Below are 109,015 nucleotides of genomic sequence, written 5' to 3'. Positions count from 1 at the left end.
CCGGACAACTTTCTCATGGCTTCTGGATGGAAATGCTGTAGGAATGTTCACCCGGAGTCGCTCATTCAGCCGATAGAAACTTTCAACCGGTTCTCCCCATTAAGCAGCGAGTCGGAGTTAGAGGCCGAGCCTTCTCTGGTCTCTACTCCTCCCGTTACGGGGTCTGAGACGCCGAAGCCTCCCACCATTAGTTCTGACAAATTGAAAACCCTAGTCATTGGTGACTCCATTACCCGTAGTATTAGACTTAAAACGAATCATCCAGCGATCAAACACTGTTTACCAGGGGGCAGGGCTACCGACGTTAAGGCTAATCTGAAGATGGTGCTGGCTAAAGCTAAAACTGGCGAGTGTAGAGAGTATAGAGTTATTGTTATCTACGTCGGCACCAACGATGTTAGGATGAAACAGTCAGAGGTCACCAAGCGCAACATAGCTTCAGCGTGTAAATCAGCTAGAAAGATGTCGGTATCGAGTAATTGTCTCTGGCCCCCTCCCAGTTAGGGGGAGTGATGAGCTCTACAGCAGAGTCTCACAACTCAATCGCTGGTTGAAAACGGTTTTCTGCACCTCCCAAAAGATAGAATTTGTAGATAATTGGCCCTCTTTCTGGGACTCACCCACAAACAGGACCAAGCCTGGCCTGTTGAGGAGTGACGGACTCCATCCTAGCTGGAGGGGTGCTCTCATCTTATCTACCAACATAGACAGGGCTCTAACTCCTCTAGCTCCACAATGAAATAGGGTGCAGGCCAGGCAGCATGCTGTTAGCCAGCCTGCCAGCTTAGTGGAGTCTGCCAATAGCACAGTCAGTGTAGTCAGCTCAGCTATCCCCATTGAGACCGTGTCTGTGCCTCGACTTAGGTTGGGCAAAACTAAACATGGCGGTGGTTGCCTTAGCAATCTCACTGGAATAAAGACCTCCTCCATTCCTGACATTATTGAAAGAGATAGTGATACTATCTCTTTCAATAATTGAGGAACTCAATTTAACCTTGCGCAATACCCTAGATGCAGTCGCACGCCTAAAAACAAAAAACATTTGTCATAAGAAACTAGCTCCCTGGTATACAGAAAATACTCGGACTCTGAAGCAAGCTTCCAGAAAATTGGAACGGAAATGGCGCCACACCAAACTGGAAGTCTTCCGACTAGCTTGGAAAGACAGTACCGTGCAGTATCGAAGAGCCCTCACTGCTGCTCGATCATCCTATTTTTCCAACTTAATTGAGGAAAATAAGAACAATCCAACATTTCTTTTTGATACTGTCGCAAAGCTAACTAAAAAGCAGCATTCCCCAAGAGAGGATGGCTTTCACTTCAGCAGTGATAAATTCATGAACTTCTTTGAGGAAAAGATCATGATCATTAGAAAGAAAATTACAGACTACTCTGTAAATCTGCATATTCCTCCAAAGCTCAGTTGTACTGAGTCTGCACAACTCTGCCAGGACCTAGGATCAAGGGAGACACTCAAGTGTTTTAGTACTATATCTCTTGACACAAGGATGAAAATAATCATGGCCTCTAAACCTTCAAGCTGCATACTGGACCCTATTCCAACTAAACTACTGAAAGAGCTGCTTCCTGTGCTTGGCCCTCCTTTGTTGAACATAATAAACGGCTCTCTATCCACCGGATGTGTACCAAACTCACTAATAAAGCCTCTCTTGAAAAAGCCAAACCTTGACCTAGAAAATATAAAGAACTATTGGCCTATATCGAATCTCCCATTCCTCTAAAAAAAAAAATGAAAAAGCTGTCACGCAGCAACTCACTGCCTTCCTGAAAACAAACAATGTATATGAAACGCTTCAGTCTGGTTTTAGACCCCATCATAGCACTGAGACTGCACTTGTGAAGGTGGTAAATGACCTTTTAATGGCGTCAGACCGAGGCTCTGCATCTGTCCTCGTGCTCCTAGACCTTAGTGCTGCTTTTGATATCATCGATCACCACATTCTTTTGGAGAGATTGGAAATCCAAATTGGTCTACACGGACAAGTTCTGGCCTGGTTTAGATCTTATCTGTCAGAAAGATATCAGTTTGTCTCTGTGGATGGTTTGTTCTCTGACAAATTAACTGTAAATTTCGGTGTTCCTCAAGGTTCCGTTTTAGGACCACTATTGTTTTCACTATATATTTTACCTCTTGGTGATGTCATTCGGAAACATAATGTTAACTTTCACTGCTATGCGGATGACACACAGCTGTACATTTCGATAAAACATGGTGAAGCCCCAAAATTGCCCTTGCTGGAAGCCTGTGTTTCAGACAAGGGGAAGTGGATGGCTGCAAATGGTCTACTTTTAAACTCAGACAAAACAGAGATGCCTGTTCTAGGTCCCAAGAAAAAGAGATCTTCTGTTGAATCTGACAATTAATCTTCATGGTTGTACAGTCGTTTCAAATAAAACTGTGAAGGACCTCGGCGTTACTCTGGACCCTGATCTCTCTTTTGATGAACATATTAAGACTGTTTCAAGGACAGCTTTTTTCCATCTACGTAACTGAAAAAGTCTGTCCAAAAAGGATGCAGAAAAATGTATCCATGCTTTTGTCACTTCTAGGTTAGACTACTGCAATGCTCTACTTTCCGGCTACCCAGAGAAAGCACTAAATAAACTTAATTTAGTGCTAAACACGGCTGCTAGAATCTTGACTAGAACAAAAAATGTGATCATATTATTCCAGTGCTAGCCTCTCTACACTGGCTTCCTGTTAAGGCAAGGGCTGATTTCAAGGTTTTACTGCTAACCAACAAAGCATTACATGGGCTTGCTCCTACCTATCTTTCGATTTGGTCCTGCCGTACACGTACGCTACGGTCACAAGACGCAGGCCTCCTTACTGTCCCTAGAATTTCTAAACAAACAGCTGGATGAAGGGCTTTCTCCTATAGAGCTCCATTTTTAAGGAATGGTCTGCCTACCCATGTGAGAGATGCAGACTCGGTCTCAACCTTTAAGTCTTTATTGAAGACTCATCTCTTCAGTGGGTGCTATGATTGAGTGTGAATGTGAACCGAAAGGCACTGGAGCAATGAACCGGCCTTGTTGTCTCTGCCTGGGCGGTTGTCCTCTCTCCACTGGGATTCTCTGCCTCTAACCCTATTACAGGGTCTGAGTCACTGGCTTACTGGTGCTCTTCCATGCCGTCCCTGGGAGGTGTGCGTCACTTGAGTGGGTTGAGTCATTGACATGATCTTCCTGTCTGGGTTGGCGCCCCCCCTTGGCTTGTGCCGTGGCGGAGATCTTTGTGGGCTATACTCGGCCTTGTCTCAGGATGGTAAGTTGGTGGTTGAAGTTATCCCTCTCGTGGTGTGGGGGCTGTGCTTTGGCAAAGTGGGTGGGGTTATATACTGCCTGGTTGGCCCTGTCCGAGGGTATCGTCGGACGGGGCCACAGTGTCTCCCGAATCCTCCTGTCTCAGCCTCCAGTATTTATGCTGCAGTAGTTTATGTGTCAGGAGGCTAGTGCCAGTCTGTTATATCTGGAGTATTTCTCCTGTCTTATCCGGTGTCCTGTGTGAATTTAAGTATGCTCTCTCTAATTCTCTATTTCTCTCCTTTTCTCTCTTTCTTTCTGTCTTTCTCTCTTTCTTTCTTTCTCGCTCTCGGAGGACTTGAGCCCTAGGACCATGCCTCAGGACTACCTGGCCTGATGACTCCTTGCTGTCCCCAATCCACCTGGCCGTGCTGCTGCTCCAGTTTCAACTGTTCTGCCTGCGGCTATGGAATCCTGACCTGTTCACCGGACGTGCTACCTGTCCCAGACCTGCTGTTTTCAACTCTCTAGAGACAGCAGGAGCGGTAGAGATACTATGAATGACCGGCTATGAAAAGCCAACTGACATTTACTCCTGAGGTGCTGACCTGTTGCATCCACTGTGATTATTATTATTTGACCCTGCTGGTCACCTATGAACATTTGAACATCTTGGCCATGTTCTGTTATAATCTCCACCCGGCACAGCCAGAGGAGGACTGGCCACCCCTCATAGCCTGGTTCCTCTCTAGGTTTCTTCCTAGGTTCTGGCCTTTCTAGGGAGTTTTTCCTAGCCACCGTGCTTCTACACCTGCATTGCTTGCTGTTTGGGGTTTTAGGCTGGGTTTCTGTACAGCACTTTGAGATATCAGCTGATGTAAGAAGGGCTTTATAAATAGATTTGATTTGATATTACGAGCTTCCGCCGAAGAAAGTGGCACCTGCATGAATTTTTATCCCTCAATAATCAAAACGACAACAGACAAGTTCTAGAGTCATATTTCTATTTTCCTAATTCAACACCATGTTAAAATGGCCTTCAAGCACAGGTTTAGGATCAGGAAATCTTCCCCCAGTCATAAACCTGAACTGTTAACAGGGGTAAACGCAGAACTGGATTGAGATCAGATTAGATTAATTCTTTCTTATTCTTAATTTGACCCGAATGGGAATATAGGTCTTCAGGGAGAGGAGTAACTTGTCATGATGTGCCAATGGGACGAACTAGGCCATCTCCTAGGCTACAGTGAACATGCAAACGTGTGCCCTGTGCAAAGCAAAGATCAGCCTTGATGCAGAAATAAAACATGAACTAAATATAAATTATCCATGTACTTCCCATGTTAACCCATTTATCTTGAGTTGTGCAATATTATGTGAGTTTTCTCCCCTCTTGCAACTGTGGGTCACTAAATATAGGCTATGATTGAATGATTACGTTATTTGTAATTGTATTTATTATGATCCCTATTAGCAGCTGCCAAGGCAGTTATATACCATTTTAAATATTACATGACATTACATTTCATAACACTTTTCACAATACATTAAGTGTGTACCCTCAGGCAACTACTCTACCATATATCTACAATACAAAATCTATGTTTGTGTACAGTCGTGGCCAAAGCTTTTGAGAATGACATATTAATTTTAACAAAGTCTGCTGCCTCAGTTTCTATGATGGCAATTTGCATATACTCCAGAATGTTATGAAGAGTGATCAGATGAATTGCAATTATTTGCAAAGTCCCTCTTTGCCATGCAAATGAACTGAATCCCCCAAAAAACATGTTCACTGCATTTCAGCCCTGCCACAAAAGAACCAGCTGACATCATGTCAGTGATTCTCTCGTTAACACAGGTGTGAGTGTTGACGAGGACAAGGCTGGAGATCACTCTGTCATGCTGATTGAGTTCGAATAACAGACTGGAAGCTTCAAAAGGAGGGTGGTGCTTGGAATCATTGTTCTTCCTCTGTCGACCATGGTTACCTGCAAGGAAACACGTGCCGTCATCATTATTTGCACAAAAACGGCTTCACGGGCAAGGATATTGCTGCCAGTAAGATTGCACCTAAATCAACCATTTATCGGATCATCAACAACTTCAAGGAGAGCGGTTCAATTGTTGTGAAGAAGGCTTCAGGGCGCCCAAGAAAGTCCATCAAGCGCCAGGACCATCTTCTAAAGTTGATTCAACTGCGGAATCGGGGTACCACCAGTACAGAGCTTGCTCAGGAATGGCAGCAGGCAGGTGTGAGTGCATCTGCACGCACAGTGAGGCGAAGACTTTTGGAGGATGGCCCGGTGTCAAGAAGGGCAGCAAAGAAGCCACTTCTCTCCAGGAAAAACATCAGGGACAGACTGATATTCTGCAAAAGGTACAGGGATTGGACTGCTGAGGACTGGGGTAAAGTCATTTTCTCTGATGATTCCCCTTTCCGATTGTTTGGGGCATCCGGAAAAAAGCTTGTCCAGAGAAGACAAGGTGAGCGCTACCATCAGTCCTGTGTCATGCCAACAGTAAAGCATCCTGAGACCATTCATGTGTGGGGTTGCTTCTCAGCCAAGGGAGTGGGCTCAATCACAATTTTGCCTAAGAACACAGCCATGAATAAACAATGGTATCAACACGTCCTCCGAGAGCAACTTCTCCCAACCATCCAGGAACAGTTTGGTGACGAACAATGCCTTTTCCAGCATGATGGAGCACCTTGCCATAAGGCAAAAGTGATAACTAAGTGGCTCGGGGAACAAAACATCTATATTTTGGGTCCATGGCCAGGAAACTCCCCAGACCTTAATCCCATTGAGAACTTGTGGTCAATCCTCAAGAGGTGGGTGGACAAACAAAACCCCACAAATTCTGACAAACTCCAAGCATTGATTATGCAAGAATGGGTAGCCATCAGTCAGGATGTGGCCCAGAAGTTAATTGACAGCATGCCAGGGCGGATTGCAGAGGTCTTGAAAAAGAAGGGTCAACACTGCAAATATTGACTCTTTGCATCAACTTCATGTAATTGTCAATAAAAGCCTTTGACACTTATGAAATGCCCCAGTATCTCTACTTGCACATTCATCTTCTGCACATCTATCACTCCAGTGTTTATTTGCTAAATTGTAATTATTTTGCCACTATGGCCTATTTATTGCCTTACCTGCCTAATATTACTTCATTTGCACACACTGCATATAGATTGTTCTATTGTGTTATTGACTGTATGTTTGTTCATTCCATGTGTAACTCTGTGTTGTTGTTTGTGTTGCACTGCTTTGCTTTATCTTGGCCAGGTCGCAGTTGTAAATGAGAACTTGTGTTTCAACTGACTTACCTGGTTAAATAAGGGTGAAATAAAAAAAAATTAAATAAAAAGGTTCAAGTCCGGGCTCTGGCTGGGCTACTCAAGGACATCCAGAGACTTGTCCCGAAGCCACTCCTGCATTGTCTTGGCTATGTGCTTAGGGTCGTTGTCCTGTTGGAAGGTGAACCTTCGCCCCAGTCTGAGGTCCTGAGCGCTCTGGATCAGATTTTCACCAAGGATCTCTCTGTACTTTGCTCTGTTCATCGTTCCCTCGATCCTGACAAGTCTCTCAGTCCCTGCCGCTGGAAAACATCCCCACAGCATGATGTTGCCACCACCATGCTTCACCGTATGGATGGTGCAAGGTTTCTTCCAGATGTGACGCTCTTCTTTTTATTCAGTTTAGTCACATGATTTCTCAATTTGCAGTACATTTGCTAAACGGTCGAGCAGCCAGACTTATTTGCCATTCCTTTTGCCTCATCGGTCTCCACCATATCATTTTTCAATTTCTCATTAATCCACAGGGATTTTGCAGTTATTTGTCATTTTCTGAATGGGTGCATGCTTATTAGTAACTGGAATAAGCAATTTTATATACAGTGCCTTGTGAAAATATTCAGAACCCATAGCCTTATTCTAAAATGGATTAAATAAATACAAATTGTCAGCAAAAAACACACAATATCCCATAATAACAAAGCAAAAACTGTTTTTTAGAAATGTTTGCAAATGTATATATTTTTTACAGAAATACCTTATTTACATAAGTATTCAGAACCTTTGCTATGAGTCTCAAAAAGGAGCTCAGGTGCATCCTGTTTCCATTGATCATCCTTGAGATGTGCCTACAACTTGTTTGGAGTCAACCTGGGGTAAATTGAATTGATTGGACATGATTTGGAATGGCACACACCTGTCTATATAAGGTCCCACAGTTGACAGTGCATGGCAGAGCAAAAACCAGGCCATGAGGCCAAAGGAATTCTCAGTATAGCTCAGATCTGGGGAAGGGTACCAAAACATTTCTGCAGTATTGAAGGTCCCCAAGAACACAGTGGCTTCCATCATTCTTAAATGGAAGAAGTTTGGAACCACCAAGACTCTTCCTAGAGCTGGCCACCCGGCCAAACTGAGCAATTGGGGGAGAAGGGCCTTGGTCAGGGAGGTGACCGATGGTCACTCTGACCGAGCTCCAGAGTTCCTCTGTGGAGATGAAAGAAACCTCCAGAAGGAAAACCATCTCTGCAGCACTCCACCAATCAGGCCTTATTGGTAGAGTGGCCAGATGGAATCTACTCCTCAGTATAAGGCACATGACAGGAGTTTGCCAAAAGGCACCTAAAGACTCTCAGAAACAAGATTCTCAAAGTACAGAGAGATCCTTGATGAAAACCTGCTCCAGAGTGCTCAGGACCTCAGACTGGGGCGAAGGCACACAGCCAAGACAATCCAGGACTGGCTTCAGGACAAGTCTCTGAATGTCCTTGAGTGGCCCAGCTAGAGCCCGGATTTGAACCCGATCATACATCTCTGGAGAGACCTGAAAATAGCTGTGCAGCAATGCTCCCCATCCAACCTGACAGAGCTTGAGAGGATCTGCAGAGAAGAATGGGAGAAACTCCCCAAATACAGCTGTGCCAAGCTTGTAGCGTCGTACCCAAAAAGACTCGAGGCTGTAATCGCTGCCAAAGGTGCTTCAACAAAGTACAGAGTAAAGCATCTGAAACTTATGTAAATGTGATATTTTATTTTTATTTTATTTTATTTTTACAAATGAGCAAAAATGTATAAACCTGTTTTTCATTATGGGGTATTGTGTGTAGATTGATGAGGGGGGGAAACGATTTAATACATTTTAGAAAAAGGCTGTAACCTAACAAAATGTGGAAAAAAGTCAAGGGGTCTGAATACTTTCCAAATGCACTGTATGTGTCCAGTGCAGCGTCTGCTTGATCATCATTACACACGACAGACCATCAAATATTCTTTACATCATCAACATAGCAATCACTACAAAACATATTGTAGGACCTCTTATAAACTATATTAGGCCCAGCCTTTGGAACTTTGGTTATCCAACATATGGCTACTATATTGTGATCACTACATACAATGGATTTGGATACAGTTTGAAAGCAGATTTCTGCAGCATCAATAAATATATGATCAATACATGTTGATGATTTAATTCCTGTGCTGTTTGGAAATACCCTGGTGGGTTGACTGATAACCTGAACCAGATTGCAGGCACTGGTTACAGTTTGAAGCTTTTTCTCGAGTGGGAAGCTTGATGGAAGCCAGTCAATATTAAGGTCACCCAGAAAATATACCTTTCTGTTGATATCACATACATTATTATGCATTTCGCACATACACTACATGACCAAAAGTATGTGGACACCTGCTTGTCGAACATCTCATTCCAAAATCATGGGCATTAATATGAAGTTGCTCCCCACCCCCTTTGCTGCTATAACAGCCTCCACTCTTCCGAATTTAACACACCTGATTCTACTAATTAGCTGCTCAACAAGACCTTAACTAGCTGAATCAGATATGCTAAATTAGGGTTGGACTGAAAACCTACAGGACAGTAGATCTCCAGGAAGAGAGTTGGGCAGCCCTGCACTAGATGTTGCAACATTGCTGCAGGACTTGCTTCCATTCAGCCATAGGAGCATTAGCGAGGTCGGCACTGATGTTGGGCGATTAGGCCTGACTCGCAGTCGGCGTTCCAATTCATCCCAAAGATTTGATGGGGTTAAGGTCAGGGATTTTTGCAGCCCAGTCAAGTTTTTCCACACCGATCTCGACAAACCATTTCTGTTTGGACTGGCTTTTTGCACTGGGGGCATTGCCATGCTGAAATAGGAAAGGGCCTTCCCCAAACTGTTGCCACAAAGTTGGAAGCAGAGAATTGTCTAATGTCATTGCATGCCGTAGCATTAAGATTTTCCTTCACTGGAACTAAGGGGCCTAGCCCGAACCATGAAAAACAGCCCCAGACCATTATTCTTCCTCAACCTAGCTTTACAGTTGACACCTATGCATTCGGGCAGGTAGCATTCTCCTGGCATCCGCCAGTTCTGTGAGCTTGTGTGGCCTACCACTTCGCGGCTGAGCCGTTTTTGCTCCTAGACGTTTCCATTTAACAATAACAGCACTTACAATTGACTGGGGCAGTTCTAAAAGCAGTGGCAATTTTAGCATGTAAATCAAAAAAGTTGGATGCATGCCAACAAAGCCGCTACACAGCACAACACTAAACAATACATGAATTGCACTATAACGGTGACAAACGGTGCCCACAAAGAAAGTAATACTACGTGTATGTTGTGTAGTAAGCTGTTATTAGCCCATGTGCCTCACCCTAATAATTTGGTATATTTTCACCTCTTAATTTCACCTACTGTTCTGACTTGGTGGTGCACATGTAGCCTATAACCTGTTTTTGAGAAATGTAATCATTGAATATTGTAAGAGCTTTCATTGTCTGCTTATGTGCCCCCTTTATTTATTCTAAGGTTCTGACTTGGTATACAGGGAGCACATTGTAAGATCGTCCATGTTCTGAATTATGTTGCAGTACATTTCATAAGTGCTGAACAAATAGTTATATCAACTGCGTCCGTCCTAGCCTGCTCATTAAGGTCTTAATCGAAATGACGGATTTCCTCTTATCTGCTTGTCGTCCCCTTATGCCATAGTTTGTACATCGCAATTGTCATTAGAAACCGCATTTGTTTAAGCAAGTCAGCCATATCAGCTGTTTTAAAGGCAGTAAATAAGGCTGAATGAACTGTTTCGCTACCAGACAAGGAAGGCTCCGCTGATAGCCAGGTGTAGCAGTGGACGTGTTGGGATTGCTGCTGGGACTCTACTGTTTGAACAGCTATATGTAGGACCTAACAGTTTGTGGGCACCGTTTGTCACCGTTATAGTGAAATTAATGTATTGTTTAGTGTTGTGTAGTGGCTTTGCTAGCATGCATCCCACTTTTTTTTTGCCACACCAAGATTTACATGCTAAAATCGCCACTGGATGAGATTATAGGATTTTGCACAAATAAATGCTTTTCGTACACGGGGTATTGCAGCTGCGTGTTTTTTTTAAAACGGCTCTGCAACAATAGCGTCAGAAAAGGTACGATTCATCACAATAAAAAGCCAAGGTCTTCAGGCGAATTGATGATGATGAACAAATGGAGCGCGCACGCGTCAGAGTCCGGCATGGGCGCTGATTGGTTGAAAATGACATCACATACAATTGTACTATTCTTGGCTTGTAGAAAACGCATTACCTCATCCTTTTCCCCTCGCGCAGGTATAGACATACAACAACAAATAATGTTACAGTCGCAGACAGGACGAGGACGAGAGTAGAAGTCGAGAGAGAGAGAGAGCTATACTATTAATTAAGCCTAACATATCCTTTTGGATTCTTCATCCATTTGCTTTGAGACCATTCGTTTGATTATATTGTTTGGTGTGCAGGTTGATTTGTGCGATATTTCCAGCATCTTCGTTTGGATTGAAAATCGTCACTGTAAGTACAATGTAATATTTTTTTGCAATTTGCTTGCAACCAATGTCTGATTTTATATTCTCCTGTGATCATCTAATGTATGTGAACTTGCAAAATCCATGACGTAATGCAAAGACAACATCATTCTGCAGCAGCAATTGACCAAAGTAATGTTTTCTTAATTAACATTCATGGCAATAATAATGCTAATATATTTCTTGCAACTGTTAAAATGATTGTCAAAGTTACATGCATTCTTTTTTCGATTCCTATGTATTGTAGCCTAATACATAATTGTAATCCCTTGATATTGAAATGAACAAAGTTAACTCTCTTGTTTCGGTTCCAGACACAAAGAACAGAGATGGTGTTCTACAGGGAGAGAGAGAACGGGACACGCGAACGTCCACCGCTGTCTCTCATCCTACCGCAACTTTACCTAGGTGCAGAGACGGACGTTACGCAGGTAATAATGTTTTAATTCAGTAGGTCAGTCAATAGAATTGATAGCCTAGCTCTCGTCATTGGCCAACGCGTTGTATTTTCACAATGCACCGAAAATGCAGCTCTTCCAGAAGACTAGAATGTATTAATATTGCCTGTTCTCTGTCTCTCTTTTCCTCGTGCTCTCCCTACTCGGCTGCAGGATTGCCTCGGCGCTCGCGGGATCTCCTACGTGCTAAGCGTGAGCCGCTGCAGCCCGCAGCCTACTTTCCTTCCCCGTTCCCAGTACCTTCGCATCTCCATCGACGACTCTCTCCGAGATGACCTGCTGCCCCATATCCCGGAGGCACTGCGTTTTATCGGTGAGAATAATGATGAGATTGGGTTAGTTATGTGTCAAATGGATGTCACCCTATTCCCCATATAGTGCAACTGCACTATTTTCGACGAGACAGAGAGCTAGTACACTATAGAGCTCGTGCACTATAAGGGGAAAGTGCACTATAAGGGGAACATATAGGTGTCATTGGAGATTTGACCAGGGCAAATCCTACAGGATAGGTGATAGGACATTTCTGCATGTAATCATTATGCCACAGTCTGCATCATCATGGATGCATTACACACTGGCGACTGTCTGTCTGGAAGAAACGCAGATGACTCAGTTCAAGTGATGAGCAGTTATTGATCAGGGTTTCATGCAGGCCAGTTATGCTCCTATGGTTTCAGAAATATTGAATGCTGTTACAGCCCATTCAGTATCACGGACAATTGATACAAGCCTACTGTTGCAGGAAGCCCATTCATGACAGTTGATATAAGCTGTGTGTCCTTTGCACAGTTTGCAGTCTGGCTTAATGATGTCATGCAGTACAGTATGGATGATTTCAACAGAAACAAAAAAATACTTATCTATCTCTTCTCGCTCTCTCAGATGGGGCTATGTCATCAGGTGGATCTGTGTTAGTTCATTGTGCTGCAGGAATCTCTCGCTCCCCTGCCCTGGCTGTGGCCTACATCATGTACAATCTGGGGATGGACCTTGACCATGCCTACAGGTGTGTTTGTCTGTGCTATATGTATTCATGCATTTTAATGATTGTGTGTGTGTGTGTGTGTGTGTGTGTGTGTGTGTGTGTGTGTGTGTGTGTGTGTGTGTGTGTGTGTATAAAGCATCCACATCTAATCTTGTCTGATCCTCACTTTCAGGTTTGTGAAAGAGCGCAGGCCTTCAATCTCCCCTAACTTCAATTTTCTGGGTCAGCTACAACACTTCCAGGGAACCCTCGCTCAGAAGGCCTCTAATGGCAACCCCACTATCCAGCCAATCAGATCACTGGACACATGCCTGCAGTCAAGCAATGAAAACATTAGCTGCGGTTCCTCTGTCCCCCTGTCAGCAAATCAGATCATGAATATGCAGGACAATGGCTATGTTGCTAAGGACTTTTTAGAGGTTGCTAATGTGCATAATATGTACAATGAGAATTCCACTTGTAACACAGAGAACATAGAGCAAAGATGCTCATATTCATGTGAAACTCAGAGTCTATCAGAGAAGCTACAGCAAGAGCAGAGGAGTGTGCCGTCACAACTGACACTGTCTCTCTCCAGCAAACTCAGAACGCTCACTCTCAACCTGAACCAGAACCAGAGGGAGGCCCAGAGCCCGTGTGGAGCAATGACTCCAAGCCCCAACGAACCAGCGACACCAACACCAAAGCCCAACACACTACAAATCCCACCAGGCATTGCGTCTCTCTCTGAGAAGCGCAAGAGCCTCACCCTCTCCCTGTCTCCCGTTGGTGCAATTCCCCCAACTCCCCACCAGAATGAGCCAGAAAGCAACAACAGGCACAGCATTAGCCACAAGCCAACACGCTCCATCGCTTCCAACACCATCCACAAGAGGGAGTCAGAAGGCACCAGTGGTTCAAAAAGGCACGGTAGAAAGCCTTCGGCCGTGGCCCTTTCCTCCTCACAGACAGACGTACAACAGAGAGAGAGGAGCACATCCTGCGTCAAAGCAGCAGGTCGGCCCAATCGCTGCTCCTCCCGAACCCAGGTGAAGGTAGAGAGAGAGGGAAGAGGCCAGGGTAAAAGAGAGCCCAGCCACTGTCAGAGCGTGGAGAAGGGGAGGCCTAACTCAACTCCAAAGACAGGGAAGGACCACAGCAAGGGAAGAGCAGAGAGGAAGACACTAACTGGGAGCCTGAGCAGCAGTTCTGTTTTGAACCAGCACAGTATCATAGTTGACCAGCAGGTGTTGCCAGCAGCTAAACTGTCTGCATCTGCAGTGGAGGCTGAGGAAGGAGTGGATGCTGAACAGGGCCTCCTGTCTCCTCTCAACCTGACTGTCAACAAGCTGCTGGACTGGGGGGAGAAGATGCTGTTGGGGGTTCTGCTCGGCCCTCGGATCAAAGTGGGACAGGCTGTTCTGCCCAATAGGTGCTGATGCGGTAAGAGACCACTGGCGAGGACAGAGAGAGGGCTGATAAATGCCAGGAGATTGATTTGTGTGTGTGTGTGTGTGTGTGTGTGTGTGTGTGTGTGTGTGTGTGTGTGTGTGTGTGTGTGTGTGTGTGTGTGTGTGTGTGTGTGTGCGCGCATGTGAGGAACTGAAGAACATAACTGCATGTAAAATATTTGTCTGCCCATACCATGTTCACAGAGCTCTGAGTGAATGCTTTGTCCTATAAATGCCAATTTATTGTTGACTTCCTTCAAAAAGCACTATATATATTACATATAGGAGCAGTTTATGCCTCCAACACAATGCTCATGGATTAAGGCTTGATTATGTTGATTTTTATTTATTGATTGACGTGAATAAAGTGATCAGTTTATTGTTGTTATTTATAAAATGAATATTTTGAGGATGGTATTTTGGCACTGTTGTTTGTAATGGGATCATAGTGTTCATTAAAGATTACATATTTTACTCCTGTTCTCTCTTGGCTTTTCTATTCTGACTAATCTCCCATGTATTTCACCATACATTTACAATAATTTAGGCCTATGAGGAAAACATCTGATTCACAATTCAGACTGATATGGTTATTCACTTATTTTATAAAATATTACAAGAATGCAGTCTTGAAAATAAAGTTAGGATTATTTTCACGTGTAGATGACAGTCTGCCCTTGAACATCAACACATTGTTTGGGTTAATAAGGAGGGGTTGTGGGTGAATGTGGGTGTGGTAAAAATGAGCAACATGTCCATGTAAATGGGTCATAGTTGAGGAGAATGGCAAATCAGGGAGGGAAAGGAAGACAAGAATGCTTTACCTGTCATAAACTATTAGTATAAAATACTGTATGCTAGGAGTTTTCCATTCAATATCTCCTCATATTCTCAACAGGTAGGCTAAAGTCGTTTGAGGGTAATCATACAATACGCTCAAATGCATAAGCTAAAGTACTAAACGTGAAACAAAAAAATAAATAAAGGGGTTATAAAACATTCCATGTCCCAAGGATCAATACACCCCCCAATACATTGCAAACGCATCTTTATAGGTCTACTCCCCTGCTCTAGCTATATGTATACTCTGCTGTAAAATTCCCCACTAAACAAATGACTAGACCTACATACAACTGGGCTCAATGGCCAAATAAGGTAGTACACGTAATGTATCAAATCAAATCAAATCAAATTTATTAGTCACATACACATGGTTAGCAGATGTTAATGCGAGTGTAGCGAAATGCTTGTGCTTCTAGTTCCGACAATGCAGTAATAACAACAAGTAATCTAACCTAACAATTCCGCAACTACTACCTTATACACGCAAGTGTAAAGGGATAAAGAATATGTACATAAAGATATATGAATGAGTGATGGTACAGACGGCATAGGCAAGGTGCAGTAGATGGTATAGAGTACGGTATATACCTATGAGATGAGTACTGTAGGGTATGTAAACATAAAGTGGCATAGTTTAAAGTGGCTAGTGGTCCATGTATTACATAAGATGGCAAGATGCAGTAGATGATATAGAGTACAGTATATACATATACATAAGAGATGTGTAATGTAGGGTATGTAAACATTATATTAGGTGGCATTGTTTAAAGTGGCTGGTGGTAAATTTTTACATAATTTCCATCAATTCCCATTTTTAAGGTGGCTGGAGCTGAGTCAGTTTGTTGGCAGCGGCCGCTAAATGTTAGTGGTGGCTGTTTAACAGTCTGATGGCCTTGAGATAGAAGCTGTTTTTCAGTCTCTCGGTCCCTGCTTGGATGCACCTGTACTGACCTCGCCTTCTGGATGATAGCGGGGTGAACAGGTAGTGGCTTGGGTGGTTGTTGTCCTTGATGATCTTTATGGCCTTCCTGTGACATCGGGTGGTGTAGGTGTCCTGGAGGGCAGGTAGTTTGCCCCGGGTGATGCGTTCTGCCGACCTCACTACCCTCTGGAGAGCCTTACGGTTGTGTGCGGAGCAGTTGCCGTACCAGGCGGTGATACAGCCCGACAGGATGCTCTCGATTGTGCATCTGTAGAAGTTTGTGAGTGCTTTTGGTGACAAGCCGAATTTCTTCAGCCTCCTGAGGTTGAAGAGGCGCTGCTGCGCCTTCTTCACAACGCTGTCTGTGTGGGTGGACCAATTCAGTTGTAGTACACATAATGTGTGAATACTATGTTTCACTCATTTAAAATCTGGTTAAACCATATTGTTTCAGTTTAATGAATAGACGTGCAGCGTTGATTAAATAAACATTTTAGAATGTATCTCATTCGAATAGAGCCTTTGTTAATTAATGAAAAGAGGGAGAAGCGTGAGAATTTATACAATGAGGAAACAGAGTCGTTAAGACACGCCTATTTTTACATACGCATGAGATTTCGAGAAACCCTTCTTGGTTGAGAAAAAAAAGTTGCCTTGGAGCGATGAAAAAATAAGTCGGTGAAGACGAGGAAAAAATGAAGACATCGCCAAGAAGAACCCAGTAACTTAGATATCACAAAATCTGTTATTTAATGCTCCTGCAGAGATGTGTAGATGAATCAATCTAGAGATAATGAAAGTTAGACAAGCGTGTTGAAGTTTGACGGGATAGTTGATAATCGAGCTCATATTTTTTTTCTTCTTCTGGAGTCAAAGTTGGCATCGATAACCTAATTTACTTGAGGCGGGTGCGGAAGGCTTTTCACCAGACAAAAATTATGAGAGATAGGCCGATAAACCGTTAGATTTTTAACAATAATACTTTATTTCTATTTTACCGGGTTATGTAGCGATTTATACATTTTAGGAGCAGTGATACGAAACTCAATTGGGGTTAGACTACTTTTGTGGATAGTTTACAACACTGGGCCAGACTAAAACCGTAAGCTTTTCAATGTTATGAAATAGTATCAGAAAACGAACTATACATTTTTATATTTTAGATATTTATAACCTATCGTAGGTAATTCAAGTTAAATATATTGGCGTAACACCGAGGTAAAAACCCAACTCTGCTTCCTTCTCGGATTTTTCTTTGAGCTACTTTGATAAAAGTCGTTTGCTCAATCGTTGAAGTGGACTTTCATTTTTTCCCTGCGGATTACAAAATTGCACGTCATCAATAGATCATATCAGCTAGTCAGTTTTATCATTTTGTTTTTCAAAAAATAGACAACCGTTGAAAGTATTTTACGAAACTAATAATGTCTGCTGAGGAGGAGAGATTCAAACTGGTCGTCGTGGGCGGGGGCGGTGTGGGGAAAAGCGCCTTGACCATACAATTCATTCAGGTGAGAGAATCCCCCAACTGTTTGAACATTGTCAACTGTGTGTTGTTTGTCTCGAATTTGTCATATCTTCTGACATGACGAGTATGTTGTAGTGGTAATTGAATATGTGCATATTAACCCATATAGGCCAAATAGTGTAAACTATTCTCTGTCTGTAGGCTATTTGGTTAAAAACATTTCTTTCCTCATAACCACCAAAACGGTAATCGCAAATTTTACCAGACAACACATACACACAGTATTCACCCATGCTCTCCTATCTCTTTCGCAGTCATACTTTGTATCGGATTATGACCCCACCATCGAGGACTCCTACACCAAAATATGCATAGTGGATGGGAAAGAGACACGATTAGACAGTAAGTCATACTGTAGGTTTACTGACGTTCTTTGCTCCAAGAATAGAGGGAAAGCATAAACTACTTGAGCCAGTGAGTGAGTGAGTGAGTGAGCGAGCGAGCAAGGCCAAATCTGTCTGTATGATTCACCCACATCTGCTCTGTTATAACTTGTAGTTGGCAGATGTTGATGCTCTAAGCCAAGGTGTAGTCTTTTCACTATGCCATAGAAAAAGTGTTTCTGTGTTCATATTCAAGAGATATAGCAATATGTAAGTGTACTATGGCCTGTTGGCCTCTGTCGAGACGGTTAACACTGGGCATTTACATCTAAAAGGTCCCATGAAGACCAATGTGAAGTTAATAGGAGCATGTCAAATTGAGTTTCAAATGAAAGCTAAGTCTATTTTTTTATAATGAAGACATACATTTAACTATTTTGCATCCTAAAAATGAGGAATAATCAAGGCTTTGATTTCTGGTCGAACAGATGGAAAAGGGGTCTTAAACAACATCTACCAGATTTTTTGTTTAAGGTATTATTGATAAATCAAAACCCAATAATGTTGAAGTAAAGACCCCTGCCAACTAATATCAACACTTATATTTAGTTCACGATAAATTATTTGCCTTGTCTTGTAATTCTGTTACCAGAAACCCACATATCTTTAAAATATTTTCTAAGGAGGATAATGAAAGTTCACATACAGTGGGGAGAACAAGTATTTGATACACAGCCGATTTGGCAGGTTTTACTACTTATGAAGCATGTAGAGGTCTGTCATTTTTTATCATAGGTACACATCAACTGTGAGAGACGGAATCTAAAACAAAAATCCAGAAAATCACATTGTATGATTTTTAAGTAATTAATTTGCATTTTATTGCATGACATAAGTATTTGATCACCTACCAACCAGTAAGAATTCCGGCTCTCACAGACCTGTTAGTTTTTCTTTAAGAAGCCCTCCTGTTCTCCACTCATTACCTGTATTAACTGCACCTGTTTGAACTTGTTACCTGTATTAACTGCACTTGTTTGAACTCATTACCTGTATAAAAGACACCTGTCCACACACTCAATCAAACAGACTCCAACCTTTCCACAATGGCCAAGACCAGAGAGCTGTGTAAGGACATCAGGGATAAAATTGTAGACCTGCACAAGGCTGGGATGGGCTGCAGGACAATAGGCAAGCAGCTTGGTGAGAAGGCAACAACTGTTGGCGCAAGAAGAAGAAGTTCAAGATGACGGTCAATCACCCTCGGTCTGGGGCTACATGCAAGATCTCACCTCGTGGGGCATCAATGATCATAAGGAAGGTGAGGGATCAGCCCAGAACTACACGGCAGGACCTGGTCAATGACCTGAAGAGAGCTGGGACCACAGTCTCAAAGAAAACCATTAGTAACACACTACGCCGTCATGGATTAAAATCCTGCAGCGCACGCAAGGTTCCCCCTGCTCAAGCCAGAGCATGTCCAGGCCCGTCTGAAGTTTGCCAATGACCATCTGGATGATCGAGAGGAAGAATGGGAGAAGATAATGTGGTCTGATGAGACAAAAATAGAGCTTTTTGGTCTAAACTCCACTCGCCGTGTTTGGAGGAAGAAGAAGGATGAGTACAACCCCAATAACACCATCCCAACCGTGAAGCATGGAGGTGGAAACATCATTCTTTGGGGATGCTTTTCTGCAAAGGGGACAGGACGACTGCACCGTATTGAGGGGAGGATGGTTGGGGCCATGTATCGCAAGAGTTTGGCCAACAACCTCCTTCCCTCAGTAAGAGCATTGAAGATGGGTCGTGGCTGGGTCTTCCAGCATGACAACGACCCGATACACACAGCCAGGGCAACTAAGGAGTGGCTCCGTAAGAAGCATCTCAAGGTCCTGGAGTGGCCTAGCCAGTCTCCAGACCTGAACCCAATAGAAAATCTTTGGAGGGAGCTGAAAGTCCGTATTGCCCAGCGACAGCCCCGAAACCTGAAGGATCTGGAGAAGGTCTGTATGGAGGAGTGGGCCAAAATCCCTGCTGCAGTGTGTGCAAACCTGGTCAAGAACTACAGGAAATGCATGATCTCTGTAATTGCAAACAAAGGTTTCTGTACCAAATATTAAGTTCTGCTTTTCTGATGTATCAAATACTTATGTCATGCAATAAAATGCAAATTAATTACTTAAAAATCATACAATGTGATTTTCCGTCTCTCACAGTTGAAGTGTACCTATGATAACAATTACAGACCTCTACATGCTTTGTAAGTAGGAAAACCTGCAAACTCGGCAGTGTATCAAATACTTGTTCTCCCCACTGTAAGTAACAAGCAAAGGTAGACCTAATAATTAGTTATAGGGGTTTTACTGCTATCAAGTTTGTTTAAACTTGTAATTCTGTTACCAAATCCGAACAATCAGTAACGGAATTACTGAGATTGAATTGGCTAAAATGGGAAGTCATGGAAGTCACAAACCTTTTACATTTTAATCATTTAGCAGATGTTTTTTATCCTTTCCCATACTGGTCCCCCGTGGGAATCAAACCCACAATCCTGGCGTTGCAAGCGCCATGCTCTACCAACTGAGCCACACGGGACATTTGGGTCCACAGTTGGGTCACCTGCTACTGTCCTCCCTTCCACTGGCATACTGTTATCTTCAGCTCATGTTTTATTTCTCTTTCTGTTGTCTGGTGGTAAAAGCAAGACTGTGTAAACAGTCTGGACAACCCCTCGCTCTCCCTCTCTATCTTTCTGCCACACTCTCTTCTTTCTCTCTACAGTTAATGTCACCTCTCACAACTCTTACATGCTGACCAAACTGGGCTTGCGTGTACGTCCGCCATCGCACGCATGTTGATTTTGTTCACCCACACCAGAAGCGATCAGGGCACGCAGGTTGATATATCAAAACAAACTCTGAACCAATTATATTAATTTGGGGACAGGTCGAAAAGCATTAACCATTCATGGCAATTTAGCTAGCTAGCTAGCTTGCTGTTGCTAGCTAATTAGTCCTGGGATATAAACATTAGGTTGTTATTTTACCTGAAATGCACAAGGTCCTCTACTCTGACAATTAGTCCACAGATAAAACAGTAAACCAAATTCCTTTCTCGTCATCTCTCCTCCTTCCTCGGGCTTCTTATTTTGGACTTAATATCGCGTTTGACAACCAACTTTACAGCATTACTACAACCTACCAGAGTGTGGACATAAGTTCATCTTTCAATCACCCACATGGGTATATGCTTCTAAAAATCAACGAGGAGATGGGAGAGGCCGGACTTGCAGCACGTTGAGCGTCACAAATGGAACCAATTTCTATTTTGGAGCCTGGCCACCCAGACGCCCGCGAGCAGTAATGATTGAATAACATGTATGTGTACATTTATTTTGCAATGGTCGCGCACGCGACATGTCCGGTCTGGTCAGCGTGTTACTGACACCTAACCACCTACCCTCTTTCCATATTCTGTAACGAGCATCTTCAACCACTGAACACCAACTGACATCGGACCTTTATGGATGTTGAAAAGTAATTTGAAATTTGGTCAGTCCACCCTGGCCAGACCAAATCTGAACGAATCATAGAAGTCTATGTTTCACAAGTTCTGACAGTACAGTAAAGAAAAGTTAGTACAGCAGAGCACACTAGAGTACTGTATACTGTACTGAACATATCTACTGTACTCTACTGTGCTGTACCGTAATGTCCAAACTTGAGAAACATAGACGTCTATGGTTGGTTCAGATTTGGTCTGGTCCGGCTCATTAGAATAATACCCAGTGTGTAGGATAATCCAGATAATACCCAACTATGCAAAATAAGGATATTGAATATTTCTACTTTTTGTGTACTGTGATCGGTTCAGTGGAGTTCCGATCTATGCGGTAGCGAGGGCTGGTGTAAACAGAGAAAGAGTTGGCTTTGTGAGTTGCAAAAATCTAAATTATATATTTAATGTTCCCCGAATGGCACTCGGCCGGTTCAAGAAAGGGGAAACAAAATCCACTGCGTCGCGGCGGGATAGCGCGCATGCATTTCCGTGATGGATCCCGGACCTGTGGATGATGGAGAAGTTACAGGGTTGCAAGCTCAAGAACCATCTAGATACCCTGCTGTTATTCTCTTTGTTTCTTGCCATCCAGGTGAGTGCGCATGATCAGTCACGAGAGTGAATTTTCTTCCCAACAGATAATATCTGAGGTAGGTGAGTGCCCATTTTATAGCCAGCCCTTCCCGGTCAACTGTGGCATATTTATTTTCCCTCTCTGAGAGCTTACAGCTGATGTAGTCTATTGGGTGTTTGACCTTTCCCACTCCCTGGGAGAGCACCGCTCCGATGCTGACGACATAGGCATCCGTCTTCACAATGAAGTCCAAAGTCTGGTGCTCTTAGTCCTGGTTTTGAGAACAGGGCTTCTTTTAGCTTTTGGACAGCTATCTCTGCTGCTTGAGTCCATCTCACCTGTGTGGGTAGGTCTTTCTTGGTCAGGTTGGACAATGGAGCGGCTATAAAGACATAGTTGGGTATAAAGCGCCGATAGTAACTTGTGAGCCCTAAGAAGGATCACCTACTTTTTACGCACCGGCGTTCGCCACTCCCGGATAGCCTCCACTTTCTTTGTCTGGGGGTGTATGACACCACTCCCAATAGTGTACCCCAGATATTCTGCCTCACTTAACCCGAACCTGCATTTCTTAGGGTTAGCTGTCAAGCCTGCTCTCCTTAGGCTCCCCAGCACGGCCCGTACCCGTTGTAGGTGCGTCTCCCATTCTTCACTATGGATCACCATGTCGTCGATGTAAGTGGCCACGTAGGCTTGGTGGGGTCTGAGTAGCTGGTCCATTAACCTCTGTGACGTGGCGGCCTCACCATGAAACCCGATGAGTAATTTCACTTAATGGAAAAGTCCATCTGGCGTAGAGCGCCTTTTTCTCCCTGTCTTCTGTGGCCAGAGGCACCTGCCAATAGCCTTTTGTGAGATCTAGCGTAGTTATGTAGCTTGCCTTTCCCAATCGTTCTATCAGCTCATCTACCCTGGGCATTGGATTCGATTTTGGAGATGTTGTTCAGGCTTCGGAAGTCGTTACAGATTACAGAATTTCACCGCTACGTCTGGCTTCAGAACGAGAACAGACTTGACCAGGCACTGTGAGACGCCTCTAACTCCCCAACCCAGCATCTCTCTCACCACCTCTGACTATTGTTTGTCCCGCAGCATGGATTCTGTAAGGCCTTAAGTTCACTCTTTCCTGGCTCTGTGTATATATGATGCTGGATGAGATTTGTATTCCCTGTGAGGGAAGAGAATACTTCCCGGTGTCAGACCACTAGGGCCCGTAAGTCGTGCTCTAGCTGGTGTGTCAGCGACTTCACTACCTGCATCTCTAGCGGGGGTTGATCTTGTTGGGCTGCGGGTAGGGAGCAGAACATCACATCTTAATTTCTCTCGTGGTATTCAAGGTTGATGTGGTATGGCTGTTCAGGTTTTCTCCTACCTGGCTGCCTAACTGTAGTTTACAGGGGATACTCTTGCCATTACTTCGTATGGACCCCTCAAGTGCGCTAAGCGCCGATGTTCCGCTGTCGGAATTAAAAGGAGTACCTTATCTCCTACATTAAAACTTTGGGTCTGGGCAGTGCTGTTGCAGGCTCTTTATTGCGCTTGCTGCGCGCTCTTTATGTGTTCCTTCACTATTGGCTACACCGCGGCCATCCGTTCTCGTATTAGGATGACATGCTCAATCAGTTCTGTGGGGACACGGCTGGGCTTCCCACGCCTCCTTGGCGAGGTCCAGAATCCCTCGGCACGGCCTCCCATATAACAGTTAAAACAGGGAGAAGCCCGTTGGCGACTGGGGCACCGAGGTCTGTGCTTTCCTTTTGTGCAATGGTGCACATAGCCAACCATTTTAACAATTTGTCACCACTTCTGGTGCCTGAATTCTCCACCACTGTGATCGGTCCAGTGGGGTTCTGATCTATGCGGTAGCGAGGGGTGGTGTAAACAGAGGAAGAGTTGGCTTTTTAAGTTGCAAAAATCTAAATTATATTTAATGTTCATCGAATGTCGCTCTGCCGAAACAAAATCCAAGCCTGGTTCAGAGGACTACACTTACAAACCAAAGATCCTTTCGAAAATCACCAAATTAGCTTTGGCTTGCAGCTACGGGAATCACTCATGCAAGCAGTGGTGTAAAGTACTTAAGTAAATATACTTGAAAGTACTACATAAGTAGTTTTTGGGGGTATCTGTACTTTACTATTTATATTTCGGACTACTTTTAAATAATGTACTTTTTACTCCATACATTTTTCCTGACACCCAAGAGTACTCGTTATATTTTGAATGCTTAGCAGGACAGGAAAAAAATTCAATTTCACGCACTTATCATGAACACCCCTGGTCATCCCTACTGCCTCTGATCTGGCGGATTCACTAAACATGAACGCCTCGTTTGTAAATTATGTCAGTGTTGGAGAGAGCCAGGGGCGCACTATACGTTTTATTTTTTTTACGTAAATTGAGCTGTGTTTGCTTAATATAAGGAATTTGAAATGATTTTTACTTGCGTATATTAGCAATTACATTTACTTTAGATACTTAAGTATATTTAAAACTCAAATACTTTTAGACTTTACTCAAGTAGTATTTTATTAGATGACTTTTACTTGAGTCATTTTCTATTAAGGTATCTTTTACTCAAGTATGTCAATTGGGTACTTTTTCCACCACTGTACGCAAGCTCTTCCTCTTTTGAGCTGTTCTTTGTCGCTCTATGTCCTCTTCTGTTGTTTTATCCTCACTTTGTTCTATATTTGTTCCCCACACCTCTGAATGGTTCAGGATACATCATTATGAAGAGAATTATATTTATATCCATAATTATGTATTTCTGTATAGTACAGATCAGCGGTCTAAGGCACTGCATCTCAGTGCTAAAGTCGTCACTACAGACGCCCTGGTTCGATTCCAGGCTGTATCACAACCAGCCATGATTGGGAGTTCTATAGGGTGCCGCACAATTGGCCCCGCGTCGTCCAAGTTTGGCCGGTGTAGGCCGTCATTGTAAATAAGAATTTGTTCTTAACTGACTTGCCTAGTTAAGTAAAGGTTAAATTTAAAAAATGCAAATCCACTTCTACTGTAGTTCAATAACCAAAATACTTTTATTTTAAACTCAAGGTGTCATGTCATAACTTGACACCCCACTCTTTCAGCAGACATCTTTGAATCTTAATTGGGAGCAGATATTTAACAGTTTTTGGAAAACGTGGTCTTATAATAAAACCGATTTACCATAATTGTTTTAGAAACTTTGCATCCGCACAGTTCTTTCAGTGAGTGTGTTTTTGTGAAATGTTCTGTGTAAATTGTGCATAGAGTTGTATTGTTTGATCTTTGAAATCAATGGCTTTTGTATGCATACATTTTAAAGTGAAAATCTAAGTCGAAGTGTAATTTCTACTGGGGGGGGCTTGTCAGTAAGCCTTCCCTGCAGCCCTTCTGCATTTTTTACTATGTTGCATCTACAGTGCATTCGGAAAGTATTCAAACTCCCTGACTTTTTACAAATTTTGTTATATTACAGCCTTATTCTAAAATATATTAAATTATTTTGTTTCTTCATCAATCTACACACAATACCCCATTATGACAAAGCAAAAACAGGTTTTAGTAATTTATGTAAATGTTTTTTAAAACCGAAATACCTTATAAATATTCAGACCCTTTGCTATTAGACTTGAAATTGAGCTCAGGTGCATCCTGTTTCCATTGATCATCCTTGATGTTTCTTCAACTTGATTGGAGACCACCTGTGGTAAATTGATTGGACATGATTTGGTAAGAGGCACACCTGTCTATATAAGGTCCCGAAGTTGACAGTACATGTCAGAGTAAAAACCAAGCCATGAGGTCGAAGGAATTGTACGTAGATTTCCGAGACGACAGGTTTGTGTCGAGGCACATATCTGGGGAAGAGTACCAAAAATCTGCAGAATTGAAGGTCCCCAAGAACACAGTGGTCTCCATCATTCCTAAATGGAAGAAGTTTGGAACCACCAAAACTCTTCCTAGAGCTGGCCGTCCGACCAAACTGAGCAATCGGGGGAGAAGGGCCTTGGTCAGGGAGGTGACCAAGAACCCGATGGTCACTCTGACCAAGCTCTAGAGTTCCTCTGTGGAGATGGGAGAACCTTCCAGAAGTACAACCATACAGCACTCCACCATTCAGGTCTTTATGGTAGAGTGGCCAGATGGAAGCCACTCCTCAGTAAAAGGCACATGACAGCCTGCTTGGAGTTTGCCAAAAGGCACCTAAAGGACTCTGACCATGAGAAACAAGATTCTCTGGTCTGATGAAACCAAGATTGAACTCTTTGGCCTGAATGCCAAGCGTTAAACCTGGCACTACGGTGAAGCGTGGTGGTGGCAGCATCATGCTCTGTGGGGATGTTTTTCAGCAGCAGGGACTGGGAGACTAGTCAGGATCAAGGGAAAGATGAATGGAGCAAAGTGCAGAGATCCTAGATGAAAACCTGCTTTGGACCTCAGAATGGGGCGAAGGTTCACCTTCCAACAGGACAAAAAAAATCTGTTTTTGCTTTGTCATTATGGTGTATTGTGTGTAGATTGAGGAACACAAAATGTTGAAAAGGTCTGAATACTTTCCGAATGCAATGTATGTCACTATCTATATTCATCCCTGTGCATGTACATCTGAATCTCTTTGTGTGTGTGTGTGTGTCAGTCTTGGACACAGCAGGTCAGGAGGAGTTTGGGGCAATGAGGGAGCAGTACATGCGCTCAGGAGAAGGCTTCTTGCTGGTGTTCGCTCTGAATGACACTGGCAGGTAAGAATTGTGTGTGTGTGTGTGTGTGTGTCTGGATGGATGGATGCATGTACACAGTTTATCTCAAGTCACAGGCAAACTGTAGATTCAAACCATTGTTCCCAACTACACAACATACTCTGAAGTCCTCAGAGCTAAAGCATTTGTCAGGGCTACAGTACTCAAGGTTTCAGGAAGGCAACGTCACGGTTTGATTAGGGATGCACATTTTGGTAAATTTAGCTGGCGACTAACTGACCCTCATTAACCGGTCAACGAACGGTTACATTTTTCCAAACAGTAAAATGACATGACCAATAGAAACTATCAGAGCTATGTATATAATGACGAGATGCGTATGTTTCTGTTTTAACAAGGGGAGTTGTCCCAAGCCAGGAAGGCAGGCGACAAGCTTAGGCCCAAAATAATACCATAGAAATGCATTGGACAGTATTTTGGACAGATTTTGGCGCTTCGCCTCTTCCTCTCTGATACCATGCGTGCATACAAGAACCGGGCATTTTTCACTAAGAACTTATGGCGAATGGGAGGCTTTACAAGTTGAGATTGAGAAATAGCTGATTTTTAATCGTGGCCACACGTTTTTAACACGCGGTTGCATTTAGAAATGTTATTTTTTTTTGCACATTGAGTGGTCTCACAAAAGCAGGTTTCACTCCAGTAGCCTACAGGCTTTTTGAGGAGTTACTCGCGCTGTCTGGTAGGCTATTCCTCTCCTCAAAGTAGGCTCTCTGTATGCTGTGCACTTGTAATAAATAGAATGCGTGACGACTAATGAAAATACGCATGCGGCAATTTCAATATAGAAAAATGATGCAAAGTAACCTTAACTGGCGGGTTCCTTAACTGGTGGCCTGAATTTGGCCTGTGGGTGGTTTTATTTGCGCACCACCAAGTTTTCTGAGCAAAAAATACATAAAAAAATTGAATTTTCATTGTTTGACATAAGACTGTAAAAACACCAGGAAATCAGCTCCAAGTGATTTTAAAATTTGGAAATCTATTCCCTTGCATTATAGAGAGACATATGTGATCGTATTCAAATAATAATAATTGATTGGATTTATATAGCACTTTTCTACCAACTGAGGTACTCAAAGTGCTTTATATTTTTTTACATTTACATTTGAGTCATTTAGCAGATGCTCTTATCCAGAGCGACTTACAGTAGAGTGCATACATTTTATTACATTTTTACATACTGAGACAAGGATATCCCTACCGGCCAAGAGCAGACGCTCTTATCCAGAGCGACTTACAGTAGAGTGCATACATTTTATTACATTTTTATTTAATTTTTTTACATACTGAGACAAGGATATCCCTACCGGCCAAACCCTCCCTACCGGCCAAACACTATACTGTGTTTTCTGATTGCGGCTGTGCAACACTAATCACAGAGTGATGCTACAGTAACTAGGGGAAGTGAGACTTGTTATAGGCTTTCACCTCTCATAAGAGTTGCATTCATGACATGGTGTCAAATACAGGCAGCATAATGAGCTGCTGAAGTAGTTCTCTATGAGATGAATTGGTGCAATTGCACCTAAACAGAGTTCACATTCTAAGAACATATGTAAACCATAGAGCATAGCCTAATATAACAATTGTCCGTATTTATTTATGAACTGTACCCCCCCCTCCCAAGACTTGACTCCTGCCAGATTATACAGGATGCCTGGCTTGCTTTAGTAGGGATCGATGGGTGTCCTTTGTGTCCTGGTAGGACCCAGTCTACCCCTCTCACTTCTATTGTTTGTTGTCATGTTTGTCACTGTGCTTTTGTCTTTGTACATTTAAAATAAGAGTATACAATAAAACAACTAAGTAGTTGGATTTATGCCAATGAATATGCCTCTTTGCTGTAAGGGGCATATACAAGGCTGCTTTTTTTCCTTATTTTTTTAACAGTAAATTGAACTAATGGATTGCACCTTTTTTAAGGACATAAAGCACTTATGATCAGTTCCTAATGTGTTCTCGTTTCGGCCACTTTCCTTCCCTTTTTTCAGTTACAATGAGATCCACAAGTTCCACACCCAGATACTGAGAGTGAAGGACCGGGATGACTTCCCCATGGTGCTGGTGGGGAACAAGGCTGACCTGGACCAGTCGAGAGTGGTACTGGCTTTCACACTCACTCTCAATGTCATGTTAAAGGAGATCTTCTGCTAGCTATAATAATGTCAATTTAGATCCTACTGGTTCAAATTCTCAGGCCTCAAATACTTTTGAGTTGCCAACAGGTGGCGAGTGGCTACAAGTGTTTCTTTGGCTAGATCTAATACCACTACCTTACTCTTACTCAGTTTACTGGAATAAGGAAATGAAACTGCTGCTGGCCTGACAGGTGCTTTTTAACCTGAGTGCATGTACCTCTCTCTCTGTCCTGTCTGTAGATCTCCAGAGAGGAGGCCCAGGGCTTTGCCAGAGAGAACAGGATCCATTACATGGAGGCCTCGGCTAAGAACCGCCACAATGTAGACGAAGCCTTCCTGGAGGTCGTGCGAGCTATAAGGTAACGTTAACAGCTAGAAAGCTATAAGGTAACGTTAACAGCTAGCTAACAGCTAGAAAGCTGTATGGTAACGTTAACAGCTAGCTAACAGCTAGAAAGCTGTATGGTAACGTTAACAGCTAGCTAACAGCTAGAAAGCTGTATGGTAACGTTAACAGCTAGCTAACAGCTAGAAAGCTGTATGGTAACGTTAACAGCTAGCTAACAGCTAGAAAGCTGTATGGTAACGTTAACAGCTAGCTAACAGCTAGAAAGCTGTATGGTAACGTTAACAGCTAGCTAACAGCTAGAAAGCTGTATGGTAACGTCAACAGCTAGCTAACAGCTAGAAAGCTGTAAGGTAACGTTAACAGCTAGAAAGCTGTAAGCTACTTTATAATAGGTCATGTTTATAGCTAGATGATTAGAAGAGTTGGTGACCAGAGGCAGAGTTGAGGGACAGACATTTTAGTGTCCATTATAGCCTACTCCTGAGTCGAAGTATCCAATGCTCTCTCTTTCTTTTAAAAACACAGAAAATTTCAGGAGACTGAGAGTCCCCCTCTACCTGCAAACCACACAGGAAAACGGAAGAGCGGTGGCTGCCCCTGCACCCTCCTTTAACTGCTCCCTCCCATGGCATAGCACTTGTCACAGAGACCAAAACCCTCTCACCTCACCACTGATGCAAGTCTTGTCTGACTTACCTGGAGGGAAATGGGACGATTTGGCAAGGGAGGGGAGAGATATACACTTGGAAATGCAAAAACCTGTATGGTGAGGTTTGGGGAATTGGGCAGGGATGTGTGTGGGAGAGGTTGCTTACGGCAATGGTGGGTAAAGTGGTGGAGTGATACATTTTTTAAAATGGTTTCATTCACACTTAGAAATTAGCATCTTCAAACTTTTTTTATATATATTTTTTTTGTATTTGCGGTATTGTTATTTCATTATTGAGGATGTAAAGGGAGAGGCCTTGGGCTAGATGAGAAGAGAGCGAGAGTCTACAGACTGAAGAAAGAAAGAGTAGGGATGGTAAAGAGTGCGATCTCACAGATACTGTGTTTTGGGTAGCTTCCTACATTGGGTCAACCTGATGGAAGTCACTGATTTGACATTGCTGGAAGGAACGGATAATTTAGGTACTAGAGGGCGCTATCATTCATTCCTACAACAGAAAATGAAAGGAGCCCAGTTAAACTGAATCGACAAATTAGATTTTTAAAAGACTGCATGGAAAGAGTGAGAGCTGAGGCAGAATGAAACGATGTGTTTGAAAGACTGGTACTTTTTCACAGTGTAGTATCCATGACCACAGAATATATAAAAAAAAATTGCACAACTTCAACATATGAACTGGTAGGCAAAAGTAGTTTGACACTAAAGTGCTATTGTTTATTTTAAAATGACTGGGTGGATGTTTAGGCATGTCCAGGTACTTTTGTCTATGCATACAGGTGTAGGTCATTTTTATTGTTATGCTCTTTGCAAATGTTTAAATGTCACACCGCTACCAACCATGTACATCAAGGAGTTTGTTTTTGAATTGTATTAAATGAATGAGTCTCGGCTAATGAAGATCTGTTGAAAAGCTTCAGACAAGGCATCAACTGTCGACAACTGTTGATGAAAAACAGAAAGTTAGATAACATGGGTAAGTTGACATATGAATACATCCCAAGATTTACGCCCATTGGTTGAGAGAGATGAGTGATAATTGCAAGAGTTAGCCCATAGGCTAAACAGCAAGCATGCGGAATGCGTATTGTGCGGTGCTTTTATAAGTATTACGGTAAATGGGTGAATTACATTCCGGACGTGGCTAATAGGAAAGAAGACGATATGCTGATGATAATACGTTCGTGTTCATTCCCACTATGCCCACGCAATAGGAAGCTAAGTAAATTGTGTTATGCTTACTTGAAGTTAACCGAGCAGTCAGACCAGCCTTCCTGATTTAACTTCCGTAACCTACATTTGTCTGTCATGAAATAACTTGTTTGTTTAGAGAGGATATGTAGCACTGGTCTTGCAAACCTTCATATAGATGTAATTAACATATGACTAACAGTTCGCCTTCTTATTCCATGGGCGATATTTCACACAAAGCAGGATAGCCAACTAACGTTATGAAAGATTCTGAATCTGCTCCAAATTTGTGAATTGAATCCGACTCAAAACTCTGACCCTAAAAATATTTGCGATGTTTTGATTAATAATTTGAGTTATTGATGATTGGTTCTCAAAGCTGGCTATCTTATTTTCTTTGTGAAATAGAACCGTGTTGCATCCACATTTGTCCCACATTGTTCTTTGCCTAATTATAAAATAATGCATTGACTCAGTGCTATTAATGCAGTGTAATAAGCCACAAAAAAGTATTGTACTTAAATCTGGTATGTAGTTATTTTTAACTGCAGAAAGCCGTTTGTTTTCTTATACCAATGAATCTCTAACTATATCAAACTTGCACCCTGTAATCTACCAGTATCCGCCATGTGTATTTTGTACTGAAATAAACCAAATACCTTTTGTACACGTTACACTTTTTATACATTATTACTCAAATCTTGAGTTTTTGCTCAGAATGTGTCAGAATGAAATAGGGCAGCGGGCTGTCTGGACACACTCAACTTTTTGTACTTGACTATTTCTCATCAACAGTATTGGTGAACGCTTGGTGACAGGAAAGTAGCCAGAGGAAAGCAGTTTGGCCGAGGTCAAATATGATTTTTTTTTAAACTGATGAACGAGAAAAGAAAGGAGCATGTAAATGTACAGATCAATAAAAGACTGTTTGAATTGGGATTGTGACAATTCAATCTACTCAAACATGCGCTTATCTGATGTTCATGCTCAAAAATATTATGTATGGTAGCCTGTGTGATTCAGTGGTTACAGCCGGCATGGGTTCGAATCCGGCCCACTGCCCTTTGATTCTCCCTCTCCATCTTCCCTATTTTTCCAACATTGTTCTATGCTTAAATAAAAGCTAAACAAATATATAAAATACATTTAACCCTTTTGTAGTGTTTGGGTCTGTGGACCAATTTTCAATGTTTACTAAAATAATTAATTGTATCATTTTCATTTTTTCAATCTGAGACTCATTGGCCTTGGATCATTTTCTGTGAAGAACATGCAAAATAACACATTTTCATTGAGTGCACCCCCTGCACATTTATATTACATATGTGGTGTTCGGGTCCACTAGACCCGAGGGTAATACAAGTGTAGGTGTGTGTAGGTGAAAATGTGGTGTTTGGGTCCACTGTTGTTTCAACATAACACCAAGAACCTCCCGATCCCGCTTTTCTCACACTCTGTACCCTTTGTAGTGTGTGAAACTACACAATGTTATTACATTACATTATTTCGATACATTGTTAAAAAAATCTGTATTTCCCACACTCTACCCCAGCCAGGTGCAAATTGGGGGAGGGACACAACAAATAAATAGCTTTGCATGTGTGGCTTCTTACCACAATCAATCAGCATGGCACAAATAATCTCTGTTCAGAGGGGCTAGTGTGGAAAGAGTGTCTTCCGCTTTGGAAGATGAAGAATTTTCAGAAATATGAGGATCTTGTCTCTCAATTCGGAGTCTGACAGTGAGTTGGAAGGAGAGGATGAGATTGACCCTCAGCCAGCCCCAGGACCAGCCCTTTAGCAGCCAGCCCCAGGACCAGCCCATCAGCAGCCTGCAGGAGGAGTAATATGGATGTCAAAAAATAGTGAAATTGAATGGTCTTTTTGCCCAAGGAATGAGCCACCCGCGTGGCTGCCAATGTGATAAGGATGCAACCAGGGCCGATGCGGATGGCGGTTACTCGTGTGCAGGACATAAAGTCTTCTTTTGAACTGTTCATCTCAGACACCATCCAGAAAATCATTCTGGACTGCACTCATTTGGAGGGAAAGCATGTTTTTGGAGAGAGATAGGAGATGGACCATTTACATGCATACTTTGGGGTTCTTATCCTTGCTGGTGTTTTCAGATCCAATGGGGAATCCACAGAATCTCTGTGGGATGCAGAAACTGGCAGAGAACTTTTCTGTGCAACAATGTCTCTGGAAAACATCCACATTATTTCCAGGATTATCTGCTTCGATAACCGAGACACCAGACCAGCTCGGCGGCAGAGGTACAAGCTTGCTGCAATCAGGTCAGTGGGGGACAAGTGGGTGGACCGCCTTCCCCTGTTTTATAACGCTGGGCCCAACGTTACTGTTGATGAGCAGCTTATGCCATTTAGGGGCCGCTTTTATTGATAAATGTGATCAAGCAGAGGTAAATGTCAAATATTAACCATGTATGCTGTCTATATTGCTGTTATCTCTTTTACCATCATACCCATGAATGGATGATAAGGCTCCTGTTTCAATGACAGGGCCCAGGGGTCATACATTCCTCACCTTAGCCCCCTGCCTGTGGCTATAGCATAGTATTGAATGTCGTTACAACAGTGGTGGGCCGTCAGGGCCAGCAAGGCCTTCTCTGCTGGCCTAAACATCATCAGAATATTTAAAAAAAATATATATATTTTCCCACAAATATGTATTAAATTATTCCCCAGAGTAAGAGTTATACTCTTCATTTCATAGCTTTCCTCTTGGTTGCACTGCTTCCAGCCCCAGGTTGAGATTTGGAGAGCTGGTCTTTATGTTAGATCTTTTATCCAATCATATTCAGCCATCATGTGTTGCCAGGGGTCTAAAATCTGCCCCCAGGCCTTCATAATCAACAGTGCGGGCGCTTGTAGCTTAAAGGGAATGGAAATTAAAATTTAGTGTCAACCAATCAGCTTTAGAGTTGGCTATTGTACGCCTGCTGGCTGGCTCCAGTGTTACACAGGAGCCAGCTAGCAGGCGTAGTGCGTGCACGTCTTTTGATTGGATTACCAATATTGAGAGGCAGGTCCTATGGGCAGGTCTATGCAGAACCTCAGAACTAGGAAACTGAATTTGATAAACAAATTAATTCACGTACTACTAAGCTGTTTTTTCAACCCACAGTGGCGGAAGGAGGAGAAGATATCGATTTGGTCGAGGATATAATTATAACGCCATTCTCAAGACGAACTTTTCAAGAAAAGTCAGACATTGTAAGGAGAGGTCGCCCGACGCCGACGCTACAAAGCCTGTCACAGGCGGGAAAGGGGTTCGTTCGCCACTTTCAAAGTTACAACTACGAGCGCTATCAATGGCTCACATGCTCCGAGAAGCACTGCAAACTGTACTGCTGGGAATGCCTATTATTTGCAAGTGATCGATTTGGTGTTTGGAGCCACACTGGCTTTGCAGACTTGAGTTGTCTAACCAAGGCAGCAACGGGACACCAAAGTACGGCTGGGCACTTACAAGCAATGGTGCTTTTGAAAACTTTTGGGGACACCCGAGTGGATCTACAGCTCAACGAACAAGCGCGCAGGGCAACGGAGCTGCACAATGAAAAGGTGAAGAAAAATAGGGAAATATTGAAAAGACTCATTGATTGTGTCATGTTTTTGGGTAAACAGGAACTTTCATTTAGGGGACACGATGAAAGTGCTGACTCCACAAACAAAGGGAACTACGTGGAGCTTCTTTCTTTTCTTTCTGAAAGCAACACAGATTTACAATACCACCTGTCCACTAACAAAGTGTTCATTGGGACGTCGGGCAAAATACAAAATGACCTAATTTATGCTATTGCTGAAGTGATGGGAGAAGAGATCAAAATGGAGATTAAAAAAGCTCCCTTTGTTGCTGTTATGGTGGACGAGACAATAGATGTGGGAAATGCAGTACAGCTCTCACTCGTCCTGCGTTATGTGACGGACACAGGAGTCAAGGAGCGATTTATCCGATTTGAAGATGTGACAAGCGGCAAGCGAGCTGATGACATTGCCGCTCTTATTTTCCGTTTCTTGGAGGAAAATGAATGTAGTCTGGATAAAGTTGTGGCACAGTGTTTTGATGGCGCAGCAGTCATGGCATCTGGACTCAATGGGGTGCAGGCTAAAGTTAAGGAGAGGGCACCGATGGCCTTATTCATTCACTGCTATGTACATCGACTAAATTTAGTACTGACTCAAGAAGCCTCAAAGCTTAAAGAATGCAAGGTCTTCTTTGCCAACCTCAATGGCCTTGCAGCATTTTTCTCACGATCCCCTAAGCGCACGCAACTGCTGGATGACATCTGCAAGCGTCGTCTTCCTAAGGTTGCACCAAGGAGGTGGCAATATACATCTAGATTGGTCAATGCAGTCTTTGAAAAGAGAGTTGCCCTAAAGGAGCTGTTTAGCCACTTACTGGAACATCATGATTACCATGACGGGGATACTGTGCTTATGGCTGATGGATTTAATGCACGTTTGGATGATTTTGAGTTTTGTTTTTGGCTTGAAACATTCAATGGGATTTTTAATTATTCGGATGTGCTTTTTGGAATTCTACAGAAACAAACTTTGGATGTACAATTCTGCCTGACAAGGGTGAACGAGTTTTGTGACACAATTGAGCGAGAGAGGCGCAGGTTCAGTCAAATCTACGATGACACAGCGCGCATCTCAAGTTCACCCAGCGCACGCAGAGGCCCAGCACAAGGAGACCCTCGCACATACTACCAACAACTCCACAGCAATATTCTGGACAACATTCTTTGCCAGATACGAAATAGGTTTCAAGACCACGAAAAATGTATGTTTCTCTCCCTCCTGGACCCCCAGCACTTTCAGACCTACCGGAAAAAATTCCCGCAAACAGCCTTCTCCAGCTTAACAGAGAGTCATGGAACACTGTTCGACCTATCCAAGCTAAAAACAGAACTGACTGTAATGTATGCTATGACTGATTTTGAAGGGAAAAGTCCCTCTGATCTCCTTGATTTCCTTAAGCAGAAAAATCTGAATGAGGACATGGGGCAACTTTACACATTGGCATGTGTGACAGTGACTATCCCTGTGTCCACGGCTTCTGTCGAGCGGTTATTCTCGGGCCTTAAAGCGAATCAAAACGTATTCCAGAAATGCTACTGGACAGACTCGGCTTTCAGCATTAGCCTCCATGTCGATAGAAAAGGACTTATTGGTGGAACTAAAACGCACAGATAGACTGTACAACAGAGTCATTGAAGTCTTCTTGAGGAAAGAAAGGAGGAAGGATTTGATGTTCAAATAATCAGTCTTTGGTGAGTAGGCATACAATGCATATTATTTTTTATTAAATGTGTATGTATGTTTCGCATTTTATTTCGTTAATATTAAATAGCCTATATATTAACAAAATAAAATGGCAAATAGCCTATGTTGCAAATGATTTGTTTTCTTTCTTTTATTTTCAGTGAATAGTTATGTGTCTTTATCATCACGGTGAAACTGCTTTGGGTGCGACAATGCGCTGTTTAGTGAACACACTGTATTTTTTATTTTTTTTGGACTTAAAGCTCAAAGTTTGTGGACCAGAAATGGATAGAAGAAGAATATTAATATAACTCTGTTGCACTCGACTATGTTCTTGCCTATTAGTTGAACTGTACTGTATTGTACCCTTCCCCTGCAATTCTCTGAATAAAAATGTCAATTTCAAGGTGACGCAACGCCTGGTTATACTGCGTTTCTGTCTAAATGTATAGTGTCTAGAGCCATGGCATCATAATGATGGTAATAAGAGGTGGATTAATTCGGGTGGGACTGTGTAGGACCTCACTGAAGGCCCAGGCCCACGGCACGCCACTGCGTTACAATAGTAAACATAACAAATCTGTAACGTTTTAATTTACAGAAAATTATAGTTTTATCATGGCACTTACTAGGCTAAGGTGACTTGATAGCAACTGTTTGCATGTGGGATATGATCCTGGTTGATCTCTCTTCCTCTCTTTCACACACAAACACGCACACAATTTCAGGAAACTCCCCCTTTCTGCCCTCACACCCCCATGAGCATAAGGCATGTTGTAAAACAGGTATGTCGTGTGACGTTTTGGCAGGGTGTTTGCCTAACAGGTACATTTGGGTAGATGTTTTACCTGTCGTAAATTAGCACAAAAAAACTTTATAATATCAATAATTGTATTAGAATATAATAGCTCATAGTAATTGTTTAAGTTAAGGAAAGCCTGGGTGAGTGAGTTGTAAATAGAGGATTAAATATTCTGTTTTTCATAAATTTCGAGGCGGAAACACCGAGGACATAAGGTAAGGATAATATATTAGGCTAAACGACCAAAATTATTGGGCTGGCATCACTGGCCATTTGTTTATTATTGATATGACTACAGCTATGCTAATTAATTATCGTTAATTGGGCTTTCTCTTTTCCCAATGCAACCGAACAAATATTTTGTTAAAATAGAAAAATAAAATGTGATTCATTTATATTCCTTATTATTTATAAGACAGTAGGCCTACCTACTATAAGTAGGGCTACGATGTAGGTTTTAGTTCCTATGTGATTCAATTTTGTTACATAGAAACGTTCTAAAAGTAGCTTTTGTTTCGTTTTAACCTGCGCCTCTAGAGGGCGACATAGTCAAACAAAATGGCTGATTTTCAGTATCACCTTTTTCTGTTGTGTGTGTGTGCCCTTTTTACATTAACAAAATCACAGAATAATGTGTTGAGAATTGGATATTAATTTAGAGCAATAATTAATAAATACATTTTGTTGCAGTTGTCGCTCCTGCTTGAGAAATGCCAGGCTTGGCAGAGATATGTATTGGCATGCTGTTGCTGCTCCCTCTGGCTTGGGCCAGAGTTGTCTACAGCCACAACGAAGGTAAACACACATCTGTTAAGTAGCGGTGTGTGGGTAAAATCACTGGGGAAGCCAAGCCAGGAAAAAAAGAATCCATATTACAACCTATGTGTTGTGATAATTGTGTTGTTTGCTGTATAACCTGTTAGTTCATATGCCTTGCCACCGTGATATATAGGCCTAAGGCCGAGACAATAAGGAGACAGTGGCAGAATAAATTCAACCACACCTTTGTTTCATCACAAACCCGGAGAGTAACCTCTGTCTGATGAAGTCCACAAAGCATATTGCATGTAACAAATAGTTACAAGACCTACAGCATCGTCAAGCAAGTTAATGTTTCCGACATTTTCTGACTACTAAACAACTATTGATTTAGAACCACGGACAGTTACCGCAAGTTGCAAAGAAACAGGAGCTGCATCCACTATTCCAGGACCATTTCAACTTCAACATCATCAAATCACCTATGCTTAGTCTAATACAGTGACAACTAAAAGATAACAAAAAACTATTTAGTTCAATCAACGTAAGCTAAATATGATGTGGCTGTCCATGGTTCTGATTTCTCTCTCTGTGTGTGTGTTCGTGCAAGTAGAAAAAACATGTTGACTCACCCTACTTGTAGAGAAATGCCATCCTCCTGTCTTTGATGTTGATGATATTGTCTATGACTCTGTCATACACTACACAGTTTTAGTTTTTGTTGTTCTAGGCTACCTGGCTAAAATGCTTGCTCGCTAACTTCAAGGGCAACAATGAGCCAGCTAGTTAATATTAGCCTACTACATCTAGCTACATATTGAACTTTCATCCTCTCGGACCAGGGGCACAATGAATTAATTTATAGTTGGATCAGAATCTCTGTTATAATCATTGGCCAGTACGGAGAATGAAGTTAAACCACAAGTCCAAATCCCTTTCTGCATCCATGGGTAAGTTAGGAAAGGGCCAATTTTAGCTAGCTAGCCACTGGAGGACAACGACAACAATTCACATTTTTCTGTCAGTGATTGGTGTGAAGCCAAATCCAAACTGGCTTCCCTTGACACTTTTTTTGTTTGGTGCCAGGACCATTCACAGTTGAGCTTACTCAGTTTAGCTTAGCGCTGATTTGCTATTGTTTTATACATAATTTTTTTTCAAGGGAGGACGAATGTTTGCTGGCTTCCCTTGCGTTCAATACTACGGGCGGCAACAATGTCATACTCTTTTTGACCAGACAGCATCAGATAGATGGGTCATATTAGGCCAGTGGTTCCCAAGCTGTGAGGCATTAAGGAACTATGTTGGGCTTTCAACTTACTCTTGAAAGTTGTAATGGTAGAATGCATAGTGAATAGTGAATCAGCAATTTTCCTATTGTCATGTCAGTCATTGCAGACCTTTAGAGAGATATTTATAACTTGTCAGAAACGTTTTTTTAGCCCATTGATTTTGTTGTAATGTTTGTCACTGAGTTATCACATGAACACATACAAGACATGGCAAAATTTGTAGAATTGCAGGAAATTTGCTTTAAAACTGATAAATGTTTTCTCCACCACATGGCAAAATGTGTAGAATTGCAAGAATGTGCTTTAAAATGTCCAAAAAATCACCAACCCATGGAAAAATGTATAGAATTACAGGAAATAAGTTTGAAACATGCAAAATTCTCTCCAACAAGAGGGGTGTTACCAGTTTGTCATGGACAGTGTAGGGGAAGGGGTGTTCCCCAATGATAGAAGAGTGAAAAAGTTTGGGAACCACTGTGTTAGGCAATTGTTCTTTTGCTTCACTCTTTCTATTTCTATCTGATTGTGAGGTTATCCATTCAATACTGACTTTTCTCTTGTCTGTCGAAGTCAGACTTGTGATAAATGATTGCTAGTGTGTGTGTGTGAGAAAGAGGCTCTGTCTCTATCTCTGACACCAATGCGATTATATCAACCTCAATCTCATGCCCATGAATATCCTCTCTCTCTCGGTCTGTCTTATTCCCTCTCTGTCTCTCGCACGATGTCTGCCCCTCTTTTGCTCTCTCTTTCTGGGTCCAGTGTTCCTGGGACAACAGTCTGCGTCCTCGTACCTGTCTCGCTCGCTGCTCTGGAACAAATGGGATCTGGAGATGGTGACGCCAGACAGCCTTGAGAGGGAGTGCATAGAGGAGGTGTGCACCTACGAGGAGGCCAGGGAGGTGTTTGAGGACACATCCAAAACGGTGAGGGAAGGGGGCAGTGAATGTGTTGGTACATTTCATGAAAGTCTGTTGGAAATTATGTTTTATTTACGCACATTAAGAATACTGTAAGCTTGTTCAATTAATTGACAAATTTAATTTTCTATTTTCCCCAGAATGTATTTTGGGACACATATTCCAGCAGTCACAGTAAGATATTTTTTGGGGGGCCCTTTATAAACCTATACTAAGGCAATGTTGACATTTACATTCTCACTACTGTCCTCATGTTTTTCTATGGTTGATGCTAGCATTGATGATTTATCATCGCACAGGCTATAATATTAACATAATGTACATTGCAAATGTATTTATTGTGTTGGCTCTTTAGATACAGCTCCCAGAGTGGATGTGTCGGGTCTAGTGGCAGGAATCTTGGCTATTCTAGTGTCTGCTGTCATAGCCACGGTGCTGGGCTGCTACTGTTACAAGAACAAAGCTGGTAGGACGGCAGGCAGGTAAGATTGAGTGTGTGTGTTGTGTCTATGTATGTTAGTGGGTCGATCTTAGAGTGTAAGTCTGTATAGTATAGCCTACCTAACCTAAGGCATCTATTGCCTGATTGCCCTACCTGTCAGCAAATTTCATATGATAAAATAGGCCTATGTAATCCCTGGTAGCCCTACATTGTAGCAACATATATGATAAAGTACATTGTATTTTATTATTTTTTAATTACAGTTGCCTATATAAGGTAGTAGCAACATGATAAAATAGGCCTAAGTAATCCCGGATAGCCCTACATAGCAGCAACAATATTTCAGAAATTAACAATGGACCCTGAGTCTTCCCATTATTTGGTGTGTGTGTGTGTGGGCAACATTACTTGTGTGTAGCCTAACCTAGTATGACTTTTATGTCATCTGTTTCAGTGCTCCAGTGAGAATGGTTGTGGATGGCCAGCCTGCCCCAGAGACAGTGCCTCTGGCTGGGATCATCGCTCCAGGACTGCCCTCCTACGGCGATGCCCTGACCCGCAGTGGGCAGCATGATGCGCCCCCGCCACCTTACTCTGGGTAGGCCTGTGTGTGTGTATCACAGGAGGTTGGTGGCACCATAATTAGGGAGGCCGGGCTCATGGTAATGGCTGGAGTGGAATGGTATCAAACACATGGTTTCTATGTGTTTGATGCCATTCCATTTACTCTGTTCCAGCCATTATTGAGCCATCCTCCCCTCAGCAGCCTCCACTGGTGTGTATGTATGTGCCACCACATTTTAAGAATGTGTACTGTGCGTGAATGTATTGCAGCTTTGTGTACGATGTGTAATATGCATGTCTGTCAACTGTGTGTCTGTCTCAGTGGTGGAAAAAGTACCCAATTGACATACTTGAGTAAAAGTAAAGATACCTTAATAGAAAATGACTCAAGTAAAAGTCACCCAGTAAAATACTAATTGAGTCTGAAAGTATTTAGTTTTAAATACACTTAAGTATCAAAAGTAAATGGAATTACTCAAATGTACTTAAGTATCAAAAGTAAAAAATAATTTCAAATTCCTTATATTAAGCAAACCAGACTGCACAATTTTTTTATTTTTTATTGATGGATAACCAGGTGCACACTACAACACTCAGACATAATTTACAAACTAAGCATTTGTGTTTAGTGAGTCTGCCAGGTCAGAGGCAGTAGGGATGACCAGGGATGTTCTCTCGTGTGAATTGGACCATTTTCCTATCAAAATGTAACAAGTACTTTTGGGTGTCAGGGAAAATGTATGGAGTAAAAAGTACATTTATTTTCTTTAGGAATGTAGTGAAGTAAAAGTTGCCAGAAATAGTAAAGTACAGATACCCCCCCCCCAAAAAAAACTAATTAAGGGGTACTTTAAAGTACTTTAGATCACAGGTCTGTCTGTCTGCATCTTTCATTTATGTCACAACCTATTTCTCTTTTTTTCTATCTCTTTTTTCCACAGGGGGGCGCCATCAGCACCTCCTGACCCAACTGACGATACTGAGATTACTGTGAATACTGAGGACACTGAGTGAAAAGGAGGGAAGGACATTTTAAAAAGGGGGATTCATGTAGAGTGGGGGTGTGTGTGTTACAAGCTTCAATTGGAGTTCTGGACAGTTATAAGTGAGCACAGCTGTGAACATTTCAATTCCTGTGAGTTGTTGAAATAGACATGGTATATGTCCATATAATATGAGAGCATTTCATTTTAATTTTTTTCCCCCGGGGGAAGAGGGGAGTTCATAGGGGGGCAAGGCTGAAGGATGTTATAGATAGAGAAATTAAGGGAATGGGATGAAGACTTCTTCTTCTCACATTTCTTCTCACATTTCTTCTCACATTTCTTATACCTGTGAGAAAGAGAAGCAATCCCTTGATTGCAAAATGCATCATACGGGACGATTTCTGTATTTTGAAAGTTACATATCTTGACAACTTGAATGATGACAAGCAAAACATTTTGGGACTATTTCAACAATGGGCTAATGGAATTTCCTTTAATATGTATAAACTAGCAGATGGTATAGTATTTAGGTCAACATGTTGGCTAATGTTTGTTTTATCTCGGTTGTTTCTATCTGTATTGGTACATGACAGACCACTCTGAATTTAAGTATATTTATACACATTTCTTATTCAAAACATTTGAATAAAGCTTTTGCACCTAGCCCACTGGTCAATCAGACAGTCATCTAGATTCCATAGAGTTGCACGTTTTCAAAAACGTTTTAAAATATGCCTGGGTATTTGAAGTGAAAGTAATCGGATTGCGTTACTCATTTTGAGTAATCCAAAATTTTACGGTAGTGATTATTTTTTGTTTAACCGTAATCAGTAACGGTTACATTTTTCAAGTAATCCGCCCAACCCTGCATATATCTGCAGTCTTTAATCGAAATGTATCTTGCATTGCTCCCAAATGTACCCTTTTGGCCTGTGCTACACTTGTATTCTGTTTGAGAATGGTCTCTGTGTATATGACTAAAGGCTGTACATGGTCAGTCTGCATCTGAGTTGGCCGTATAGAATTTACTACGATGCAGCCTCCGCAGACATCAGGGCTTTCATACTTCTTGTGCTTAGCTGAGCAGAGCTATTGTGAAGGAATTTGTCAAGGAAGTGAGTTCGTGTTTATACTGGACCACCCGCTCCCACCTACTCTCAACCAACCATATCAATGCGGAGCTATACAGAGCCCTCCGCTTTGTTACAAAATTTGAGAGGCGCACGGCGATGTGAAACAGCGCATGATTTGGCCTCTGCATTCCTCTGGTGGCTCCGCAATTGCGTCACACCCGTCATACGAAGCCTCTGACCACATTTCGGATCAAACATAAATTGGCTTTTAGAAAGGGTTGGATTAGCAGACACTGCGTATGTGTGTGTGTGTGTGCGCACTGGAGAGGGAGAGAAAGCGAGTGAGTGGGGAGAGGGAGGGAGTGTGCTAACATGCGATCCAACCAGCCGCTCTAAAAAATGGCGTCTTCAGAAGAAAATGACGTGTAACCCTCACATCAAGATTCTAGTATGGCCGCGAAACCTCTCTTCAATTCTCTCAGGTCTATTTATAATTGGTTTTACAAAAGAACGCAAGGACTACTACAATATATGTTGATGCGCGGTACGAATATTGTAGTCGTTGCCAAAGTCAGAAGGCCCGCCTACTTGACCAATCAGATGAGGGAGTGGATCACGCGTATGCTGACCAGTTTGCAGGGGCAGACGAGAGATATGCATTTATGCTGCGTTCAAATGGTAGTCGGATCTAGGAAACTGACATTTCTGGCTTGCTAAATGGTTGTAGTTATGCACGTGCCGCTTTCAACGAATCATCAAGTCGGAAATTCTAGAGTTTCCTAGTTCCGACTAGTAAATGAACGCGGCACCATTTTTATCTCATCAATGATTTCTTTATTTATTAGCTATAATAAAACCAACCGTTCTAAATGTAAAGTGGTAATCGGATGTCTTTTTCAAACTCAGCTTGAAAGCTTATCATTATGTTTTCCCTTACTCAGTTACTTGTTTTAACCCAAAATAGGTTTACTCCAATATCGGCATTGTTTTTAAAATGGCATGCAGATAGACAAATTGACATCTTGAAAACGTACACAGTTTCACAGAAATGTTCACAGAATTGTTTATTTTAATTTTAAATGTGTTTAATTTTGCCTGATTTAAGATAAACTTCAACCCTTTTACTTTATTTGGCACCTAGGAACTTACTATAGTAATTTATTTAACTTGACAGTACACCTTCTTGGTATTTTGTACCAGTTTCTGTCTCAGTACAAAGGCATGGTCTTCAAGTTATGGAAGATGGCAAAACATTTAATAATTATTATGATTAATTGGACTTACATGGCACTTTAGACACCCAAAGCTCTTTACAGTGTAAGGGGAAACTCACCACCCTAACCCCACTTGGTGCCTTCAGAAAGTATTAATACCCCTTGACTTATTCCACATTTTGTTGTGCTTTTTTTTATACCCATCTACTAACAGGTGCCCTGCTTTGCGAGGCTTTGGAAAACCTCCCTGGTCTTTGCGGTTGAATCTGTGTTTGAAATTCACTGCTCGACTGAGTGACCTTACAGATAATTGTATATGTGGTGTACAGAGAAGAGGTAGTCATTCAAAAATCATGTTAAACACTATTATTGCATTCAGAGTGAGTCCATGCAACTTATTATGTGACTTGTTAGGCACATTTTTACTCCTGAGCTTATTTAGGCTTGCCATAATCAAGGGGTTGAATAGTTATTGACTCGACATTTCAGCTTTTCATTTTTTATTAATTTGTAAAAAAAATAAAATAAAAAAAATCCACTTTGACATTATGAGGTATGGCCAGTGACACAATCTAAATTTAAACCATTTTAAATTCAGTCTGTAACACAACAAAGTGTGGAAAAAGTCAAGGGGTGTGAATATTTTCTAAAGGCACTGTACATACTCTTTATTTGTATTTATTTTCTTGGCCCATCTGCTCCCCTCTTTGGATGACAAAGGTAACCTTGTTTTCCTTTTTAATTGTACTTTAATTTTACAGATATTCTTTCATATACTGTACATTATTCATAAACTTTACATACATGGTAATTTTATACACAGTATTACTGTCACGTTCTGACCATAGTTCTTGTGTGTTTTGCTTGTTTTAGTGTTGGTCAGGACGTGAGCTGGGTGGGCATTCTATGTTGTGTGTCTTGTTTGTCTGTTTCTATGTTTGGCCTAATATGGTTCTCAATCAGAGGCAGATGTTTTGTGTTGTCTCTGATTGGGAATCATATATATAGGTGGCTTGTTTCGTGTTGGGGATTGTGGGTGGTTGTTTCCTGTCTTTGTGTTTTCTCTGCACCAGCTAGGACTGTATCGGTTTGCCACATTTGTTATTTTGTATTGTGTTAAGTGTTCACGTTTATTCTTTCGTAATTAAACATGTTGAGCACAAGCTACGCTGAGTCTTGGTCCGATCCCTGCTACACCTCCTCTTCAGACGAAGAGGAGGAAGGCTGCCGTTACAATTACATGAAAGGAATACAGTTTTATATACACATTACACATAAAATGGTACTCATCATTACATAAAGCCCCATCTTACATTTTATTGAGGTACACTCCATTCTTGGTTGGTACTTTAACATTATTAAAATGAAATTAATGATGTAAAAGTGTATGGTATAAATTACAGTGATCGGTCTTTGAATTTACTGCCTTCATGTTCGTTTCAGCAGCATATTTATATTTGGCTTTTGTTTGTCTGTCTTTTCCATGGTGGCATTCATATGTCTTTGTGCTCACAACTTCAAGTTGGGAGACTTTTACTCTCCCAGCTGAGTTTTTTTTTCCCCCTGCCAAAGGCTGTGCATCTGTTGAAGCTCAAGAATATTAGAATGAAAGGCTTGTAGGGAAACTAACAATGTTGCTCCATCAAATAGAATAACTTCTCTGTGCTTGAAATGGAATCGCTTATGCTTGCTAGCTAGCTCATTTTACATGAGAGTAACAAAAGTTAGCTACTAGTTATCTAAAAAAGAAAAGCCAATTTACCCTTTTGCCCAAAACTTTTGTCCTTTCTCAATGTTATGCATTTGAGTGACGTTGTGTACCCTCATCTGATTGGTCGGGTAGGCGGGCTTTCTGAGCCGGTTAGAGATGATCCAATCGCTGATTACTTTTTGTCCATCACGCCTGACAGTCTCCGATTGAAGTATGCTGCGAACAGAGACCAGTCAAATAATTCAGTTTGATTCGTCAGGCAAGCACGGTGGATACGAGTGTATTACGGTCTGGGAACATAAATTCTACACAATAGTGCAGATCTAGCGCCCACTATCGGCTACCTAGGCAAGCAATATTAGGGAGGGGGTGTGTGTGTAAATGTATTTTGGAGAGGGAACTGGCAAGCCAAAATATAAACAATAGACACTGTCGCTATAATAGAATCGCCACATTTTATATATATATTCCAAATAAATGTAGCAATGCAATACTTCAACAACGTAGGGAACAAGGGATGGTAAGAGAGCGTACTTCATTCTAGAGTGATAAATGGGCACCAAATATTTTGCTGTGCACAGACTGGTTTAGGCTACGCGCTAGCATCAGCTGAATCGCTTGTGGTGCCTAGAAGGACAATAGACATTGAAATATATAGCGAGCTGAAGAGGGGAGGGAAGGAAGAAACCGGATTTTTGTGGTGGTGGTTGGTGTGACCCCCCCATCCACCCCCTCCTTCCCTCTGTATCCTCCATATCCCCCTCCTCCTTCTCCTCCCCTCCATTCCTCTCCCCCTCCGTGCTGGTCTCAGTCTTGAGGACTTGCTAGTGAATCGGGAGAAATAAACAGACACTGAGCAGAGGGGGAAAAAAAGAACACAGGGAGTGATAGCGTGCGAGAATTTAAGACATCTCCTCCCTCCCCTACCCCCTCACTATCTCTCCATCTTCATCTCTCGTCTTTTCTTTAATGGAAAGAAATTATCCTGGTACAGGGTTCGGTGATTTGGGCGCTGGTACGGGATGGAGTTACGAGAGATCCGCCAAGGCAAGGTAAGCATTTGTACCCGTACATGTGCGCCCTCATACATTGGATGCATAAATATGCTTAGCTTGCTGTAACAATGCCCATGCCGATAGAGGCAATGCAATCTGTGCTCCCTCTATCGCTCCGATTATATATATAGATTACATTGTTTGCAAGCGCCAGGTAGGCTATAGCAAGGCTATCCGTATTGTCATTAGCAAGATTGGGGGGGTCTTGAAAATGCAAGGAACGCGATTGAGAGTTAATACGTGATACGGAAGGTAGACCGAGACAGAAAAAAAGAGGGGGGAGAGGGGCGAAAAGAGGGGGGATGGGTTGGACTTGGGAGGATACAGCTAGTTTTAGCTGGCTAGTGTATAATCAGAAACGAAGAAAAAAAATAATGTAATGATATTTGCAAAGAACATTTGCATTTTTCACAATATTCCATAATTATATGAATGCATACTGGGTTGTCTTTACTAATGCATTGATTGCGTAATACGTTTACAAAGCAATGGTTGGTGCTAATTAGCTATACAAACCAAATGTATTTGACGATGCAAAATGCAATGTTTGTAGCTAGGCTACTGTCGGCAGATTACTGTAGCTAGCACAGTGTCTACAAATGAAATTGCCTTTATGCTAGAAATGGTGGTGCTGCTGGGTTGCTTTTTCATCGTCTCGCATTCTCGCTAATACACTGTAGGATGAGTGTAGGCTAAATCAAATCAAGATATGCAGCTATCATCAAACAATTAGAGTAAACACTTTCCATAACTTAGCTTGTAACAGTGACAATTTAGTGACAGCTAGCTAGTGAATTGTAAGGTATTTTAATTAACTCACTCTGCAAGCACGAGTACATTAAATCCCATTATTAAAGAAGCAGCAGTTGCAGCATGGATGTTAGTGCAAATGTTTTTCTATATTGGGATAATAACTCCTAGATAGCTTTAAGCCTAGATATTGTATTGATGGAAACTTGGATAAATTGGTAACGGTACACCGTGTGTAATACAGTAACTGTCTAACTTAACTCTCAAGTTTAGGTGATAGGCGTGTTATTAACAGGTGCAATGATAGGTGTATTACTTGTGCATTCATGCGAGAAAAACCTCTACTAGCTATAGCCATTTTGGGGTAAAGTTAGCTAGCTTAAAGGTTACAGGTAACTGTTGTCCTTGCTAGCTAACGTTAGTTGTTCTGTTCAAGTTAAATTATTCTGCATTGACTCAATGCTGCAGGTCTTTGGCTACAAAGTAAAATGTATAAGAATCGATCATAAACACCAACAAATGTCATTAGCTAAAACGATGGCTTGTGTGATGTTTGCTAGAACTCACTACCCAGCTAGCTAACTCATGTTATGCGGTATTGAGAGACAGTTGCTTAACTCTAACCACCGAACGTTAGCCAGCTAACATTAACGCGTTAGCTAAGCTTACGGGCGTGCTGGTAAAATATTTAAAATCATCTCTAATTTCCGTTAACGCATGAATTAAAACGGGAATGATATAATGTAAGAACGTTATTAATGTAACGAAATGTTACAATGTTTCACATTGTGTGTCTTAAAATGCCTCGTCTCTGTGTTTTAATGAATTGGGGCCTACTTACATTTCAAAGGCTACGCACATTACCAGTCGTCGCCGGGACAACCAAATCAATCCTGCTACAGAGCGTACGTTACATGTAGCAAAAGTGTATCTCGCAGTAAACACCAGTTTATTTGGATAATTTGTTTTTAAAACGCAGATACTGTGAAATTCCAGATTGGCGATAAGATTTAATATGAGCAAAATACAATTGCATAATGGTTGTAAGGGACAAAACTCTCAAGTATTAGTCCCACAGGCAAATACATATTGCATTCTGACTGAACGTGTGCATGGAGTAATTGCATAAAGCCCTAATCGTGCCCTCTATTACAGTGTCATTCACTGGTAGTGCCACTTATTATATTGTCCTTATAAAGTGTTACCATATTTTCTATTTTGGGCCTGAATACTCATTGGTTCATCAAAGATGCAAATTATCAAATCACTGCAAAAACAATTTCAAAGCTATAGTAATTGCTTATGCGGAATAGGCTATTGTACGTAACCTTGGTAACTGACAATGTTGAGATACATACAATGTTTTATGTAGCCTACTACTATATTTTATCTTTGAACCCAGGAGTATTTAGGCCCCTAAATATATATATATATATATATATATATATTCTTTTGCGGGTCAGCTGATCTAGCCTAGCCAGCAGTTTTTTTTATTTTTATGGCTGAATCCCAGAGTCAAGGGCATCTCCAAGCCCACAGGCAGATTGATGTAGTCCTGGTGTTCTTATGATGACCTCATGCTCCCTAATGTGGGATTGTCTGGCTGCCTTTATTGAAAAAGGTAAAGGAACAGAAACTACTACTACTTTACTGTTCTACTACTGTTCTAGGGTAATGAACCTAACCAACATTGGATGACAGTTACAAAATATTTTATCTTCGGCCATATTAATTGAAGTGAATACGTTTATAGAAATATTTTATTTTAATGTGCAATTAATGAACATGTTCCAATATGTATGAGTCATTTAATCAGTTCATTGATTGTATGAGACTGTATAGTGGTTACATCTATTTTGGTATCATACCTGTATGTGCTTGCAGGTAGCCATGACAACATTTTGGTAATCTGTCCCATTTGTAGTCTGAATCATATTGTATTGTAAATACAACGGAGTTCCAAAAAATGCCCTCTGCTGCACTCAACTAACCATAGCAATAATACCAGTAGAATACATTTGTTTAGCTCAGAATCTCCATACCAAGCTCTTACTAGTACCAGGCATGTCTGTAGATGACAAATGTCTAGTGTATTAAACTAGTGAGCCTATTATCATCATACACCTGCCTGGATGGAACGGCAGGGTGAAATGAACAGTGGTTGATTGCGAAAGCAGTCTTAATGAAGGATTAATAGCTCCCCCTCCTTTATTCATCCCCTCTTTCACAATCTTGAGGACTGCAGCTCACTCCATCATGGTTATATGGCCCGACAGAGAGTTGGAGAGGAGGGGGTGGGAGAAGAGATGTAGAGGAGAGAAGAAAATAAAGAAGGAATGGTTGAATTTGGAGGAGAGGAGATGTAGGGAGGAGAGGAGAGAAGATGACAGGTTGAAGGAGGAGAGGAGATGTAGGAGAGAGAACAGGATGGGAAGAGGTGGAGAGGTTGTGCGCTCATTTGAAAATTGCATCTGAGCAGTACAAGAGATTAGCACTCAACTAAATACATACTATTGATTTATTTGCTTAGCCCATTGAATTCTCAATGTACATATATTCTGGGAAAGTGGAAGTACTGAACCTGACTGCGTCTGGTTCTAGTATATAGTGTCTAGTTCCAGAGCCATTCATTTCAATGGAACCAATTTCTTAAACATAGAAATCGACGTTTAGGGATTAGGGTTCAGTTTGATATTTTAGCATTTAGCCAAAAATATTTCTATTGTTAACATATTATGAAGATTTCAGTAGAATATATGGATGTGTCAAACTCAAGAATACTGAACACACTGACGTGTCATATTCAGAGAAAATTACCCCTGATTCCTGAGTCAGATAGTGGCGTATGCTAACCGAGCCGTGGCTAAACTTAGCACGGCTGCAGAGGAGGAGGAGGAGTCAGCGACCGACACACTCAGACAGTCACCACGCTTTTATCAATGAAACCACTATGGGTCTCGCCTCATCACTTTGTTGTCCAGTCATAACCGCTCGCCTCTGCTGCTAGCTTTCTATGCATGACTGGGGAACAGCAATTCCAATCAGCTAAGGTGGCTAGTCACAGTCACATGATTGGTTGAATGGTGACAGAGTGGTGGCCAATCAACATCACATTACACTGAAGAGAACCAAAGGGTGATATGCCGGTTTTCTCGTTGGAGCAAAAGACTGTCCTATCTCCTCCGTCCTCTCTCCTCTGTGACCCGGAAACCGATGAGTGGTCGAAGAGTGTGTAAATTCTGTAGCAGGCAAACAGAATACAGTCCTTCCCTCCTTGATGTCCTTCTTTTGGCGAAGAAGCACAAGTGTATCCTACCAGAGTCCTTCATGGAAGAGTTTTGAAATCTGCCAAACCCCCTTTACGAAAAAGCATGCAAACGTTTAAAAATAATATGATACTTATCCTTTTATTGATAAAAGGTTGTGCACTAGCTTAATCGTTTTGGTCAGTTTATACATTTAATTTGGGATTCCGGATTCCACCCTGTAAACTTAATTTGCCTGATGACGTGCGATTGGAGAAGGAGAGTCTCATTTCATACAAGCCATTTTCGTCCACTTTCCATCTCCTTGCCGCCTCTACTCAATTACCTTTGGCCTTTTTCAAAAGGAGGCGAGAGAGGACAGAGCAGAGAGGACGCAGGAGGTGAGCACATCTAATTGATAAAAGGCCATGGTTATCGGGCAGTTCAAAAATAGAACCACAGGACTTCATAAGTAAACAGTTAATAATAAATGTCTTTTTGCATAATAGTTTTGAGTGTATTCCACATTAATGAATGAAGCAAATAATATAATTTAAATGTAGAGACTACACTGCACTGTAGTGTGGTGACTTCATGAAAATGCCCAAACTTTGATTTCTTGACTCTATGGAGATTTTCTGTTCTCTGAGACTGACTGCATCCCAAATGGCACCCTATTCCTACATAGTGCCTTACTTTTGACCAGGCCATTTGGGACACTGTCTCTGTTTGGGTGTTGTTTTTCCCCTCTGTGCAAGTAAGTGATTGGAAGTGGGAGTGATTGTTGAAAATTGTCTTTTCATTCAGACTTTCATGTGAACTTTGCTCCCAGTTCTATTTAGAGGCTGGTATTGATGAACAATACCTTATTTTGAGTGTTAGGTTACCCTGTGTAAAGTGTAAGACTCATATTTTATGGTGTGGGCTGGAAAGGGCGATATTGACCTTATACAGTATGGAGTATACCTAAGTAAACAATTCTACAAGAGAGTATAGGTAGATTGGAAAGGTAATCCATCACCAAAGCCTGGGAGACACTGTCAGCCGGACTAGAATGCATTGTTGTTGTTTAGGCTTTGTGGTTAGAACAGGATTTTATCGATGCAGAAAACCTTGCATTTGCTGATTCCCTCATACTACTACCATTTTGTTGGATGTTTACAGTTGGTTTGGTTGGGAAATTAACTATTTCTTTGTGATTTGATAACAGGAGGTGTTATGAAAATAGCCATATCTAGGCCTAATTGACAATGATGGGTTATCAGTAATATCCTGTATGCACAATGCTTCTCATGCCTCACTATTCGTATACAACCTGCAAATTCAAATCTTGACCTCAGTCAGTTTTACTGCTTTTTTGTTGTTGTTCTTCTCCTAGTAATCAGGGACTGATTTAGACCTGGGACATCAGGTCGGTGCAATCAGGTTGACAATAAAACCAGCAGTACTCTGGACTTCGGTAGAGTAAGATTTGAATACCCCTGGTATACAACATGAGTATCCCAATTCGGATGTATCAAGTCCGCAGCACTTCTGGTTTTCATAATTGATTGATTGAACGACTATTTGACGATTGAAAATAAATATAAAGTCAATGCTGCCCGAGACAAAATGACATACACTCACCCTATAATCAGAGACTGATTCCGACCTGAGACACTAAGTGAGTGGACTCTCTGGCCAATCAATTAGGCTACATGAATCAATCAATTATCTAGCAAAGAGAAAAGAAAAACAGCTGTACTGCAGATCTCGATTTAGATAACCCCGAAATAGAAGAATAATCGAACTTTTCATGAATTAATGATTTCTCACCCCTTCCTCCCTTCTTTCCTCAGCCTGGTGTATGGGAGTTCTAGGTCCTCCCATCCGGACTCAGAGCTGCTCCATCGCCAGGCTTATGGCACCCCCCACCCTCTGCAGGGCTACGCAACCAATCACCATCCTGGCAGCTCTGGACAAGGCGGGGCATGGGGGGCTGGGCGGAGTCTAGGTAAGGGACCGGGCTAATATGAACCTTGATTCAAATGTGAAATTGAGGTCTCTGCATGATGCCAAAAGGTTGTCATATAGACTGTTAGAATACCTGTTATTACAGTACAATATTGTCCTATCCTATACACACAGCCAGGGAGCATGTACATTTTTGTCTCTATCAAAGTGTTTTTGTTTCGACTAGACTGTTGTTTAGATGAGTCACTATAAACAGAAAAATGTGTGTGGTTGAGTAAATGCTTTTGTGTCTATGTCCTCTAGGCTTGTCTGGGCTGTTTGATACTGGGCTACACCATGCCAGTCCCTCTGGTCCAGACCCATCTGTCATGAACCTGATTTCAGCACTGGAGTCCCAGGGTCGGCAGCCACCCCCCTCAGCCTCCTCCCTCCTCTCCCAGTTCCGAACACCCTCCTGGCAGACTGGTGAGTGCAGGAGCCAGTCTTGAGTCATGTTCAAGTTCAACTGAGTCGCGTTCATCATTTTCTAAGTGTTATGAAGGACAGCAGCACATTTATAATAATATCTGTTACTTGTCTTTCTATCTCCATTTCCCATAGCGATGCACACTCAGCCAGAGCTCTTCATTGGGTCTGGCTCCTTCCCCTCCTCCTCCCTCTCGGCCTACCAGCACCCAGCCTCTTTCTCTGGGCGGTCCTTCCCTGGCGCCTCGCTCTCCCTCCAGGACTCCCCCACCTTCAGCCCCACGTCCAACGGCCTCCTGTCCCCCCATGACCCCCTGCTGCACATCAAGACGCCCTCGCAGTCCAGCCTGGGCTTCGACCGCTTACTCTCCTCACAGGGCGCCGCCTACCGAGGGTCGCAGGACCCCACAGGCCCGCCGCAAACCTCCTCCTCCTCCTCAGGCCGCCACCTACCCCCTCCCCAGTTTAACCTGCTGTCGTCCCAGCTCCAGGACCAGTCCTCCCAGTTGTACAACGCCTCTGTGTTCTCATCGGCACCCGCCCCCCCTCCGCCCCAGCCACCACAGGAAAGGGCCATCCCCCGGCAGGACAGCGTGATCAAGCACTACCAGCGCTCTTCTCCGGCTCAGTCCCAGCTCTCCTCCTCAGCCCCCCACCCCCTGCAGCACTACCTCAGCTGTGGGGCATCGGGTTACCAGCAGATCTCCCACCACCGGCATGGAGGGGTGTCCTGCAGTCCGCTGGGAGAGCAGAGTCCTTCAGCAGACCCCAAACCCTCCCCCCGGTCAGACCAAGTGTACCGCCCCATCATCCAGACCCCGTACACCTCCTCAGCCGCCTCCTCGTCAGGATCAGGTGGAGGTCTAGGGAAGGGGGCTAAGAACTCCAGCTCCAGTAGCGGCTACTCCTCCTCGGGCTCCTCGTCGTCTCGAACCCCCCACACCCCACCCTCAGCCTCCTCGTCCTCCTCAAACTCCAACCCTAACCCTTCCTCCAGCTCCTCGTCAGCCCCATCCAGACAGCAGCCCCCGACTCAGTCTGCGCCCCCTCCCCCACCTCCCCCTCCAGTCTCCTCTGCCCCGGCCCAGCAGCCTCCTCTTAAACCCTGCCTGTCAGCATACGGGTCCCCTGTGGCCCCCGTCAAGCCCACCGCAGGCCTCCCTGGACAGACACCTCCCCAGCAGCAGTCGTACTCCCCCAGCCAGCCCCCTCCCTCACACCTCCCCTCTCACCAGCCCTATGGGGGCTTCAGCTCCCCCCAGGCCCAGGACCTGACCTCTGGCCCTGGGAGTTCTGGGAAAGGGTATGGAGGACTAGGGCCAGGAGGCCGCTCCTTCTCTGCCGAGGTGGTCTACGGGACGGACTCAGGATACGGCTCGCTGCCTACCTCCCTCGGGGGAGCAGGCAGTCCCTCGTTGGGGTACGGTGGCCCAAGGCACTCCCCTGCCCTCCTGGGGTCTGGGGGGGGTGGAGGGTCAGCCGGCAGTGGGGCAGGGTCCGGGGCTGGTGGATCAGGAGGTGGGGGTGCAGGATCAGTTGGTAGCAGTGTAGCTGGGGGAGGCAGCTCGTACCACCTCCCTGACTCCAGCCACTCTCCCTCCAGCAACTCTGGCATCATTCGACCTGGGCTGCACTCTCCTGCTCCCGCCCGCCCTGCCCAGTCCCCCGGGGGAGCCGGGGGGAACAAATACCTTTCCTCCGTCCTCTCCCCTGCCTTCCTGTCCTCTCCGCAGGGCTACCCCGACACCCGAGGCCCCCAGCCTCAGTCTTACCACCCCACGCCCCCCAAGCCCAAGCCAGACAGCGACATGCTGGGAGTGGAGCGCTCTCAAGACGAGGAGGATGACGATGACGATGACTTCCTGATCCAGCACTTGCTGCATGCCCAGAGCCCTGCGCCCCTCCCGTCCCAGCACCACCCCGAGCAGCAGCCGCCCCAGTCCATCTCTCAGGCCAGGGATGGGGGCAAAGGTCTGGCCTACGACCTTAGTAAGGCCTCTGAGGAGCGCTACCACCTGCAGAGTGTCATCCGCACCAACAGCGCCACCAACAGCACGGTCCCCGGTACTGCAGGTAACGTCAGCGGAGGTGACCTGGAGAGCCAGTTGGAGATGTCTCTGAAGAAACAGCAGCAGCAGGCCAAGAACGAACGAGGGCTGTCTGGAGCAGGAGCCAGCGGAGGAAGAGGGGGGGCAGACTCCCTCTCCCACCCCAACCCTCACGTCCCCTATCCGCAGCAACACGACTCCCTCGGCTCAGTGGTGCACTACGGCAGGAGCGACCCTTACTCCCAACACCCTCACTCCCAGCACCCCCACCATCCCTCGCAGGCCCCCTCACACCCCCAACACACCCAGCACTCCCGACACGCCCACCCCCACTCCCATGGCCACCCTCACATGGAGCTCAAAAAGCCTCCCGACTCGTCCGAGCTGCCATACCTGCGGAAGACACCCGAACTGCAGCAGCAGCCTCGACAGTCCCAGCCCTCCCTTTCCCTCATGGACTCCCCTCCAAACCAGCCCCAGCAGCCTCCCTCTGCCCACATGCTCCAGTCTGTTCTGTCCCACACTACCCACAACAAGATGGACACCCAGCAAGCTGCTTCTCAGCAGCAGCAGCACTCCATGAGTCAGCAGGCCATGATGGGGGCAGGTGGAGAGGCAGAGCCTGGGGGACAAGCGGGGGTGGATCCCCAGCCCCAGTCTCAATCCCAGCTGCAGCTCCAACTCCAGTCCCAGGCTATGGAGGCCCACTACGGCCAGGCCAGCCAGAACTCGGTTTCTCCGCTGGACATGCTGGAGCGCACCCTGTCCCGTGCCAATAGCAGAGACAGTGGAGGGGCCGTGGAGAGAAGTGGGGTGGGGGGAGGAGATGGGGGCAGTGGTGACGGACACAGGCAACAACAGCAGCAGCACAGGCTGCCGTCTCATCACCACTCCCAACAAACTGCCTCCAAGCTTCACGACTTCCTCTCCGAGCCAGACCTGGGAATAACCACGCCCTCCCACCTGCACCACCTCAACCCACACCACCCCCACGTCCATCACCAACAGCAGCCCCACCCGCACCACCCCCTCCCGCACACCCATGCCCACCCCCACTCCCACCACCTGGCAACCAACGCAGGGCCCCAGCAGCAACAGCCTCCGCCCCATCAGAGGGACCAGGAGCCTCAGCTCTGTCAATCCCAGTTGGACCAGCTCAAAGAGCACCAGTTTGACACTGTGAGCCCCGTGGGGAAAGCGGGCCAGAACCAAGGCCAGCAGCAGCAGCAAAGGTTTGTGCCTCTGACCTCCATCTGTTTCCCAGACTCCCTCTTACAGGATGAGGATCGCTCCTTCTTCCCCGGCATGGAGGATATGTTCTGCTCTGACGACTACTCCAAGTCGAGCTGCGCCGGGGGTCCCGGGGCAGGCCAAGGGGTGCAGGAAGGTATGTCTGAGGCACGTGGACAGGGACCAGACAGCATGGAGGACGTCAAAACCAGTGATGGAGGAGGTGGCTATGACATGATGGGTCACCATGGCGACCAGGGGTATGGGTACTGCCACAGCCTCACGGAAACAGAAAACAGCACCATGCATCTGGACCTGGACTCCCTGAAAACCCATGAGCTCCCCTCCACTGTGAACACAGAGCAGCTCGGCCTCATCCAGTCCCAGACCCCAGGCCTTGGCTTGGGGGTTCCAGGGGGAGTTCCTGGGGACGGCTCCGCCAACAAGATGATTGGGGGTACGGGCGTGGGTGGAGGGTCTGGTCTGGCTGGGCTGACGTCGCCCATCTTCTGCTCCTCCCGACCCAAGAAGCTGCTGAAGACCAGCTCCTTCCACCTGCTGAAGCAGCGCCGCGACCCGCAGCCGCAGGCCAAGAAGAACTACGCCCAGGAGTATGAGTTCGAGGATGACGAGGACAAGGCTGATGTTCCCGCTGACATCCGCCTGAACAGCCGGCGGCTCCCTGACCTCCTCCCCGACCTGGTGTCCAGCTGCAGGAAGGCTGGAGGAGGAGGGGCCTCGGGGGTGGGCTCCCTCAGCCCTCTGATGGGCGACCTGGACTTCTGCCACCCGTCCGGCTACCCCTCCCTTGGACCCCCTCCCCAGCTCCTACCCCACGACGGGCCCAAGAAGAGGGGCAGGAAACCGACCAAACCCAAACGTGAAGGGCCGCCTCGGCCCAGAGGGCGCCCTCGCATCCGCCCGCTCCCGGAGCCGCCCTACTGTAGGGGGCTGATGGGAAATGTAGGCGGGGAGACCCGCAGGGGTCGTGGGCGGGGTAGGGGGCGTGGCAGGAAGGAGGAAGGGATGACAGAGATGCACCAAGAAATGAACAAAGTACCCGACCTCCAATATCAACAACAACAACAACAGAAGCAGCAGTTCCACCAACAACAGCACTTTCAACAACAGCAGCACCAACACCATCACCTCCAACAGCAGCAAAATATACAACCTCAACAGCAGCAGCACCTACAACACCTTCATCAAGAGCATCCACAGCACCAGAAACCTTTCAAGCCTATCAAGGTAAGGGAGACATGAGCAGAGTGATATCATGTTTAGATAGCGAGTTGTATGGACTCCGTAAAGCTTACAGTGCCTTCAGAAAGTATTCATACCCCTTGACTTACACCTTATTTTGTGTGTTACAGCCTGAATTCTACACACAATACCCCATAATGACAAAGTGAAAACATGTTTTTAGAAATCTTAGCAAATGTATTGAAAAGGAAATACAGACACATCTAATTTACATAACTATTCACACCGCTGAGTCAATACCTGTTAGAACCACATTTGGCAAAGATTACAACTGAGTTTTTTGGGGAAAGTCTCTAAGAGCTTTGCACATCTGGATTGTACAATTAAAAAAAAAAAAAAAAAATTATTCTTCAAGCTCTGTCAAATTGGTTGTTGATCATTGCTAGACAGCCATTTCCAAGTCTTGCCATAGATTTTCACGTCGATTTAAGTCAACTGTAACTAGGCCACTCAGGAACATTCAATGTCTTTTTGGTAAGTAACCAGGAAATATTTGGCCTTGTGTTTTAGGTTATTGTCCTGCTGAAAGGTGAATTTGTCTCCCAATGTCTGTTGGAAAGCAGACCGAACCAGGTTTTCCTCTGTGCTTAGCCCTATTCCGTTTATTTTTATCCCTCAAAAAACTCCAAGTGCTTGTCGATGACAAACATACCCATAACATGATGCAGCCACCACCATGCTTGAAAATAGGAAGAGTGGTACTCAGTGATGTGTTGTGTCCATGCAACTTATTATGTGACTTGTGTGACTTGTTAAGCACATTTTTACTCCTGAACTAATTTAGGCTTGCCTTAACAAAGGGGTTGAATATTTATTGACTCAAGACATTTCAGCTTTTCATTTTTTATTAATATGTAAATATGTACAAAAACACAATTCCACTTGGACTTTATGGGATATTGTCTGTAGGCCAGCGACACAACATCTCAATTTAATCCATTTTAAGTTCAGCCTGTAACACAACAACATTTTAAAAAGTCAAGGGGTGTGAATCCTTTCTGAAGGCACTGTAAATAATCAGTTGTGTTATTTCCTCTCTTACCCCACTAACTCTTTCTCTCTGCGTTTTCTCTTCCTATATCCCCCTCACTTCAACTATCCCTTTCTTTTTCCCTCACCATACCCCTAATACCCTCATTCTTCCTTCTCTCTTTTCCTCTTTTCCCTATACCCATCACTCTCCTCCATCCCCTCTTTACATCTCTCAGATCAAGCTGCCTATCCCCTCTATGTCTCCCTCGGACTCCTTGCTAAGGACAGACTCCCTGTCCAGCACCGACCCGGTTCTCTCTGACGGGTCAGTGGGCTCGGCCCCTTCCCTGGGCCTGAGTCCAGGAACCACCGCTGGGATGGACATGAACATCACCAGGAGCCAGGAGAAGATGAAGCAGAAAGCTCAAGCCCAGGAGGTGAGTGCATCTGCCTTTGTCTTTTTTGGATTCTACCTGCTGTTTTTTAATTTGGTAAATCGTACCTATTACGTTATTGTTTGCGTAAATTTTTACGTCACTCACTATCTGTCATTTTGACCAGTGTTCAGCTTTATCCAAACTTATTTACCACTACATGTACATCCTTGGGCAAGGGTAATAGGTAGGCCTCTCTCTATAGGACACTAAGGGATCGTTTCAGAGAATCAGTAGTGATGCATTGCTTTGATTTGACAAAATAACCAAGATTTTTTTTAAATATATTTCATCAGCAATAATGTTTATTTTTATATTTTTCTACTGAACTCCCTGGTCAGTACTTCACTGTTGATTTGTTGTTATGCACTGTAGCTACAGTTCTTGAGGTTTCGAAAGAGATTCCTTCTCATTAGTGGGTGTACCTGATATCATTTTAAATTATTCATGTTCGGCAGAGCTTCTCACTTCAAAGTGGTGAATTTGGGATTCGTCTCTGAGAACGACAAAGGTATTTGAAGTGTGTTTTGGGGGATTGACTCTCTGGTGTGTGACCAAATCTGAGAGTTTTCTCCTCTTTCCTGTCACATTATACACACCAGCTTGGGAGGGAGGGATCACTTGTCTCTCTTTCTGAGGGGAAATTAAAACTGACAAAATTTTGCAAAGAAAACTGAAATATGTCTGATATGAACAACTAGGCCCAAAAAAGAACTTGGACATCTGCCAGATGTGATAATGAGTATGTTTTTAATCTACATCTGACTTTATATGATTTAAATTCAGCATATATAGTATTCAATATTTACAGTGCCTTCAGAAAATATTCATGCCCCTTATTCCACATTTTGTTGTGTTACAGCCTGAATTCAGAATGGATTAAATATTTTTTTCAATCTCACCCATCTACACACAATATCCCATAATGACAAAGTGAAAACATGTTTTTAGAAATGTTTGCAAATGTATTGAAAATGAAATACAGAAATATCTCATTTATATTAGGTATTTATACCCCTGAGTCAGTATATGTTAGAATCACCTTTGGCAACGATTACAGCTGTGGGTCTTTCTGGGAAAGACAGACATTTTCAAGAATTGCTATATTTTCAAGCCAATTTAAGTCGAAACTGTAACTCGGCCACTCAGGAACATTGTGTCTTCTTGGTAAGCAGCTCCAGTGTAGATTTGACCTTGTGTTTTAGGTTATTCTCCTGCTGAGAGGTTAATTTGTCTCTCAGTGTCTGTTGGAAAGCAGACTGAACCATGTTATCCTCTAGGATTTTGCCTGTATTTTGCTCTATTCCGTTTATTTATATCCCCAAGAAATCTTTAGCCGATGACAAGCATACCCATAACATAATGCAGCCACCACTATATTTGAAAATATGAAGAGTGGTACTCAGTGATGTGTTGTTGGATTTTCCCCAAACATAACGCTTTGTATTCAGGACATAAAGTTAATTTCTTTGACACATTTTTAGCAGTTTTACTTTAATGCCTTATTGCAAACAGGATGCATGTTTTGGAATATTTTTATTACGTACATGCTTCCTGTTTTTCACTCTGTCATTTAAGTTAGTATTGTGGAGTAACTACAATGTTGTTGATCCATCCTCAGTTTTCTCCTATCACAGCCACTAAACTCTGTAACTGTTTTAAAGTCATTAAAGTCACCATTGGCCTCATGGTGAAATCCCTGAGCGGTTTCCTTCCTCTCTGGCAACTGAGTTAGGAAGGATGCCTGTATCTTTTTAGTGACTGGGTGTATTGATACACCATCCAAAGTGTAATTAATAACTTCACTATGCTCAAAGGAATATTCAATGTCTGCTTTCTTTTTATTTTATTTTGACCCATCTACCAATAGGTGCCCTTCTTTGCGAGGCATTGGAAAACCTCCCTGGTCTTTGTGGTTGAATCTGTGTTTGAAATTCACTGCTCGACTGAGGGACCTTACAGATAATTGTATGTGTGGGGTACAAAGATGAGGTCATTCCAAATCATGTTAAACACTATTATTTCACAGAGTGAGTACATGCAACTTTTTATGTGACTTTTAGAGCACATTTGTAGTCCTGAACTTGCAGTATTTAGGCTTGACATAACAACGAGTTTAAATACTTATTGACTATTAATTTGTAAACACTTCGAAAAACACAATTCCACTTTGACATTATGGGTTATTGTTTGTAAGCCAGTGACACAACATCTCAATTGAATCAATTTTAAATTCAGACTGTAACACAACAAAATGTCAAGGGGTGTGAATACTTTCTGAAGGCACTGTATATTTATATTCGTTATTTGTATAATAATGGTCGGAAATCTCATAGGAAGTCATTAAGATTGTACACTGCCCTTTTCCAGGTGCTCAAAGCACTTAGTCACCTCATCCTCTATCAATATGTGATTGTAGTCTGAGCGTTAGTGTAACAGCTGCCAGCCATGTATGGTATTGTGGGGGGGGGGGGGTGGGTTGAATGTATTTCCTATGTTGGGCTAGAGATAGATAAGATGGAGTCTTTTTGTGTGAGTTTGATGTTCTGGATTCCATCTGTTGATGTCTGCTGGTTGGTCATGGTAAAAGTAAAATGCCGGCTGTTGCCTCAGCAACAGGGAGAGTGTGGACACAGGAAAGTGGCCAATGGAATGAACAGTGTAGATTTCTGTGCGATTTGCAGGGGTAGGGGGGGTGAAGAGCGGAATCCCCCATCTAATTCAATCCCTCCCTAACTCTCATCACTTGCCTTTTACTCATTGTAAAGCGGTTGTAATTACAAAAATATACTGGTATCAATTGACTGTAATGCCTTTTTAACATAATGCAGTAAGTTTAATTGATGAGAGATAACATTTTCACAGGGGTGCAACAAAGACTGTTGTTTTGTCTTATTCAAGTGTGTTCAGATGTCCATATTGATTGAAGCGGGTTGAACAGCCAAAACAGTGGCGACCGGTTTCCTCACATCACTCTATAGAACATGGAATATAACCTCAACTAGACAACAATGCAAAGTCAATCAATCAATTCATCAGTCATCAATTGAATCATTAATTAAACCTCTCTTGTAGCGCACAGCAGTGCAGATATGCCAGAAATGTAAATGTTACCCCCTATGAAACAAGCGGGCCGGACACGGCTTTTAATTGAATAAGGGGTGTCGTTTTTTGAACATATGATGAATGTCTTTGCTTTGTGGCCGCCACAGATGACGTGGGAGAGGGACATGGATGAGCAGCTGACCCCAGAGGCCTGGGCTGCCATGCAGAAGCTCTCCAACACGGTGAGAAACCTCAATCCGTCCCGAGCTACACCTCCTAATAACTCACAGTATCATCTATAATTCATGACTCATATTTCACAAGTCATATAACTCAGAGATCCCTTCAGCGCTGGGTAACTCGCCAGGCAAGAAGGCTGCAGGGTAGGCTCTACCTCAGTCAGAACAGTGGTGGGCTAACGTTGACTAGAACACGAACATCCAGAGGAGAGCATATGTGTGCAGTTACGAGTTTGTGGTTAGTGGGGCGAATAAGATAGAGGGTCATAAGGCTCCACAAGTGATATTTGAAGTCGGGGAAAGACAAAAGAGAACACATTGGTGTGTGTTAGTTTTGTTTTAAACATTTTGGTGCAATTTTCACAAGTATGTGGGTCATTTTCACAACGAGGCATTTTTGATTGACTGAGTACAACAAAGACCTTCACAAAGTCACTTGCTCACCGCACCAAATCGGTCTTTCAATTTGGACACATTCAATCTAAGTATCTGGTTTTCAAAATGCAATGTTCACTTGCCTTTAGATAATGATTTTCTTGTCATTTTTTACAACTATCACTTAATCGAAGTGCTCCAAACATAACTACTGAACCAAAAGATTGCTTACTGTAACGTATATAGTTTCATAACTTCTGAACACTACATTTCTATATTTTCCCCTCCATAAATGTATCAAATTGACATAAATTTACGTTGGAAGGTAAAACCAAATCATATATATGGATGTGGCTGTAAATACTACATCATCATATTCCATCAGCCAGTGTGCTTCAATAGGACAAAGTAGAAAGAGTCACTCTGTGCTACCATTTGGAATTATAGTGAAGTGTACAATGCACTGCTGAAATACCTGGGTTGTATATAACAATATACAGTGAGCTCCAAAGCTATACACACAGTTACACACATTTATTTTGACTCTGTACTCCAGCACTTTGGATTTGAAATGATACAATGAATATGAGACTATGAAGTGCAGACAATCAGCTTTAATTTGAGGGTATTCATCCATATCGGGTGAACCATTTAGAATTTACAGCACTTTTTGTACATAGTCCCCCCTTTAGGGGACTAAAAGTATTGGGACAGATTCACTTGTGTGTTAAAGTAGTCAAGAGATTAGTATTTGGTCCCATAGTCCTAGCACGCAATGTGTACATCAAGCTTGGGACTCAAGAAATTTGTTGGATGCATTTGCTGTTTGTTTTTTGTTGTTTCAGATTATTTTGTGCCGAATAGGTATGAATGGTAAATAATGCATTGCGTCGTTTTGGAGTCACTTTTATTGTAAATACAAGTAAGAATAGAATATGTTTCGAAACAATTCTACGTTATTATGGATGCTGCTATTATTACGGATAGTGCTGAATGAATTGTGAGTAATGATAAGTGAGAAAGTTACAGACGCACAAATATTATACCCCCAAGACATGCTAACCTCTCACCATTAAAATAACAAGGGAGGTTCGTTTTTTTGGGGGGGGGGGTATGATATTTGTGCATCTAACTTTCTCACTCATCATTATTCATTCAGGACTATCCGTAATCATGGTAGCATCGACATTCATGTAGAAGTGTTTAGAAACATATTCTATTCTTATTTACAATACAAGTGACTCCAAAATGACAGAATACATTCTTTACCATTTATTTCTATTGGGCACAAAATATAAATGAAACAAAATACCCTCAAATTAAAGCTGACAGTCTGCACTTTAACCTCATAGTCATTGTATCATTTCAAATCCAAAGTGCTGGAGTACAGAGCCAAAACATATGTACTGTATAAGGATAATGAAACTGTGAAACACCAATGAATGAACAATCAAATGTTCTGAACATAAGATACAAGTGTTATCAGTTTAGTTTTGTACTTATAAATATCCCACTGGGTACAAGCTGGTTGAATCAACGTTGTTTCAGCGTCATTTGTCAACGTATTGTGACGTGGAGTCTACATGGAAAAACTATTGTTTTGAGGTTATCAACCACAGGAGTATGTCATCATGGTAACCACATTTCAACATAGACAAACCGTATGTTGAATTTGTAACTTTAAAACAATGTCAGATTATCACTGTTATATCCACTGTCAGAAGAAACAAAAACAATAGACTGGGCAGCACCTCCTACTGGAGAATTGATCTAGCTACAGCTACCCTCCCATCCAAAGTTTTAACAAAGCCCAGCTATTTGTCGCTGACTATTAACAATGTGCTATTGTGAGTGATTGTTGAGAGATCTCCACTTAAAAACGAAATAGTCACCGTTGCTATCATTCCATCCATGGCCAGATTGAGGTTACTGTAACTATACATTTCTTCTTATGTAGTCATATAAAGTGTGCATGTTTAAGGTGGCATGCATAGGTCATTGCAGGTCTGTGGAGATTGCTGTAATAATCTCAGCAGAATCTCAAATGGCATTGAGCACTTGCACTATGTACTTTGAATGTAATCTCAACTGCAATCTAGGTCATTTGTTTTTGCTGTTAGAGGAACCACAGTGATATCACAATTGTATAAATAAACCAAATATCTGACTTTGTATTCCCATTTGAACTTTGCTGTGCATTTTATATGGTTGAAAGCGCGGTGATAGGTATTTGGGTTAACTAAACCAAAAATCAGACCGTTTTTTATTTTGGAATTTGGTTGTGCTTTTAGATGGTTGAAAGCATAGTGATAACACATTGGCAATTCAACAAACTTTTTTTTTTTTTTTTTTTTTTTGAGTGTGTGAATAGAGGTTGTAATCTCATTGACCAAATATTAGCCAATTATCCACGTTGAAATGACGCAGTGTGCCCAGAGGGATACCACTTACATCGGAAAAATGTCCCAAAGTGATTTAAAAAAAAAAAAAGAAAAAAGGTCAGGACAGCCAAAACGGATGACCTCGCTATTTGGCTGTGCTTTGAAGATGCATTAGAGCTGTGTGTATGTGAGGCTGTGTGTATGTGAGGCTGTGTGTGTGTGTCAACATAGAGCTGTGTTTGTGAGGCTGTGTAATGCTGTGTGTGTGTGTGTGTGTGTGTGCGTGCATATCGGCAGCCTATAGAGGGCGGAGCGGAGACGTGAGTCTGAGGTGATTGACAGCCAGCCTCTCTGACTGACAATAAAACAGAGAGAAAGGGAAAGAGGAGAGAGAAGGCTGTTGCCAGGGTAGCTGTTGCCATGGTTACCCAATTATATTTTCTTACCACCCTCAGACCCCCCCTGCTGTTTGTAAGGTGAACTACCTCTATTCAGAGGAAGAGAGAGGTTTCTAAAGGTACACCCCAACACGAAGCATGGAAAAATACAGTTATATAGCATTTAGGGAGATTTTAACATTGGTTTCTGTCCCAGCTTTATTATAATATATACAAATCACCCTCCTATATACCCTTTTTTTCACTTCCCATTCACACCCATTTCTCATTATTTCTCCTGCTATTAATTTTCTTATTTCTTTCCTCCCCGGTCTTATCTGCACCTCACCTTTCCTCTCCCCTCTCTTTTCTCCTCTCCTTATCTCCTCTCTTCCCCCCTCTTAGACGGAGGACAAGCCCCCGGAGCTGAAGTCTAATTTCATGGCCTCCTTCCTGGACTTCCTCAAGACGGGGAAGAAGCAGCCTGAATCTGGACCTGGTGGACCACAAGACCTAGGAGGGCCAGTGGAAGGAGCTGAAACCACAGACTCTTCCTCCCTGAAGGGTAGGATCCTGTCCCCGCCTCCACCTCCCCCTCCTCCACCCCCTCCGTTTGGGGACAGTAGCGAGGGCGAGGACGGGCTGAGCCCCTGTAAGCGTCTGGACGACGAGCTGAAGAGGAACCTGGAGACGCTGCCATCCTTCTCCTCCGACGAGGAGGAGGAGGACTCTGTCAGTAAGAACCAGGACCTGCAGAAGAGCATCTCCTCGGCCATATCTGCCCTTTATGACACGCCCCATTCGCTGGCTGCAGCCGTGGCCCCGCTCCCACCCAGCCCATCTCCGCCCCAGAGCCCATCGCTGCCACCAACGCCGCCGCCATTGGCCCAAATGCAGGAGGACGTAGCCGATCTGGAGGAGCAGGACGATGACGTAGAGACACAAATGCAACTACACAACACACAGGCCAACACACAGCCAAATACACCGCCCCCAGAACAGGAAGGACTGAAAGGGATGGACGGAGAGGATGAACGACAAGAGGAGATGGAGAAAGAGGAGGAGATGGAGAAAGAAGAGAGGGTAGAGGAAGACCTGAATGTAGAGTGCAGGGGTGTGGAGAAAGAGGTAGAGGAGAGGGAAGAGGAGGAGGAGAGAGAGCCTGAGTTTGAGATGCTGGATGCTCCTAAAGTGGAAGGTGAGTAGCCTACAATCTCAGATATTCTGAAATGGTCTGACAAACAGTTGTTCATTTCCAAAGATGTAATATACTCTGAACCCCCCACACAGATTCTCCATCCGGGCCTCCCCTCGCCCCCGTACTCCCCTCGCCCCCATCCCTCTCCCCGTCCCCTCTCACTTCTTCCTCCCCCTCCCCCCAATCTCCCCCACCCCTCTCCCCACCCTCCCCTCTGCCCTTCCAGCATGAGGATGATGAAGAGGAGCAGCAGGAGCCATCCCCCAAACAAACCCACAACCCCTCCTCCTCTCCTCCCCCCAGCTCCTCTCCCCCAGCCCTGCCCTCTCCACCCTCCCCTTCCCCTGCAATGCCCCCCTCCACTACCCCCCCTCCCTCCTCTTCCCCTCCCCTTTCGGATGCTCCAGAGTTGGCCCAGCCTTCCTCCTCACCCTCCTCTTCCCCACCCTCACCCCCCACCCCTGAGGATGCGCCAGCCCCCAAGATCACCTCTCTGCACCTGGCCAAAAAGCAGGACAATGCGGCCATCGCTGGGGAGAGCGAGGAGGAGGACAGCGAGAGTGGCGGCGAGGGCATCTTCCGGGAGAGAGATGAGTTTGTGGTGCGGACTGAGGACATTGGCACGCTCAAGGTGAGGGCTTCTGGCATTTACTGTGGGAGGTGGTATGTCTTGTCTTCTCACACACACACACACACTTACAGTGCCTTCAGAAAGTATTCACATCCCTTGACTTTTTCCGCATTTTGTTGTTACAGCCTGAATTTAAAATTTATTTTGGGTCACTGGCCATCATGTTTGTAGATTTAAAAAAAAAAATTTTTTATAAAAAATGAAAAGCTGAAATGTCTTGAGTCAATAAGTATTCAACCCCTTTGTTATTGCAAGCCTAAATATCTTCAGGACTACAAATATGCTGAACCAGTCACATCATGAGTTGCATGGACTCCCTCTGTGTGCAATAATAGTGTTTTAATATGATTTTGAAAGACTACCTCATCTCTGTACCCCCCACATGCAATTATCTGGAAGGTCCCTCAGTCGAGCAGTACATTTCAAACACAGATTCAACCAGAAAGACCAGGGAGGTTTTCCAATGATTCGCAAAGAAGTGCACCTATTGGTAGATGGGTAAAAAAAAAACATTGAATATCCCGTCCGTCAATTTAAGCTAGCGATATCAATCCACCGCATCTGCATATGTCGGCCTTCCGCATCTGCAGTGGAAGATGGCCGAGCTACAGCGGTGTTTGTCAGACCATGAGACTTCCCGAAAATCGGTCTTCTCACGAAAACGTCTGTAGCGTCTGTGTCGCGGGACTCGTCTGAAGTTGGTAACGCTGATGTGCCGACTTCTGACTGTAGCATCCGAACTCGATGCTACAAACTAATACAAACTACAAACTAATATCCGTTTTGCTCTACGACCACTACTCGTATGGAGGTAGTTTTGTGGCAAGAAACATAAGGGGTTATATATGTGTATAAAAAAAAACTGAAATATTTCCTGAGCTTTCTTATATCTCCTAGATATAGGACAGACACTTCAAAACCTTATTCTTTATGATTTATTTTTTGACTGATTTTACTTTTTGACTTTATTTTTTGACTCTATAGGCTATAGTAGTAAAGGCCAAATTCAATATTTTATCAAATAATACAAATATATACTATTTGGGATACCTAAAGGGGTCTTAAAATTCCAAATCAAATAGCTAAATGATCCCCCCCAGGAAGGAAGCCAGTTTTTATTAATGACTGTGATAGAACTGAAGATGGATCAACAACATTGTAGTTACTTCACAATACTAACCTAAATGACAGAGTGAAAAGAAGGAAGCCTGTACAGAATACAAATATTCCAAAACATGCATCCTGTTTGCAGTAAGGCACTAAAGTAAAACTGCAAATAATGTGGCAAAGAAATTAAGTTAATATCCTGAATACAAAGCATTATGTTTGGGGCAAACACAGCACATCACTGAGTACCACTCTTCATATGTTCAAGTATGGTGGTGGTGACTGCATCCTGTTATGGGTATGCTTGTCATTGGCAAGAATTTGGGAGTTTTTTGGGCGATAGAAATAAACGGAATAGAGCTAAGCACAGGCAAAATCTTAGAGGAAAACCTGGTTCAGTCTGCTTTCCAACAGACACTGGGAGACAAATTCACCTTTCAGCAGGACAATAACCTAAAACACAAGGCCAAATCTACACTGGAGCTGCTTACCCGAGTGGCCTAGTTACAGTTTTTTTTAACTTAAATCGGCTTAAATCTATGGCAAGACTTAAAAATGTCTGTCTAGCAATGATCAACCACCAACTTGACAGAGCTTGAAGAATTTTTTAAAGAATAATCTGCAAATATTGTATAATCCAGGTGTGCAAAGCTCTTAGAGATTTACCCAGACTCACAGCTGTAATCGCTGCCAGAGGTGATTCTAACAGTGTGTTGACACGGGTGCGAAGAATAATCTATTTAAGCTATTTTGAATTCAATCTGTAACACAACAAAATGTGGAGTAAGTCAAGGGCTATGAATACTTTCTGAAGGCACTGTACATGCTCTCTTTGTCTCTCAAGATGGCCCTGCAGACCGGCCGCGAGCCACCACCCATCTGGAGAGTGCAGAAAGCCCTGCTGCAGAAGTTCAGCCCCGAGATCAAAGACGGACAGAGGCAGTTCTGTGCCACCAGCAACGTAAGTTACTCACATCCCCTTTTAGACAGGAGACTCTCTCCTTCTCTTTAATCTCAAAGTACAATCCAGCAATGGATGCAAGGATTTACAATCCAGCATGAGATCGTCATGATAGTTGTACACATATTTTGAAGCTACACATTGTTTGTTTATAATGACTCAAATTATTATATCTCTATAAATATTTCTCTCCCTTTCTCTCTCTCACAGTATCTGGGCTACTTTGGCGATGCCAAGATGCGGTACCAACGTCTCTATGTCAAGTTCCTGGAGAATTTCAATAAAAAGGATTATGTCCGTGTGTGCTCACGTAAACCCTGGCACAGACCTGGACTCATGTTGAGGTAGGTTTGTGCTGCATGTTTGCCGTACTCCTCTGGGTCTTGTTTCATACGTGCCCAAACCCATGTAGAACTGTAGCCCCTACCCCCATGCACTTGTGTAGATCTGAAAATATTAACTGTAAGCAATATCCTGCAAAATTACAAAAAAAAATTGTACCTTGGCAGGCGTCAATCGCTCCCCAAGCCACCTCCCCCTGCCATCAGTCAAACTCCACCCCGATTGGAGCGAGATGAGAGGGAGCGGAAGGAGAAAGAGAAGGAGCAGAAAGAGAAGGAGCAGAAAGAGAAGGAGCAAAAAGAGAAGGAGCAAAAAGAAAAAGAGAAGGAGCAGAAAGAGAGGAAGCAAAAGGAAAAAGAGAAGGAGCAGAAAGAGAGGAAGCAAAAGGAAAAAGAGAAGGAGCAGAAAGAGAGGAAGCAAAATGAAAAAGAGAAGGAGCAGAAAGAGAGGAAGCAAAATGAAAAAGAGAAGGAGCAGAAAGAGAGAGAGCAAAAGGAAAAGGAGAAAAAAGAGAAAGAGAGGGAACAAAAGGAAAAAGTGAGGGAGCAAAAAGAGAAAGCGAGAGAGCAGAAAGAGAGAGAGCAAAAGGACAAAGCAAGAGAGCAGAAAGAAAGAGAACAAAAGGACAAAGCAAGAGAGCAGAAAGAGAGAGAGCAAAAGGAGAAAGAGAGGGAGCAAAAGGACAAAGTGAGAGAGCAGAAAGAGAGGGAGAAAGCGAAAGAGCAGAAAGAGAAGGAGAGGGAGCAGAAGGAGCGAGAGAGGAGGGAAAAAGAAAAGGAGCGAGAGAGGGAGAGGGAAAAAGAGAAACAGCGAGAGAGGGAGGGAGAGAAGGAGAAGGAGAGAGAAGAAAAAGAGAAGAGGCGTCCACCACCTCAGGAGAAGGTGGAGAGAAGGAGCAGTGAAGAGGATCGAAAGAGACTGAGGGAGGAGAAGAGAGGAGGAGGAGAGAAGAAGACAGAGCCCACGTCGAGGGCGAGGCCAGTGAAGGCGGAGCCTCCACCCAAGAAGAGGAAGAAGTGGCTGAAGGAAGTACCCTCTGACTCAGACTCCTCCCCCGATGGGCCCAGTGAGGACCAAGGTGAGGGAATGTGTGTGTGTGTGTAACTGTGTGTTAATACAATTTTGGTATGTATATTTATATGTAATGCCTTGGTTCTAGGTTGAAACCGACTCAGTGACATATTCTATCTCTCTCTCTCTGTCTCTGTCTCTGTCTCTGTCTCTCTCTGTGTCTCTCTCTGTGTCTCTCTCTGTGTGTCTCTCTCTCTCTCTCTCTCTCTCTCTCTCCCTCTCTCTCTCTCTCTCTCTGTGTCTCTCCCCTGTAGCCCCAGTGAGAGGGGGGATGAACAGTCGAGCCATGAGGGAGATGTTCAGGAGTTACATAGAGATGCTGGTCAGTACAGCACTTGACCCCGACATGATTCAAGCCCTGGAGGACACAGACGGTGAGAGGGATGGGGTCGTGGTGTGAGCAGATGAGTGGGTGATGATTTGGTCAGGTTTGGGGTCAATTCAGCCATTTCAAGAAGTTAAATAAAAACGAAATAAATCGCAGTGCTTTTATATGATAATTTGGAATTAGAATTTCAGTTTACTTCGTGAATTGACTGAATTCCAAGGGAATTGACCCCAGCCCTGGGAGTGAGAGAAAGAGAGTATTGATCAAAAGTAAAGGAGTGAGAATAGGATTGAGGAAGAACGATGTCATGAGATGAGTCATACGGACTCTATGTCCCTCCCACTCTGGCCCCCAGACGAGTTGTACCTCCCGCCCATGAGGAAGATTGACAGCCTCCTCAACGAACAAAAGAGGAGACTGTTAAGGAGAGTCAACATGAGTGGCCAACACCAGGTACGTCTGTCTGTTTAGTTGTGAAAATGCTGAAACCTGATTATGAAAAGTACCTGATGTGTTTGGAAGGAGATATGGTACAATTCCAATCTCCATCCAACATTCTCACTATCATATTGACAAGTGGAAACTTTAAAACAGTTGAAATTACTACTTCTCGCTCCCCTGCATCTTTATCATTTTTCTTCTTTAGGAGACTCTGCATATGTTCCCCAAAATGACGACGGACCCCCTGGACTCTGGAGCGGTCAAAGTGCACCTCGGCGGTGAGTGCTACAACCGTAAAACCCTCAACCGCGTCAAGAAGAGCACCACGCCCAAACAGCAGGTGAGTGAACCACATCCAGTCATGAACTCCTTGACTTTACTTTCCCCACCGCTGATACCAGTGTATCCAATCAGCTGCACTGTGGCTAACCCTGGCCTCGAAAATTGTGTCGAGTAGAGTAGAAGAGACCATTCTGTCTCACAAGAACTGGAGTAATAAAGTCTGGACCTGTTTGTCACTTTGCTTTGTACATAAACTTGTATCTCGGTGGGTTTAACTCGGTCCGGATGGTGTTTGCCCATGTGCAAACAAAGCTAAACCATGACACCGTCCTTATTTACACTTGAGTTGTCTCGTTTCGTCTAGCCATACCGCCAAAAACGTTGTTGTCACGTCCTTTGGAAACGGTTTGAATGGTCCACTGGCTTCCGGAGGCTACATTTTTATGGATTTTACATTTCAAGAACCCTCCCCCCACGTGCCCGTTGAAGGAGTGCTGTGTGTTAAGCCCCGCCCAAGCAAAGCATTTGATTGATTTGATGTGTCTGATTGGTGCTGCGTGTTAAGCTCCGCCCAAGCAATGCATTCGATTGATTTGACGTGTTGCAAGGCGCCACTGATTTACACCGGGTCTTCAATCTGTATTTAGCCCCTTTCGGCCATAGACTTCGCCAGGCTTCCCGATCAGGGAAACCTGGTTCTCGACGTGGCTATGTTTCTTTAAGCGTTGTTCAAGTGCATTTGTATTTTTACTTGTCCTCTGAAAGTATGTGAAGTTGTGAATACATAGTAGACTGGGCCTTTTCCCTGTTCATCTTTAGTCAAAGAGAACCGGGGAGATTCCCTAATAAGTGATTTCCTTTCTCCTTTCCCTCCATCCCTTTTTTCCCCGTCTCTCTGTGACTCTCAGGACCTCAAGCTGTCCACAGAGACGTGTCGTGTCTATAGCCTTTATCATTCCCTACATCACTACAAGTATCACACCTTCCTGAACTGCAAGAAGGAGGTAAGACTCAGCAACACAATCGCTTTTCACAACACTGACACTTCCAACACCCCTCTTTCCTCTACGGCATTGTTGTTCTTCTCTACTTTCTTTCTGTTTCTCTCTCTCTCTCCCCCCCCCCCCCCTCTCGCTGTTTCCATTGTGGTCAGAATAATTCAAATGGAGCACTGTGTATTTAGTCCTTTTGTTGTGGAAGGTTGACTGTCACAGTGGCTGTGTTGTGCTTGTATAAACATAATAACTTTATTATCCATCCTAGAGTGGATATTTGACTTGCATAACATCAATTAATGTTAGATGTATATGCAACATGTCTATACTCTGGCCTTGAAGACTGAATACATCTATTTACAGCTTTAGAGAAATAGAATTGAGAATAAAGGTTTTGCAGTATGGTAAAATACACTGCATTGCCAAAAGTATGTGGACACATGCTCGTCTAACATCTCATTCCAAAATCATGGGCATTAATATGGAGTTGGTCCCCCCTTTGCTGCTATAACAGCCTCCACTCTTCTGGGAAGGCTTTCCACTAGATGTTTGAACATAACTGTGGGGACTTGCTTCCTTTCAAGAGCATTAGTGAGGTCGGGCACTGATGTTTGGCGATTAGGCCTGGCTTGCAGTCGGCGTTCCAATTCATCCCAAAGGTGTTCGATGGGGTTGAAGTCAGGGCTCTGCAGGCCAGTCAAGTTCTTCCACACCCATCTCGACAAACCATTTCTCTATGGACCTCGCTTTGTGCATGGTAGCATTGTCATGCAGAAACAGGAAAGGGCCTTCCCCAAACTGTTGCCACAAAGTTGGAAGCACAGAATCGTCTAGCATGTCATTGTGTGCTGTAGCATTAAGATTTCCCTTCACTGGAATTAAGGGTTCGAGCCCGAAAAATTAAAAACAGCCCCAGACCATTATTACTTTTCCACCAAACTTTACAGTTGACCCTATGCATTGGGGTAGGTAGCGTTCTGCTGGCATCCGCCAAACCCAGATTTGTCAGTCGGACTGCCAAATGGTGAAACGTGATTCATCACTCCAGAGAACGCGTTTCCACTGCTCCGGAGTACAAAGGCGACGAGCTTTACACCACTCCAGCCGACGCTTGGCATTGCGCATGGTGATCTTGGAGCTCCCGACGAAGAGTTCTTGTGCTGACGTTGGTTCCAGAGGCAGTTTGGAACCGAGGACGGATGATTTTTACGCACTACACGCTTCAGCACTCGGTGGTCCCGTTCTGTGAGCTTGTGTGACCTACCACTTGGTGTCCTAGACGTTTCCACTTCACAATAACAGCACTTAGAGTTGACAGCTCTAGCAGGGCAGAAATTTGACAAACTGACTTGTTGGAAAGGTGGCATCCTATGACGGTGCCACGTTGAAAGTCACTGATCTCTTTAGTAAGGCCATTCTACTGCCAATGTTTGTCTATGGAGATTGCCTTGCTGTGTGCTCGATTTTATACACCTGTCAGCAACGGGTGTGGCTGAAATAGCCGAATCCACTAATTTGAAGATCCACATACTTTTGTATATATACTGTAAATAAGCAAGGGAATTTCAATAGAAAAATAATCTATTCTCTTTCTCTATTCCCCCCAGACGGACAGTATAGAGCAGGCAGCGGAGGACCCTGGTCAGGAGGAGGTGGTGCAGCAGTGTATGGCCAACCAGGGCTGGCTGGAGACCCTTTTCAACTCCTTCATCGACCTGCTGACCCTCAGCACCAAAGCCTGATGAGGGAGGAGGGGGCACAGTCCGAAATAGTGCACTACAATTGGCCTGAGCCATTGGGCCTATATGGAGAATAGGGTGCCATTTGGAAAGCAGAATGTGGGTTGAAGAAGGGAGGGGAGGGGTCGGAAGGGACAGAGGAGGTATACAGTATTTGGGAGACATAGCAAGAGAGTTGGAGTGGAGAACACTGGACTGTACCAAGATGCAGGGGGGGGGGTTCAGACCCTACCACTCTAGTTCTTGCCCAGCGAGAAAGACCGAACAGTCAATGGTTGGTCTGTGAGTACGGTTGAGTTTTAACTTAAAATGGATGCTACAATGAACTGTTTTTAGCGCTTTTGTTTAGTTTTTCTCTCACAAAGTATCTCTTCTTGACTAAAGAAAAGAGAAGGATGGAGGAGAGCGGAGGAGGCGGATTGAAAATAGTGAATGTGTGAAAGGATACGACGTCTGCCACTTGACCTGAACAGGGAAAGCAGGGGACCACGGTGAATCAGTCAGCACTACAGAAAAGATTGCGATCTACATCCAAACATGCACGGGCACACACACACACCAACATACAAACACTATATATATATATACGTATATGTATTAATAATTATGATTTGTATTATTTATACAAGGAAATTACCCTCCCTAGCTGGGATTGTTTGCTGTTGTTATTTTAAATAATAATGTTTTGTTAGGGTATACATGAAATGGCCTACCTGAAATCCTTTGCTCAGTCCCCCTTTTACTGCTGAAGGTAAAAACAAGTGGAGGGGAGAGAAACTGAGGGGAAGGGAGGTTAGAGGAGTGTGCGATGTTCCCTTTTTTCTGTCTGCCTAAATAAATTGTGAGGGGGAAAAATGTATTTAAAACCTAAGCAAACTGTGTTCTTTATGTTTGTTCTTCAAAAGACAATGAGAGCAGAGTTTACACCTGAAGTTAATAAATTAAAATAAATATCTGTTTGCTTTCTAAAAGAAAGCGCTGTGGTTTTAGGGAGGTGTAACTGTTAAAAAGCGTATAAAATCTGTGTTGACTGTTTTTATTTGATCTGTTTGTTGTTTATGATAATTATTATTTTGGAGGTTTACCTATTTGTTCAAGATCTCTTATCTGTAAATATTGTACAGTTACTTCAGTCTCTAAAGCCCAGTTCCTCTTCTGTACATGCTATTCCTGTATTTGACAAAAGCAAATAAAAATTTGAAAATGACAGAGAAAACAACTTTAGCTGTAATTTTGTTTTTCCTCCTAAAACTTTATCAGAGAATGCATTATAGTAAGGGTGTGGTTGACCACATATCAGGGTTGGGGTCAAATCCATTTCAATTCCAGTCAATTAAAATTGTACACTGAAATTGCAATTCCAATGAGGGACATTTTGGAATTGGAATTTGGTGTCCTTTTGATTTGGCTGGAAATAGGATTTTCCCAACCCTGGACAACATGTACTATTGTTAGTAAAGTACACTATATATATACAAAAGTATGTGGACACCCCTTCAAATTAGTGGCTTCGTCTATTTCAGCCACTCCTGTTGCTAACAGGTGTATAAAATCAAGCGCACAGCAATCTCCATAGACAAACATTGGGAGTAGAATGGCCTTACTAAAAGCTCAGTGACTTTCAACGTGGCACTGTCATAGGATGCCACCTTTCCAACAAGTCAGTTTGTCAAATTTATGCCCTGCTAGAGGTGCCACAGTTAACTGTAAGTACTGTTATCGTGAAGCGGAAACGTCTAGGACAACAACGGCTCAGCCACAAAGTGGTAGGTCACAGAAGCTCACAGAACAGGACCGCCAAGTGCTGAAGCGCATAGCGCGTAAAAAATTGTCTGTCCTCGGTTGCAACACTCACTACAGAGCTCCAAACCATACAGAAATGGTTTGTTGAGATCGGTGTGGAAGAACTTGACTGACCTGCACAGAGCCCTGACCTCAACCCCATCGAACACCTTTGAGATGAACTGGAACTGTTGAAGCAAGTCCCCGCAGCAATGTTCCAACATCTAGTGGAAAGCCTTCCCAGAAGAGTGGAGGCTGTTATATCAGTAAAGGGGGGACCAACTCCATATTAATGCCCATGATTTTGGCATGAGATGTTTGACGAGATGTTTGACGTGTCCACATACTTTTGGTCATGTAGTGTATGTTGACCTGAAATTGTATGAAAAAATACAGAGGAATGAAACAGCTCAGACTGGGGAGGAGGGGATATAACAAATTGGGTAGGAGTTCAGAGGTACAGACTGACCCAAGAGAAAGGAATATAAAGACAGAAAGAAAAAAAAATCTGTAAAAGGAAATGCTGTGTATGAGTGAGTCCCCAGCAAACCAAAATTGGTTATTTGTAAGTTCCCAGAACATTCGTTAGGTTGAGGCAAATGTTCTCATATCAGAAACTGTCCAGTTGTGAGGATGATTATACAATGTTTGTCACGCCATGACCTTAGAGAGTTTTGGTGGGCATTCTAGTTTTCTATTTCTTTGTTGGCCGGGTATGGTTCCCAATCATAGGCAGCTGTCTGTCATTATCTCTGATTGGGAATCATACTTAGGCAGCCTGTTTTTCCACCCTAGTTTGTGGGATGTTGTTTTTGCATAGTAGCTGTTTAGCCCTGCAAAACTTTACGTTCGTTGATCTTTTGTTGTTTTTGGTGTTCATTTTAAATAAAGAAGATGTACACTTTCCACGCTGCGCTTTGGTCTCATTCCGACAACGGACGTAACAATGTTTGTATAAAACATTTGCCTGATGTCACATGAACGTTCCCTTTCACATTTAGTTGCGGCAGTATGTTCTAAAAATATAACTGGTACATTGTGTTATTACATGAACTGGAAACCTAATGGGAATGTTTGGTGGTGGTTATTACAGATTGCTGCGCACCACATTTTAGTGAATGAGGACATTCCAATGATATTTAATTTAAAACGTTTAAAGGAAGACAAATAATTTGCTATCAAAAACATTATTTGAATGCTTTTGGGATGTTATCATCCTAATGTTAGATAAAATCTTAACTAGAACTTAATGGGAATCTTAGCTAATGTTACGGCAATGTTCCCGGTTACGTCAGTTTAAAGTCTGTGCCTGTGAAGTTTCTGATCCAATCAAGTTAATATTTTATTCGGTGTGAAAATGCTGACAAAACATATTCTCTCTGACAGCCCCAGAAGAGTTTCAGAGGATTTTACCCCAATTGATTATTTTTCCTACCAAAGGCAGACACGGTGACAGTGCAGTACAGCAGGAATGGTTTATTTATATTTCAACATGAGAAACCATATGCATTTTACACTACAGCAAATGTTGGAGGGGAAAGGAAGTATATACGCAGAGGAATGAATGACAACATGTCGGAAGAGGAAAAAGCATGTTACTCAAAAGTAGTGATACCCTTTCCCATCACATGACAGGGACAGACACCTGCACAATAACTGCTCCCACATCATTGATTACAATCACCATGGACCTGTTATTCCCTCTTCAGTCCAATTGGGATATCTGTTCCACATTGGGATAATGTCCTCAGAGTGGATTGTCTCCTTGGTTGGGTGGAGTGTTCAAGTACAGGAACACAAACATACCACACACTCAACCAGATATATCCCCTGTTACAAGCAAATGGCATTGCACCCTTGAACATAACATATCTCCAGGAGAGGAACCAGAGTGGAAAATAAAGGATATGGAAGCTAAACAACACTACGATTGCCAAGGAATCTGAGGACTCTATTCTCTGCTTCTTGTCCTTTTTCTAGCGTTTTTTAAAATTTCTTCTCAATGAATGTACCTGGCTAAACAGTGATTCTAAGAGTGGTGTTTTGGTGGGTGATGCTACCGTATACAGTACTTTCAGACTAGTGCTACACATAGTGACAGATGAGGTGGGGTACAGACGCATGCTCCGAATTAAGTGCTTTCAGGTAAATGGAGGAAAGGCTCTATATCAGTGGCGTAAAGTAACTAAGCAAAAAATACTTTGAAGTACTACTTAAGTATTTTTTGGGGGGGATCGGTACTTTATTATTTATATTTTTTACAACTTTTTCTTTTACTCCAACACATTCCTAAATAAAATATGTCGTTTTTGACTCCCATACATTTTCCCTGACACCCAAAAGTACTTGTTACATTTCGAATGCTTATTAAATTCAAGCACTTATCAAGAAAACCGGTGGTCATCCCTACAGCTTCTGATCTGGTGGACTCATTAAACACAAATGCTTCGTTTGTGAATTATCTGACTGTTGGAGTGTGCCCCTGGCTATCCATAAATAAATAAAAATCAAATCAATTGTTCAGTCTGGTTTGCTTAATATAAGGAATTTGAAAGGATTTAGAGCATTTACTTTTAATTTTGATACTTAAGTGTATTTTTTAGCATTGTCTTTTACTTTTGATACTTGATAAACCAGATACTTTTTACTGGGTGACTTTCACTTCAGTCATTTTCTATTAAGGTATCTTCACTTTTACTCAAGTATGACAATTGGGTACTTTTTCCACGACTGTGCTATATAAATACAAACTCTATCTCTCTTACTCTTTCTGTCTCTTCACCATCCTATATGCTGTAAATTCTTGTAATCACCCTCCTATCTCTCACTTTTATTTTCTAACCCCCCTACTTTTCCCTCTCTTCCTCACTCTCTCCCTCTGATTCCACCTCTTCTACAGTGCTCCCCCTCATCTGACCACACAGGGGCTCCAGTCCCCCCCCTGTCATCACTCCCACTGGTTGGATGATCTTGTCCCTGAGAGAGAGACAGAGGGAGAAAGAGAGAAATTGGCAACATCCATCTATTTCACACACTTGGCTAGTCACTAGCTGAAACAGATATGTACTCACAGACACACACACACACACACACACACACACACACACACACACACACACACACACACACACACACACACACACACACACACACACACACACACACACACACACACACACACACACACACACACACACACACACACACACACACACACACTCACAAATACACACACACCGTGAGAGCCTATTGAACAGGCTGATGAGTCTTAGTGCCTCCTGCTCTTTCTCCTGCTCCGTCATTCCCTCCATGGGGTCTGGCTGCTCCTCCTCCACCCTCCCAGTCACTGGGTTGATGCGCCTCTTAGCTTCCCTGTGGAACACAGTTACAAACACCTCCGTTGTAAATACTGTCCACTCCTAACAATTGAAAATGGCTTCTGTTGCATGCTCCGATTTATGCCGTTTTGATAGTTCCAAGTCGAATCTATCGGTCAGAGTAATGTAACACCAGCCTAAAGATGCATTGTGTCCCTATACAGTATTACAAAGTGTTGTGTTTGTGACATTATCAATGGTTGTTTTACACACCTGTATTCCTCTGTGTCAGAGTCTGAGTCGCTAGAGTACTGGGCGTGGGTCACCTGACCTCCACTCAGCAAGCCCCTCGCTGCCAGCAAACCTGCTGCGTTACCATAGCCTGTGTACTTCACAAAACGACTCACTGAGAGACAGACAGAGAGAGAGAAACATAAGATGGCAACATCCATCTATTTCACACACTTGGATAGTCACTAACTGAAACAGAGATGAATCGGGGGGGGGGGGGAGTTATATGAGTTACTACATGTGCTATGAGGGGTTAATAAGTATGCTGTGATACGAGTGGGTTCTTCTCACTAAGAGTTACTTTGAAATGAGGAGATAGTAAGTGTGACAGGTGTGTGATATGATGTGGGCACCGTTCTCTTTGCAGAGCACAAAGAGGAGCTCGGCAGCACAGTGCTTGATGTCCGTGTCCATGTGGGTCATCAGGCGCACCAGACGTCCCCTCACTGTGGCCCCCTGCTCCGGCCTTAGGGCCACGTCCCTCAGAGGGGGGAGGATCTGTAGCGGTGGACAGGCAGAGGCAGGTGTTAGTGCTGGGTGGGAGCAAAACCTGCTCAACCAGTTAGCTGCTATCCAGAACCCATGTAGGGAGGGGGCAGACAGAGGCCCCAATATCACAAGTCGAAGCAGGCTTCTCCAACACAACAATGTAAACCGAACATCAGACTAACATTATCATACTGTATTAAAGCCACAATATTCAGTTTGAGTTTCAGCCCAACAGTTGAGAGCAGTACCTGTTGTCTGAGGTAGTGGCGTGTCTCGCGGTGCGCGCGGCAGCTCTCAGTCAACAGATTCAGGACTGGAGTCAGCTTCTCCTTCAACTTCTGACCCTTCATAACAAATTCATAGGTGATTTTGTCAGCTTATGACCCTTTATACACACCCGGTATGCTTCCATAGCTATGCTCTATTGAGATGCAACCCTCCACTGTACACCATGGGGAAGCAAACAGCATTCTCATATGAGATAGGTGCCTCCTTTCCTCCCTCCTTTCCTCCCCACTTTCCTCTCTCTCTCAGTCCCTTCCTCCCTCTTCCTCTGCCTCACCCTGTCCAGGCGTCTCTCCATGAAGGTGAGTAGGGTGTGGACAGTGTCCATGTTGACCCCCTCCCACTCCTGTGAACCCTCCGTCAGACGCACAGACAGCAGCACGTCCAGACATTGTAGGGGTAGGGCAGAGAGCACATTCACTGTGTGCCTAAGGAGGGTTATAGGTTAAACGTTAAGGGTTAAGGGTCAGGGATCAGAGGTAAGGAGACATGGGGCAAACCTGAAACGGCACCCATTTCGAAATGATTCAGAACATATCTTTTCTACTTCGCCATGAAAAAGGAAACATTTAGACAACACCTAGAATGGCCACCATTACTATCAAAAGAAAGATGCAAATACAAATGCATGGATATACAACAGAAGAGGGGACAGCAGAAGCCCTCGTACATACCCCTGTAACTCCTCAGTGAGTTCTTCTCCGTCACAGGTCAGCAGCAGGCAGTGACGTAGCACTGCAGCCAGGCGGCGATAGAGAGCTGCATCCTCCTGAGAGGGACACAAAGAAAAGAAGAGACTTTAAAAAGGCCTCCTGGCCACAGATCTAGGATCAGTTTAAACTAACCCCCAGTCCTAGCTTAAAAAATACTGGATTAGTATTTTGAGATAGCTCCTAGCTACCTACTCTTACCTACTCACAAACTAAAAGCCAAGGATGCCCCATAGAAGACAGACAAGGTACAGATATTGGAATAGATCATGCTATTTGGGACAAAGCCACATTTGAATTCTATGGGACTCTCCTCCACCCACCTCGTCTGGCTCCTGTCTGTGGAAGCTGTATGTGATGTTGAACAGGGTCTTGAGGATCTCCACAGCTCGCTGTGACACCTCCTTAGAGACAGGGGGCGCACTGTGGTCGCTCAGCACCTCGTACTCTTCCCCCCACCGCGCAGACAGACACTGCTCCAGAGCTGCAGTCAGCATGGACACCCCTCGCTCCTGACAAAGAGAGACAGGGGGATATGGAGAGAGAGAGAAAAGAAAGAGAGATGGAGAGATGGCAGGAGCGAGGGGCATACAGTAGGCCTTCCCATCCCAAATCATACGCCTAACCATTAGCAGGGAAACCACAACTCCATCCTCCTCTAGGCTGTTACCTGCTGCAGTTGTACCCTGAGCTCTGGCCTCAAAGCCGTCAGCAGGAAGAGCAGCCGTAGTTCATAAAACTGACCACTGGGAAGAGCTTTGGCACTGATCCCCTGCTTCAGCTTGTCTGATAGACCAGAGAGCAGTCTGAGAGAGAGAGAGAGAGAAAGAGAGATGAGGGAAGTGATGCCATACTAGAAATCGTTTTTGCTGTACTCCAACAGTTGCTCTCCCTCACCTCAGAGCGCTGACCCTCTCTTGCGCCCTCTGACTGTTGTAGATTATATTACAAAGGGCTTTCAGGGCCTCCCTCCTCCCCACCTGGTCATCTTCCTCTTTATCTTCTTTGTCCTCCTCTTCATCCATCTCTTCCCGGGCATCCTTCTTTCCGCGCACCAGAGCTCCATGACCCGGAGAGCAGTGGTGCTCGGCAGTGCAGGTTTCCGTGGAGACAGAGCGCAGGTTGCCATGGCAGGTTTCCGTACTGAGGATGCAGCAGGGGTCCCTGGTCACTGATGGCGATGTCGTTGCTCCACCTTGGCTGTTGTTGGCCGTAACCAGGACTGGACAGGTCTGAGTGGAAGCCTGGGCCAAGGAGTGCTGGGTCGGGCTAGCACCGACAACGTTAGCATCCACATTGCTAACCACTAACGAGCTAGCATTAGCATTAGCGCCCCTACTGCACTCACTGGCCTCTGTGTCGCTCTGTTTACAGGCATCCGAACTGACGTCACCGAGGACATAGCCGTAATCTTCTCTCTCGCCATCATGGCCTTCCTCTTCGTCTTCCTCCTGGCCTTCGGGGATGGGCAGGGAGGTTATGCCACCCAAGTGGGCTAGGGTGAGGAGGGCGGTGTCGGTCACCAGGGGCGCCAGAGCCTGTCGGTCACGGGACAGGATACGTAGCGTATGCAGGGTCACTCTCAGAACCCCCGGCTGGAGCTGGGTACGGATAAACCACACCAGGGCTGCAGCCAGCCTCTGGGGAGAGGAGAGGAGAATTCAGTTTAACTGAAAAGAGCAATAGGTAGAAATAGAAAAATACATGCACACACACACCCTGACTCACCCGTCTGAGAAGGAGATCCGGGTCCTCAGCGTCATCTGAGTCTGAGTTGAAATCAGAGTCCGAGTCAGGAACAAAGTCCCTCATTTTGTTCTTCCTGAACTGGTGAGGGGTAATGGGGGGAGTAGGTTGAGTCATTACACACAATTAGCTTTGGAGTACACACACATACACACACACACTTACGTAGGCCACACACACACACACACACATAGGCACGCACTTACACACACACGCATACACCCACTAATGAAACACTGCGCTGAATGGAGATTAGTGTAATGTAGAGTAAGGACCTGTCAGCTCAGCTTCCCCCTCCCTCTCTCTTCCCTTTTCTCTCTATTCTTTTCTCTCTGTCTCTCTCTCTCCCCTGTATTCCTATCTCTCTCTCTTTCTGATGGTGTAATGAGTTTGTCTTTTTACCTCATCCAGCTCTTTTTGCTGCAGTCATTTGCACAGCCATTATAGTAGAGCCATTATAGGTGGAAGAAAGAAGACATAGAAATGATGAATAATGACATCATTAACATTATGAAGAGATACGACAGAGAGAGAAGAGGGGAGCTGAGGGGGATGACAGAAGAGAGGGAAAGGAAGGGATGATAGGGAGAAGACTACTGTAGGGGAGGGAGGTGGAAAATAACCATCCCACTGGACAAAAACTGGTTGAATCTACATTGTTCCTATTTCATTTAAAAAACAAAATTCAATGTGATAACGTTGAATCAACATGGAAAACTGATTGGATTTTCAAGAAGTCATCAACATAAGGGAATTTTGTATTTTCTTTTACCCAACTCAATGACATTGTGATCTTTTTTGTTGATGTCACATTCAATTCACGTTATTTGACAACACACCAAATGTAAATCAAAACTGGATATTGAAAGGACGTCTGTGCCCAGTTGGATGTGAGAAAGAGAGAGAAATAAAGAAGGAAAGAAAGAGGACAGGAGATAGACAGGACAGCGAGACAGGGAGGGGAGGAGAAGGACAGGGATGGAGTATGAGCGAAAGAGAGAGATAAAGATGAGTGGCGGGGGATGAGCAGGATTTTGTCTAATTACATGGTTAATCTGAGCCTCTGGTGGCCTGACACTGAGAGGGCAGGGACAGGCCAGGGGAATAGACAGAGAGAGAGATGGGAAAGGACAGAGGGCAAAAGAAATAGAAATTAAGGGATGATGGAAGAATGAAATAGAGAGGCAACGGAGAAACGATGCAAAGGAATGACAGAAATAAAGAATAGTTCAAGTCTTTTCCTCGTCCTCACCTTTCTTCTTTCCCTCTCCTCAATATTGAAGAAGAAGCATTCAGCATACTGTGGGGAAGATATGTGGGAGGGAGGGAGAAAGAGAATTGGAAAGAGAAAGAGAAGGAGAGGGTATTAGAAAACAGTCAAGGATACATGGTGCAGTCATGGAGAATTGTAGTCATGGAAACAGACAGCCACATGGTGTGGTAGTCATGGTTACAGTAGTGTGGTAGTCATAGTAACACAGGCAGTGTAGTACCTGAGTGTTGTAGTGGTCCAGGTGTATCTGGACACTGTCCTGGTCTCCTTGTTTGATGCACTGAATGATCCTCTCCAAGTCCATATCCATGCTTTCACACACACACACACACACACACACACACACACACACACACACACACACACACACACACACACACACACACACACACACACACACACACACACACACACACACACACACACACACACACACACACACACACACACACACACACACACACACACACACACACACACACACACACACACACACACACAATTACAATGCAGAGTGAACAAGCATTACTTTTCATCCTAACGTACAATATTCAATAATAACACCTTCAGTCATGCAATAGCAGCACACATTCTAACTACATCTACACCCCACAAACCTGGTGTCCCTTCAATGGCAGGATACAGACAGCAACCTTGGTCTTGTCTCTTTGTCTCTCTGTGTTTCTCTGTGCAGTTTCTGTCTCCTAAACCCTGTATGTAATCTAATCTAATCTCCCTCACCTCTTTCTCTCTCTCTCCCCCTCTCTCTCTTTTCACAGTGCAATAGGCCATGGATTATATTGTGAACAGTGACTAGTAAATTGACAGAGATAGACAGCAAAATAAGGAACGTTTCAATGATTAGAAATAGGAACAATACAGAGAAGATAGCCTGGTAGTGAAAGGAAAGAAAAAACATGAGGAAATGAAGATATGCTTCACAAATTAGAATGTTTGAATATTTTATCTTCCTCACAGACAGACAGACAGACAAACAGACAGACATGCAATGAGAGACAGGCAGGAAGACTTTTGGGAGAGTAAGTGGTCACCATCAAAGAGATAGAGGAAGAAAGAGAAAAGGAGAAAAGACAATTACAAAAATGAGAGGAGTGCATGTTGACAAGGTACTGATGTCGCTCATACCTGTTAAAGAAAAGCGGGGATGAAAAGAGAGTTGTGGAAAGAGGGAGTTGGAGAGATGAAAGCCTGTGAGCCTATTTACTAATAAGGGTAATTCAAAAATGCATGGATAGGTGGAGGGAGGGACGAGGGGAATTATGAATGCTCTTAGTGAGGATCTGTCCTTTTCAGCCATCTATTTCCTGTGTTTGAGTGGTGCAAAATCCACTTGTCACTTAAACCTTGATAGATTGATTGCTTTCATTTTAGTCCTGTGAGTCTGATACTCTTGCATGTGCCTGTCGTTTTTTCTGTTAACGTTACGACCGTGGAAGTCTTTCCGTTGCATCCAAGAACGCTAATGCTTTGTTGAGGATTTAACACATCTTCTTGAGAGTTACATTACACGAAAGAGAAGAACATATGTAGGTAAAGTGCTTTCTACCATGACAAAAATATGTGTAGAGGTGCAAACAGCGATTTGCAAGGAGGGAGGGAGAAAGAGAGAAATGTCCCTTTTCTTTTGGAACGTTTGTGAGTGTAATGTTTATTTTTCATTGATTATTTTGTTTATTGTCCATTTCACTTGCTTGGGCAATGTAAAAATACGATTCCCATGCAAATAAAACCCTTTGCATTTAATTTAGAGAGAGAGAGAGAGAGAGAGAGAGAGAGAGAGAGAGAGAGAGAGAGAGAGAGAGAGAGAGAGCAGGAGCTCTTGGAAGTGGAACCTGTGTCTTCTAACCAATCAGATTAGGTTTTAATAGACCAGTATAGGCTACTCTATTCTGGTTGGTTACAGCTCACATGGGCGTGTGGTCTGGCGCAACCACCTGTCAATCGCGAAGTGCGTTACCAGGTTACCACTTGCGCAATGTCCACCAACGAAGTGAAGCTGTTACTTGTCATGGTGGGTAAGTTTAAATGTCTTTCTTTTATGGCTAGTTAGCAAGCTTTTTTGCCCATTGTAAAACTTTTTTGGAAGCTATTGTCCAAGTCTCCCTCTCCTTGCTTGCACATCTCTGTTTGCACAAATACAAATATTTTTCTCATGGTAGAGCGCAAAGCAATGCATTGCTCGCAAATATTGGCCTTGTTCAAGAGGATCAAAACCGCATTATAAATGGGTGGTTCCAGCCCTGAAAGCTGACAGCTGTGGTATATCAGACCATATACCACGGGTATGACAAAACATTTATTTGTACTGCTCTACGTTGGTAATCAGTTTATAATAGCAATAAGGCACCTCGGGGGTTTGTGATATATGGCCAATATGCCACTACTAAGGGCTGTATCCAGGCACTCCGCGTTGCGGCAAGCATAATGAACAGTCCTTAGCTGTGGTATATTTCATTATTATATATTTTATAATTTAACCTTTATATAACTAAACAAGTCAGTTAAGAACAAATTATTATTTACATTGACGGCCTACCCCGGCCAAACCCGGACGACGCTGGGCCAATCGCGGCCGGATGTGATGCAGCCTGGATTCGAACCAGGGACTGCAGTCACGCCTCTTGCACTGAGATGCAGTGCCTTAGACCGATGCGACACTTGGGAGAAGAAAAAAAAAATATAATAACAGAAAAATTATATTGGCAATGTACCACACCCCCTCTTGCCTTATTGCTTAATTATACAATGGGGGGGTCTAGTCCTGAATGCTGATTGGTTACCACAGGCTAAATCTATGATGCTAAAATGCCTATTTTAGAATTTTTTGCAAATGTTTTAAAAATAATAAAGTAAAGTACCTTATTTACATAAGTATTCAGACCCTTTACTATGAGACTCAAAATTGAGTTCAGGGGCATCCTGTTTCCATTGATCATCCTTGAGATGTTTATACAACTTGATTGGAGTCCACAAGTGGTAAATTTAATTAATTGGACATGATTTGGAAAGGCACACAGCTGTCTATATAAGGTCCCACAGCTGACAGTAGCTATGGAGCTCCGAGACAGGATTGTGTCGAGGCACAGATCTGGGGAAGGGCATTCAAGGTCCCCAAGAACATCATTCTTAAATGTAAGAAGTTTGGAACCACCAAGACTCTTCCTAGAGCTGGCCGCCTGGCCAAACTGAGCAATCAGGAGAGAAGGGCCTTGGTTAGGGAGGTAACCAAGAACCCGATGGTCACTCTGACAGAGCTCCAGAGTTCCTCTGTGGAAATGGGAGAAGGACAACCATCTCTGCAGCAGTCCATCAATCGGTCCTTTATGGTAGAGTGGAGTTTGGAGTTTGCCAAAAGGCACCTAAAGGACTCTCAGACCATGATTAACAAGATTCTCAGGTCTGATGAAATAAAGATTGAACTCTTTGGCCTGAATGCCAAGTGTCACGTCTGGAGGAAACCAGGCACCAATCCTTAAGGTGAAGCATGGTGGCTGCAGCATCACGCTGTGGGGATGTTGTTCAGCGGCAAAGACTGGGAGACTAATCAGGATCGAGGGAAAGATGAACGGAGCAAAGAACAGAGAGATCCTTGATGAAAACCTGCTCCAGAGCGCTCAGGACCTCAGACTGGGGCGAAGGTTCATCGTCCAACAGGACAACGACCCTAAGCACACAGCCAAGACAACGCAGAAGTGGCTTCGGGACATGTCTCTGAATGTCCTTGAGTGGCCCAGCCAGAGCCCGGACTTGAACCCGATCAAACATCTGCAAATAGCTGTGCAGCGTCGCTCCCCATCCAACCTTACAGAGCTTGAGAGGAGAATGGGAAGAATGGGAGAAACTCCCCAAATACAGGTGTGCTAAGCTTGTAGTGCAAAACCCAAGAAGACTCGAGGTTGTAATCGCTGCCAAAGGTGCTTCAACAAACTACTGAGTAAAGGGTCTAAATACTAATGCAATTGTGATATTTCCGTATCTTTTTTTTTATACCTTTGCAAAAATGTATATAAAGCTGTTTTTGCTTTGTCGTTATGGGGTAATGTGTGTAGATTGATAAGGTCAAAAAATAATTGTATACATTTTTGAATAAGGCTGTAACGTAACAAAATTTGGAAAAAGTCAAGGGGTCTAAATAGTTTCCGAATGCACTGGAGGTGTGCAATAAATACAATATGGGCTAGACAAATGCATCAATCATTTTGTATATGATATGATAACGAAAATGGGAAAACAGCAGCCCCCTATGAGCAGAACACATTTTATGGAAAGGTTTTATGTCTAGTTCCTCGTTTAGACCTCTTGGAGACTGTTGAAGAAATGTATCCAAAAGGACTAGTCTCAGGAGGAAATTGTCGATAGTTGTCGATTTTGCTTTTGATTTGAAACCTCATTTCCTGCTTACTTAAAGGCAGATGTGGAAAAGGCATAATTGTGAGGATACTACATGAATTGCTACAACAATTGGCCTACTTTTCTGAAATGTGTACCTACCACCTTTCAGAGTGGCTGAAAATCAATGATATGGAGAAAGTCTTATTCAACAATTTTAGATGAACTTGTGTGGAAAAAGGACTGGGGAGGTGAAATATACTTCTCTCATGGGCAAAGAAACTCAAAAGGGGTGATGATATTAATTACAATAATTTTGATCCGAATGTGCAAATTGTCCAAACAGATACGCAAGGTAGATGGATGATTTTTTGTATGTTATTGGACCATTAACAGACATGGCTCCAGTGGTGATTTCAGCATATAAATCTTGGTGTGGCAAAAAAAATGTGGGATGCATGCCAGCAAAGCCACTACACAACACTAAACAATACATTAATTGCACTATAACGGTGACAAACGGTGCCCACAAACTTTTAGGGCCTAAATAAAGCAACAAAAAAACGTATTTTCCACCATAATTTGCAAATAAATTCATTAAAAATCCTACAATGTGATTTTCTGGATTTTTTTTCTTCTCATTTTGTCTGTCATAGTTGAAGTGTACCTATGATGAAAATTACAGGCCTCTCTCATCTTTTTAAGTGGGAGAACTTGCACAATTGGTGGCTGACTAAATACTTTTTTGCCCCACTGTATGTGTAGAATGGTGCATTGCCATTATCTGTTATATGATTAATAAATATCATGTGTTTCCAACGCAGGTTTAGAGATGGACCTCTCTTTCTCTCATATTTGTCACTTTTTCTCCAGATCTACAGTGCATTCGGAAACTATTCAGACCGCTTGACTTTTTCCACATTTTGTTACTTTACAGCCTTATTCTAAAATAGTTTTTTTACCTCATACATTTTGTCAAATGTATTAAGTATAAAAACTGAAATATCACATTTACATAAGTTATCAGACCCTTTACTCAGTACTTTGTTGAAGCCCCTTCGGCAGCGATTACAGCATCGAGTCTTCTTGGGTATGACGCTACAAGCTTGGCACACCTGTATTTGGGGATTTGCATTCTTCTCTGCAGATCCTCTCAAGCTCTATCAGGTTGGATGGGGAGCGTCGCTGCACAGCTATTTTCAGGTCTCTCCAGAGATGTTCAATTGGGTTCAAGTCTGGGCTCTGGCTGGGCCACTCAAGGACATTCAGAGACTTGTCACGAATCCACTCCTGCATTGTCTTGGCTGTCTGCTTAGGGTCATTGTCCTGTTGGAAGGTGAACCTTCGCCCCAGTCTGAGGTCCTGAGTGCTCTGGAGCAGGTTTTCATCAACGATCTCTCTATACTTTACTCCGTTCATCTCTCCCTCAAGTCTGACTAGTCTCCCAGTCCCTGCCGCTGAAAAACATCCCCAAAACATGATGCTGCCACCACCATGCTTCACTGTAGGGATTGGTGCCTGGTTTTTTCCAGACGTGACGCTTGGCATTCAGGCCAAAGAGTTTAATCTTGGTTTCATCAGACCAGAGAATCTTGTTTCTCATGTTCTGAGAGTCTTTTGGGTGCCTTTTGGCAAACTCCAAGCGGGCTGTCATGTGCCTTACTGAGGAGTGGCTTCCGTCTGGCCACTCTACCATAAAGGCCTGATTGGTGGAGTGCTGCAGAGATGGTTGTCCTTCTGGAAGGTTCTCCCATCTCCACAGAGGAACTGTAGAGCTTGGTCAGAGTGATCATCAGGTTCTTGGTCACCTCCCTGACCAAGGCCCTTCTCCCCTGATTGCTCAGTTTGGCCAGGCAGCCAGCTCTAGGAAGAGTCTTGGTGGTACTACCTTCTTCCATTTAGGAATGACCACTGTGTTCTTGGGGACCTTCAATGCTGCAGACATGTTTTGGTACCCTTCCCCAGGTCTGTGACTCGACACAATCCTGTTTCGGAGCTATACAGACAATTATTTTGAACTCATTGCTTGGTTTTTGCTCTGACATGCACTGTGAACTGTGGGACCTTATGTAGATAGGTGTGTGCCTTTCCAAATCATGTCCAATCAATTGAATTTACCACAGGTGGACTCCAATCAAATTGTAGAAACATCTCATGGATGATCAATGGAAACAGGATGCACTTGAGCTCAATGTTGAGTCTCGTAGTAAAGGGTCTGAATACTTATGTAAATAAGGTATTTCTGTTTAAAAAAATAATAATTATACAGTTGCAAAAATTCAAAAAACCAGTTTTCACCTTGTCATTATGGGGTATTATGTGTAGATTGATGAGGATACAATTGTAATTTAATCAATTTTAGAAAAAGGCTGTAACGTAACAAAATGTGGAAAAAGGTAAAGGGTCTGAATATTTTCTGAATGCACTGTATATTATTTTTTTGTGTTGATTTATATCCTTTTGTCAATAGGGGGAGCTGTTAGCACTATTTCTTTTTTTACATTTCCAAATTAAACTGCCTCGTACTCAATTCTTGCTCGTACAATATGCATATTATTATTACTATTGGATAGAAAACAATCTCTAGTTTCTAAAACCGTTTGAATTATGTCTGTGGGTGAACCAGAACTCTTTCTACAGCGAAAATCATGACAGGACATGCGAAGGTCAGAAAAATAGTCTCTGTTCTCAGATCAGTTTAAAGCTCTGTGTGTGCCCTATGGATCGAAATGAACTGCACACGCCTTCCCCTGGATGTCAGTAACCAATGAGAAGTGGAATGGAGTATCTACGTATTTCACAGAGTTCATAAAAGGCCATGGAGTGACATGTCCGTTCTTTTGGACCCTCGTCAAGGCGCAAGAGAGGACAGAATGGCATGCTCAAAAGCTCCTGTTATCGGCCTAAGATATATCCGTCTGTGATTTAATTCGATATAGGTGTTAGAAACATCATAACGAAGTTATTTTAAACCGATTTATATCAGTTTATGCGAGTATATTGCTATTTTCTGAATTTTCGTAGTATTGCGCTTTGAGGATTTGGACATGTGTGTGCCACGTAGCTATTGTTAGCTGCTAGTTCCGAAGTTGAAGAGGACATTTTACAACAAAGCAACGATTCTTTTGGAGAAAGGACACCTTGCCCAAGATTCTGATGGAAGCTCGTCCAAAAGTAAGAGCTATTTATGATTTTATTCCGTATTTATGTGGAAAAATGTAAACGCATTTGTCGGCCATTATTGCGGCACTAATCTGGCTGTAACGCACACTGTATGTCTAGTAACGTTAATTTTAAAAATCTGAATCAGCGGTTGCATTAATAACCAATGTATCTTTCATTAGCTGTCCAACCTGTATTTTTTTAGTCAATCTAATCGATAAATAATCGTAAACTTAGGTGCCTTTCCAAGATGGCGCCGGCCAGAATGCATGCCATGTTTTGACAGATTACATTGCATAACCACGATTTGTGATGCTAAATATGCACATTTTCGAACAAACTCTATATGCATTGTGTAATATGATGTTACAGGACTGTCATCTGAAGAATTCTGAGAAGGTTAGTGAAAAAATTAATATATTTTGGTGGTGATAACGTTGTCGCTCTTTTTGCCTTGAATCAATTCTGGGGTGATGTTAGCTCATGTGGTATGCTAATATAACGATATATTGTGTTTTCGCTGTAAAACACTTAGAAAATCTGAAATATTGTCTGGATTCACAAGATCTGTGTCTTTCAATTGCTGTACGCTGTGTATTTTTAAGAAATGTTTTATGATGAGTAATTAGGTAATACACGTTGCTCTCTGTAGTTATTCTAGTCGCTTTGGTGAGTTTTGTGATAGTGGCTGCAATGGTAAACTATGATTTATACCTGAAAAATGCAGATTTTTCTAAAAAAACATATGCTATACCATAAATATGTTATCAGACTGTCGTCTTATGAAGTTGTTTCTTGGTTAGTGGCTATATATATCTTTATTTAGTCGAATTAGTGATAGCTACTGATGGAGTAAAAAAGTGGTGGAGTAAAAAAAGTGGTGTCTTTTGCTAACGTGGTTAGCTAATAGATTTACATATTGTGTCTTCCCTGTAAAACATTTTAAAAATCAGAAATGATGGCTGGATTCACAAGATGTTGGTCTTTCATTTGCTGTATGCTGTGTATTTTTCAGAAATGTTTTAGGATGAGTATTTTGGTAATTGACGTCGGTCTCTGTAATTATTCCGGCTGCTTCCAAAGCTATTTCAGATTGCAGCTGCAATGTAGAACTGTGATTTATACCTGAAATATGCACATTTTTCTAAAAAAACATATGCTATACCATAAATATGTTATCAGACTGTCATCTTATGAAGTTGTTTCTTGGTTAGTGGCTATATATATCTTTATTTAGTTGAAATTGTGATAGCTGCCCATGCAGGAAAAAAATGGTGGAGAAAAAAAAGTTGTGTCTTTTGCTATCGTGGTTAGCTAATAGATTTACATATTGTGTCTTCCCTGTAAAACATTTTAAAAATCAGAAATGATGGCTGGATTCACAAGATCTGTATCTTTCATCTGGTGTCTTGGACTTGTGATTTAATGATATTTAGATGCTAGTATTTACTTGTGACGCTATGCTAGGCTATGCTAGTCAGCTTTTTTACTGTGGGGGGTGCTCCCGGATCCGGGATTGGGAGGAACTAGAAGATATCTAAGGGTAGGTCATAAAATTCTGGTGTTATATTTTACATGTAGCTTGAAAACTGTTCTGTGTTCATATTTCTTTTTACGAAACAGGAGGAAGTGTTATACTTTAGGTTGATAGTATAGTGAGCAGGGCACAGCAGGTAAATCGTTTCAGAAATATGGGTGTGGGTTTAATGACTTCAACACTGCGTAATGTCACTCAATTTGCTCGAATTGGATTACAGCAGCTTTCCACAAACTCGGTCCTCTGGACCCCAAGGGGCGCGCACATTTTGTTTTTTGTCCTAACACTACACAGCTGATTCAAATGATCAAAACTTGATGATTAGTTGATTAGTTGAATCAGCTGTATAGTGCTAGGGCAAAAACCAAGACGTGCACACCTTGGTGTTCCAAGAACCGAGTTTGGGGAAACCCTGGATTATAGGCACATTTTTATGTAGATTCAAGGCCTTTGGACCTCAAGCCTTAACCTCCTGCACCGTGCTCTCTGCCCCTACTCATTTGGGCTGCTCAGTTATGCCACCTGCTGGATCATAAAATGACTGCTGCTGTAATTCATTTCATTAACACTCTTACGGTCATGCTGTTGATCACAATCATCAAAGCAACATTCGGGAATGCAAATTAAGGGAATTTCATTAATTTTGACATTTGCTCAGTACTTGAAGGATGTAATTTCTTGGAAGGTGAGTGTTGAGCCAATATCTTCTCTTTATCTATCTGCAGATCCAGAGGCATCAGGCAGTCGGTCCTCTGTTATCCTGTTCTAATTAATTGTGGTAGATAATTCCCATGACATTCTGATGAATAATTTAGCTTTATTAGGGCAATGGAACGCTTGGGCCAGCATAGTGCCCACTAAAATTCTAATGATAAAACACCATATGAGAGCTTTTGTAACTAAGCCCTACTTTTGTTTTGTACACTTTTGTAATTACTATATCCTATGGGAGCAGCCAGAGCAATTTGGATACTGAAGTTGAAAATAGGTCTTCAAATATAACTGAGTTTCCAGACCCGGGGCACAAATGAGCGAGATTTACTACAAAAAAATACCAGATATACCACATTGGTACACGTTGTTGAAATTAGGACAGGAAACCAACTGGATAGCCAAAACCAACTGGAAAATGGGCTTTATGCTTCAAGTTACCCTTTGAAATGTCATACTCCATACAAGTGTCATCTGTCAACCTTCAGTAGAAAAGCACACTTGAAGCGAATGTGAACATGCAATATAACCGATTTAATTAAAGAAAAGTTGAACAACAGTTAGCAAAGTTTAGGATGAGGGGGATAAAGTCGTTGATGTCGTCTGACAGCCTGGGATTGGTGCCTACAGCAAAGTAACTTCCCCTAGTATATCCTGGAGAGAAAGAGAGAGAGAGAGAACGTGGCAGTGAAGGGATCATTCAAATTATGTGAAAGGGACACAGCATTCTAACACACTCAATTGATTGGACATCATTTGGAAAGGCACACACCTGTCTATATGTCTATATAAGGTCCCACAGTTGACAGTGCATGTCAGAGCAAAAACTAAGCCATGAGGTCGAAGGAATTGTCTGTAGAGCTTCGAGACAGGATTATGTCGAGGCAGAGACCTGAGGAAGGGTACCAAAAAATGTCTGCATCATTGAAGGTCCCCAAGAACACAGTGTCCTCCATCATTCTTAAATGGAAGAAGTTTGGAACCACCAAGACTCTTCCTAGAGCTGGTTGCCTGGCCAAACTGAGCAATCGGGGAAGAAGGGCCTTGGTCAGGGAGGTGAACAAGAACCCGATGGTGACTCTGACCAAGCTCCAGAGTTCCTCTGTGGAGATGGGAAAACCTCCCAAAAGGACAACCATCTCTGCAGCACTCCACCAATCAGGCCTTTATGGTAGAGTTGCCAGACGGAAACCACTCCTCAGTAAAAAGCACATGGAACGCCAACTGCAAGCCAGGCCTAATCGCCCAACATCAGTGCCCGACCACACTAATGCTCTTGTGGCTGAATGGAAGCAAGTCCCCGCAGTTATGTTCCAACATCTAGTTGAAAGCCTTCGCAGAAGAGTGGAGGCTGTTATAGCAGCAAAGAGGGGACCAACTCCATATTAATGTCCATGATTTTGGAATGAGATGTTCGACGAGCAGGTTTCCATATACAGTTGAAGTCGGAAGTTTACATACACTTAGGTTGGAGTCATTAAAACTAGTTTTTCAACCACTACACAAATTTCTTGTAAACAAACTATAGTTTGGCAAGTCGGTTAGGACATCTACTTTGTGCATGACACAAGTCCATTTTTTCAACAATTGTTTACAGACAGATTATTTCACTTATAATTCACTATCACAATTCCAGTGGGTCAGAAGTTTACATACACTAAGTTGACTGTGCCTTTAAACAGCTTGGAAAATTCCAGAAAATGATGTCATGGTTTTAGAAGCTTCTGATAGGCTAATTGACATAATTTGAGTCAATTGGAGGTGTACCTATGGATGTATTTCAAGGCCTACCTTCAAACTCAGTGCCTCTTTGCTTGACATCATGGGAAAATCAAAATAAATCAGCCAAGACCTCAGAAAAATAATTGTAGACCTTCACAAGTCTGGTTCATTCTTGGGAGCAATTTCCAAACGCCTGAATGTACCACATTCATCTGTACAAACAATAGTATGCAAGTATAAACACCATGGAAGCACGCACCATCATACCGCTAAGGGAGGAGACGCGTTCTGTCTCCTAGAGATGAACGTACTTTGGTGCGAAAAGTGCAAATCAATCCCAGAACAACAGCAAAGGACCTTGTGAAGATGCTGGAGGAAACAGGTACAAAAGTATCTATATCCACAGTAAAACAAGTCCTATATTGACATAACCTGAAAGGCCACTCAGCAAGGAAGAAGCCACTGCTTCAAAACCGCCATAAAAAAGCCAGACTACGGTTTGCCACTGCACACGGGGACAAAGATTGTACTTTTTGGAGAAATGTCCTCTGGTCTGATGAAACAAAAATAGAACTGTTTGGCCATAATGACCATTGTTATGTTTGGAGGAAAAAGGGGGAGGCTTGTAAGCCGAATAACACCATCCCAACCGTGAAGCACGGGGGTGGCAGCATCATGTTGTGGGGGTGCTTTGCTGCAGGAGGGGCTGGTGCACTTCACAAAATAGATGCAACATGAGGAAGGAAAATTCTGTGGATATCTTGAAGCAACATCTCAAGACATCAGTCAGGAAGTTAAAGCTTGGTTGCAAATGGGTCTTCCAAATGGACAATGACCACAAGAACACTTCCAAAGTTGTGGCAAAATGGCTTAAGGACAACAAAGTCAAGGTATTGGATTGGCCATCACAAAAAGCTGACCTCAATCCTATAGAAAATTTGTGGGCAGAACTGAAAAAGCGTGTGCGAGCAAGGAGACCTACAAACCTGACTCAGTTACACCAGCTCTGTCAGGAGGAATGGCCCAAAATTCACCCAACTTATTGTGGGAAGCTTGTGGAAGACTACCCAACATGTTTGACCCAAATGAAACAATTTAAAGGCAATGCTACCAAATACTAATTGAGTGTATGTAAACTTCTGACCCACTGGGAATGTGATGAGAGAAATAAAAGCTTAAATAAATCGCTCTCTCTACTATTATTCTGACATTTCAAATTCTTAAAATAAAGTGGTGATCCTACCTGACCTAAGACAGGGACTTTTTACTAGGATTAAATGTCAGGAATTGTGAAAAACTGAGATTAAATGTATTTGGCCAAGGTGTATGTAAACTTCCGCCTTCAACTGTACTTTTGGTCACGTAGTGTATGTGAAAGTGTCTAGGAGTCATCTATAGGTAATACCACACAGCATGAGAAAGAGACACACATTGAGAGCATCATGCCAATCAGGAAGCGTAAAGAAGGGGCTTCCTTGAAAGAAGGAAAAGGAGAGGAGGATCTCAGCTGAGGTCCAAGAATTATGGTATATTCTGTCCAGCTGTCCTTCAAACTGGCCTGTAGGTGCCATCAACTAGCAGAGAGAGAGAGAGAGAGAGAGAGAGAGAGAGAGAGAGAGAGAGAGAGAGAGAGAGAGAGAGAGAGAGAGAGAGAGAGAGAGAGAGAGAGAGAGAGAGAGAGAGAGAGAGAGAGAGAGAGAGAGAGAGAGAGCACAGGGGGACAAACACCTGCCTGCAGGTGACAGCATTCCCTCCCCCATATGCCCCCCTAGGCACAACTATGACAACATAACCAACAAAAACGGGTCACAACTCCTGCAGCTCTGTCGCACGCTGGGTATGTACATAGTCAATGGTAGGCTTCGAGGGGACTCCTATGGTAGGTTCACCTATAGCTCATCTCTTGGCAGTAGCACTGTAGACTACTTTATCACTGACCTCAACCCAGAGTCTCTCAGAGCGTTCACAGTCAGCCCACTGACACCCCTATCAGACCACAGCAAAATCACAGTCTACTTGAACAGAGCAATACTCAATCATGAGGCATCAAAGCCAAAGGAACTGAGTAACATTAAGAAATGCTATAGATGGAAGGAATGCAGTTTGGAAACCTACCAAAAAACAATTAGGCAACAGCAAATTCAATCCCTTTTAGACAACTTCCTGGGTAAAATGTTCCACTGCAATAGTGAAGGTGTAAACTTGGCAGTAGAAAATCTTAACAGTATATTTGACCTCTCAGCTTCCCTATCAAATCTAAAAATCTCAAATAGAAAACCGAAGAAAATGAACAACAATGACAAATGGTTTGATAAAGAATGCAAAAATCTAAGAAATAAATTGAGGAACCTGTCCAACCAAAAACATAGAGACCCGGAAAACCTGAGTCTACGCCTTCACTATGGCGAATCACTAAAACAATACAGAAATACACTACGGAAAAAGAAGGAACAGCACGTCAGAAATCAGCTCAATGTAATTGAAGACTCCATAGACTCTAACCAATTCTGGGAAAATTGGAAAACACTAAACAAACAACAACACGAAGAATTATCTATCCAAAATGGAGATGTATGGGTAAACCACTTCTCCAATCTTTTTGGCTCTATAACAAAGAATAAACAACAAAAACATATACATGATCAAATACAAATCCTAGAATCAACTATTAAAGACTACCAGAACCCATTGGATTCTCCAATTACCTTGAATGAGTTACAGGACAAAATAAAAACCCTCAAACCCAAAAAGGCCTGTGGTGTTGATGGTATCCTTAATGAAATGATCAAATATACAGACAACAAATTCCAATTGGCTATACTAAAACTCTTTAACATCGTCCTTAGCTCTGGCATCTTCCCCAATATTTGGAACCAAGGACTGATCACCCCAATCCACAAAAGTGGAGACAAATTTGACCCCAATAACTACCGTGGAATATGCGTCAACAGTAACCTTGGGAAAATACTCTGCATTATCATTAACAGCAGACTCGTACATTTCCTCAATGAAAACAATGTACTGAGCAAATGTCAAATTGGCTTTTTACCAAATTACCGTACAACAGACCATGTATTCACCCTACACACCCTAATTGACAACCAAACAAACCAAAACAAAGGCAAAGTCTTCTCATGCTTTGTTGATTTCAAAAAAGCCTTCGACTCAATTTGGCATGAGGGTCTGCTATACAAATTGATGGAAAGTGGTGTTGGGGGTAAAACATACGACATTATAAAATCCATGTACACAAACAACAAGTGTGCGGTTAAAATTGGCAAAAAACACACACATTTCTTCACACAGGGTCGTGGGGTGAGACAGGGATGCAGCTTAAGCCCCACCCTCTTCAACATATATATCAACGAATTGGCGCGGGCACTAGAACAGTCTGCAGCACCCGGTCTCACCCTACTAGAATCCGAAGTCAAATGTCTACTGTTTGCTGATGATCTGGTGCTTCTGTCACCAACCAAGGAGGGCCTACAGCAGCACCTAGATCTTCTGCACAGATTCTGTCAGACCTGGGCCCTGACAGTAAATCTCAGTAAGACCAAAATAATGGTGTTCCAAAAAAGGTCCAGTCACCAGGACCACAAATTCCATCTAGACACCGTTGCCCTAGAGCACACAAAAAACTATACATACCTCGGCCTAAACATCAGCACCACAGGTAACTTCCACAAAGCTGTGAACGATCTGAGAGACAAGGCAAGAAGGGCCTTCTATGCCATCAAAAGGAACATAAATTTCAACATACCAATTAGGATCTGGCTAAAAATACTTGAATCAGTCATAGAGCCCATTGCCCTTTATGGTTGTGAGGTCTGGGGTCCGCTCACCAACCAAGATTTCACAAAATGGGACAAACACCAAATTGAGACTCTGCATGCAGAATTCTGCAAAAATATCCTCCGTGTACAACGTAGAACACCAAATAATGCATGCAGAGCAGAATTAGGCCGATACCCACTAATTATCAAAATCCAGAAAAGAGCCGTTAAATTCTACAACCACCTAAAAGGAAGCGATTCCCAAACCTTCCATAACAAAGCCATCACCTACAGAGAGATGAACCTGGAGAAGAGTCCCCTAAGCAAGCTGGTCCTAGGGCTCTGTTCACAAACACAAACACACCCCACAGAGCCCCAGGACAACAGCACAATTAGACCCAACCAAATCATGAGAAAACAAAAAGATAATTACTTGACACATTGGAAAGAATTAACAAAAAAACAGAGCAAACTAGAATGCTATTTGGCCCTAAACAGAGAGTACACAGTGGCAGAATACCTGACCACTGTGACTGACCCAAACTTAAGGAAAGCTTTGACTATGTACAGACTCAGTGAGCATAGCCTTGCTATTGAGAAAGGCCGCCGTAGGCAGACATGGCTCTCAAGAGAAGACAGGCTATGTGCACACTGCCCACAAAATGAGGTGGAAACTGAGCTGCACTTCCTAACCTCCTGCCCAATGTATGACCATATTAGAGAGACATATTTCCCTCAGATTACACAGATCCACAAAGAATTCGAAAACAAATCCAATTTTGATAAACTCCCATATCTACTGGGTGAAATTCCACAGTGTGCCATCACAGCAGCAAGATTTGTGACCTGTTGCCACAAGAAAAGGGCAACCAGTGAAGAACAAACACCACTGTAAATACAACCCATATTTATGTTTATTTATTTTAACTTGTGTGCTTTAACCATTTGTACATTGTTACAACACTGCATATATATAATATGACATTTGTAATGTCTTTATTGTTTTGAAACTTCTGTATGTGTAATGTTTACTGTTCATTTTTATTGTTTATTTGACTTTTGTATATTACCTACCTCACTTGCTTTGGCAATGTTAACACATGTTTCCCATGCCAATAAAGCCCCTTGAATTGAATTGAATTGAATTGAGAGAGAGAGAGAGAGAGAGAGAGAGAGAGAGAGAGAGAGAGAGAGAGAGAGAGAGAGAGAGAGAGAGAGAGAGAGAGAGAGAGAGAGAGAGAGAGAGAGAGAGAGAGAGAGAGAGAGAGAGAGAGAGAGAGAGAGAGAGAGAGAGAGAGAGAGAGAGAGAGAGAGAGAGAGAGAGAGAGAGAGAGAGAGAGAGAGAGAGAGAGAGAGAGAGAGAGAGAGAGAGAGAGAGAGAGATCAATTATCACTGTTAAGCATTCAATTTAAAAATAGTGTAATACTGTTCTGGAGTCAGATTGTCTCAGCAAGGTAGGGTACAGCAGAGTTAGCGAGATATGCAAATGTACAGTCATGGGACAGGCTTTTTTCTTCTCATCAGTGTGTTGTAGGAGGTCAATTAATATTTCCTATTACATAACCAGATAAAAAAACGAGTAAAAGGTCATTCCTTGTTTATTTGAACGGTTTTTAGTTTTTATTGTCCAAAGGAAATATTAAATAATTACAAACGGAATAATGATTTGATTATTCAAATGTTGTGTTTTTAATGATCAGTTTTGGTTCAACCCTTCCACCTTACGTTTTGGCAAATTAATAGTTGTGGCATCCTGATAACAGATAAAATGATAAATGTTTCGTACCTCATGTTTTTGATCTGCATATGTCATCGAAACATTACTTATTGACATTTTTTGTTTCTCATTCCAATGATTTGATGATGGACACTCACTGTAGCGGGTCATGTCCTGAGTTCAAATTCTCCTAGGTCAGTTAGACAGTCCCTTCCACCACTTTTACCACCTATAGCACTAAACTGTAGCCTACGTAATTGTGGATAGGTTCAATAACGTGCCACCAATTACCACAAGTTTCAGTTCCTACCAGTTTGGAGCATAGGCAGGCAGCCGATTAGACAACAACCATATGGGCAGGCAGCCGCGGTCTGGTGAAATTCGCAAGTCATGACCCAAGGAGAACAGTTTCAATTTTTTCCAATGTCAGGATCTGGCCATTTGTGTTAAGCCTATATGCTACATCAAATAATAACATATGATATAAAAATTGAGCTCTGTTCACAGTCCTATAGCGCACAAAATGTCATTTGAAACTATCTGATGCGCAACCGTGCGTAAAGACCAGGGCACGGTTCCCCAAAATCAGGGATCCTATGGTTCTAACGATGAACTTAGCCTTAAGACGCTTTTGGGAAACCGGGCCCTAGGCCTCGTTTTCCAGAGCCTTAGTAGTGTTAAGATAATCGTTAGAACGATCTTACGGTGGATCTTTAGTAGGCCGAGGTGTTCCCCAGTCTTCGTTAGTAACGCGGCTCATAATACTGATGGTTTTCAGAAACAGCTGAGATTTAATGATGCTCCTACGAAGGTTCTAATGGTGAACTTCGCCTTAAGATGATTTTGGGAAATCCGGCCCTGATCTATATATATATATTTTTTACTGTATAATGTATATATGTTTTTCTGTTTTGTATATAATGTTTCCATGTCTAGATGTTTACATATGTATATGTTTTAGGGACTATAGATGGAAATTAGCTGTCAGCTAAATGTGGTACAACGCATGCTTTCTTAGTGCTCTTTGACTTAGCCTATATTTTTGTTGTGCATTGTATCTGCCAAATAAACGTACAAATAAAATCAATATCTGCCTCAGATAGTTTCCTTTCAGGTCACAAATATATACACTAACTAACCCTCTACTGCACACATTTTGTTTTTTCATAAAAAATTACAAATCTGAAGACGTGTCCATCCCCAAGGACCTGGAAGAAGCTGCACTCAGCGCAAAGGTGCAAGGGGTCGGACGGCTGATTGAGGAAGACAAGGTCAAGCAGTCTGAGTATCTCCTCTCGCGAGACCCTGTATTTCAGAAGGCGGATGCTGCCGGGTGATGTTGGAGAGATACAATATGCTGAATAAGCAGCTGTTTTATTCTTATACTTCCGACATCTGACAATGGCTTTGTATTTATATTGTTCCAGGAGTTTCCAATTTTTTTACCAGTTAAGATTCAGCTTGGGACAAAACTAATCTTGACAAAATGTTACAAAGGCTACATATTTCAAATATTACATAAAATTCTATACATTACACAAATGAAACATTTATCATCGTATGGTCATACCCATTCACACAAAACACTTATAAATTGTTTTAGAATCATTGTGAGGTAAGGCTGAAAGTAAGCCTAACGATGCACTTTGGCTGCTCTACGAGTGGTCTGTGTTTCAGTATGATATGTTGGATAAAGGACTAAAGACAGACACCAATATCAAGTTCAATAGCCTTGTTCAAGCATTGTACAAAATCTCTACACGCAGAGTTCGGGGAACAGTTCGGCTAGTCAATTACCTATCAACTAGACTCCGTAACAGTCTGGATCACTAATAGATATGCAAAGGTTATTAACGTTGCACTTGAAAACAATTGTAATCTAACGTCTGCCTCACAGGCTGACTACACCACTCGCGTCGCGTGCGCGAGCGTTGCAAAATAAAATTTGAAATCTATATTATTCAATTATTGCACCCAAACGGCTCGCACGCGCCAACGAGCGTCTGCGTTGCCAAGGGCTAAAATAGAAGTCAGTTCTATTTGTGATGCAGATTGTGCTGCAAGTTCTGCCTCTCCCATCTCCTCATTGGTTTATAGAAGCAGGTACCCACGTGCCATCTCCTCATTGGTTATACCCACGTGGGTGACTGAAAGACGAACGAGGTCAGTGGCGGTAATGCACCTAATTTATGAAACTTGCCAATGGCAATATAAAGTCAAGAGAAGAAAAAGTTTAGAAGGAGGAGAGATGACTAGAAATTATTCGGTTGACCGTTTTATGTGTGGATTAATTGTCGGAGTAGAGGACTTTGTGCATTTCAGGTAAAATAACAAATGCTTTTCGACCTGTCCTCAAAGAAATGTAATTGGTTCAGAGTTTGTTTTGATATTTTAACCTGCGTGTTATGATCGCGTTTGGTGTGGGGGGACAAAATACATTTATGCACGATGGCGCACGCACGCAGCCGGTTTGGGTTCCGTGTCCGACCACTCGTAGAACAGCTAAGTACGTAGTTAGATGCTTTTTTGACCCCCCTCATCACTTTTTTCCCCAGAATATCTCAGCTAAACATAGAATCACATGGTTATTCCGTTTCTCTGTGACCATGATAACTTCAGAACAAAGTTGACCACAAATACAAGGTTGCCAATGCCTTTGAATTTGATACAAACAAGCGAATGAAAACCGAGATGACTGCATTAATTAACATATAAACAGTAGGCGATGCATGCCTACTGTATTTAAATCATATAGAAATACATTTCATGTTCAATCAATTGAGTTCTATGTTGCTACTTGTAGGCTACTGTCTCTAATTTGTCTCAATATATTTCATAATGTGTAGCCAAACATGTGATCAATGATGTGCCAAAATGGTGATTTAGTGCATTTTTATTGGGTAAGCATTAGAATTAACCACCTCAATATTCCAGCTATAGGTGATCATATCTCTCCAGGAGCTGATTTCTCAGTATTGTGAGATAATTATAATGTCAAGGAAAGATTTGAATGACGAAAGCGTATCCAAGAGCAGCACTCCCTTTCTTTTGATCCTATCAGTATGGACATGCTTCAACAACACACTTAACAACCGTTTTCTCTGCGTGGTGTTTTGGGAAACCCATGTTAGCCTACATCTTCGGCCTTTGTAGGAAAGATCCATCATTAAAACAATCGTAAGCCTCAAAAGTTCCATCGGTATGGGGAAACCAGGCCCAAGTCAAAACATTGTGGTGCAGTGTGATGAACACTGTGGAGGAAAGACAACCAGGATTAAAATCTTGAAATTAATTAACATTACATGGCGAAAGTGTTTCGTTTGTAGATTATGGTGTTATATGTTTTTATTCATAAAAACGAGTGCTGCGAAATGTATAGGCCTAGCCTACCTTTTTACATGAAGTGTGGGCTATTAGTGGTGTTTGCATTTGATGCAAGAGGCATTGATTTAAGCACCAGGGAATTGGACAGTTCCCCCCCAACGAGATCACGTAAAAAACTAACATGCCACCAATAAATGCAAGTAAAACTAAATGCATGCTATTCAACCAATCGCTGCCTGCACCTGCCCACCCGTCCAGCATCACTACTCTGGACGGTTCTGACTTAGAATATGTGGACAACTACAAATACCTAGGTGTCTGGTTAGACTGTAAACTCTCCTTCCAGACTCACATTAAGCATCTCCAATCCAAAATTAAATCGAGAATCGGCTTCCTATTTTGCAACAAAGCATCCTTCACTCATGCTGCCAAACATACCCTCTTAAAACTGACCATCCTACCGATCCTCGACTTTGGCAATGTCATTTACAAAATAGCCTCCAACACTCTACTCAACAAATTAAATGCAGTCTATCACAGTGCCATCCGTTTTGTCACCAAAGCCCCATATACTACCCACCACTGCGACCTGTACGCTCTCGTTGGCTGGCCCTGGCTTCATACTCGCTGCCAAACCCACTGGCTCCAGGTCATCTACAAGTCTCTGCTAGGTAAAGCCCAGTCTTATCTCAGCTCACTGGTCACCATAGCAGCACCCACCCGTAGCACGCACTCCAGCAGGTATATCTCACAAAGCCAATTCTTTCTTTGGCCTCCTCTCCTTCCAGTTCTCTGCTGCCAATGACTGGAACGAACTGCAAAAATCACTAAAGCTGGAGACTCTTACCTCCCTCACTAGCTTTAAGCACCAGCTGTCAGAGCAGCTCACAGATCACTGTACCTGTAAATAGCCCATCCAACTACCTCATCCCCATACTGTATTTATTTATTTATCTTGCTCCTTTGCACCCCAGTATCTTCTGCATATCTACCATTCCAGTGTTTAATTGCTATATTGTAATTACTTCGCCACCAGGGCCTATTTATTGCCTTACCTCCCTTATCCTACCTCATTTGCACACACTGTATATGGACTTTTTTCTACTGTATTATTGACTGTATGTTTTTTTATTCCATGTGTAACTCTGTGTTGTTGTATGTGTCGAACTGCTTTGCTTTATCTTGCCAGGTTGCAGTTGTAAATGAGAACTTGTTCTCAACTAGCCTACCTGGTTAAATTAAGGTTAAATAAAAATACATTTGAAAAAAGTCAAGTAAAAAAAAATATATACATGCAAAGACTTGTTCAACTGCAAATCTTTGTCTATTTATTGTGGCTACCAGACAGCCCTTTTCATTATCATGTCTACAACACATTTGGATTATGTAATTGTAAAATAGGGACCTTGTAGCAAGGCATGAAATCAACAGAAGGCAGGTTGACGTACTCAGAGTAGATTTATTTACAGATCTTGGTGATCTAATGGTTATAGCACCATATCATACAAAATATACAAGTAGATTGACCAAATATACAAGGGCAATAGCCCAAAAGAATTAGCCTCTGGATCAGGCTTAACCTGTCCTATCTGAGCATACATACATAGAGGGCAAGACTGCACAGCCTTCCCTTGAGAAACGAAATGTAATCTGTCTAATAGAAGCTCAAACAGGTACATAATATAAGCATTTGGCCCCCAGGACCATACAATTACCCAATTGGCAATAACAACCAATAAACTGGTTCTACGATGTAAAAGGCCATTTCCATTGGTACATTAGTCTTAATCTGCCTAATGATTGTTAATTATATTTCAACAACATGCATATCTAGAACAATCATTTTCTCTTATTCCACGTTCTGACTCCAAAGCATGGAACGCAGGCCACGTAACCTATTTCTATGTGCACTGAGGCGTGCTCGCTCCTAACACGCATAACAAAAATGACAGAGACATAGGATACAGACACGCGGAACTCTAACATGTCCCAGGAAATATGAACAAAGGAAACCATACATTTAATTCAATAAACAAAACTAATACCTCATGAATCTTGCGAATGTTCATGTGTACAAAAAACATCCCTCCCACTCAGAGCAGGGTAAGTAATGGTTGGCTAAATGAAAATGTATCGTGGGCATATCAAACATAAAACAGAAATGTCTAAGTGTTGCACTACATGTTACAGGGATGGAATGATGAAATGCTAGAAGTTATTGTAGTATTAGATGGAATATAGATTTACTACATATGCATTTAAACGTGTGAAAGCAACAGCAAACATTCAAACAAGAGAAAAAAGCACTCTCAAAATGCAAGCCTTATAAGTAAATTCTCAATTTAAAGCAATTTTGACACACCAAAAGACCAGTAGGCCTATGCTAGTAATTGTTGCTTGATGCCCCATTGCTGGTAAACTTTCAAAGTAAACAGTTAATATTCTTGATCACCAAACAATTTTTGGAGCTGAATATTTGGCCGTGTGGTGCCAAGACAACAACCTCTCCCTCAGTGATCAAGACAAAGGAGCTGATCGTGGATTATGGGAAAAGGAGGGCCGAGCACGCCCCCATTCTCATCAACGGCGCTGTAGTGAAACGGGTCGAGAGAGTTCCTCTGTGTTCACATCACCAACAAACGATCATGGTCCGAACACACCAAGATGGTCGTCAAGAGGGCATGACAACGCCTATTCAACCTCAGGTGATTTGGCATGGGTCCCAAGATCCTCAAAAAGTTCTACAGCTGCACCATCGAGAGCATCCTGACTGGTTCCATCACCCCTTGGTATGGCAACTGCTCGGCATCTGACCGTAAGGCGATACAGAGGGTAGTGCGTACGGCTCAGTACCTCACTGGGGCCAAGCTTCCTGCCATCCAGAGCCTCTATACCAGGTGGTGTCAGAGGAAGGCCCTACAAATGGGCAAAGACTCCAGCCACCCTAGTCATCGGGGCTGCAGCGTAGCCTAGTGGTTAGAGAATTGGACTAGTAACCAAAAGGTTGCAAGATCGAATCCCCGAGCTGACAAGGTACAAATCTGTCGTTCTGGCCCTGAACAAGGCAGTTAACCCACTGTTCCTAGGCCGTCATTGAAAATAAGAATTTGTTCTTAACTGACTTGTCTAGGTAAAAAAATTGACTGTTCTCTCTGCTACCGCAAGGCAAGTGGTGGCAGAGCGCTAAGTCTAGGTCCAAAAGGCTCCTTACCAGATTCTACCCCCAAACCATAATTATGGCTGTTGCAGTGACCATATTACCACCACAACGCTGTCATGAAGGGAGTCAAATTCCACGTGACCATTTAGTCACGGTAATTAGGCTTCTCCAAGCGCTGATGCTGTTGATGGTCATTAGTAGCCTACCAATCTTGCTAACTGCCTGGTACTCAGCACTCTATTGTCCTCTAATCACTCTGACATCAATGGAAATGTAATTGAAAATCGAATCAAACACTTCATTAAGGCCAATGAGCTCATGTTGCGCAACATTTCTATAGGCTATGCAATTGCGTGAGAAAACAGAGTGATGGCCTCTATTTAAAAGTGGAGGATCCCGTCAGCTTTCTATAGGCTAAGCCTAATATATTATTTCTCAACTTTCCTAATATTAAGCACATTGCTTATCTTTACAACAGGAGTACCTGGCTGGCATGAAAATGAACCACGGGAAAAGCGTCCTCCATTCGCTATTTAAGTGCATAGATGACACATTTTTTCCCGCTGCCCCTGTTTGGAGACAGGAGCATGATAATGGTCCAATCTAAATCAAAACAAATTTCACACATATATTATTTAGTTTAAGTAAAGACAAGTTTAAGTCAAGAATAGGCTGGTGGGTGACAATATTTGAATCATAGTCGCACACCTCATGTAGCCTAGCCCCTAGGTCTATATGTTTTGATAAGGTTTGAAGTGGTCAAATATCTTCTAATGAAGCACATTAATCCGCTTTACAAGGGGTGTAGAGCCTAACTGGCATACATAA

General features: G+C 43.0%; 5 protein-coding genes across 5 annotated transcripts; 4 read left to right on the top strand and 1 right to left on the bottom strand.

Annotated features, from left to right (window-relative positions):
* The first annotated feature begins 10,891 nt into the window (after nt 1-10,891).
* LOC139581843 (tyrosine-protein phosphatase vhp-1) lies at nt 10,892-14,483 on the top strand. The gene is made up of 5 exons (XM_071412076.1): nt 10,892-11,119; nt 11,448-11,564; nt 11,745-11,904; nt 12,477-12,600; nt 12,752-14,483. Exons 2-5 carry the CDS (start codon nt 11,463-11,465, stop codon nt 13,995-13,997), a joined length of 1,632 nt encoding a protein of 543 aa, XP_071268177.1. The 5' UTR covers nt 10,892-11,119; nt 11,448-11,462; the 3' UTR covers nt 13,998-14,483.
* A 1,886-nt stretch (nt 14,484-16,369) lies between these two features.
* On the top strand, nt 16,370-31,527 carry rras (RAS related). The gene is made up of 6 exons (XM_071412062.1): nt 16,370-17,285; nt 17,557-17,644; nt 26,385-26,487; nt 28,500-28,608; nt 28,887-29,005; nt 29,521-31,527. Exons 1-6 carry the CDS (start codon nt 17,199-17,201, stop codon nt 29,606-29,608), a joined length of 594 nt encoding a protein of 197 aa, XP_071268163.1. The 5' UTR covers nt 16,370-17,198; the 3' UTR covers nt 29,609-31,527.
* A 5,405-nt stretch (nt 31,528-36,932) lies between these two features.
* On the top strand, nt 36,933-42,576 carry prrg2 (proline rich Gla (G-carboxyglutamic acid) 2). The gene is made up of 7 exons (XM_071357232.1): nt 36,933-37,164; nt 37,640-37,744; nt 39,763-39,926; nt 40,061-40,094; nt 40,276-40,402; nt 40,817-40,960; nt 41,868-42,576. Exons 2-7 carry the CDS (start codon nt 37,660-37,662, stop codon nt 41,938-41,940), a joined length of 627 nt encoding a protein of 208 aa, XP_071213333.1. The 5' UTR covers nt 36,933-37,164; nt 37,640-37,659; the 3' UTR covers nt 41,941-42,576.
* Nucleotides 42,577-46,454: 3,878 nt separating this feature from the next.
* On the top strand, nt 46,455-76,056 carry prr12b (proline rich 12b). Its single transcript, XM_071356982.1, has 16 exons — nt 46,455-46,962; nt 52,799-52,953; nt 53,217-53,378; nt 53,514-57,904; nt 59,128-59,328; nt 62,538-62,612; nt 66,148-66,940; nt 67,033-67,571; nt 69,523-69,639; nt 69,850-69,983; nt 70,149-71,059; nt 71,307-71,426; nt 71,736-71,833; nt 72,027-72,161; nt 73,012-73,107; nt 74,706-76,056. The coding sequence occupies exons 1-16, from the start codon at nt 46,880-46,882 to the stop codon at nt 74,838-74,840; spliced, it is 8,145 nt and encodes a 2,714-aa protein (XP_071213083.1). The 5' UTR covers nt 46,455-46,879; the 3' UTR covers nt 74,841-76,056.
* A 2,024-nt stretch (nt 76,057-78,080) lies between these two features.
* LOC139547897 (chaperone Ric-8A) lies at nt 78,081-85,040 on the bottom strand. The gene is made up of 14 exons (XM_071357106.1): nt 84,951-85,040; nt 84,710-84,757; nt 83,860-83,877; nt 83,440-83,538; nt 82,609-83,351; nt 82,382-82,517; nt 82,035-82,223; nt 81,676-81,770; nt 81,279-81,429; nt 80,965-81,060; nt 80,581-80,725; nt 80,210-80,342; nt 79,857-79,991; nt 78,081-79,595 (listed from the first exon to the last, which is right to left on the bottom strand). Exons 1-14 carry the CDS (start codon nt 85,038-85,040, stop codon nt 79,466-79,468), a joined length of 2,208 nt encoding a protein of 735 aa, XP_071213207.1. The 3' UTR covers nt 78,081-79,465.
* Between the last annotated feature and the right edge of the window lie 23,975 nt (nt 85,041-109,015).

The sequence above is a fragment of the Salvelinus alpinus genome, chromosome 1 (assembly GCF_045679555.1).
Source record: "Salvelinus alpinus chromosome 1, SLU_Salpinus.1, whole genome shotgun sequence".
Classification (NCBI taxonomy): Eukaryota; Metazoa; Chordata; class Actinopteri; order Salmoniformes; family Salmonidae; genus Salvelinus; species Salvelinus alpinus.
Note: the sequence above shows the minus strand (reverse complement) of the source record. Positions and strands in the feature narration are given on the sequence as shown.

What these genes read in the sequence shown, in the direction of transcription:
- LOC139581843 (XM_071412076.1), top strand. Translation starts at nt 11,463, where the DNA reads ATGGTGTTCTACAGGGAGAGAGAGAACGGGACACGCGAACGTCCACCG. An exon ending in GGAGGCACTGCGTTTTATCG is followed by an intron (nt 11,905 to 12,476) that starts GTGAGAATAATG and finishes TCGCTCTCTCAG; the next exon opens with ATGGGGCTATGTCATCAGGT. An exon ending in GACCTTGACCATGCCTACAG is followed by an intron (nt 12,601 to 12,751) that starts GTGTGTTTGTCT and finishes CCTCACTTTCAG; the next exon opens with GTTTGTGAAAGAGCGCAGGC.
- rras (XM_071412062.1), top strand. Translation starts at nt 17,199, where the DNA reads ATGTCTGCTGAGGAGGAGAGATTCAAACTGGTCGTCGTGGGCGGGGGC. An exon ending in TGACCATACAATTCATTCAG is followed by an intron (nt 17,286 to 17,556) that starts GTGAGAGAATCC and finishes TCTCTTTCGCAG; the next exon opens with TCATACTTTGTATCGGATTA. An exon ending in GCTCTGAATGACACTGGCAG is followed by an intron (nt 26,488 to 28,499) that starts GTAAGAATTGTG and finishes CCCTTTTTTCAG; the next exon opens with TTACAATGAGATCCACAAGT.
- prrg2 (XM_071357232.1), top strand. Translation starts at nt 37,660, where the DNA reads ATGCCAGGCTTGGCAGAGATATGTATTGGCATGCTGTTGCTGCTCCCT. An exon ending in TTGAGGACACATCCAAAACG is followed by an intron (nt 39,927 to 40,060) that starts GTGAGGGAAGGG and finishes TATTTTCCCCAG; the next exon opens with AATGTATTTTGGGACACATA. An exon ending in CACATATTCCAGCAGTCACA is followed by an intron (nt 40,095 to 40,275) that starts GTAAGATATTTT and finishes TTGGCTCTTTAG; the next exon opens with ATACAGCTCCCAGAGTGGAT.
- prr12b (XM_071356982.1), top strand. Translation starts at nt 46,880, where the DNA reads ATGGAAAGAAATTATCCTGGTACAGGGTTCGGTGATTTGGGCGCTGGT. An exon ending in TGCAGAAGCTCTCCAACACG is followed by an intron (nt 62,613 to 66,147) that starts GTGAGAAACCTC and finishes CCCCCCTCTTAG; the next exon opens with ACGGAGGACAAGCCCCCGGA. An exon ending in AGGACATTGGCACGCTCAAG is followed by an intron (nt 67,572 to 69,522) that starts GTGAGGGCTTCT and finishes TTGTCTCTCAAG; the next exon opens with ATGGCCCTGCAGACCGGCCG.
- LOC139547897 (XM_071357106.1), bottom strand. Translation starts at nt 85,040, where the DNA reads ATGGATATGGACTTGGAGAGGATCATTCAGTGCATCAAACAAGGAGAC. An exon ending in TCTGACACAGAGGAATACAG is followed by an intron (nt 79,992 to 80,209) that starts GTGTGTAAAACA and finishes TGTGTTCCACAG; the next exon opens with GGAAGCTAAGAGGCGCATCA. An exon ending in CTGTTCAATAGGCTCTCACG is followed by an intron (nt 79,596 to 79,856) that starts GTGTGTGTGTAT and finishes TCTCTCTCTCAG; the next exon opens with GGACAAGATCATCCAACCAG.